The 144179-nt window shown below is 38.8% G+C and overlaps 3 protein-coding genes and 1 long non-coding RNA gene across 9 annotated transcripts; 2 read left to right on the top strand and 2 right to left on the bottom strand.

Annotated features, from left to right (window-relative positions):
• Positions 1–10672: 10672 nt before the first annotated feature.
• LOC106035579 (uncharacterized) lies at positions 10673–21099 on the bottom strand. The gene is made up of 3 exons (XR_001206858.3): positions 20370–21099; positions 17442–17538; positions 10673–10804 (listed from the first exon to the last, which is right to left on the bottom strand). It is a non-coding gene; the product is annotated as an uncharacterized lncRNA (long non-coding RNA).
• Positions 21100–55597: 34498 nt separating this feature from the next.
• On the top strand, positions 55598–63853 carry LOC106035586 (molybdopterin synthase sulfur carrier subunit-like). 3 transcript variants are annotated; one of them, XM_066987994.1, is made up of 6 exons: positions 55598–55746; positions 55895–56016; positions 58453–58599; positions 58700–58810; positions 62385–62508; positions 63744–63853. In XM_066987994.1, exons 1-3 carry the CDS (start codon positions 55735–55737, stop codon positions 58577–58579), a joined length of 261 nt encoding a protein of 86 aa, XP_066844095.1. In that variant the 5' UTR covers positions 55598–55734; the 3' UTR covers positions 58580–58599; positions 58700–58810; positions 62385–62508; positions 63744–63853. The 3 variants fall into 3 exon arrangements, with proteins under 3 accessions (XP_066844095.1, XP_066844096.1, XP_066844097.1); XM_066987995.1 differs by having other exon boundaries at positions 58700–58869; XM_066987996.1 differs by lacking the exon at positions 58700–58810.
• Positions 58695–63973, top strand: LOC106035655 (molybdopterin synthase catalytic subunit). 4 transcript variants are annotated; one of them, XM_048050384.1, is made up of 6 exons: positions 58700–58810; positions 59481–59588; positions 59705–59840; positions 60772–60925; positions 62385–62508; positions 63744–63973. In XM_048050384.1, exons 3-6 carry the CDS (start codon positions 59720–59722, stop codon positions 63810–63812), a joined length of 468 nt encoding a protein of 155 aa, XP_047906341.1. In that variant the 5' UTR covers positions 58700–58810; positions 59481–59588; positions 59705–59719; the 3' UTR covers positions 63813–63973. The 4 variants fall into 4 exon arrangements, with proteins under 4 accessions (XP_066844094.1, XP_047906341.1, XP_013036047.1 ...); XM_048050383.2 differs by having other exon boundaries at positions 58731–58869; XM_066987993.1 differs by lacking the exon at positions 59481–59588 and having other exon boundaries at positions 58695–58810.
• Positions 63974–69712: 5739 nt separating this feature from the next.
• ITGA2 (integrin subunit alpha 2) lies at positions 69713–136147 on the bottom strand. Its single transcript, XM_048050381.2, has 30 exons — positions 135513–136147; positions 117255–117378; positions 110770–110879; positions 109534–109625; positions 106182–106296; positions 105557–105684; positions 104253–104401; positions 103026–103176; positions 102406–102571; positions 101084–101157; positions 99532–99670; positions 97381–97526; positions 96538–96681; positions 94041–94244; positions 93080–93216; positions 91488–91627; positions 90177–90328; positions 88969–89079; positions 88551–88633; positions 86990–87131; positions 85324–85416; positions 84317–84393; positions 84135–84218; positions 81325–81427; positions 80403–80513; positions 79816–79920; positions 79391–79504; positions 77101–77190; positions 73461–73577; positions 69713–72704 (listed from the first exon to the last, which is right to left on the bottom strand). The coding sequence occupies exons 1-30, from the start codon at positions 135550–135552 to the stop codon at positions 72615–72617; spliced, it is 3531 nt and encodes a 1176-aa protein (XP_047906338.1). The 5' UTR covers positions 135553–136147; the 3' UTR covers positions 69713–72614.
• Positions 136148–144179: the final 8032 nt, after the last annotated feature.

Raw genomic sequence — 144179 nt, 5'->3', positions numbered from 1 at the left:
TGTAAAGAAGCATAAGCCAAGAAATTTATCAGAGAAAACTTGAGGACCAAATTATGTTGCCCAGGATTTCTCTTGTGTGTGAAGTAAATGCAAACCTTCAAATCATGCTTGGTACTGAGTCTGGAGCATTAACAAAATAGGCATTGAAGAACATTTGTAACTGGACCAATCTACTGAGAGCAGTTTCAGTGAGAGTACAAAACACCTGCCTTTTCCTCATGACATCGACAATACCCTATGGGCAGTGAGCTGAAATATGTATGTCAACCTGCACCTCTGTAATTGTGACATAAGATACCCAGTGACTTGAAAAATAAGAAAAATCTCTGCATTCCTGAATGCAAAGGTTAAAAGGTCTGGGTCTATGAACAAGGTCCAAGGTACAATCTAACTGCCATTTTTTTCTGTTATGCAGAAGCACAAAGGAAATAATTCTCAAAGTTACCATGAGAAATGCTTGTCAGGGAATGATTTTTTAGAAAAAGCTCTTCTATGTCTTCTTTATTGTGCCAAAGTTAACGCTGCAGTTATTGGCTTGCTCTGACTAGGGTAGGAATTCTGCTACTTTTAGCTAGTTACATACAGTAAAGTATTCCTATATATAGTTCTTATTACATACTTCTTCAAGTATGAGGAGGAAAGAAACTAATCCAAACTAATACAGTATTTTGCTGCACATTTGCAGAAACTGTATAAAAAGAGCTGGGCAAAGGACTGCACTATCACATTAATTAATGAATGTGAAAATGGGTATTTAAGCTACGTAGTCTTGTAACAGGTCATTTTTTCATGGATGTTATGTGCTGGAAAACAAAACTATGTGATAGAAAAATCAGTTATATGTCCCTGTGAGCCAACAACCAGAAGTGGCTATGTTGAATATTGAATTGTATGTTTACTTGCTTTCTTATATTAAACTCAACAAGTTCAGAATCTCCTCTTGGGTCTTTATGAAGTCTTTTCCACTCCTAAGTTGTTATTTTCAATTAAATTTCTCTATTTTCAGCTTGCTCCTGGCTACCCAGAAGATGAGGTTGGATTTGGATGAGGATAGTTCATTCCTGTCAAGGTTTTGCCAGTGGTTTAAGTACAAGTGGTTAGTAATGTTCTCAATTAAGACTAAACTAAATTAAAGTAACTAAATTAAGCCTAGAAACCACTAAACATCAGGCAACTCTTACTGATCTTGTATTGGCACATTAAATTGAGCAGGATGTAAACTTGTTTGGGAAGAGACCTCCTCAAAGGGCAGGCAAATGCTCACAAAAAATTCAGTTCTGGACTATGAAGGCGGAAAGTCTAGCACCACAAGCCCACCGAGAAGTTACTCTAGCCATTCAAGACTTTCAGACTTAAGACGCCTCAGATGCAATCCTATGTCTTTGTAGGTAGCTGGACACAAACTACATACAGTATTAATCAGATTGTTGGAAGGAAGAAAATCATTAGCTGTCCAGCACAAAATGAAGAAAAAAAGGGGCTTATGGTGGAGTAGAAAATTAAAGAGCATTTGTCAAGAACAAATGTCAACTCCGGGAACAAAAAATACAGTTCAAGGCTTAATTGAAAATAGCAATAAACTGTCTTTTTTCTGTATAACAAAGGACTATTGTCAAGAGTGCTGGAAGATAATGGGATCACTGATACACGGAGTTTCATTTCATAGTTCTTTGTACTGGAAGTAAAATTGTCATATAACTTTCTGGAATAGAAATTAATTTAGCAAACTGTGAGGGTCACTAATGTTTTCTTAGGTGGTAACAGTGATTTACTTATTTTTAGATTTAGTGTCTCTGATAGAAAAGAAGTATGGATAGATTTAACTTTTTTTTCAAATTATCCGATTCTTCACTTTCTTTATTTTTTATTTTTAATAAATTTCTAACAATTCAAACACAGGTTTAAATTCAGCATCTGCTTTTGCTGTGAGTGGTCACCCGTGCCATCTCCAAGTGTATTTTGTTTCCTAAAGTTTACATCAGTAGCATCTTTCTAATTTGTCTTGATAGATGTTCCTTTCAGTGTTTATTCCTACCATTAGGATGACTTATGTTTCTTTACAAAAATGTAAGTCAGGTCCCTGTAATTTTCTGACTTAAGTATACCATCAAATCCCATCTTAATTGCTCTTTGGAATTACTGACTATTAGCCAACAATATTTCGGTGAAGAGATAGATCAGGCTATAGATCATACCTACAAAATGAAACTTAAGGTGATTTCTCTTAAACTGCATACAGAAGATCAAAGCAGTGTTTGCTTTCAGCTGATGTTACTATACTTTCTTCATTCTCAGGAAAACAAAACAAACAAACAAACAAACAAAAACACAAAACAAGTATCAGATGCCATATGATGCACAATTTGCAGATGGTATTTTAGGATATTCATCTTCTATAAATATAAGCAGAATATGGTTATTTTTCTTGTCACTTCATAATTATTATTTACTTGGTTTCACGTCTCACACACAATTCTATTAAGGAAAATGCAGTTATTTTGCTCCTTTTTTGTTTTGTTTACATGTAGTAGGAATGAGAGTATGTACTATCTGTAAGATAAGAATAGCGCTGCAATATTTGTGTCCAACAAATTGCTTTTATGCAAGAGGAATTACTATCTGGAAGGCAGTGCATATTCTTCATCTTCTGTGTCGTTGTAGCTCAAATTGAGTGGCCCCATAAAACTCAGTTGTAAAATGTGATATTCATTCATGCAGGTGACTAGGTTTACCCATGTCCTGCCTGCATACAGGACAAAGGGGCTGCTATCTCTAACTGAACAGACAAGTTGTGAACTGCTATTTTTTTTTTCCTAATCACAGAAGATTCAAAACTAAAATGCTTTTTTTTTTTTTATTTAAAATGTAAGTTGATGTTGTGACAGTAACCCCATAATCCTAGGAGTGACACCCAATATACAAGCTAGACAAAGGTAAGAGAAAGGGAAAGCTTTTAAGTGGACAGCTTTGGCTAAAATCCAGTTACATATACATTCAGCATCAAATAATTTAGTGTGATCTGTAGATAAAAGTCTAAAACACTTTGTAATGCCTGCCATTTCTGTGTTATAATCATGGAGTGGTTTAGTTTGGAACTCCCCTGCCATGGGCAGGGACACCTCCCACCAGACCAGGTTGCCCAAAGCCCCATCCAGCCTGGCCTTGAGCACCTCCAGGGATGGGGCATCCACAACTTCTTTGGGCAACCTGTGCCAGTGCCTCGCCACCCTCACAGTAAAGAATTTCCTCCTTATATCTAATCTAAATCTCCCCTCTTTCAATTTAAAACCATTCTCCCTTGTCCTATCTGCTCATGTAAAAAGTTGCTCTCTGTCTCTTTTATAAGCCCTCTTTAAGTACTGAAAGGCTGCCATAAGGCCTCTCCAGAGCCTTCTCTTCTCCAGGCTGAACATCCCCAGCACTCTCAGCCTGTCTTCACAGGAGAGGTGCTCCAGCCCTCTGACCACCTCTGTGGCCCTCCTCTGGACCTGCTCTAACAGCCCCACATCCTTCATGTGCTGGGGGCCCCAGACCAGGACGCAGCACTGCAGGTGGGGCCTCACAAGGGCAGAGCAGAGGGGCACCATCCCCTCCCTCCACCTGCTGCCCACCCCTCTGTTGATACAGCCCAGGACGCAGTTGGCCTTCTGGGCTGCAGGCACACACTGCTGGCTCATGTCGAGCTTTTTGTCCACCAGAACCCCCAGGTCCTTCTCTGCAGGGCTGCTCCCAATGAGTTCTTCTCCCAGTCTGTGCTCATGTTTTGGATTGCCCCAACACAGGTGCAGCACCTTGCACTTGGACTTGTTGAACCTCATGCGGTTCACATGGGTCCACCTCTCAAGCTTGTCCAGGTCCCTGTGGATGGCATCCCTTCCTTCTGGTGTATTGACTGCACCACTCAGCTTGGTGTCATCTGCAGACTTGCTGAGATGACTTGCTGAGATTGACTTACTCAATCCCACTGTCAGTATCGTTGATGAAGATATTAAACAGCACTGGTCCCAGGACAGACCCCTGAGGAACATGTTGCAGTCTGGTACTTTCCTCTAGCATGGACTTGAGGTCTGCCTACTCTAACTGAGAATAATGTTTCCTGGGCTTTGCCCAAGAGAAAAAAAAATACTATTTATGATTGCAATACAAATTAAACATAACAGCATTTGTGCCACATCAATTATACTGGTGCTTACAGACCAAATTCAGTGTTAATGAGATTAAGTGCAGTTCATTTGAAAGAATTGTTTCCTTAGCTGCGGTGGAAGCATTTAATTTTATTTTTATTTTATTTTTTTTTTACTGTTTCACGGTTTTCAGTCCCCACCTGAAATGAAAACAAAATACTTCTTTTCACTCTTCTAGCAACATTAAAAGTATATAAAGTCACATTATTTGATACAAGAGCTTCACATCACGAATTCAGTTACATTTCTTACCTCTGAAGGCGAATAACATATTAATGAATATAACCTACTGCAGTAGCATTTTTTCATGTGACAGGTTTGGTGTTTTACTGTATACAGCTTTTAAGTGTTTTGTGTAGTCTTTATAGTTGATTTTAATCTATAAAAACTTTATTTGTATAGCTGATTTTTTGCACAGTTGTATTTTTCAAGCATTTTATTTCATTGTCAGTAACAACTGTGTATTTATCAACTATATGTTTTTCATTGCTCAACATGCTGATAATTCATGATATATCTGAGAGGTTCTAACATCACTAATTTGATTGCTAGGCTATTATGTCTCAATAGAAACAATTTCAAAGCAAAAAAATGTCCAAGTAGGATGACACAAATTTACTTAAATTATTTAAAATAATTCTTTGGAAAGCTTCATCCAGACATTCTTCATTTAAAGAAGGAACTAGGAAAAAAAAATGAAAGAAAAAAAAGAAAAAGTGTCTACACAGGGCTCTCCTGTTCTTAATTTTGGTTGAAACCATGCATACCCCTTTGAAGTATTGGCTCTAGTAATACACACCTTATCCCTCTCTGTGCCAGCCACATGAACCTATTTACATTGTAAGATTCAGCCAGAGGCCAGGAAAGAGATATGTACAGTAATTCCAAACACAGTCTATAAGGAAGTGCCTCAAAGATTTTCATAAAAGTCAATGACACCTATCAAATGGCATTAGAAACATGTAAGCAGGCATGGCCATGATTACCTCAAACTGACATGATAGTACCTGTCTCAAAGAAATTGCACTTTATTGAATTGTCTTTAAACATTTATATAAAGTAACAAAGTCAGCAAAGTAGTTTAAACTTCCACCAAAACAGATGTCAAAGAGTGACTAGGCTTTGAAATATAAATGAAGTCAAGGGTCTTCTGTTGCTTTTGAGTAAGACAAGCTGACTGAAAAGCAAAACAATTTAAATGAAAAACATTGTTTTTCTGTTGTGGTACTTCTAGCCATAACTATCTATCAGTCTGTCTGTCTGTCTGTCTATCTAATAAAAGTAATGTGTGCTCCTAAAGGTAAAGAAACAAGACTGAAAATGCACTCCAAACCCAGGCTGTATTACTCTGCAGTAACAGAAGACTTTATTTTCCATTACTGGATCCCTCATCAATACCGGGGACTGCATACCCGTATAAGGAAATTTCATAAATTTCTGCAAAACTTACTCCACCATCAATGAGTGTTCTAGGTATGATGCTAAATATTTTGGAGATTACTTCAGCTCTCTAGTTATGAAGAATGACAGTCTGGTGTATGTCATAAATCTACAGTAAATCATAAATCTGACATAAATTATCTTAGTATAAGGGGAACTGAGATAAAGCCGTACACACTGAGTGGTAACAGCTTTGGATCACCACAGAACATATGTGTGTGCTTGACTTTAAGTACTGAAACCATCTACATTCTTCAAGGGAAATATGTGCTTGGGGGACTTTTGCTTTTCACCAAACCTTTGGAAAAACTGTTTTTCAGAATTTTCCAGGACTGAATTTTCTGGTAGTGTTTATTTTTTATTTTTTATTTTTTATTTTTTATTTTTTTTTCACATCATACAATATTGACAGCATTTGTCACTCTGTCACTGTCAACAACTGATTGGGCATAGATCCCTGGATACTCACACTGCAGTGCTTCTTTATCGCGATCTCAGTCTGTGTATGAGCACGTGCTGAACACATTAAAATGAATCATCAAAAGGCACCAGGTGGATGGAGCGAACAGAACCATATAAAAAAGCAAGAAAGTCATAAGTGCTATCATGCCCTGTTTTCCATGAAATAAACAAGGGAATACTGTGCCATTCCATATTTATTATGGTTAAGGGTTCATTTAGCTCCCACAGTAATCCAGACCATCCCTATGCCAAAGAGTTTCATGCACTAAGATGGGGGAGATGACAGAACTAACTTAGTAAGTGCTAAGTATCTATTGAATAATTTTGCTGTGGGCTATATCCATATGCACTTTGTAACCTATTCGCAAGCTCCAGAATAATTTATTCATGTTTCTGCTTATTCTGTGATGCCTCCAATTAGCATAACATTTTTGTTCTGGATCTCAACCCCTGGTGTTCTGGGATACTTGGCTCTCCCCAGACTCTGGCCATTGCCCAAATTCTGGAATTCTGTAAAGTCCATATGGATATAAAAGTTGCCAGACCTCAAATTCCAAACAGGAGCTTCTCCTGCTCTTGCTCTGCACAGGTCGCTGGATCACAGAGAGATGTACGAGGTTCCTGGGTCGTCTTGTGGGTCTCTATACCCATCTGTTCAGCCTCATCTTTGGATTGAATCAGGGCAGTGGTTGCTGCGTGTGGCTGCTCTGTGGATTCTCTGCAGCTCTGGCTGGATCTGTCCTTCACAGATGTCCTCCCTCAGGTGCCTCACCTGGTGTAATGCTGATGCCCCATATGGAGGCCAACCAAATTCAGAAGCCAAGCTCATGGGAACAAACTGTTCCAGCAGACTGTGCTTACTTTGCCCCACCTGATATGGACATAAATTCCATTCTTTATGCCAGAAGTTCTGGATGTGGTTTGCCAATGCTTTGTTCATAATTTTTTGCTTGCTACCTCTAGCATTATCAAGATGCCTAAAATGCCTAATCAAAGTGCCTAACAAATTACAAACACATGATTAATTACTTTCTGAACTTTTTTATCCATGTGTGAATAGTAAAGTGTCTGGCAGTGAACACCAGTTCAACATTTCATTTGCATCACACTGATATGAAAATATGCTAAAAGTAACCAACGAAAATGTGCACTCATTACTATCATAAATGTTCTAGAATTAATGTTGGATTAGGGTATGTCCTCCTCAGTTTTCTGGAGACACAGTGAAATTTTCCATATCTGCATATTGACAGCAATACAGAGAATCCTGCAGAAAAAAATCCCAGAATCACAGAATCATGGAATCACAGAATGGTTGAGCTGGAAAGGGACCTCTGAAAGTCACCTGCTCCAAACCACTGCTCCTGTTTCTTACTATTATTACCATCAATTATTCCTGTTACTACTATTTTTGTTAATGCAATGTGTTTTCACTGATGGCTGATACCATGTATCTACCATCCACGCTCAGAACATCGCTACCGAAATTCAGAAGTGGCCAACATGCTCCTGCAAATTCCCTTAAATTCCTCAGACTCAACCCTTTGTACACATATCACCGAGGAGCTGTGTTGGTGGTCTCCAGCCTGAGATCAATTGGGTGTTTGCTGGAGAGAAACCAGCTGGACCATTCAGGTTTCATCCTTTCCTGATGGGAGCTCACCTGGAGAGTCCTACTTGTATCATCCCTCCCTTTCTTTCCATGTTTATGCTGCCAGGCCTTGCAGAAATCTTGTCAATACAGTTTAGTTGCTAAGAAATGCTTTAAAAGCACCCTTTCCTTTATAAAGAATAGAAGTGAAGCAAATTGTGCTCTCACAAAAGAAAAACACAGAACCAGCAGCTCATGTGACGACACCTGGAAGCACAAGAGTTAGAAATCTCGACTTTCTGTTGGCAGGCAGCTGCCAAGATCCCAGCCCTGGGGCAGGAAGGGCAGGGATCATTGCCCCACTGCTGCAATAGCACAGACAGCTGCCTGCCAGCCTGCCAAGCTCCCTGTGCCTCGTGCAGCAGGGCTTGGCAGCCCTGCCTTGTCTCTCTGCACCTCCAGTGCGTTATGGAGAGAGGGTAACCAACAGCCTTAGGGAGGAGGCACTGAGTTGAAAATGTAAGGTTTGGGCTTTACCACTTCAAAGGGCTGACAGTAATCCTGTGCACATCACAAACCATATCTTTGACACTTTTCATATCCCTGCTGGCAGGCAGTTATCATTCTGACCCTTCCCCTCAGCCACATGTTGCACAAGGTCTCCCCACACAGTGCTGGGAGAAGGTCCCAAGTATGACAGATCCACACCTCAGCCCTGTTGCTGCTCCAAAGATATCAACCAAATCTGGAGCTCTGCTCACTCTGTGCACGTCAACAGGCAGGGACGGACCTGAGACGTCTGGATGGAGACGCTGTCCTCTCACCAGCAGCTCTGCAAAATAGCAGGGTGTGTTGGGCGCAACACCTGGAAGTGGGTGGGTACCAAATAAAGTCATCTTTTGTGGTCATCTGGAGGGTTGAGTTCTGTGTCAAGCATCTTCAGAGCTGGGATTTAAAGGTTTGAGGGAGAAATATTTGTAATCTGACAGCGAAAGATGAATAATAGACTGCAGTAGTAATGGGCCAATTGCTGCATGGCAACCTTTCCACATATCTAAATCCTTTTTATTTTTTTTTTTTTTTAAAGCCTGAGTGAGTCTGCAATCATAAAAATTAGCTCATTAAAAATGGCTTAAAAATCAGACATGGAACTGCATGAAATTCTGGCCGCTAGACTCTTTCTCTACATGACCCCACCAGTCAGCAGGCAGGGCTGAAGCAAGCTTCTTATAGCCCAATATTAAGTGAACAAAGACAGAGTCTGGTTGCACTAGGGTGCACTTTGGAGAGGGAGAATGTGAAAAAGAAGTGTTCTTTGGCAAATTTCATTTAAACGGGCTTCAATGGAAATTTAAAGAATTCATTGCATGTCAGTAGCAGAAATATGAGTGCTGTATTCAGTCGTACACCTCTCATTATATTTCTATTTCGAACACTTCATTGTTTCTCAGACAAAGCATTAGCATTTCTTTCATTCCTGTAATAATAAAACATGATATTTATTACTAAGGGGTAGAGACTAGAGACAGAAGGTGGGGAGCTTTCATCCAGGGGGACAAGACAAGTGCTCTGTAAGAACATTACTTAATGTGGAGCCATGACTCACATGCAATGTCATTTTAACAGCTTTCTGTGTTTAATTTCCTTTCCTTTAAGCAGTAGCCTAACACAGCGGCACTCAGACTGTGGTCTATGGACCACCAGTGGTTTGTGGGACTCTCCCAGGTGGTCTGGGGAATTAAATGTTTTGGGAGCTACGCCATATTTGACAGATCTTGGGGAAAAGAACTGAGTGCTTCAGAGGGTGATTTTTTTATTTTTTTTAATTTTTTTCCTCTTCTCATGCGAATGGTCTCCAGAGCAAAAGAGCTGAGACACTACTGGGTTGGGGAACCCTTTTGTTTTTGTAGAGAAAAATACTAATATATGATTTTTGGACATTGGCTACGTTCTCAGTGTCTACAGGAGTCAGAGAGCCTTAAGCATTTGCAAGACAAAACAGAGAAGTAGATGATTCAGAGCAACGCATCAAAGAGCTGCAGAGGGGGCTGGAAGCCCACACACTTTGGGGAGATTTGGGGTAGTTGGATCCCACTACCTAGGGCAGATTTAAACTTGGCTTTGCACCTCTCAGCCCCCACGTGGTCCTGATATCCCAATGGGAAAGCTTCCTCAGGGTGTGGACAAGCTTTTTTTCTTCTCCCCACCTCCATCCTGCTCATGCCCTCCTATATGCTTTATGTGGGCTGGTGGGAGGTGTGAAAGGGGAGCACCAGCATCCAGCAATGGGATAGCAATGACACCAACACTGAGAATGCAAGAGGACACTCACCCCTGTGCTCATGGACCTGTGACACTATAGGGTTGGCTTGCATGGCAAGTGTGTATCCAGCAGTGTTTTAGGGCAGACCCAACGGAAAGAGTGCCACCTACTGAACTGCACCCACGATTCCCACAGCACTCAGCTTCTCCTTGGAGATGCTCTCCAGTAGACACTGACCTGGCCTAACCCTGCCATGGTTTATGAGATCCAGTGAGCTCATTGCCTAAGAGGGCATGGCTGCAGGCCAGGTAGGAGAAATGTAATACATAAACAATGCATGTACTTCAGTGTTCAAAAATGCAACAGTCTGGAGAGGGTAGAGAGGATGGGAAAAAAATGGAAAGCACATCCAAAATTACTGCTTGTACCAGAAGCAAGAAGGAGGACAGTATAACTAGTTTACAGGGAAATAACACTTCCAAAAAGGTTCATTTAGCCTATTTCTAGAAAAAAAAAAAAAAAAGAAAAAAAAAAGAAAAAAAATTAAAAAAAAGAAAAAAAAACTCTGTCCTGAGAAATTTCCATTGCATTATGGTGGACTGAATTATAATCATTATAATCAAATAACTGCGTTTAGCAGAGCAGTGGGGAAGGAGAATACAACCGTTGAAGGGTTAGCTGCATGCTCCTCCTTTGCTGATTCAGTCCCATGGTGCCTGCTCAGATGCTGGGCTTTACTTTTCCTCAAGTGCAGTTCCACAGTTTTCCCAGGCTCAGCCTCAGTTTTGAGAAGATCAGGCCTGTGCATTAGACCCAGATACCCAGCAAGTCTGAGTAGATCTAGGGCATGCAGTTCCTCTACATCTGAAAACAGTAATAATAAAAAAAAAAAAGTACGGAAATATTCTCGTTAAATTACTAGGTCATGGAAGCCTGTTCTGTACAGTCTAAGCCCTTTTGTTGTTCTTAAAAGCTGGATTGACTTCTATGGCATCAGTCTGGACTCTCATTAGAGTCACATCAAATTTAAGTCTCATATAGCGGTATTAGGTCTTGCAGTAGTCCTGGAGAGCCTCATAACTGCCCAGAATTTCTAGACTAGTGTCTGGTGTGACCCTCACTTGCATCCTCACTCTTGGTTTGTCTCTTGCCTCAGAGATATTTGGGGAATGCTGAGGTTGGAGGGAAGATGAAATGGGAGCTGCAGGAGGCTGCCATAAGGCAGTTCAGTCTTTTTGAGAGGAAATACTCCTGCAACTCTGACTTCAGAGACTCATAGAACAGCTTAGGTCAGAAGGGACCTTAAATTTCACCCAGTTCCAACCCCCTGCCATGGGCAGGGACACCTCCCACCAGACCAGATTGCCCAAAGTCCCATCCAGCCTGGCCTTGAGCACCTCCAGGGATGGGGCATCCACAGCTTCTCTGCGCAACTTGTGCCAGTGCCTCACCAGCCTCCAAGTAAAGAATTTCCTCGTAATACCTAATCTCAATCTCCCCTCCTTTAGTTTAAAGCCATTCCCCCTCATCCTGTCATTATCTGATTGAGCAAAAAGTCGCTCTCCATCTGCTTTGCAAGCCTCATCTAAGTACTGAAAGGCCACAATAAGGTCTCTCCAGAGCCTTCTTTTTTCCAGGGTGAACATCCCTAGCTCTCTCAGCCTGTCTTCATAGGAAAGGTGCTCCAGCCCTCTGATCATCTCTGTGGCCTTCCCCTGGACTTGTGCTAATACTTCCACATCCTTCTTGTGCTGGGGGCCCCAGACCAGGACGCAGCACTGCAGGTGGGGCCTCACAAGGGCAGAGCAGAGGGGCACAATCCCCTCCCTCCACCTGCTGCCCACCCCTCTGTTGGTGCAGCCCAGGACGCAGTTGGCCTTCTGGGCTGCAGGCACACACTGCTGGCTCGTGTCGAGCTTTTCATCCACCAGAAACTCCAAGTCCTTCTCTGCCGGACTCCTCTCAGTGAATTCTTCTCACAGTCTGTGCTTGTGTCTGGGATTGTCACAGCCCAGGTGCAGCACCTTGCACTTGGATGTGTTGAACCTCATTAGATTCATGTAGGCCCACTTCTCAAGCTTGTCCAGGTCCCTCTGGATGGCATCCATTCCTTCTGTTGTACCGACTGCACCACTCAGCTTGGCGTCATCTGCAGACTTGCTGAGGGTGCACTTGATCTCAGTGTCTCTGTCACTGATAAGGATATTAAACTGCACTGGTCCCAGGACAGACCCCTGAGCAACACCACTTGGCACTGGCCTCCACCTGGACATAGAGCTGTTGACCATAACTGTCTGACTGCAGCCATCCACCCAATTCCTAACCCACTGAACAGCCCACTCTACATATCTCTCCAATTTAGAGATAAGGATGTTGTGGGACCATGTCAAAGGTCTTGCAGAAGTCCAGGTAGATGACATCAGTCAGTTTTCCACTGTTGACTGTTGCAGTCACTCCATCATAGAAGGCCACCAGACTGGTCTGACCCTTGGTGAAGCCATGCAGGCTGTCTCTGATCACCTCATCTTCCACATGCCTTGACATTGCTTCCAGGAGTATCTTTTCCATGATCTTCCCTGGCACAGAGGTGAAGCTCACTGGTCTGTAGTTACCTCGGTCTTTGTTTCTACCCTTTTTAAAAATGGGAGCAATGTTTTCCCTTTTCCAGTCAATGAAGAATTCACCTGACTACCAGGACTTTTCAAACATGATGGAGAGAGGCTTGGCAACTCCATCAGCCAGTTCCTTTAGGACTCTGGGATACATGGCATTAGGCCTCATAGACTTGTACCTCTTCAGTTTCATCAGGTGGTCTCAAACCTACTTTTTACTTAAAATAGGAGGGACTTCACTCCTCCAGCTCCTGCCTACAGGTTCAGGGGACCAAGGGTTCAGGGACATTATTTAATGCTATTTTGAACTTTTATGTTACATGGAGATTGAGAGGAATACTAAAGCTTCCTTCTCTACTTTTTAGGGCTTAAAGCTGCAAATGTCTTTAGTAGACACAGGTCCTAGCTCTATTACTGGCATTTCTTTCCCTGGAAACATTCACTGAAATAATAATTATACTTTCATAAAATATTTTTTGTATCAGTTCTTAAGACCTTTTTTTTCTTCCTTCAAAGTGACTAAAAATTGCTTTAAGAAAGAAATTAAAAGACCCCAAAAGCAAGAACTAAGGGTCAACATCAAAACAAAATCTATGTTCAGCTCTGAGGCCCCCAGCATAAGAAGGACATGGAGCTGTTGGAGCAAGTTTAGAGGATGGCCTTGAGGATGGTCAGAGGGCTGGAGCACCTCTCCTGTGAAGACAGGCTGAGGGAGCTGGGTTTGTTCAGCCTGGAGAAAAGAAGGCTCTGTGGAGACCTTACAGCACCCTTCCAGTACCCAAAGGGGGCCTACAGGAAAGCTGGGGAGGGACTCTGTCAGGGGGTGTAGTGATAGGACAAGGGGGAATGGCTTTAAACTAAAAGAGGGGAGATTTAGATTAGACATAAGGAAGAAATTCTTCCCTCAGAGGGTGATGAGGCACTGGCACAGGCTGCCCAGAGAAGCTGTGGATGCCCCATCCCTGGAGGTGCTCAAGGCCAGGCTGGATGGGGCTTTGGGCAACCTGGTCTAGTGGGAGGTGTCCCTGCCCACGGCAGGGGGTTGGAATTAGATGGTCTTTTAACGTCCCTTCCAACCCAAATCATTCTATGAATCATTCTATGATCAAAACAATAAGGTATATATATATATATATATATATATATAAATCTCCTAAAATCAAATGCTTTTTTTGTTTACTTTTTATATTTCTTCTGATTTGTCATCAAGAGTGTCCAAAATTCTTTTTTTTTCTTCTTCTTCTTCTTCTTTTTTTCCCCTCCTAATGGAGAGAAGACTCAATTTCATTGTGTACTCTTTCAATCAGTGTTGAGGATACCAAGCGTCTTACAAGATCATGCTCTGGAACCACTCCACTGCAAGTTGGTGGAAAAGTATTAGAGCAAAATAGGGCTAAAAAGAGAATCAGAGAATCAGGCAAGTAATATACCCCAGGGACTCAGAAAGTTCCAGTTTCCTTTCCATATTCTTATATTACTCGCACTAGTACCAATGCCATGAATGCCTTTAGGATTTCAATTGTTAACAGCAAGCCATTTTATTATAGGTATCATTTTAAAAAGAGTGTAAAACCAGGTGAAAGCAAATGCATGCTGCTCTACAATCAGATTAGAAGATAACTAGCCAAGAAAACCTAAGAATGTTTCACATTTGGCTTCTGGGCTGAGAATTAATATTTTTGTGACATTTCAAATAATTTTATTGTAGCTACTAAAACAATACGCCAATAAGCCACCAAAATGATATTTTTGGAGTGAACTGAACTTTCAGTAAAATTTGATACTTCCAAAGTACTTTTTGTAATCACTTGAGAGAGATTTTTTTTCTTTTTCTTTTTTTTTTTTCTTTTTTTCTATCTTCTTGTGAAGTGAGAGGAATGTGCAAACCAGTATGGGCTAGTAAAGCATATGACACAAAGTTTGGCTCTACTGAAGTCATAATTGGATGAGACTACGATCCACCCACAGAAATAACACAAATCCTTTAACAAGAGTCTTAAGAATAGTTAACCAAAGCCAACATAGCAACAAACTTCCCCTGAAAACACACCTTATCTCAGGAAGTGAAAACTATTCAATGCCTAAATTTCAATTAACTTTGTCACGCTTCTCAGAACCACAGCAGTTGCAAGTTTGTTTCACGTTATGATGACAGATAATTGCTTTTACAGGTCTGGCTTGGTGGAACTGTGGAAAAAGCCTTGCCAGACTGTATTACATGAGTGAAAAACATTAAATAGACAGCTTACATGTCTCATCTCTTCCTCTACGTCCTCTCTCTCCCTCTCTCTCTCTTTTTTTATATCTTTTGTAACCTCCCATAGAGGTTTATGTGTGTGCATCTGTGTGTGTCTTTGTGTCTGTGTCAGTAAAAGCCCAAACATTAGATCACAAGTTCTTGTTTATATAAGCTTCAATTTACCCTTCAGGCAGAAACTTAGAGATTTCCAAACACACAGATGCTTGCCACTATCCAAATTCAATTTGAAATGCTCTGCACAACATCTCCTTTAACTTAACTAACCTTGTATTGTTTGAATACTTCATAACGTGTTTTGATTGCCAAACATCATTACTAACTTTGCCATCGTTAACAAGGCTAGCTGAGACACAAATAAATGGAATTCTATAAAATGTCAAATCTTCTTTAAAAGTTGCATTCATTTTATTAAACGCACAAATCTGATTTTACAAATGCTTATTAGGCAAAGTTGTTATAGAAAAGCTATCACAGAACCAACAGAAAATGTTGCTACCTGGTACTATCTAGACCCTGAAAGAGATCCTGCAGGAGTCTGCAGCAATGGACCTCCATCTGCCAGAAGTCTCAGGACTGCAAGTTACTCACATAGATCAAAACCGAAGGAAGAGATACAGAAATCCCAGGAAACAAAGGAAGGTTTACTTAGGGAATTGCCACAGAATGCTCCCCTCAAGGGAAGATTTGGAAGTTTGTGGAATACAGGGGGAGAAGCGCCAAATTTAGCAGACTCTGGGGAATGTAAAGTTTTCAGACCATGACATGTTGTGGTTTCTTTCCATGGCAGAAAGCTCTGTGCTCTAGAAATCATTTAAATAGGAGAGACTCAGGAAGAGAGAATCAGTGTCGCTGACTTTCAAAAAAGCCCATACTGCAAGTAACACTTGAGGAGGCCTCAAGATCTCACACCTTATGAATGCATTTCAAGAGAATACACCAAGCAAAATGTGACTTAGTGATAGACAAGAAAGCAGAAAGTTTGGCATCATAATTTTTTTTTCTGCTTTTTCATTTTTCTTTCTTTCTTTCAGACAAAACATGGTTTATGAAGTGACAGCATACAGCCCTCCTGAAAATTATGAAAATCTGGGTCTATACCCATGCCATTACTGACTAGACACCTTGCTGAATCAGGAAGGAATATTCTCCATGGATGTTCTTCTGCAGCAGGTCCTCCTCCTCTTGCTCCAGCTCCTCCCTTCCCCTCCCATGCCTCCCAGAAAAGGGATGTATATCCCTAGTCTACAATTTCCATCTTGTGGAATGGACACACATAAACTCTTAAAACCAATTAGCTGACCCATTTTGACTGTTAATTTTTCTCTGATGAGCTGGATGCTGCAGAGTAGGCTGGAGTAAGTTTGCAGCAAAGCATTCACACTGTGTCAGTGGACTGCGTGACAGTATTGCCCTGCAGTGTCCTCTACCAGAGATGATGCGCAATGATACGCTTTCAGTGCTTTCATATCTCAATGAAAGATTGACAGGATGCCCTGGGTGCACTGCGAGATGCAGTAGGTAATAACATGGGCATGGGATGCTGCCACAAACAGCTGAAACACTGCAAGTTCACTTCCTAATTTACCCAATAGTAACTTGCTCCTCTGCCTATATGTGTTTGATATATATTGAAAATATGTTGTTCTATGCCCACAGGATATCCATATATTGTCCCTTTCTGGCACAACATAAATCTATAGCAGGAATTGTTGCATAGCTTGAAAAATGAAAGCACAGTGCGTTCTCCAAGATTCATAGCAACATATGTCTGTGTGTCTTGTTCAGAGCTGTGCCTGAAACATGTTAATGTGCATCTACAAGTAAAGGCACGTAAAGGGGGTTTTAGTTTTAGGCACATTTTACCACTGGATTTATATGGGCATGAGGTAACACCTACTTTTTTTCTTCAAAGAGCTAATCCACATGCATAATCGAAACAAGTCCTTATTCTGCTCACTATAAATATGTACCAGATGTATCTCTTATAAAAGTTAAATTCTGTAGCATGGTGGGATTTCCTAGTACCTGTGAGTTATGTCAACCTTAATCCAAAGAGAAATAAAATTGAAGAACATTGCACTGTAGGATATGGGGTGTCCTAGACATGGTCACAGACAAGTCTGTAAGTATAGTAAACAGCTACATTATCACCCTATTGATTTACTTTGTGCGACATGATGGCTTGATTGCTGTAAACAGGAATCATGCCACTAAAATAACAAACAAAATTGATTGTACTGAAGCACACACATTGTAATTTCCACTGGCTTTTAGGCTTGCTGTGGTATACACTCACAGATCACAGGGTTATGATTAGCTGTTCTTCATGGTCTAACAAGGGAATAAAGATGTGAAAATGTGAATACACTGAATTGTATCCTTAAGAAGAATTAATTTTAAGTGCTATGTTGCTTGCAGTTTGAAGGCATTTTAAAAAAATTAATCATTTGAGAGTTCCTTGGCTTTAAATAGCTAGACACTCAGGGACTCCTTTTAGAACCTTTCTTATACATTAAGAGTTAATCCCTTTAAAAATTTGAATATACCATAGAAAAAGTTTCAAATACCATAGTTTCTCTGCAAATCTCATTTCTCCGAAAAATGCTATCACAGGATGTCAGATACAGACCTTTTTCTCACCAGGTCCAGGTGACCCAATAAAAGGACTTTACTCCCTTGCTCACTAGCAGAAAATCCTGTGTGTAGTCCAAGAGATACAAAACAAACTGGAGAAAAAAAAACAACACAGCTTCAAAGCTTTTTGAGATGTTTATCCTCTCATTTGTACATCTGCTAAAAAGTCTCTGTTTTCACTTAATATATTAAAAAAAAATACAGCAAAAAAATAGAAAAGCAACTTGTGAACCAATTACTAACAAGCAAAAGTATAACAGATGCAAACAAAGAACTGCAGTATTTTTCACCATATGTTTCAAATCAATCTTATTCCTTCATCAGTTGGAAACAAAGCATAATGTTGTGGTTCTAACAGTAACTAACCTTGATCTATCAAGCCATAGAAAAACTAACAGTACTTTGACAAGCCATTTTTTCTATTTATCATAAACAGTCAACAGGATTAACTATGATTTGCCATTCATTTAGAAGTATATTATCTAATTATTCCCATTTCAGCTCCTTTTCTAATTGCCCTCTGGTGTTCAAATATGTCTATTGTTCATTTATTAGTCACTGCTCTACTCAGATCGCATTTTGTTTAATTACCTCCAGTTTCACGTGCACAGGTCTGGAGGTGAATGGGACGGTGATAGGGAGGAGGACCTGGGGAAAGCTCTGTGCAGGAGTGCAGCTGCTTCTTGGGAGCACAACTGGTGTGGCTATAGGCCCTGAAGTCCTCCTGAGAAATCTACCCACACATACAGACACCTGCACAACATGGCATTTTTACTGTCTTTAAAACAAGTCATTCATCTTGAGGTTAAGGGCAAAAAAGCTCCACATACTTCAGTCTTTATGAGATTGCCTGGGAATCTCAACATGCCTTTGGAAACTAGAGGCTCTATCCTGACTTCTCTCTTCTTCTCTCCTTTTTCTTTTTTTTTTTTTTTTTTCCATTTAATCATTTATTTAGCTTTCACACCACAAAATCCAAACAGTACTCAGCATCTTTGAGTCTGTCAGCATGCAAGGGGCCTGTAAGGATATTCAGAGTGAGGCACTGAAAAGAATCCCTCAATTTCAAGCTCCAGATGGGAGGCAAGATTGGGTGATCTCTAGAGAGCCCTTCCAGCCACCTTTCCTATCATTCTCCCATGCAGCTTCTTTGTAAATGCACAGAGACATATAAGTAAGAGCTGAAAGTGCAATTTGTCACCTGTCTGCACTGCGTGCCTTAGTGGCTAATTTCATGCAAGCCTCAGCAAAGGTGCTCTCAAAGTGGATGTTGGGGTCTCTCTCCTTCACCACCTGTAAGCAATCAGCCTAAATGCCAGGATATTGCACACTGTGCTCTCAAACAGCTCGCAGGTTTGTTGGAGTGCAGCTCCCTGTGCACACATCAGTTTGGGCAGCATCTTGAATGTCACAGCATTTATGGGCACACCATGACCCATTCAGACTCTTTGTTCCCTCCTCCCTCCCTTCCAGCTGTCTACACTGAGCCCTGCTCAGCTTGGTGTTTGGGGTGATAAATATAATCGCTCTTGCTTTGAGGATGTACGAAGAGTAGAAATCTACCATTGTAGGTCTGCCAGATTCCCAGCTCTCTGAACCACCTCAGCTTGTGTTTGCCAAACTTCCTTGATTGTTGGCTTATGTTCATGAACTCAGTGAACTTTGCACCCAAAACTCAGGTGAGAAAGCACTGAGTTTAAATGTAAATATTGTGTTCAGATCTAACCGTGACTTTGGGCCAGCTCCAAAAGAAGACTTAAGCACTTTATATGGGATCTAGGTGGAATTCAGGCACTTAAGTTCAAAACCCGACATTGGAAATACCTGCCCAACCCTGGAGGCATGTAGGGTTAATAGGTGTTTGACTTTTTTCACTTTACATTTTCATCCAAAGCTACTCAGTTTGTATATCTCTATCACCCCACTTTGACATGGGCAGCCAAGTTGAGTTCCCTCTTCTTTATGAGATGACTCAGCACTATACATCCTCCTTCAGAGGGAAATGTCCTGACACCAGCTTACACACCACTCTGGACAGAAGCACCGTTAGCCACTACAGCACTTCATGGAAAAGCCTTCAAGGTTTATGGACGTGATTCAGGATTTTAGTGGTTAAGTGGCTATGCTCTACAGGAAAAGATCTGAATTCTGCTTTTTGCTCCCCAGACAGAGTCTGCATTTTAGATAAAACAGATAAAATACAGGAGCGGTCATTGAAACAGGCATCAGAACTGTGCTTCCTCACTGTCAGCCTAACCACTAGACTATACAGTCATGCTCTGCCTCTCTCAGTGAGTCTTTAGCATTTTCTGCACAGAAGCACAGTTTTCCCATGGGGCTGAGAGGAGTCCTTTTCTACCTCCCACATCAGCCTATCAGGACTAGATAACCTCTTGGTGATCTCCATTTTCTGGAAAGTGGGAAAAGAGGGATTAAAGCATTCTGAGATGAGGAAAGAATTGAGTCTGTTTCCCCTGAGCACTCCCACTACTTTTGAAGGGCACAGCACAGGTTCTGGCTATGTTTTAAAAGAAACAAATGAGTCCTGCCTAGCTCTTTAGAGACATATACCTTCCAGTGAGGGTCCTGGCTGTGCATACCAAGTACATAAAAGCAATTTCTTGCAGCCCTGAGTAAAGGGCAAGATCTAAGACACATGATATCCTTGGGGTCTCTTTTTTGGCTGGCTTCTGGCAGCTGTATGATGACTGACATAAGGTAGCTCCTGGCTTAGGTTGCTCTTAGGTTTTTGCTGTTGCTCTAAGATACCTAAATTTGCACGGACAATTTATTAGCAACTACCTTGGAATTCTAAAGTCTGAAAGGTTTTGAAAACCTCGGTTGGTTATTTAAAATGGATCAAGCCTAGAGAATGGGCATACTAAAGTTTCTCTCTTTTCTTGGTCTCTCGAGTTTTTCTTACCCTTGTCCTGCCATGTGCCAGGAAGATGGAAAATATAGGCAAGGCCATGTCTCCAGGATGAGTCCCTTGGTCTCTGTCCTATTTCTTTTTTCCCTTCATTTTCCTATTTAGCCTTTTCCTCCCTTCTTCTCAGGGAGGGTAGCAGAGGTTCTATCCTCAGAGGCCAGTCCTCCTGCCTCCTCTCCTTATTTGCATTTACCTTCCCCATTGTTTAAAACACAATGGCTCCACAGTGATGTCACCAAGGGGAGGCATGCGCAGGCCTCCCTGGGTGCTCCCATTGGCTGGTGCAGAACCAAATTCTTTGTGACATTGCAAGTTCATGCAAAGATGAATTTGGCACCTCCTTTACAGAAGGAATAGCCATGCCTGTGTGACCACTTCTTCTACAGTGGAAGTGGAAAAATCTTCTAAACAATGAATGATTTTGTGATTTTTTCCATATCACAAAAGTACATGGCTCTTGGCTGGAAACAAGTCTCTCCTATTTCAGATCCTCTCTTTATATTGCTTGTGCTGTTGTAGGATCAGAAATCAACTGGTTTATGAGTGACTGAATAAGGGGCAGCTTGGGAACATCGATTATTTATATTTGTACTTACAAAATAAAGGTGTAAACAGACAGATGGACTCAATGTCCTGTATGGAAATAAAACTGGTTAAAGCATGCACAGGGAGAGATCAGATTACAACCCTCTTTTCTGTTTGGTGTCAAGCCAAAGGTCCAGTAAGAGCATCATGACTAATTATTAATTATAAAATGGGGCCATACTGAGCACTTTCTGGCTCTGCTCCATGGTATCATTCCTGAACTGACGCCTAATATCCTACTTTACAGAAAAAAAAGAAACCAATAGCAGAAATGAAGACCCTAGTGTCTGGATTTCTTTTACTTCTAGAAATAAAGGATGTGGCATTGTGATATTCCCAGTGGCGACTGGACATAACTGCTTGCCTGGGTTCAAAATGGGGCACACAACCATCTTTTTCCGTCCTTCTGCATGCAAGGACTGTGGGTCCCTCTCCAAGGAGAGAATATCAGAGCTTAATCCCACACCTCTGCCTGCATGCTGCTCTTGTCCATTGGAGTTATCACAGAAGGTCTGAGGTTGCAAAAGACCTCTGGAGGTCATGTTGGCCAACCTGGAGTGATTACTTTAGGCTCTTTTTTGACTCAGTGAAATGCAACCAGGTCTTCAATACTTAAACTTAGGATAAGTTTTCTTCACAGCTGTGATTTTCCTTGAATAAAACACCAAAATCTAATACCATGACTGGAGATATTGGCTCTACATATTTCCTGCCCCTACAAACGATCTGGCAGGTACTTTTATGGACAGCTTACAGGACGATGCTGCTATCTGTGATAGATCTGTCTGATAGATCTGTCTGAATGCCTTGATTCCATCATTGATCATTAATTGCAGTCATTAATGTTTTTAGAAACTAAGAAGAGACAGAGAGCTCTGTAGTCAAAGAGGAGGACAGTAGCAGATACAAAAGGTTCATTTTTTCACATAGAATGATCTTACGCACAGAGGTTGTCTGTCATCACAGAGCATACTATGTCACAGCCATGCCATATCTTTCAAGGCTGAAAATAAGGCAGAGGGATGAATATAATTAATTTGTTGATTTTTTTGGACACAAAGGAAATTGGAGTCACAAAACCATACAGTGTCCCAGAGTGCTGGATTTTGCAACTGGAGCTCTTTGGATTCTGTCTAATATTACGCTCCTACTGTATAGGAAGATACTGATTTGTGTTGCCAGTTCCTTGGAGCCATGTAGGATACACTGTGCTCATGAAATATGCTGCTGACACCATATTGTGAGGAAGCAGTAGGTGGTGAGTAGGGGTAAAAAACATAGATATTTGATCAGAACACTTCTTTCATCACAACAATGTAGCCACGTATCAAAGCAATGTGATGGGAGTTGTTTAAAGCAGAAATAGCAGTAGCAAAAGCATGCTTTTACTGCTGGGACAATGGTAGGAATCAATCTTTACAGTGTTGATCCCAAAGAATCTTGTAAAAATGAGCAAGGAAAAGCAAAAGCAATGTGAGTCCAGATGCTTCCATCACAGGTGAGAAGACATGGTTTTCCTGGGAAAAAAAAAAAAAAAAATGTTCCTTACCAGCATTTCTACAAGTTAAAAGTTTGTGGTTTCTCTATACTTTCACCAAGTATTATATTACCTAAAGATACTTGTGCCTCATTTCAGCAAATAGTAGATACATGCTGTTATTCCAGTTTTCATGGACAGACTCACTATTTTGAAAATGAGGGCTTGGCCCTGCCTTTTTAAAAAAAAAAACAACAACAACAAAAACAACCACACAAAAAACTATGATCACTTACACTATTTCAGCTGTATGAAAAGGTTAAAAAACTGTATTTAAAGTCTTTGGTTTAGACCACTGCAAAGGTGGAAAACAGATATATGGTGCTTCTTGATTAGGAAAATTGATCTGTCAAACATTATGACTACCACAGTACAAAATCTTAGCAAAGACAAGGTAGCTTATAGTTTTCATGGCATCATAGAATGTTCTGAGCTCTAAGAGACCCACAAGGATCATCAAGTCCAACTCCTGGCTCTGCACAGGACCACCCAAAAATCAGACCTTCTGTCTGAGAGTGTTGTCCAAACGCTTCTTGAACTCTGTCAGGCTTGGTACTGTGACCACTGCCCCGGGGAGCCTGTCCCAGTGCCCGACCCCCCTCTGGGTGCAGAACCTTTCCCTAACCCCCAGCCTGACCCTCCCCTGTCCCAGCTCCATGCCGTTCCCTCGGGCCCTGTCGCTGTCCCCAGAGAGCAGAGCTCAGCGCCTGCCCCTCCGCTCCCCTTGTGAGGGAGCTGCAGGCCGCCATGAGGCCTCCCCTCAGCCTGCTCTGCTCTGGGCTGAACAAACCAAGGGACCTCAGCTGCTCCTCAGACATCTTGCCCTCCAGACCCTTCACCATCTTTGTAGCCCTCCTTTGGATGCTCTATTTTTTGTTGTTGTTGTTACTTTTATATATAATTTTCACAGTACTTGAGGTGAGGTCACACCAGCACAGAATTTTCACACATTTTGGTAGGTTGTATAGATAGCAGGAAAATATATCTTCTGTTTCTAATGTGAGGTGGCTTACCTCAAGGTGGGTTTTCTTCAGTTAGTGTTTACCTTGTATTTGTTCTTCGGTCTCTGGTTCTTGGAACGTGAGTTTGTTACTGCAAACATGCTGTGGTTACCACATGGGTTAGCTACTTGTGATAACTGTCCTTGTGCCTGCTCTTCAGGAAATTCACTCCTAAATGGCAGCAGGACTTACTTGTACTTACTAGAGAGTGTGGTGATGGCCAAAGTGACACACGACTCTGTGTCAACAAGTTCATGTGACAAAGTCCTGGCATAGGGAACTGAGGGAACTCAACTCTTTCCTAATGAGGATGAAACAACAAAGTCAATGTTCAATATCTATTCATCTTCCAGGGTGATCTCCCTGTATACACCACAAATCACTCTTTTATCTGAACTACCCACTCATTAAGAAATCAGACACCATCTATTACAAGAAATAGCTCATTAAATCAGTGCCTGCTACATTTTTTTTATCTTCCTTTTAACTTTCAAAATTGTAATCTTTAAGAAACTTTCATTAGCTAGTGAAATCCTCTCATTTCAGGAAATAATGCAACAACTGGAGGGTGAGAAGAGGGTGGCAACTCCTCTTCTGCTGTTGAGATTTTCACTGAAAATTCCCAGCCTTCTCTTAATTACAATGTCTTGGGTATTCCCAAGGATAGGAATAAGCATTTGCAGGTAGGACTAAATCTCTGCAAGTACTGCTGATAAAGGTAACTATGTCCAAATCTCTAAGAGAATACTGACCAACTTTCAAGAATACACAGTACCTTTTATTTAGCACCGTGTTGTTACTGCAAAAGGTATGCATTAAACAGATTTCTGAAATCTGAACTGAATCAGTGGTGTTCCCAGTACAATACTTAACAGGCTGCAAAAGCAAGAAGGATATTCATGACATGACTCAGAGACTGTAGACTTCCACCTCAAGACCATGTCTATTGCTGTATTTCTGGCCATTGCGTGGCATTGCAATATTTTTAATGGCTTTGTTTTTTCACTTCTAGAAGTCAAAACTGAGGAGCAGGAATTCTTGTCTACTGCCGAGAGGTGTTCTGAGCTTTTATTGGATGTTCTGCACTGAGAAAATGCAAACACTATAAAATATAGGAAGCCATACTGTCAAACCAGAAAAGATAAGGCTAAACAACTTGTTCTCCATTCAAGCATTTAGGTGCACCAGCTGCTACTGGAAACAAGCACACACCTGTAGTGCATGGTGAAAACAGAGGGACCTGTGAGGTTGAGGCTGTTTACTCGGGTGCTCCTATATCTGATTACATTTTTTTAAATTCAGACAAAGTGACTTGAAAATGCAGAGCTTCTATTTTATTTTTTGTATTTATTTATATATATATAAATATATATTTCTGTTCAAACATATTCATATATATGTGTGTGATAAATATGACAATTTCTGTGTATATACAATTAGTATATATATGTGATACATGATTCTGTTTCCCCATATCTGCATGTTAGGCAGTATCTTGCTTCCAGGAATGATTTGTGGGTGGCTGAAGCATGCTCCAGAGCATACAGTAACATTAATACAAGCTGAGTACATGTTGTTTAACTGGAAGCCAGACTGATGTACAAGACCTGAAGCTCCATGTCCTTCTGCCCTTCCATCCTGCCATTACTGTTGTAGGTTCCCTTCCTGGGCCCTTTCTAGGATCCTTCTCTGGTTTTAGTTTGTACTAATGAGCTTTTTTATACACAAGTTTACTTTAGTGCAGATGGTATTTGTCCACAGCCAGAAACACTACCCAAGAAGTACCATAGCTCAATAAATAAGTTCAAAAAGAATCTTAATGAAAATAAACAGTCAAATGAAATATTGCTTGGATTGAAACAGAGATTAGCAACTATCAACCCCTATGAGTACCATAACTGGCCCCTCTTCACTTCCCATGTCTTAGTTTTAACAATTTAATCTAGTACACAAATACAAGAAATAGAAAATTGATTTCATGACTATATATATTTATGATTTAGTGAGACTTGGTAACTCGATCTGCCAACACCTGTGCTGCATTAAAAACAGGATATTGTGCGTCTCTCTAAACTGTACCAGATAAAACTATTCCCTTTGAGTCCAGTGTACTTTGCTTTGCAGGAGTGTGGTAACACATGCCTGTCACCACAGATAGCTGAGCATCCCTTGAGAAATCCTCTCTATGGTTTTTCCATATAGGTGGGATCCCTTCCTTGTATGCACTCCATTAAAGCTAACTTTCTTTAATTTGCCTTCATTTTATTTTTGCATGTAAACAAAGGACTACAGGCATATTGCTGATGCTTTATGATGTGCAGAATTCCTATGAAAATGTCACAGCCCCTTAGAAGAAACAATAGTTGGAAGAAAATGTGAACTGTTTTCTTTATAGTACTATGAAAATACTAGGTAAGGTTCTCTGAAAGGTAAGCAAACATATCATCCTAATTATTTCTGTCATGTGAAGGTCCCACTTACTTGTTTGTATTATACTGTGCTTTAAGAGTAGGCATTCATCCTTTAGCAGTGAAGACTGTACCAAGATTTGGGTCCTGCATTTGATACACTTGAGAGGAATAAAATTGAGATATAAATATGATGAATATATCATCGCAAAACTGCTTTTGCATCGCATTGCTGCTAACATGTACTGCCACCACATGGTCAACTATATGAAAAGCACCACTTTCCCCTATAGACTAGACAATGTAACTAGTATTCCCAGAAATGACTTATGTGGCCTGTTTGAGAAACATGTTTTTGTTCATAAAATAATGAATTTGGTACTTTACTTGGTATTTCACGCGTAGAAAATAGGATATTAGGTGTTTCAGATCCAAAGGGGAGTTATTACTGGATTACATAAAAGTATCTAACCTTTTGGATTACATTAAAAAAATCTAACCCTTTGAATCCCCTTTCCTCACCTTTCCTCCATTCTTTCAGTTCCAATGTTCTCTACACTGTGCCCTCACTGACAGCTAAACATCTCCTGTCTGAACTGGGATTTCCCCCTTCATTGCTGCACCAAGGAGCCTTCCTTTCCCTTCCAATACTTTTCCACAATTTTTGTTCCCCAAGCCTATCAACATTAGCTTGCCAGGGATTTCCAGTCCCTTCATTAGGGCAAAAAAGGAAAACAAAACCAAACCAAACCCCAGACTAGCCAATCTACATGTCCCTCCTTCACTCTGCAAGGCTTTGTTTACTAAATTTGTCTTAGCAACTCCAAGTGCTGATTCAGGCCTTGCTTCACGCTCAAAGCCAGCAAAAGATAGACACTAGCTGATGACAGGACCACAGTGGGCCACTGATTGAGGCATCCCTATATCGAAAGTCCCTGTGCATGATTTAGTGCTGTTTGTTGGTGAGCAGTGCCAACCTACGGCAACCCATGTCACCTTGTTTACTTCCCTATGTTTGCTTGCTATGTTTCCTTGTTATACAGTCTCCTAAATTATATTTTAAGTTCTGCAGAGCAAAGCCACTATCATCTTATATGTTTCTGTGGTGCTAAGCACAACAGGACACTGATTTGGACATCTGGGTACTATTATAAAACAAAAAATGAATAATGCCAACAACAAGTAGGAATTAAAAAAAAAAAAAAAAGAAAAGCAAAAGCAAAACTTATGGTCAGATTTTGGCATTTGCAGCATGGGAATTTAGGAAGTCCATCTCCTTTCTCATGGTCTCATGTACAGACTGTCCTAATTCTGGTACTCGGGCTAAATTAAAAAACACATGCTAATAAAGACTAGCTTACTTGGGGCGAGGGCATCTCTTGTGCAGTACTTGTGTACAGTACTTAGTACACAGGAACTCTAAGGGACTTTCAGGTATTGCCCCAGCACAGACATGCTACCACTGGCTCTGACACCCATGCAATGAGGTCAAGCCTAGTCCAAGACACTCTTCTTTTTGTGGACACACAAGTGGTGAAGGGAGAGATAATGAAGGGCAAGATAAAGCACTGAACATTGCTGAGAGTTATGCAGAGGAGATGTATGAACTACTTCGTATAATGTTTTCTCTATTTCCTGGCACTACTCTTCACAGAATAAAGCTGCCATTATAGTTCATGTATGTATTCCAGCCTGCGGGTGACAATGGTAAGGAAGGGTTGAGGCACAGTAGAGAAAGTTGAAGCAATGTGAAGAGCTGTGCTTGTGAGATGAATGGGGCACCAAAGCTGTATCACTAAAAACTATAGAGTGAGATATCAATGCAGTCACAACATATCTAGGTGCTCAGGACATGATTAGACAATAACAGAAGAAGAAGAAAGTATCTACAAATTCCTTTTGTCCTTATTATGCACAGAATAATTTGTAAATATGAAGTTAATATTATTTTTCTTAATGATAGAAAATGCTGGAATATAAATACCTGCAGCCAGAAGACGGGTTTCAGTATGCCAAAACCAAGCTCTGCTATGCTGTTCTAGACAGTTCAGTCACAAAACTAGACCTCGGTTAACATAAATGTTAATGCATGCACTTAGGCATCTGAGCACACCTCACATTTTATAGACTTATAAAGGAAAGCCAATTCCTTTCAGTCAAAGACAGTTATGAAAAATTATATCCTGGAGGACAAGACATAACTAATGCTGAGATCTTATCCTATACTTGTCTATGGCAACAATACAGAGTTGAAAAAAAAAAATCAAGTAAATGTGAGACTTTATGAAACCATGGAAAAACTAGTCTCAGTTCACATATCCTCTGGAAAATTTATCACTGTGATTTTTAGGATTAATTAGAGTTCTGACTCTGCTCTTAAGGTACAGAGCCAAATATCAGTCAAAATAAAACAATAAGCATTGTATATAATGTGATTACCTCAAGTAGTCATAACTACTGTTATCTCCTGAGAGGTCTGCTATAGACCTTTGGTGCCCATCCTGTTATGCACATAGCCCTTCTGCAACTGTATCTAATAACATAGGCTTGAGCACCAGGACCTCCTCCATATTGATTTATGGGCCAAAGAAACAGTGCCTAAAAAGTTGAGGAAATAAAGCCTCCCAGAGAGGACAATAGGTTTTCTTTACAAAACATATGTGCTGAATTTCCATGTTTTTACTCTTCTCCATCAGTTTCATTCGAGATGCATTGCAAGTTAATCACTTTCTCATTTTTTTCACATATGGATATCACACCTCCTGGAAAATAATCACTTCTAGGTTTTGTGGAATCACAAAGTGATTTTGTTTTAATTGAAGGAGAAAAAAAAAAAAGGAAAAGAAAAAGAAAAAAAGAAGCCTTAGTTGAAAATGAAAGACTTGTGCCAGACAGACTGGATCTGCATTTGCAATACCCTTGCTTCAGGGTATTTGGATGTATCCACAGTTTTGATTCAGACCATTAGAGAGACAGAACCCAACTGTAAAATTCTAAGTGAGATCTGAGCAATGCTTAGAGTGTATTTGGATATAGTTTTGGCTGACCTATTTAAAGAATGATGTTGTGCAAGCGATTACTCCATAATCTAGGCAAGTGCCAAGACATTTAATAGGAAAAAGTAGCCAAGACCTAAAAGTTTTTGCTAATGTGCAAGATCTGTTTTTTTTTGTTGGTGGTGATGGTGGTTGGTTTTTGTTTGTTTGTTTGTTTGTAAAGACTGAAAAAAAGGATTATCTACCACATTGTAGAGTTTTGCAGATATCTATCTGCAGAGGGTTTTTCCATCTCTCCTAGAAAACAACAGCATTCAAATTAGAGGAGGGGTAGTTTGGGATTATTTCTGTAAAACAAGGCAGCCTAATAGTGGTTTTGAAACAGCAGTGACGGATTCCGTGAGGGTGGTCAAGCACTGTAATAGGCTTCCTAGAGAGGTGGTTGATGCCCCATGCCTATCTGTGTTCAGGAGGCATTCGTACAATGCCCTCACCAACATGCTTTACCTTTTGGTTATCCCTGAAGAAGTCAGGCAGGTGGAATCCTTTGTAGGATCTTTGTAGATCCCTTTCAACTGAACTATTCTATGCTATTCTTTCTCCAGTAAGCTGGAAAAGCTTTGTTAGCTACCTACTAGTGATCTGTTTGGGCAACTTCACCTTACAGAGGATCAAAACCATGTCCCCTTTCTCTTGGCATGTGCTTTATCTCTCTTTCAGCTCTTCACAAAACCCACTGTTACTGTTGTTGTTAGATCCCTCTAAAAACAGTGGTTCAAAACTCAAGTGCTGTAAGAAATGTTGTATTTTATTAGCACAATAAGCTAACAGGACAATAAGTTATCAGAGGAAAAGTATCTAAATACCAGACAAGGAAACAGTATTTTAATCTGTCTTCAGCTGATGATTTCTTTGTGCCCTGGAGGAGTGTCACATGTTCTGTCTGTCTTTGCTTCCACATCTTAGCTGCTCAGTAAGAAGATAATGATCTCAAAGCTTGATGTATGAATTAATAAGTTAATGACAATTAATGTGTTGGTAAGGTCAAATAGCAGTTTTGTGTAAGAAGAAAGTGATTATGAGCATGAATGAGTCTTTTCCTGATGAAAAGCTGATTTAAAGAAAACAGTTTTAATCAAGAAAAAAAAAAGCCTTTTGGTCAAATCAGAGTGTTGAAAAGATAGCAAGCCTCTTACTGAAAAAGAAACCTCTGGCTTAGAAATGCAGATGTACAATTCTCTGTTAAAAAGCAAAACTGTGTTTGTAAATATTTGTAAATATTTGCACCAAGCCCCAAATCTACTCAAACACAGATCCTGTCCAGTCTCAGAAAATAGGTCAAGTTTATAAATGTACTAGCTAGCATACATACAAGCATTACCACACGCAAAGCTTCACTGCTAAATGCATAAGGTGGGCTGGCTGATGGTGAGATGCTTCTCATTGAGGGATGACATATTCATTAAATCCATCCACATTTGTAACAGCTTGATGGTAGTGGAGGAGGTAGAAACCCTCATTTGGGTTTCTCTCCTGAAAATAAACCAAAAAAAGAAAAATCCCATCATCCCCACTGGGATCTTTAATTCCCCAATAACTAGATTTCTAAAAATCTTGAAGTAATAAAAAATAAAAATAAAAATAAAAATAAAAATAAAAAAGGAAGGGAAGGGAAAGGAAGGGAAGGGAAGGCAAGGCAAGGAAAAAGAAAAGAAAAGAAAAGAAAAGAAAAGAAAAGAAAAGAAAAGAAAAGAAAAGAAAAGAAAAGAAAAGAAAAGAAAAGAAAAGAAAAGAAAAGAAAAGAAAAGAAAAGAAAAGAAAAGAAAAGAAAAGAAAAGAAAAGAAAAGAAAAGAAAAGAAAAGAAAAGAAAAGAAAAGAAAAGAAAAGAAAAGAAAAGAAAAGAAAAGAAAAGAAAAGAAAAGAAAAGAAAAGAAAAGAAAAGAAAAGAAAAGAAAAGAAAAGAAAGAAAAGAAAGAAAAGAAAGAAAAGAAAAGGAAAAGAAAAGAAAGAAAAGAAAAGAAAAGAAAAGAAAAGAAAAGAAAAGAAAAGAAAAGAAAAGAAAAGAAAAGAAAAGAAAAGAAAAGAAAAGAAAAGAAAAGAAAAGAAAAGAAAAGAAAAGAAAAGAAAAGAAAAGAAAAGAAAAGAAAAGAAAAGAAAGAAAAGAAAGAAAAAAGAAAAGAAAAGAAAAGAAAAGAAAAGAAAAGAAAAGAAAAGAAAAGAAAAAGAAAAGAAAAGAAAAGAAAAGAAAAGAAAAGAAAAGAAAAGAAAAGAAAAGAAAAGAAAAGAAAAGAAAAGAAAAGAAAGGAAAAGAAAGGAAAAGAAAGGAAAAGAAAGGAAAAGAAAGGAAAAGAAAGGAAAAGAAAGGAAAAGAAAGGAAAAGAAAGGAAAAGAAAAGAAAGGAAAAGAAAGATTTCAGGAAATGATATTTGGATTGAAATATTTATATGCAAGCAGCCGAAGTAAATGTATGTGCAAAGACACTAAAGATGCAAGTTAGTCTTGTGTACACTGGGGAGAGGCTGAGAAGCTGGAGCTGGGGGAAGCTGTGCACTGCTCCACTCCCTGGCTGCAGTGCCACAATGCCTGCCTTCCATTAAACTGTCCTCCTGGTGGGGTGGGAATTCTTGTGTTCCTAAACCACTCATGGACAATTCATAAGCATAATGGAAATTAAATTCATTGAATAAAATATGTGCTGTAAGTTAAGCAATTGTCTCTAGCATGTTCTCTAAAAGCTTTGTCCATTCAATTTCAAATGATTCCAACGACAGATACATGGATATAACTTCTGATTTCCTCTGGCCCTCAGGACGCTAATATCTGAGTACTTTACCATCTGTAGCATATTTATTCTCACAAGACCACTGTGATGTAGTGAGGGACTATTAAATCCATTTTAGGGATGAGGAATAAGAGCCAGAACAATGCTGTGATCAAATAGGTGATCTGGGCTTGAGTAGGGTATGAATTGCAGCCTTCCTGATCATAAACTAAATCCTTAATTACTTCATTCCCACCCCCAGTACAGTCTTTGCTGGGAGTTTTTTCAAGCTGGGAAATTCTGTTGAGTTGGCAAAAATTCTATGAAATAAATTTATTTATTTATTTATTTATTTATTTATTTATTTATTTATTATAGTCTATAGGGCTTTTTCCCAGAATGGAAGACTGGAAGGAGCTGGAGAATTAAATCTGAGTTATTGGGAATAGGTTTACAATCATAACATGAAGCTAACTTTCATGATATCAGTAAGGTAGAAACTCAGGGGAGGCCTCATGGAAGGAAGGGACAGTAGACGTTCCTTGTACCAATGGTCAAAAAATCCACAGGAGTTATACGTTTCACTTTTCAGATCAAATCAAAGTCAAGCACGCTAGATGGCTATTACCCAGCACAGTCCACTTTCCTTGTAAGAGCTTCAGATAGAGTTGGTTTTCAAGCTTGACTTGTAATTTTGCCTCTGCTGCCCCTTCCTGCTGTTTGTTCTCCTCAGTGTGTAGACCTGAAACAGTTTTTATCTAGGCACTAGATCAAATTACACATATCTAATCTGCTGTCCATTGCTATTACCTTTCATTTTTGCTAATTTCCAGAAATTCTAGATTCTCTAGCTATATTAGATTGCTTTTTTTTTTTTTTTTTTTTAATCAGGCTGAATCAGAGTTTAATACTCTCAACCCATATTCCTCACCTCTGCTTGTGGACTTTATTATTACTCCTGGCTTCCTGCATGTTTACTTCACCTCCCTGCTTTCTGTCATCTGCAATCTTAATTGCTGTAGTTTAACCATCCTCTTCCAGTGAATCAATATTGACATGCAATGAGACTAATCCCTATGACAATGCATGAATAATTCACCAGCAGCTTGACCTATTGCCATTAACTGTTACTCTTTGTTTATAACCCTTCAGTTAGTGAATGCTCTACTCATGTGCTTACTCACTTCCAAGTCAATGTACATTAATTTTCCAAGTTTTCAAGAAGCAACAAACAAGTTGCTTTCTTATATCTGGCTATATATACCCTAAATACAGTGTCATAGAAATAATTTACATGGACTTCTGTGCTGAATTATGTATCAATAAACTGAGGATGCTATGATCCATCTATCTCTCCCTAACTATTCTCATATGACCCTTTTCATTTTTCAATAATGCTTTGCGGCAAGAGTGTATGATTAGGCTTCAAAGTGTCCATTGCATCAAATGGGCCCTCTGATGGGGAGTGCTGTTAACCCACAGCAAATAGACAATTCACAAAGGAAAAAAAAAAAAGAAAAAAGAAAAAAAAAACTTTAAGCTATTTCCAATGAGTTTGCAACTAGTAAAGGCTGGGAGAACATACACAGTCAATTACTAAGGCTCAGATAACTTATGACAACTTAATTGTACTTTTGAAATCAAGGGTGCTAAGTCTGTGCTGTAAATGCATTTGCTTTGACATTTACAGTATCAACACATGCATACGTATACATACCATTGAAAGCAAATATAGCACCAGTTTTGCCACTGCCGGCTTTTCTATTGCACTGAATGACACCCTGACTCAGATTTGGATGTAGTAAGATTTCACCTGGACATATATATAATGCCTTTTTGATTGAATTGCATCAGATGGAAGAGTTAGGATTGTCCAGTACTTTAGGAGAAAATGTGAGCATTTTGAAGAGGGCTTTTAGTGACTAACAGCCCTTAAACTGATAACTTTCTTTCTTTCTTCTTTTTGTTTGCCCCTGCTGCTTTAAGTACTGTTTCTGAGAAAAGGCAAAATGAAGTCATGAGAAATGAAAATGAAATACTTATATCCCTATTGCTGATTCATATATTTACAAGAAATCTTTTAATCACTTTGACCAAATACAAATGCTAATAATTAGATCTGGCCTCCCTAAATATTCCCATTATTGTTTCCTATTAAACCATTTTTCTTAACTTCCCTTCCTCAAAAAGCTGTTATTCCTGGCATGGTATGGTTTACCCTAGTCTTCTCCAGCACTGACTACATTTCAGTGGTGGTTTAAGAATGATTTTTATATGTAGTCTGTAAAACTCTTTGGGATCTGTCATGATGAAAGGTGCTCTGTGTACAACACTATTATTAACTTATTATATTTCATCAGGTTATTCTATTTCACATCATGTCACTCCACTGAAAAACCCTTGCCAAAAAAAAAAAAAAAAGCAGTGCAATATCATCAATTGAGAAAACAGACTCCTTCAAAAGGCAATGTAGCATGCAGATAGCATGGAATTCCCCGGGAGTTCAGGCTGGCATTGCTATAGCGTGGGACATCTGCAATTTCAGCATGCATTATGTATAAAACTCTTATTTTCTAATGTACCGTGGGATGAAGAATAAGAACTGAATTAGATTGTTAAGTATGCTTAATATATCAATTTTTGAATTAATATATCTTCAGAACTACTGGAAATGATAATTTATATTTTATTAGTTTATGCAGATGGATGTAATTTGGCAAATTCTGAAACAGTTTGTTAAGCTTTTTAGCAGTCTTAATAAAAAACATCTGAGTCTTCTTAAACGGAAAGCTTCTATTCAATTGCTCATTATTTTAAGAGATAAAATAAAACCATTTGTTATTTCCATTTATTTTGCTGGACAGTCAGTGTTTATTAGCTTTATTAATCCCCTTTTTTTTTCTAGCTAGTTCTTTGTAATGCTATATATTGTACCACGTAGTTTTTGTCAAATTTATAGAAGGCTGTTTCAGCTAAAGAATAAATGCAATGAAGATCAAACTTGGGTCTGAATGGTTTTTGGTAAGACTTCTGATGGTGACTCCTGAAATCCCAATCAAATTCTACCAGCTCTGATAGCTTTCTACACGTATTCAAAAATAGCTCATTTTAAAGAAGGAAACTAGATCCAAGTGAACAAGATCAAATGGATTTTGGAGTAAAAAAGTAACACCAACACTTTATTACTTGTCTTGCATATCTTCAGACAAACAAACAAGTACTAGTGTGATTAATTTATTGTATTCCCAAAGCCTCATAAATCTACAGGCCTTCTGTGACAGAATAATGAATAATTTTGTTTTGAAGGTTGTAGTTAGTATTCTAGCTAAGCAAGTTTCCTTTCCTTAAGGCTGTTGTGGACTTGTTCCAAGCCCTAAGCAAGAGGCATCACCAGAAGAAGCCAGGACTCTTCTTATGGTCTCAGGAGCCACCTCCTGCTCTGGCCACTTTGGTGATCTGTGGAGGCAGTGGTTTCACCAGGTCTCTGCTTCCTAAAGTGTGTTTCATGGGACGCTGGAGAGCACAGCATGCTGTCCCCTCTCTTCCTTGCACATCTACACTTTCCAAACTATCACATGGCCCTAAATTATTATCCTTTTAACTGAAGGGAACGCTGCTCAGTATGGATCAGATTCTTTGGTAAATCATGCTGTTTGGGGCACAGGGGAGTTAAAACTGAATGAAGGTGATCCTTCTTTGCACATTTCTAGTTCTGGACTGTATTTTTCTTAGTCCAACTTAAAACAGTCCTCAAACTGCTCAAAATTATGTGAGACTCAAGCACCTCTTTATAAGGCTCTTTATGGGCAAAGAAGCAGCTAGTAAATGAACTGTGGCCATAACCTCTGCAACTGCTGACTCCTTATCTGTGGTTCAGTACCTCTGTTGGGATAAGAGTAGTACACAGTTAAAGCTGTTAACGCTGCTGTATGCTAAGAGGCAGGTTGCATTCTCCTTGCAGCTCTTCTGTAAATGCATAACTATGCACTGTTAAAATAGAAATAAAAGCCTATGCTAAAATAACATATACATTTAATTAAAAAATAAAGGTTTCTGATTTCAGCAACTGAGACAGCTAGACCGTAATATTTTTACCATGCTTCTGTTAAAATCACATAGGGTATTGATCTCAGCCCCCTGTGGCTGTAAGCACAATGGGTGGACTGAGCATTCGCTCTGCATATGCTACTTGGCTTTAAGTCAGACTTCTTAACAGTATCTCAGTGGCATTTCCCCAGGCCAATTTCTTTTGTTGTGCTTTTCTTTTACAGCAAAATTTAAAAAAAAATAAAAAATATATATATGTCACTGAAGAACCACATGAGAAACAGTTTTAAAATTGTGACATATCCTTCATCTCTGTAGAAATGCCCCCAGTGTTTCATCGTAATGAAAATATTGTAGGGCTGCATTGAAATGTAACTTATAAGAAAATGCAAGCAAAATCTCAGGAAAAATATACTCACTATTATAGAGTGAAGTCTGTTGAACTCCATTCTTTCACTCTGTTTGAAATGACTGATGAAAGAGAAGAAAAACAGCAAATGTAAAGCAGTGAGGAAGAAGGTTAGGAATCTCCAGCAGGAGACAAGAGGGGAGCGCTGGGCAGAGGGTGCTGAATAGTCACCTGTCTTGATGCTTTGTATGCTGGCAATAAGAGTGATTTTAAGACATCTGTCCACTCACGCCCAGTAAAAGAAATACCATGAGCCACATTGTTTTCCAAAAATTGGGTTAAGCTAATCCACTGTAAGCCTTTGCAAATTGCCCTGACTGCGATCTTTTTGGTAAAAATTTGTGCTCTACTACTACTTTGCAGAGCTGCCATTAAGAATTAACAATTATTTTACCTGTAAATCAAACAAATCTGCCAGTTACTGAAAACAATAATAAATACAATTGACTAGCAAACACAGTATATATAGGTAATAATAAAATGAACACATCTCATACATTAATATTTATAGAGCCGTTTTTAGACCTTGACGATTCTCTTGGCTTAAGATTTGACTATTCCAATCTATTTCCTATATAGTTTTAATCTTCAGTTAATGGTTAGAAGTTTATTTTTTGTTTATGAAAATTACATGTTTTTTATGGGTCAAGAAAAAGGCCTTAGGAAAAATGTCGGGATGGAAAGGAGGGGGAAGTGCTCTGAACGTTGATGGAGAATTAATTCAGAACTCAATTCTTCCAGGCCTTTAATGTTTTCTTTCTGGAAAGACATTAGAGTTATTTCACTGATGTGACCCTTATGGCACTGAGGACAATGCTTTGATTTTTATTTTTTTCTTTACTATGCTTTCTGTTTTATCTTTTTTATTTGTTATATTTAATGTCTTTGTTACATATCAGATGTGATGTTTAAACTGCTGTAATTAGCAGCATTTTTTCTTTCTCACATTTAGTTTATTAATGTCGTTACTCACATTAGACTGTCTAAATATTTTGAGAACTCTTCAGGGATTGATAGAGGGCAATTAATATCAACTGTTGATATTCTCTTTTATTTTTTTCCCGTGCTCACAAGATCTTATCTTTAATCTAGATTAAAGAGATGAGAGAAGGAAAAGAATTCAAGTCATTTGGATCAGGATTCAGAATCTAAATGCCTTCAAAGATGTGCTTGGCTGTTTTGGTTTAGCCTTCTGCAGTGACAGGGACCATCTGAGGACTTTGGATTTGGATCCAGGTTTGGATTCTTTGGAAATAAGCCTCTCACAGAGGCAAAGATAAACACAAAAACTTACACGCCAGTTTAGACTGGACTGGGCTCACCTCTGGTTGCATATTTATAAAATTAATCTGGTATCAGAGCAAGGTTAACACTAGAATGATCATAGACAAAAAATAGATGGTCAGAGACAAACTAAGAAACCTGTATGAAAAACCTCTAACAAAAAGCTAAACAGTACTGCTAGATCTTGCTCCGTCTTCTAATACCCAGTCTGATATATAAGATCAGGACAGTAATTTAATAACATTTTATGGATGGAGCAAAAGGTCTTCTAGAAAACATTGAAATTTTATATGCTAAAAGATGCTTTCCTATATCTGAGGAGATTAATGGTGCCCCTGAATTTGGGCTCAGCAGTTAAAAGGAATGCACCAAATCCACCAAACATGCATGTGCACAAAAGCTGCAGAAAGATAGGCAGAATCCCATACCGCTGCAGGACTTGCTTTCCCACAGACTGAGGTTTTTTCTCCCCAGAAATGTAAGCAACACCTGATAAAGCTGACAGGAGCTACTGGAAGCTCTCTGATCACAGGAGTGTGGGAGGCCACTGAGATGCATCCGGTACTGACTGACAGACAGTTATTACATATTGACAAAATGACAGCCAGGTACATGATATTGAAATAGTGAACCAAGAGAGGAAAAAGAAATTCCTGCAGAATCCAGAAAAACACAGTTGCTGCAATTCTCCTTTCCATTTTAGTTTCTTCCTTCTTTGTAGCTTCTTCATGCTTCACCTTTTCTGTACTTCCAAGCCAGTTTCTCTTGCAGTCTTGGGAGGTGGTGGGGTCAAATCCAAACAAGGAAAATAAGGTTGTTGGGTGGACTAGTTTGTGACTAGGGTTGGCCTTGTTAGCTTTTATGCTTTGGCTGGTTTCATCTCACCTAACTCTAGGCAGCTGGCCAGGTACCTTAATTAGGAAAGTATTAATTGTTAGCTCCCTCTTGAAAGAGAAAAGGGAAAATCTTTCCAGACTGTTATTCGGCTCACCCCTAAATCCCCTGCTGAAAATGTCTCTCTTTCTTAAGAGACTATTAAGGTAGCCTAGGGCAAATATGCTCCTCACTTAAGTCCCTCAGCTAAACTATGTGAATCAGGCCTTTGCCTTCAGATTATGTCCCACAAACCTTAACTCAACATGCATAAAACTGAGGAAGAATGAGAGGAAAAAGTGGAGACCTGCAGGCAAGAAAGTGATGTAGCTGAATCCTGTGTGACACTTTTGTTCAGCCAGTAGCATTGTGCATGTAGTTGCATGAGCTGGCACCATGCTTTTGCATGTTGGGACATATGGAAACCAGAGACGCCACAGTGCCACTCAGTGCTACAGGCAAAAAAACGTGCTGGTCTTTGTTTCTTACATCCCCAGAGACTCAGCCAGCGAGAAATAAATCCTGAGAGGCCTGAAAGAAACCCACAAAAATGGGTCAAATAGTGGAACCAGGTCTCCTACTCTATTCTCTGAGGAAGATTAAAAAAATGACATTTTCTGCCTCTGAACTGTTTGCAATCTAATGGGCTTGAGAAAAAATCTGTGTGGGAAGAGTCCTGAATGTTGGAATAGTTCCAGCTGTGGATCAGCATTTTGTGGTCCAAGCCCAATACCTGGACAAAAAGCAAAAATCTAGACCGTGCCTCAGCAGAAGAAAAACATGAACTTGCTGTTTTCCCTGTCTCAGGGCTGATGGCAAATATTTAATACTGCTTACCACGTGAAACTGCAGTAAAATCAGCCAGCACACACAAGTATTTTGGCATCCAGGCTATTAAGAAATGATGACCTGGTTCTGATCTCGAGAATACATAGATCAGTATTAACCCCATTCAAGACAATGATGTTTGGCAGCTATAAAGGCAGTTTTTGTGGAAAGAAATCTACCTTCTATTATTGGTGACCAAAATTACTCATTTCTTACCTAGTTCCTAAGAAAGGTGTCCCACTTTTTAAATACACATTTAATTTGTAAAAATCCTCTACCTCTGTTTTTTCTCCTCTACAGCCGGCTATTTTACTTTACTGATTAATAAGGGTCCAGCAATGGGCTGCAAGTTTGAGGAAGTAATAAATGTGTGGTCCCGAGCACAGGGATCCGTGGAGAACTGAATCAAAGAATCACAGAATGGTCTGGGTTGGAAGAGACCTTGAAGATCGCCCAGTTCCAACCCCCATGCCATAGGCAGGGATGCCGCCCACTAGATCAGGTTGGCCAAGGCCCCATCCAGCCTGGCCTTGAACACCTCCAGGGATGGGGCATCCACAGCTTCTCTGGGCAGCCTGTGCCAGGGCCTCACCACTTTCTGAGTGAAGAACTGAAGTGTAAGAATTGAAGAAATGAGCACTTTCTGTGGATCTCCTCAAAATGATAGATGCATAGGAGAATCTACATTGCAGAAGACCTCTGGACATAGAATCATAGAATAACTTAGGTTGGAAGAGACCTTTGAGATCATCAAGTCCAGCCAACAACCTACCACCACCAAATTCACTGCTAAAATGTACCTAAGTGCCACACCCACATGTCTTGAATACCTCCAGCGATGGTGACTTTACCACCTCCCTGGGCAGCCTGTTCCAATGCCTAACCAGGCTTTCCATAAAAAAATTTGTCCTGACACCCAATCTAATTCCTCCTGAAGCAACTTAATGCCATTACATCGCATCTCAACATCCAGTGCGAGCACCTGCATAGAGCAGAACCTTCAGTGTCAGGTCAGTCTGCTCAGTGCCCTGCTCAATCAAATTTTGAATCTCTCCTAGGGTGTAGACTCCATCTCCATCCTGGGCAACCTGTTCTAGTGCTTGACTAATGCTGTTGTGAAAATTAGTCTTTCTTTACTATCTTCAATGGGTAATTCCCAGAGTGTTTATGAAGGAATGTAATGGATGTGGCTCTAACTGTCCACTTATCTTGAAATGACTTGAAGAAGACAGAACTTTTTGCTTCAGAGGTCCAGTGCTTCCCCACTCCTCTTCCCACTCTCCCGCTCCTCTCCCCGCTCCCCCCCCCACCCAAAAAAAAAAAAAATGTCCAGCCTAACTAAGCCTTTCCTGGAAGAGATGGAAAAGTAAGAACTTCTTATCTATCTATCTATCTATCTATCTATCTATCTATCTATCCATCTATTTATCTATCTACCTACCTACCTACCTACCTACCTATTTATTTATTTTTATTGGAAACTTAAAAAAAAAATGTAATGGAATTATTCTTCTCCAATTTACCCCTTGAGAAAGCTGTTCTTGGAAAAGTAGCCTCTACAGAAACTGGTAGATCTAGAAATTCTGGATGTGCCACAGCAAGATTAAAATGCAAGGGGCAGATAACAGGGCTGCTAAGACTTTTGTTTTATTTGCAAAAATCTGTTGCAGAGTAACCTGCAGTTTTGTGTTTTACACTCAGCATTGTGTATTGGAATTAGGACAACAAACATTAAAAGAGACGTCACTGCCATCCATGATGTGTTGAAATTCTGGGAATATTTACTCAAAACAACTACACTGCTGGCAGTTCATTCTGTTTCAAGGTTGAAAAAGTTTCCGTGTCTCAAAAACAACAAGGAAAATAAATGACTATTTTAACAGGTCCTGGCTGCAGAGACTCAGAATCACAGAATCACAGAATCACAGAATATCCCGAGTTGGAAGGCACCCACAAGGATCATCGAGTCCAACTCCTGGCTCTGCGCGGGACCACCCAAAAATCAGACCATGTGTCTGAGAGTGTTGTCCAAATGCTTCTTGAGCTCCGGCAGCTCGGTGCTGTGACCACTGCCCTGGGGAGCCTGTCCCAGTGCCCGACCCCCCTCTGGGTGCAGAACCTTTCCCTAACCCCCAGCCTGACCCTCCCCAGTCCCAGCTCCATGCCGTTCCCTCGGGTCCTGTCGCTGTCCCCAGAGAGCAGAGCTCAGCGCCTGCCCCTCCAACTTGTGATTAGATCACTTCATTGTCAGGGACAGTTTAAATCAATTCTGCCATTGATCCCTGTTTCCTGAGAGTGTTTACAGCAACTATTCTGTTCTTTCCTCATGATTAAATGTAATAGTGATGGAATGGCCAATACAGTTAATACATGCCAATAGTTAAAGGGAAGTGGTATGAGAATTACCCAGCTGCAAATTTTGCCCAGCAAAGGCACTGAACTTGACATAATTGCAAAAGGTATTGCATCATATTTTAAAAGTCTACTATTTTCCTGTCATATGCTCAGCAAATTTCTCTGTCCCATCAGAGGGATTCTGGTCACCCAGGACTGCTCAGTGAAATGATGCTGGATGTTCCATGGTCATTCTCACCTCTGGGGAAGGCAAATGAATTTCTAAGGGTATTCATGGATGATGTGTGCAAGTACTGGGAAAGTTCTGCAGCAGATGTCAGTGATGGGTAGATCTCATAGACTATCTGTCCAAATTAACAGAATGATGTTATGCTTATAGTTTTCTCGGCAGAAATATATATGTTTTATTTAATTCTGTGGACAAATGAGTTTCTCTGATTGCTGTTTGTTTTTCTTTTTCTTTACAACACATCTTGGCATCACACCCTCTGTGGATGCTAGCAGAAGGCTCTGTTGCTTGTGACCCCCTGAAAGAAGGCCATGCCCTGTTTCTACCTTGACACATTTTTATGCTTTAAACATATGTTGATCTGGTGTGGTTTAGTCTGCATGGCAATGTGCAGTGCCATTGTACAGTGTACAATGTACAGAATCCAAACTTTTTGAAAAGGATACTTATGAACATAATTTCATGTATTTTTATCATATTTGAACTAGCAAATATGAAGTACCCTCTTAGGGCAGCAATATTATGAAAACTCTCACATGCTTGGAAATATGAGATTGTTTCTCTGTTTTATGTACTTCAAACATACTACATGTGAACAGAATACATTTCCTACAGAATGAGTAAAATCTCAAGATAGCACTGAAGAAGTTCCAAGATGTAGAAACAGGGGTGATGCAGTCTATGAGAAACATGTTCTGCTTTTCCATCCCAGGTCATACCTTTTGAAATTGTTGCTGTATCTCACTCACGTGCTGGCACTGTGTGGCTGACCTGCATACAGTCCTTTCAAATATTGATCTTTAAATTTGCAAATATGAATTTTCTTTAAGTGTTGCCCTATGCTCTAATTTACTCTAGCCTCCTGATGAGGCCAAAGAGGTGAAGGATCTACAGCTGGAAGAGGCATAAAGACAGATCTCTGTTCAGTAACATACAATGTCAAGGTGAAAAGTCTTGATAGTTTGCTTGTATAGATGAAGTGGTGCTGTAATTTGCATCAAATACAAATTGTATTAAGCTTTACATTTTCTCTGTCTCCACTGCATCATAGAGAGGGGATTCTACAGATGTAAAAAGCTAAAACAGGTACACAGGAGGCAAAAACAATATTGTGACTGGTCAGCAATTACATCAAATTAATTCTGACCCTGTCACCTTTGGTTTCAGAGTCTCTGAGATCCCAGGAGAGTTTACAACACCAGCATTGCCACGTATCCAGAGAGTCAAAAATGGACAAGATAGTAGAAATGAATCCCAAACCACAATTCCTCACTTGCACTCTGTCTCTTCTTCCACATAAGCTGTATTGTAAAACGAACAATGTTGCTGCATTGAAGATTTTTGAATATGTGAAGTTCTATTCTTGCTGGAGAGAAAAAGCATGATATTAAGCAACAATTTATTTTTTTTTTCCAAAAAGAAATCACAAACAGCTTCATCCTCTCTCTGTTCAAGTCCAAGGGAAAGAGCCCAATCAAAATCTCAAATCTACTATAGACTTGTCAGCTACAGGCTGCCACTAACCATGATAATTTACATGTGGATGAATGTGTGCATTGTTTGATTTTAGTTATAAAGAGGATAAAACTGGACATGGCCAATTTTAAATTGGACTGATGCTGGAGTTAAATGAAACTGAGATAGGAGTTCAGGATGAAAGGACTGAAAAATAGGCATTTTCCCTCAGTCCTGCAAAGACTTCTCAAGATGTTTTTACCAAAGGAATAGTAGCAACAGAAGCACTGAAGAAAAGAATGATTACCTTGGGGTCACTGAAGGAGGCCATGTAGCTTTTGAGCCCATATTAGATTTGTTACAGATCACATTCATTTCCCAGGTCAGAGATCTGAGTTGTGAGCCCAAAGGAAATTCCATATCAATTTCTACTTTGGAGAGTTTACTTTTACAGTGGGAGCTTTATGCCAGATTAGCTGAGTAATCCATAGGCCCTCAGTGAATGGTAGGAGGTTACTTGATATTCTAGAGATTTCTCCTCATAACTTCAAATATAATTTCTTTAGCTACACAAGTCACTTGATTTTTAATTGGAAAATTGTGTCATTTGAGTTTTTAATTTGAAAAAAAAAATTATCACAGAATTTACACTTGTTTATTCTCAAAATATAGGACAACTTTACTTCAAAGGTACCACCCCTAGATGTGCTCACAATCACAGCCTGTGTCTGGGGGTACCAGTACCCTGACTCTATCAGTGTAGCTCAGCTGATGTTGTGCATGAACAGAAGATAAAATGCACTCCATTTCAGTAACTCACACCTTCATTTGTTTGACATCAGCATGCTCTTTATGCACAAATTTCAAACTTTTCATTTTCTTGATTTAGTATTGAGAGAACAATTTCATTCTGGTGTTGGAAAAAAAAATCTGAAATCTGGGTTCACATTTCTGTTCTTAAATTTATGAATGACTAAAAAAAGACTTTATCAGTATGAGTTTCTACTTACATATCATTGTTATATTGGCAATCCTTAGTCAGTAGTCCCACGAACAGTTTATTTTGGCATAAACCCCACACTGCTGCTGAAACAAATGATCCCACCTTCCCACTACTTGTTCCCACCCATACCTTCTCTCTTGAGTTGGCATCAATGTCCACGCAGCTGCATGGTGAACAGATATGCTTTCTTTGCAAAGTATTTCTTGGCTCAGACTAGAGGGCTTTCAGCAGTTACTACATTTGATGGTGACACTGGCAGCACTAGCTGAAAGTGCTTATAGGATGAGAAATGCTACGCATGCACAAACTGCAGTAGCGAATGCTTTCATTAGCCTTTTAATAGAAGGTTAGAAATTATTAGCATCAGGTTAATTGGACTGTATCTCCTCATTATCAAAAAAGTGCTAATCACTACCTACCTATCTGCAATGCTTCAAGAGCATTGTGAATTTTGACAAGATCTGTAAGCACAAATTCTTCCAACAAGACTGTAAATGTCCTTATGACAGAAAACACATAAAACTATGTGAAACTCAAGCCTACAGATACCAAACTTCATGTATTAAGCAGACATGGTGTGCTTCAAACTTTCCAGCTATTTTTATTTCTCACTGTTTAGATATATAGGCTTAAGAGGAAGGGACAGGACTACTCATAGGCTTAGCTATAAATTCTGACCAGTCAGGAAAACCTGAACTTCAGCAGTGGTATTACGCAGAGTGTCATGTTTAAGCAAAGATACACTTCTGTATTTTATTCAATACTTACTCACTTTCATCAGCACTTTCCATTTTTATCAGTACTGCATAATATAATGGAGGGACATTTGCTCTCTAAAAAAATTTGCAAGTCCCAGATCCCTATAACGTTGCTGTGTAACAGTATACGGCAGCATATGGTTCTCTCCAGTCAATGAAAGGCTGGTGAAGAAGCAGTCACTGCTGTCTTACTTTCTGAGCAAACTACAGTTGGGAACATGAATGCCTAGGTCCTGCTGCTGACTAGGAAAAGAGGTAACAGTTCCCTGGTTTTGGCTATATAGCGAAAGCTGAAAAATAAAAATTGAAGAGTCCAGTAGAAGTCCAGATTAAGAAAAGGAAGACCAGAAATATGCTGAGGATGGAATATGCCAGGGGAAAAATAATTGGGAGATCTGGCCAAATTAAAAACAAAAACAAACAAACAAACAAAAAAACCACCATAATTCTGCTCAAGTATAATTTATACTGACAAGGTTTACATGAGAGCTGGAAAAAAAAATGCCATAACTGCAGTATGTCCTAATGTCTTTACCAAATAAATCGCTATCTGCATGATAGAGATATCTGTTAAGTCATCTGAGTTAATCCAATGACAACATTTTAGTGCTTCTGCCCATGGAAGGATTATTTTTTTAATATGCAGGGGGTTGTTTGTTTGTTTTGTGTGTGTGTCTTTGTTTTTGTTTTGCTTTTATTATTTTTTAAATTTTAATTATTGAATAGTATTATTCCAAAAACATCACTGAAAAAGCGGAAATCTTTCAGAAAACTTTATGGCTTGTATCACACAAATTTTGTGTTAACACATTTGGATTCATTTTGTGAAACATTTGAAACAGTTTACTCCATTTGTGATTTGAAGTGCAAAGGAAAAGAAACTCTAGGGATGCAGAAAGATCCATGTTCTCACTGTGTATCTAAAGAAAGAGAGTGTTGCAGAGGGAAACACCACACAAGACCTCTCTAGTTTTTGCGGTAACCATTTTAAAGAGTCATCATTTCTCCATATAAGGACTCACATTGTGTGTTCAAAGACTGCATTATGTATTCACATACATAAAACAAAGCATCTGGATCGCTCATCTACTTCATTGCTTTCTCATTATTTTTCTTAGAATGTCATTGATAAAGTGCTGAGCAGGTTCAGGATCTCCCAGAAGCCTGAATAAGCATATTTCCAGTTGGCTATGTGGTCCAGAGTATAACAAGCTGCAATGAGATAGAAAAAGTTAGAAATCTAATCTAGTCACAGAGTGAAGCTTCCTCCTGAAGCTCCACAGCTGTCTCTAGACAGCAGGTATCTTAGTAGGTATCAGAATTAACTGGTGGGAAAGACCTGAACTGCCTCTCTCTCTTCATTAGCTATGGAAGATGCCTAGGCCACAAGTTAGCCTAGGACTTGGACTGGTAAATTTAGGCAAAAGGACTCCCATTTTTTTGTGATAGACTTCAGCTCAGAAGCTAGTCAAAAAAATTGCAGGTCCACTAGCAGTTTTTGCCACCACTCCATGCTGCCACTTCAGTTTATAGCCTTTTTAACCCTTATCTTAGTTCTTCTAGTTCCTGCCATGCCCTCAAAATCTCCTCTGAGAAGTCAATGCCACTTTGGTGCATATGAGTCACAAAGCCTCGTGAGCCAAACGGTGTCTGGCACACATCAGCTTCATAATTCCTCTCAGGTGTCAATACTCCTACATTGCTTAGGACACCAACAGTCTCAGGGTTTTACTGGGTGAGAAAGCTACATTTCCTGCATTATTTCTGTTGTCTCAATGTACATGCTGAAATCTCAGGTTGCCTGTTATGCATGATTAGCTTTCTCATCTTCTCTCAGCACATGAAAAATTTCTTTCCTCCTATATTATCAGCTGTGTTGAAGTAAACTGATGTCTGGTCTACTTTAAAATCAATTGTCAAGCAACTTTAGAAATCTTCCAGTGTCCCCAGGTTTGCTCCGTGAAACTGAAATCACTCTAATAATGTGACACAACAGTGCATGGCCATCCTTTTGCTTCAGCTTGGAGGTGCTGTTAAAAGAAACTTCACTTCGTGTTCTTCATATGCTGAACATGTTACAGTGCAATGGTTTCAAACTCAACTGCATAGGCTCTCATCTTTAATTGATTTCAGGTGTAACATATTCATAAAAAAGCTTACCCTAGTCAATCAAAGCACAAGGCATCAGGATTTTCATTGATGAACATATATTCACCTAATTTGGTGATCTAGATAGCTCAACAAGTACTTTATAGATCAACCAGAATTTCTTTTATTATAACACTTAATGACTGCTGATTAGTTCCCCTTAAAAGTAATTTAGAAGAAAAAAAAAAAAAAAGCAGTGCAATAAGACAATCAAACAGCTCTCATTCCACTCCTTTCTTCCCATGATATACAACTATCACTCAGAGAGATATCAGAAATAGTTGCTGGGGGCTATAACAAACAAACTTCCATTAGTCATCTCTTGTATTTTACTTGTTAATATCTGAAGAAAGGAAATAATTGCTTAGAGTAGCTCTCGTGCCAAAACAACATCTCAAAATACATGTTCGTATACATATATACCTCAAGATGTTCTGGCATGAAACTAATTTATATTTAGTGGATATGAAACACTTGCATGGAGACTTTTCTTCCTCAGTCCATAGGTGATGCAGAGAGGAATCTCATAGATGTTAAGTTCTTCTTCTTTCCCCAAAATAGTCACTTGAGGATTTTGGACCTAGAGAACATATGTAAATTTTTCAAGACTAAATTACTATGCTAAAGGGAAGATATTGTCCTTCCAGATTACCATTTTTTCTTAGAAAAACTAGCCTGAGGATTCCTTAAGTCACCTTTCTCCATCAGCATATCTGGTAGATTAACATTTTCACAATTGTTTTATCTCCAATCCAACACGCAAGTTTGTTCTCATGCTGTGAAACATGTTTCTGTCTAACTACCTGCTTTGAGGCAAGGACTGAGGATATTCCTCAGCACAACACATTTTCTGAATTCTCCAACTCTTTGGCTTCCTGTTGGGGATGCAAATATTTTCCTATATTCTCCCCATTCCAGAGGTCTATACCATGATATTTCTAATCTTCAAGTAATAGTATTTTGTTCCCCTGTCACCAGAAAAGTACTCACAAGACTAAGATTAGCCCAGCAAGCCTAATTTCCCCAGACCACCCCAAGAGTCAATAGTGAAAAAGGCTTCAGCCAGGTTCAAGCAAGAGAAGTTAATTCAGCTCTTCTGAATGATTGTTTAGAACAATGCGTGGGTTTTCACTGCATAGAGTCTAGGGAGATCAGTCCTACTAGGTTAAGACAGCTTTTTTGAATACCTGCCAAAGTGTTTTGGAAATTCCTGTCAAGCTTTTCTGTCCTTTAAAATGCTATGCAGTTGATTTCAAAGAAAAACATCCTCTGCATTACCTCATGTTGTGTGCAGTCATCTCTATCAAACAACCCTGCAATCTGCTTGGTGTAACCTTCCCTATTTAATGAATACACCATTACATCCTCCTCAAAGCGTGCAGCCTGCTGGCCTGCTGAAGAACATATCATGCCTTTACAGTTCTGATTGCCTGGCACTTTGGGAGCCAGAGAAGAAACCTGATGGTTCACATTCTGTGTTTATGTTGGTGAATGTTCTTGGAGTTCAGCAGGGAAAGGAAGTGGGCAGTCTTGGTCCTGAATCCTCAGTCTAACCCACAGTAATTGCTCTTTGCCTTTTTTTTTTTTAAAAAAAAAAAAAAAAAAAAGATTGTATAACTTCTACAAATGGAATGGGTGTTGTCTGCATATTTCTGTGGATTTAATAAAAATGCAGCTAAAAACTTTGGATTTTTGTTCTCTTTTCAAGGTTAAGAAATAATAAATGTTACAAATTTTAGTAAGTTCACTAAAATGTCATTATGCAGCCAGGTTAAAAAAAGATTTTAATTGTATTTAATTAAAGATCTTAACATCCCCCCATCTCTATGTGAATAAAAGTTTTTTCTTTTTTCTTTTTTTCTTTTTTTTTCTTTTTTTTTTTTTATTTTAAGATTTCTGTTGAATGTAGAATATGGGGAAAACCGAAAACATTTTTGCCTTAAGAACTGAAAAAGAATAAAACAAAATTTGGGAACCATAATGTTTAAGATTACAATCTTTTCTCTTGCTCTGTCAAGCACAAAGATGGAGTGACAATGGATTGACATGTTTGTTTCACAACCAGATTACACATTGATCTGAGAATAAAATGTCAACTAGTGCCCTCATGTGGACGTGTGTGCTTTTATATATAAGACAAAACAAAGCAATAGGAACTTTAGTGTCTTGGTTTTGCACACAGAATTTGTACAATCTTTAGGACAGAATTTTTGCATGCAGAATTTGGACAATCTTTAAGATAGGCTTTTATTATTTGCTTGAGGTGTGGGCGATCCTATGTAGTTGTAAGCAGAATTTCTGAGCTGGATGCCAGGATATAGCACGGCTCTTAATCTAAATTTGACATACAAAATTCAACTCATTCTTAACCGCAGAGCCACAATCTCTCTCTCTCCCTCATAAACTATTGATTCATGTTAAAAAGTAAATGTTATCAAGTGACAGGCTTTCAGAACTAATCACACATTTTTCCAGGGTTTGGAAAAATTTCATCAGAATATAAATTTTCTGAAAAAATGCATTTCTTATTTAAAAAAAAAAAAATCCAGATGTCAACCAACACAGAGAAGAATTGAATATGCATAGTGCATGTAGGCTGGTAGAAATTATTCCTATTTGATCAGCCTCAGTAAAGGATGTTACCAGTAAGGATCTAGTCAAGCTTTTCTTGAAACGTGCAAAACAGTTAAGTGAAAAACATCCAACACTTCCATAAGAATACTGATTCAGGTTTATACATTGACTGTATGATGACAAAGATCTGCAGACTTTCAGCAAGGCTCCCATGTAGATGGCAAAGAAGTAGCTATAGGAACATGGCACATTCCATGCTGCAGCCAACCTGCTAGGGTCAGGGCAGATCTACCACTAGTGTCTCAAACCACCTACAGTAGGATTCATCTGTGAAGAACTTCTGCATCTTTACAGAGCTTGTGCATTTTTGATGCTATTACACAAAAACACTAAGCTTTAGGTGTTGAATTAATGAGGACATGAACCCAGCACTCTACAGCATCAGCTATATAACACAGAATCATTCAGGATGGAAAAGACCTCTAAGATCATGTAGTCCAACCTTTAACCTAACACTGCCAAGTCCACCACTAAAGCATGTTACTAAGTTCTAAATCTACTCCTTGTAAGAGTAAAAATAAAAGCTTGAAGGCAAAACAACTGGAATACTTTAAATGTTATTGAAGGAATTAATCTTGGGATACAATCAGAGTCTAAACTAAGCTAGACTGGAATTTGCAGAGTATCCTATCATGACAGTGCTGTGGGTGCTTCCAGGGGTAGGTAAAGACACTGATGTTAAATACTGGAAAACTTCAACAAAAAATCAATTTTCAAGCCGAGCAAAGTAGCTACAATGATCATAAAGGATTGATAGCTGCAATCTGTATTTTGATGTGACAAGCGTCTACCTCAAAATTTTGTTTCCAGCGGGTAAAGAGGTAGACTTTATTTCCATCAGCCACCAATGGGTCAGAACAACTCCAATGGAATTCCATTGCCTACGGCAATTCCACATTGTGAAATATTTTTTACCTTGTGCAATATTTCAGATTCTTACACATTATGAAAACTAGTAGGCCAACAATTTAATCTGGAAATATAAACTAACATGAGAAATAATCTGCGAGTGTTCCACATCTCTCTGTGCAAAGTGCTATACAAAGGAAGTACAGGAGAACATACAAGCCAAGTGAAATACTAGGTATGAGAAAAATATTATGCTTTTAAACACAATATCAGAGACATGATTTTTAGATTTGAAAATATTTCGATTTTTTTTCCCTTATCACTGCTCTGTTACAAAAATTTGGGGCCATCGCAGTAAGTAATGCATTTTTGACATTACAAAATATTTATGGAGTTATTTTCAATAATGACAGGTAACACAGTTGATATTTTAAATATTTAAATCCTCCAGAACAAATATTAGCCAGGTAGATGCAGTTCAGTGCCAGGCAATTTGAAATACAAGGTTCTTTGGGATAAAATTTGTCCTTTTGTCTTGGCATCAAAGATTGTGGAAACAGTTTTTAACTTGGCATCATCACTGAGTATCCTAGTGCTGTTTCCCATCATTCTTTACAGCATGTGTTATACTGCTTAATGGTCATCCAAAACTCCATAGCTAGCTTTATTCAAATAATGCCATGTGTATGCTGGTTTAATACAACCTTCTGCTATCCTTTGGGGCAAAGGACAGTATGAAAATGAAAAAGCTCATCTCTTTAGGAATACTGTAGCCATCAACAGAAAAGGAAAATATTTTATACAAAACCTGAAAATTTATGGATTTTAAAAACCTCATTTAAGAAGTTATATATTTCACTTACTGCTGTTGCTCAATGAAAATTAAATAAAAAAAAAATCTTGTAGAAAAGACTTGCCTGTAAATGAAACAGTGGAGCCGAAATACTTGTGTGCCTATGAATTATAGTTCCAGACTGCTTATACTCTGCCTTAAAGCTGTGTATTCTTTCTCTGTACTTGTGCAATGCATTTATATTGGAAGGCCCTCTTAAAACTGGGTGATCTATTGGTTTAGGGAGCTAAAGATTAATTCCAGATGTGGTCATGCTCTTGTAGCCCTTCAAAAAGTAACTACTGCACCATCTGTTTTGTAATAGACAATGTCAAAGAGTACCAAGGGGAATGTTAAAGACATTGGTCAAATGGCCACATATACCTCACACACAGGAATTCCAGAGGTCATAGTGCCACAGACAGATTCATATTTTCACTTTTTTCCCCTCCATTCTTCCACCATGGAAACTCAAGGAACAGTTCTCTTTCCTCCCCAAGTAGGAAGGAAATGTTTTCCAGATTATTACCTGTGTTGACATATTTGAGGCCAAATTTATCGGAATGACTGGAATTCATGGTGATATCTCTCTTATACTTGCCCCTCTTTGGGATCCTAGTAGGTTATCCCAAACAGCTTTGTTTTGTTTTAAATGAACTCAGTAGCAGGAGGTTAATGATCAACTGACTTTAAATCTGGCTGGAGGCCCAAGACAAATGGAGGGTGTAAAAGGTAATGAAGGGTTATTCCAGATCATGATAATTTTTATTTTCCCTGGCTAATACAGGAAGCACGAAGAAAAGTGATCATGTCCATTCTTCTAAATACAGTGTCATGCATCAATATCCACATCTCTGCACAAATGCACTCAGGTGTAGCACTAACACAGGTAAATTCATCACAACCGTAAAATAGGAATAAGAGAAGTTCTCTCAAGACTTCCAAAGTACAAATCTGAACTTCAGAACAGTAACTCATGATTTATACAAATAGACCTGAGAGAAGGTCTAAAATGAAAACACAATGAAACAGAAAGTCTAGTAGAGGTTAGACAATCACAATCTTGTGCACGTTCTAAAGTGTCATTTTTTTTTGTGCAGTGACACTAAGTAAATCATTGGTAAAAAGAAATTAATACGATTAATAATACATCAACAGTTCATTCCTCTTTGGTTTTCCCAGTGCATCCAGTTATGTTTTATAACAATTCTTGTAGTAAGTTACTACAAAAATAGCTTAGGACTAGCAGACTGGTGTACCTACTTAAGTTTCATTAACTCTGATGTGGTTCTATCCATTCAACAGCACAATGCATGATCAGTGCCTTAACCCAGGCCTACTGCCTGGTTATGGTTAAGCTAGATCTTCACATTCAAAGTATGCTGCTGGCAGGTAAGAAACAAATTAACAGGAATAGTAGCTCCTCAGCATTTGCCTCTCCTTGGTACTATTAGAATGAAATTTCTCTTAAGCCACTCTCTATTGCAGTGGTGTAACAGCATTCTGTACAGGAAGATATGCAATTTTTCAGTGTTAAACTATTAAAATTAAAAAAAAAGGTTGGAAAACAGAATATGAAATGTCTGCTTTGGAGGGCTTTGCAACAGCTTTTAAAATTAAAGACATCCAAAAGAATTATCATCTAAATGCTAATGTACATATGGACATGGGAGGATGCACATACATCTGTTAGCAAAAGCAAAGACCATGCCCTAGAACAAGATTTACTTTGAAATACTAGACTCAATAAACAACACTTAGAACTAACCATTACATGCCAGAGCTACTCACAATTGCAGTCCAAACCAAACACTGCAAGAAGAAAATGGTGCCTGAAAGAGGGATCCAAAACAGGCAAGATGTTAAGGGAACCATAATCTGGATATAGTCCATAGGAATCACAGAGAATCACAGATGTTTTAAAATCAAAGTCTCTACAATGCTAATGCGCCTCCTCCAGACCAGCAGAAATATTTTTAATTTCATTTTTCATAGGTACTTGTACTGACCATAAACAAAACACTAAACAAGCCAAGCTAAAAAATAGCAATTTCAGCAAAATTCACTCTTGCAAACCAAGAAACTGTTTCTGAGTCTAATATTCATGGAAGAAAAGACCTCCACAACTAACATGTATGTAGGGATAGTTTTTGTTGGATATTAATAATATACCTCAGCTTAATTTCTGTTCTTTTTCCTTAAGAACTGCTAGCCTCATTAATTGGTTCTAGAACGTAGTTAATAGATCCTAAGAGTCACACATCTTGCTCTATTCATGGGCCATGTTGGCCCAAATTCTGCCTTTAACCGAGTCACATAACACAGTGCTGAAAACTGACCCATCCTTTCAAACATGCACTAAAAGTGGCTTAGGTGAGTCATTAACTGGAGCTCAAATAAAGAAAATCCAGAAACTTCCTGCCTATAACTGCTCCCTCCTTATTCCATAGTGGACCTCACTCTAAATCCAACTCCAAATCTAGGGATAAATCTTTCAGAGCTTACTGTTTTGTGAGCTGAGAGGCTAATTCACTGCAGCTGAGCCCAGCTACTCACTTGCTTAACTCTGAGGATATGACACCTGTGGCACATCTTTTGCACTGGAAGAACGTGCCAGCAACTTTCTAGCTAGTGGCTAGGTCATATGCACTGTGTCAAAGTGATCTATTTCATGTTAGATGTATAGATCCAAAATTACAAAGCCCAGAGAAAAAAAGAAAGCAACTATTTTATTCACCTGACACATGTCCTCTTGAGGAGAGTTCAATTTGTAACAATAGTTAATCATTCACAAACAAAATAATAGAGTTTTAAAAAATAACTCATTTGTTCCTCACAGCAGAGGATTAAGACATGGTGTACAAACTGTAAACTCCATGAAAATAATTGTGTTTCTGTTGCACTTTTTTTTTTGGGGGGGGGGGGAGGTGGAGGGGAAGAACTTTATCACTTCAACTTTGCACAGTAGAAAATTGCTACTGTCTGTATCATTGTACCTCAGAAGCAAGAATTATATGTGGAAAGGTCTATTTCCATTCTCAGTGACCTTTTGAAATGATGGGATAGCAGTTCTAATTTTGAGGGCAGTTTTTATTTTTTTATTTTTTTTTCTGCCAGCATTGCATCCAGCTAGGATACTACTACCTACCCCCACTACAAACGTCTGCACACTGCAAGCTCAACATCACTACTAACAATTAAGGATTTCCCCCTGCTTGGCGTGATGGAAGAATTTTCTGTTTGACTGCTGTGAGGTTTTATGTATTGCCCAGTAAACAGCACAGAAATAACACTGGCCAGGACTGGAGGTACAACTGTGCTTGCCAAACCAGTGCCAAGGCCTGCCTGGCACACACACACCCTGCACTGTCATGCCGTCCCCTCACTGCACACACCACCAGCTTGGATTCCTCCACCCACTGTCTTCCCCCATGAGGAGTCACTGGAGGCCTACAGGGAACTGGGGTTGTTCAGTCTGGAGAAGAGGAGGCTCAGGGGAGACCTTATTGCTCTCTACAGGTACCTGAAAGGAAGGTGTGGGGAGATGGGGGTTGGCCTCTTCTCACAGATTAACTAGTGATAGGACTAGAGGGAATGGCCTCAAGTTGAACCAGGGGAGGTTCAGGTTGGAAATTAGGAGACATTTCTTATCAGGAAGAGCAGTCAGGCATTGGAATGGGTTGCCCAGGGAGGTTGGTGGAGTCACCGTCCCTGGGGGCGTTCAAGGAAAGGCTGGACGTGGTGCTTAGGGACATGGTTTAGTGGGTGATATTGGTGGTAGGGGGTTGGACCAGATAATCTTGGAGGTCTTTTCCAACCTTAATGATTCTATTGTCCGCAGGGAGATAGGCGATGCTGTGCCAAGGCAGTCTCTGTACTCTAAGTGAGGTTTTCTCAACGTTTTAATGGATTTTTGGGTTTCTTATGTTACATATAGCTATGCCACATTCGCGCAGCTTACATACAACGTGTGCCGTGCAGTGGATATATGACTCCTGTAACTACGTGCTGACACCCCCACGCACTGCAGGGACCTAACTTATCCCCAAATCTGCCTTTTGGGAGTCTGCCTCCAGAGCTACGGCCCGTGCGCGGCGTGCACACCGGCGACCGCTGCCTCTCGCCCCGCGCACCCCCACCGCCCTCCGAAGCCCCTCGGGGCTGTCTCTCCCGGAGGTTTTCACCGCGGGGTAAAGGCCCCGGAGTGGGGCCTCCCTGCCCTGCACGGCCCGGCCTAGCAGCCCGGAGCCGGGCCACGCCACACTCCAGGCGCAGGCCGCAAGGGGCGGGCCGGACGCGGCGCCGCTCTCCCGGGCGCAGGCGCCGGCGTGAGGCCGAGGCTGTGCCGGCCGGGCTCGGCGGCTCCATGCGCTGCCAGGTGAGTGCCGCTGGCCCCGGCTCGGCGCTGGGTGGCGGGCCCCGGCCTCCCGTCTGGCCGGGGCTCCCTCGAGCCGGGCCTGCAGGAGGCAGGGGGCCGTGCTTGGTTACAAAAACACTTCTTTCCCCCCCCACGGTGTTCCCCCCAGGTCACGGTGCTGTATTTTGCCAGGAGCGCTGAGCTGGCGGGGCTGCGCTCCGAGAGCGTTTCTGTGCCGCAGCGGATCACCTCCCTGCAGCTCTGGGAAGAAATTGTTAAGATTCATCCAAGGTATTTGGGGGAGGCGCTGCTGAGGTGCACGCCGTGTAACGTTTGTGGGGTGTTTCTGTTTGTTTTGTTTTTGTTTTGTTTTGTTTTTTAAACAGATTCAGTGTTTAGGGTTGAGCTATAACAAATATCAGTATTTTGGTATCATAACAGAAGTGAACTTTTCTTCTTGTAACCTCCAGTGAGTATCTTGTATGTTGGCCAGTTACAAAGAGTATGGCTTTACATAAACACTAAGAAAGGCTGGATCTGGTGTGTGTACCTGAAAGCTAGGCGTCAGTCCTATTCTCCAGTTGAACCAGTGTGAAGTAACTGTTGCGAATAAAGACAGAATGCCTAGGTTCTGGTAGCGTCTGTGGAGAAAATCAAGTGTCACGGGAAGGGATCCAGCCCAGCCAGGGCAATAAATAAAAAGTTTATGACAGTGAGCAAGTGGTTTTGATCACTTATCTTTAACTGTACTGCAAGTTGTTAATCTGAGTTTACAGCACTCTCTGGAAGGCAGCTGAAGAAGGGAACTGAAGACCAGGCTCAGGCGTCCAGCCACTCAACCCTTACAGAAGAAATACTTTCAGTCTCTCACGCTTTTGGCCTGCTGTGTTTTGGAAAAAGAAAAAGCGCTGTTGTTTGCATTTCGTAGGGAGTCTGATCTTGTGCTTCCTGGGAGTGGCAGCAGAATGGCCATCTCAGGTTAAGGCTGAGGGAATGAGCTCAGTCCTGCCAGGAGTAAATCTGATGCACAAAGGTGCAATGTCATTTAGAAAAAAAAAATAATAAAGAAAAAAAGGCATAACAGAGTTTAAGGTGTTAAGGATTTACTGTTGAATGCAGCAGGGTTTCCATAACTTTGGACTTAGGATCCAAAGTCTTCCTTTAGGCACAGTGCTTCTTTATTAGATCTCAAAGGATATGGGAAAAAAAAAAAAAAAAACTTCTTAGCATTGGCAGCTGTTTCCAAAGGAGAAGCTCTAACAAGACTTTAGAGCAGGGGACTTTTCTTCATGAGAATGTGACCAAGTGCATTTTTGTGGAGGAGGAGGAGGCAGTAAGGAATGAGTATATTTTACTTTGTAGTCTATTACTTGGTGTCAGAAGCAGCAGCACCTTTGGTCAGTTTGCAAAAGTTTGTCAACTTCACCCTGTTGTGAAAGATGATTTGGAGCCATACATTTTGCATGTGCAGTTACTTCACAGCGGCCTTCTTGGAAAATGCTTCTGTTCTTAGCTTTTCTGGAAAAACTCAACATAATTGTAGGGCACTGACCACAGACTTCTATTCACATTGCTAATGGATATTCAAACTGCAGCTTAAGCACACTTGACAATACTCTTCTGTTCTACCCATTTTCCCCAATGAATTCACTTGCAAGTGACATTAATTAGAAACCATCCTTTTAATGGGCACTTTAGTTCCATAGTTGCACTCAGTTCTTTGGTGACTTGCTTTACTCTTGTACAGTTCCTCCCTTCAGTCTGTCTTCTGAGTCAGTGCTACTGTGTTTTGCTCAGCCAGTGCCTTGCCCACTTTTGTGTATCTGGCTGGTAGGAAATAAGTTGATTTTTTACATGTACCCTTTTGGCATGCATGCTAGTTTCTAGGCAATACAGCTCTCAGCTGTCTGTGCCAGATTCTGTAGTCTCAAACAATACCGTTATTATGTGTGCATCTGCTAAAGTAAAATATTGGCATACTTGTCTGGTGTCTTAGTGGTGTTGTCCTCATACTCACTGTGTAATTGCTCTTGGTTGTGAAAGCAGGTCCCTGCTTCATGGTATCCAGAGTTGTGGACTCTCACACCAACATCTCACAGATGTGAAGGCCCAAAAAAACCCTGAAGATATGCCAGAAAGCACACCCTGTCTGCCCTCTTAGCACTGTTGCCACCCCCTTATCAATAGCAAATTTCAGGCCTGGAAGTGCAAAAGACCAAAAGCTTCATAATCAGTGAGGTTACACAAGAGTAATACTTTGACCACTGAAGCTTCATGAAATTTCAAGAACAGAATCTCTCAACACTTCTTTCTGCTGTGCAGTCCAGCCAGACTGAACTGGGGGAACATGTCCTTCTAATCCCAAATCAGATAGTTTGTATGCTTTTGAGTTACCTATTTATTTGTTAGAAGCTTCTAAAGTGGTTTAAATTGGCCAATTTTGATGTAGTTTATACAAGCTAATGACAAACCCCAATATCTGACTTCTGAAAATGTTACTTAATTGGTTTCTTCCTAGCTGCAACAAAAAAATCTAAGAGTAGGAGGTGGGTGTTCATGATGTATGATATTTTTAAAAGTATACTGGAAGCAGAGTTGCTTAAGTCTCAGCAGTATTTACTTCAGCTGCCCTAGACTGTGCACCAATTTGTTGTTTAATGACATCTCATTGTTAAATGCAAGCGCTCTATTTAGAAACCTATTTGTTCTCCTGCCATTCCCCTCCAGGCTTGCTGTCATCCGGGATCAAGTGATTTTTGCTGTTCAGCAGGAGTACGTGTTTCTTGGAGATCAGCTCCTGGTTCTGCAGACAGGAGACGAGGTTGCCATCATCCCACCAATTAGTGGAGGCTGAATTTATGCAACTTCTGTTAGGTAGGTATCACTTCTGACTTAGGAGAATGTCCTGTGGAGGATCATCCTGAGCTGGAATATCTCAAGGACTCTGTGTAATCTTCTTGTATTTTTTATTTAGATCCAGAGATGTGATGTGCAGTTCTCCCCATCTGCCTCTGATATTCTTTGGAAAAAGCATAACTTGTATTTCCTGCTGGAGAGAATCATTGTGCTGACCAGAAACTATAAGGTGCTGCATAAATAAATAATTAACATGTATGCAGTAAATGGAAGAAAATTGCCAGTGAGGTCAGGCATTGTTCTGTTTTTGTCTTTTAGGTCTTGTTATGATTTAGTAGTTGTTTCTGGCTGTCAGTACGTACCCAGCTTGTCTGTGTAAGATAATAATGAAAGATGTCCTACCACTTTTTAACAGTAAAGGTGATATAAAAAAATGCTGATTAAAAACACTTCTTTTTTTGTGGTTGTCAAAGGATCAGGTACCCTTAGAATATCTCATTTCTTTGCGTGCTTTCAAGTGCCAGTCTCTGTATTTACTGCAGCTTGTTCCGTTGCTGCTGCTCAGCCTGTTTCTCCTCCTCATTCTTAGACAAACTGATAACTGGTTTCTACGCAAAGCAGCCAGAAGTGGCACCAATGTCACTGAAACAGGCCAATAGGATGAAGACTTGATGAATGTCCTGGAGCGTAAATTAAACTTTGGATTGGAATCCAACAATCTCTGTGTTTATCAAAATCTCTGGTTTAAACTATTTGATTTCAGGATAGGACAGGGAGAAGGGGCTGACAATCTTACCACAGATTTGCTAGCACAGTGGTCCACGCTGGTAGACTGTACTGTTAAGCCAAGGCCTTGAACTAGTTCTTGTTTCATTTGAATGAACCAGACTTTCCTACAGGGAAGGAGCCTGTATGCATTAGAAAGAGGTCATTCCATGGTATTTGCACTTGATATTCTCTCAGCAAGTCTGCTGAGAAGTGAATTTGCCGTAGAGACTGGTCTCTTGGTGAGTAATTAGATGGTGCATGTTTTCTGAATAAATTGGGGCATCACTACTGGATAAAAGGCAGTTGGCAAATGCTCTTATTGCCAAAAGCAACATCAGGGTCTATTTGGTTTCAGCTCTTCTAGTCAGCCATGGATGAAAGCGAAGATGTGCCAAAAGATTTTATCAAGCTCAAGTCTGAAAAACTGTCTGTAGATGAAGTGTCAGAGCTGGTCATTTCACCAAACTGTGGGGCAGTGTCTCTGTTCATTGGTGAGTTTAATGTTTCATAGCTGGATCTCTGGTGTGTTAATAGTCTAATAAATGGAACCCAGATTGTCCCACACACCAGACTCGTGCTTCTCAAATAAATAAATTCCTGGACTGAACCCAGGACATTTAGAAAACTCATTCTGAATTATTTAGAACAAGACCATGGCAACTCTTAAACAGTTGCACTGGGACTCAGTGGTGAGAAGCTTTCCTGCTGGTGTGGGTCTCCTAGGGCTGAACAGAACAGCAGTGCTGGAGGGCAGGACTGCTTGGGAGTTATTCTGCTATCCACTTGGACACAGTTTATTTGTGGTGGGAAGTGGGAAGTTGTGGCTCTGCAAACCATAGGCCCTCACCTGTGTGAAAGCTGCTGCAACTCAGATCTCGGTTGTTGCCCAGGGTGGTGGTGGAATCACCATCCTTGGGGGAGTTTAAAGAAAGGTTCTAGCTGGCACTTAGGGACATGGTTTAGTGGGTGACATCTGTGATAGAGGGGTGGTTGGACCAGATGATCTTGGAGGTCTTTTCCAACCTTAATGATCGTATGATTCTGTGATTGGTTGAAGGCGAAGTACTGTTCTACCAGTGTTGAAGGTCAAGGCTGATAGCTCTGTCCTGTTGCTTAATGTCCAGATCTTCAAACCCTTTTTTGCTCAAACGTAAGTCCCACTGGGCTTCTAAATACTGAACACTTACATAGTTAAGACAAAAGATGTCCCAGCCTTGGGCATTACAGACTGCAGACTTGTATAATCTCTAGACTAAATTCATCATTGTATGTTAAAGATTTGTATTGTTTGAATAATCTCTACGCAGGCATGATTAGGGGAAGCATTTGCGTTTGCACAGTGCTGACCTTGGCCACAGTGGGAGATCCTCAGTTTTACTCAGTATTTATTGTTGCTTTTGGTTGATAACTATTTGTGTTTAGGTACTACAAGAAATAATTTTGAAGGGAAAAAAGTGATTCACTTAGAGTATGAAGCATATACTTCAATGGCAGAGATGGAAATAAAGAAAATCTGCAGAGATGTTAGACAGAAATGGCCATCAGTCAAACATATTGCAATGCACCATAGACTTGGGTATGTATGTCCAGGCCCCATCGTGCAAATGGTGTACTAATCCTTGTCTGGTTCTTGGGCGTGCTTACATACTTTCAGGATATGCAGGAGTCTGTGAGATACAAGGCAGCAAAACTTGCTGCAGGATCAAGCTCTTACTGCAGAAATAAGTTTCAGAAATTAAGTTTTGTTGTTTGAAATGTGTTTACTGCTACTGTTTGCTGGAACCCGTTGAACCTGCAGAATCTCGATCCTGGTGTGATGGTTTAAGAGTACAGAGAAGGAATTGAGATTTACTTGCAGGAATGCAGATGCTGTTAGGGCTTTTTTTGCATCCCCCTCCCCCCCTTTTTCCTGTTTTTTTTTTTTTTTTTTTTTTTAAGAAGATACAAAGTTGAGTTGGTACTTCCATTGCAGTGCTGCAGATTGTCAGTTTCTTGTCAGATTTAAATTTTGCCATACAGAACCTAAAGCTTAGAATATGAGGAAAGGGAAAGGCATGATAATTGGCAGCCATGCTTGTAGGAAAACCTCCAGTTGTTCCTTGAGTCTTGGATAAGCATGTTTTGTTGGGTATAGAAAATGGGATACTAGTGTCTGACGTACTCCTGAGCCTTCACTGTTCATCACGTTTCTGACTAAAATACCAGGATTTGCATTGTGTGCAAATTTGATTTACAAATGTTTGTTTACTTTCTCTCAGCAGAAGGAACTTTGTGTGATCACAAAGGTTAATATTAGCCCCGAGGGGCAGTTTCTTTGGATTTCCTCTGTAGTCAAGAGAAAAAGAGATTCTCTCAAGGGCAGCTCAAAGTGTTTAAGCTTAGATTTTTCCTCTGAGCTGTTTTCCAATGGAGCCTTGCTATAGAGGGAGGATTAGAAGGCAGCTTTTGGGAATACTACCTTTGTGAGGAGGAAGACAAAACCTTGTGCTACTTCTGTTAGCTTAGTTTAGAAAAAAATGACACACTAAATGGAAAAACATACTTCTGCCAAATTCTGATTTCAAATTAAAGTTCTGTTGCAAAATCTGTGTAGTTTGAGGTGCATAATTTCCTATTTAACATATTCTTATGCAGACTGAGATGATTTCTCAGGTTTCAGATAATACTTTGCTGTTCCTGACCTGTTATTGTTCATTTTTAAGCCAGCTTCCATTGAGTTTCCTATGCATTGTTGCAAGACAGCAGTTTTCCCCTCTTAATTCCATAGACTTTTTTTAAAATAATAATGGAAGAAAAATGCATAAGGCTGGTTTTATTTATTCTAAAGTATGGAATTCTCACATCTGGTACTGATTTTGGTTGCGGTTTTCTTTCTCTTTAAAAGTGCATAATCTTTTGGACATGGCTTGACACTTGCTCAGTATGAATGAGTCAGGAGAGCATGTGGCCAGAATACTGACGTGACACGGCTATGACTTTTGGGTGCTCTTGATGTTAAGCATTAGCTAAGGCTGCTGTTTCTCTTCTCTCCCTAGAGTGGTTCCAATAACTGAAGCAAGTGTAATTATTGCAGTGTCATCTCCACACAGAACAGAATCCCTTGAGGCTGTAACGTACTGCATCAACACCTTAAAAGCGTTCGTCCCAATATGGAAAAAGGTATGTTTGGGACAAATTTGATTCCAGCCTGTGCCAGAGTCTTAGACAGCTGGGCTGGAGGCTGCTGCTGGCTCTGTGGGAATGAGCTGAAGCATTATGTGCAGCATTTGCTCCTGACGGGGTGCTTTTTTTAGCAGTGGTAAGTTTCCTTTAATGCAACCAGGCTATTTGTGGTACATCAGGCACCTGAAAGGTCCTTTCTTGCCTGTATCTCCCAGCTACTCTTCATCTTGACTCCTTCCCGGGGCCAGACTGAAAGAGTCTTGAGCTCACTTCTGGGTGGCAAAGTTCGGTTCTGTGTAGGCTTGTGGAAGAGCCTTGAGTCAGCTCTGCATTGGACAGCATTGCAGTTTGCAAGTAAAAGTGGCATTTTTCTTTTTTTCCCCATGGCCTTGAGTAAGCACGAACCATTAAGCAACAGTGCACGTAAGCATAGCAACAGCACACAATGGAGGGATGTGCAGAGGTCCCAAAGCTCATATGGGGACACAACAATGTGTGAAGAGACCAGCCCAGGTCTAGAAAGAGCCATGTTGTATAACCACAGTGTTCCATGGAAGTAACGAACATTACCTCTGCCTTCTATCCTAGTCAAAACTTGGCATGTGGTAACAGTGCTTTTCTGAGTTACTGCTCATTGTAAAACACTGTCTTCAGTATCTCCACTTTTCTGACACCTCCTTCAGGAGGCTGGAGTTTTGTGGTCTCAGAAAGAATAATCAGGCTCAGAACACTGCTTTATTTGCTGCTTGGGACTGGACTGCTGCTGGGTAGTCCAGTCTGTCCTGAAAATGTAAAGCTGTATTTTGGGTATTAGTGTCTTTTTTTTTTTTTTAGCATCATCATTTTATATACATTTACATACTCTCATTCCTAAAAATGATGCTATAGCAGGTTAACATGGCATCATTTAAAAGGGGCAGCATTTCAGACATGAACACTCTGTACTCTAGAGCTTTTACATCGTTTTCTTCTAGATCTCTTTCTTTAGGTAAGCTCAGCTTAGATGGGTCCTTCTAAATTTAATAGGTTCAGCCTAAGGTTCAGCATCTGCCCACATATAAGTCAGTGTTTTCTAAGGATGTTGCCCCTCTTTCTGTTTGCCAGCTAAGTACTGTGTACTCCTGATGTGATCAGTAAATAATAGCAGGATGGCTGTTGAGTTGTTTGGCCTGGCTTGCGGCTGTATGTAGCAGACTCCCACAATATTTCCCATTCTTTGTTTGTATTTGCAGGAGATTTATGAGGACGAATATTCTTGGAAAGAAAACAAGGAATGCTTTTGGGCAAATTCAGAAAAATAACTGTACTCTTTTATAAATAAAGTGTTACTGCTCCTGATGAACATACTGGTGTAGCTTTGAGTTGTTCTTATTATTGAATCTATATGATTTTAAACAGTTGTAATAGACATTGCAATCTGAATAGTTTAATTAAGACTGAATAAAATGAGTAATAATCAGGATTTTTAAATGTTCTTGTCTCTCCTTTGAAATCATCTCTTTGTGCTTTTTAGCATGGAGTTCATTTTTAAAACTCTCTTCCCTAAAGTTCTTGGTTGCAAGTCATTTAGTCCTCTGTGATATATACTCCTTTAATGCCTTTATGTTTTTAGTCTTTGTTCATTGTCTGCATGAGAGGTCACAACAGGACAATCGGGTTATTTTTTATCTTAAAAAAACACAGTTTAATTTTATGTGATTGCAGAGTCAGTTTGCAAGGTTTATGCTATTTTAAAGTTCTTGTAACATGAAGGCTACTTGAAGTAGATTAAAAATGTTGGTACAGACAGGGAAGAAAATATAAACTATACCCTAGAGTTATTAACTTTTTAGTAGCGGTTACTTTCCAGTAGCTGTGTCTCACAGAAACATGCAGCTGGTAGAAGTCCATTACATTAAAAAAATATGTACAGACCTTGATTCAAAGTTAATTTTAATACTCAGCAACAAACTTGCATTAGCTATAACATGTAAACCTGTAATTACTTAATGATGTCTAGACATGATTAATTTTGAAGGAGGTTTTTTGGCTGTGTAATTTTGTGGTGATGCAGAAAAAAAGGACATAAGAATAGGTTTAATTAATTTTAGCAGTTTAACCTTAGACAGGCTAGGATTCAAAGTCATCAAAATGGATTAGTTGCTCAAAGAAAACTGAAATCTTTTGATTTTTTTGCAGTTTATATATGCATAGCTTAAATTCACATTTATGATTTTAATAGTTTTTCTTTCATTACTGTTTTGAAACTTACTTAAAGAAGAAAAAAAAACCTGACATAGTAAGAATTATAGTATGCCTGTGCTTCCTCTCTAAATAATGGGCTGCTCATAGGAGTAAGATTATTTTCTTTTTCTTACTGTTCTGAACCAAGATAGAGTTTAGATGCTAAGAGTTCAAGGTGTCATCGTGTATGGCATTTTTACCAACACTAAGAGGCAGTTTTATCTTGTCATCATTATCGATGTAGATAAGATAGATATAAGGGAAGGGGAGTGGGGTAAAGAGAAGTAAAATGATTTGCTAAAGCTTATATATCATGACGCACTCTTAAGCGTCAGCTGTATAAATCCTTTTCATTGTGTCTGCAGTAAAAGTCTTCAAAAGGCTGCTAGCAGCACAAAATAAAACAAGAAAAATAGGCAATGATCATATTTTCCCCCGTGATCTCAATCAGTTTTAATACTTTGTGATGGTTACTGTATCTAGGTTAAGTAAAATCCAGTGAAACGTACAACTTAGGTAGAGGCATGGTTAAACTGCCTGTTAGCTTACTGCTGCATTTTCCCACAATGGAAGTGAGTGTGTTCTTCCTCTGCAGGCCAGCAGCTGCTTCTTGCGTGCATGCACATACGCAGCTTCCAAACCATGTGGGCCCTATTATCTAGGCAGAGCTGAGCAAGTTCAAGGTTGCTTTTTCTTTGCTTTGGATGTTGAAGAGAAGGCCTCTGTTATTTGAGTGTCATTTTGCTGAGAATTTTACAGAATCCTGACTACAGATCACTTCCTCAGACTAGCAATTCTTTCAGTTCTTAAAGAAAAAAAGAAAGAAAACAAAAACTAATACATGAATAGTTTCCTATTTTTGGTATTCATTTCTTTCACGTTAATTTGTTTAATGTTTGCAACTAACTAGTTTATTAATTTCATACAAATGGCTAGCTTGCCTTGTGGTTTATGAATGAAGTAAAACCTGAGCAGTGCTTGCTTACTATAGCTATGCTTTGATGCAGGAGAATTGGTATTTAGGAGTTAAATCGTACTTGGGGCCCTATGGTGGGGGCAATTCTTACATAATCACCATCTTGCACTAGTACTTCTCTAGTGCTGTATTCTCTTGGAAGATTTATCCAGAGTGACCTTAAGTGCACCTTCCCCATCAGCAAGGCAGCTGGGAAGGAGGGTGCAGAAAAGAAGAGAAAGAATAATGCTGTACTTCCCTGCAGTGACCAGGAACAATGAATGGAAGAGATGTTGTACTGAGTCACAACTGAGTGTTACAATGTGTCTACACTGCCATGGTCAAAACAATGAAATGTCATTTTGTGTCCCTAGCTGTGCATGAGGCAAGTACTGCTTTGTTCTGGAACAATGATGCATCAGGATTGTGTAACTTTGGGTTCCTCAGCTGGCATCTAAAAGCGAAATGGAAAAGCCCCTAGGAGGGATGATGTGCATAATTAGAGGTAAAATGTATCTCACTGAAATTTAAGTACACACTCTGAGCTCCTTGTTCAGGCTCCATCTGAAGGGCTTACCTCTCTGCTAGGAAGATATTATCTGAAGAAGGCAAATTATTCTCCTCTAAGATAACTGCCTTAGGCTATGTCTGGAGCGACCCAGAAAGTGCTTCCAAATTTCCAGGCTGGGGGATGAACCCCAGCTGCTTCTGACTGCGTGTCAGGGAAGGATGTGGCTGCACATGTCCTGTTTTCACAGAACTAGGCTGATGGATGGAAACTACCTTGTGTTCTGATGAGGTCTGTAAGCTGAATGATAGGCAGCTGCGGATCAATATAAAATGCAGTCCTAGCTTTCTGGGATGAGTCCAGCTGTTTCTCTGCCTTGGCTATAATGGAAGGAAATCCCACCCTACTTCAGCTCTTCCAGCTGTGTCACAGCATGCTGTAGAGATGCTGGCTCCACATGGAGACATGTTCCTGGTAGCAGACCTGTAGACCAGAGAGTAAATCTGTAACTTGTGTAGTGATCTGCAAGACAAGGTGTGTGCTGGGTGCAAAGCAGGCATCTTCATAGTGCGAATTTGTCCTGAAACATCTTGTTCTTGGCTGGCAGCATACAAATACTCTGTTCCCTTTGTCTGGCAGGATGTCTGTATATCAGCATTGCATAATTTTAAAGTTTTCTGCCTCAAAACGAAATTTCATTTTGTCCTGTTCTCAAGAGAAGTTTAAATTGATAAATATTATGAAAATGTAATATGAAAACGTAACTGATGGAAGAAACACCTACCCAGGAGATGGCAGCAGAGGGACAGCTGTGAGGGTGGGCAGCCATTGGGAAGCACAGCCGTGCTGCACTGGGCTCCATCTACCGCAAAATACAGGTACTCACTTCTGCTGTAACCCATGAAACTGCAATTGTTGGACTCAGTAGTGAGGTTTTAAGTTTTTAAACGTTAAACTAAAATTCTGTCTTTTCTTTCAGCTTGCTTTTCCTGTAGCTGTTCAAGGAATTTGTAGTTTTATAGACTATATATCACACTCCTTTGTTCCATCAAAACCACAGGAAAGAGGAAAACTACTAAAACTAATTATTATTCCGCACCAAGCTTTGAAAACTCAATTTTGGGCTCTTCCATTAAATGTTGTCCTGTGCAGGTATTTGGAGAATGAGTTAAGAATAAGTGAATGACAATAAATTATTGTTTCTTGGAATACCTTGTGACTCTTTTTCTTAAAATAAATAATAATAAATAAATAGACAAAACCAACCAACCACACAGTTTGATCTTACAAAGTGTTACAGAAGTTACTATCCTGATATATTTTGTTAGCAGTTCTGTTTTAAAAGTTCCATTTCCACTGCTTTGAGGGAAAGAGGTAAATATATTTCTAAAACTGTTGGCACACCAAAGACTGCCTGTGAAAAATGAATTGTAAATGAGAGCAGAAAGGTTGACTTAAAAGATAGGATTCAGCTTTTCTGAGGCTATGTGAATTAGGTACGCTTTATTACCTTTAAAGGTAATAAAAAGTTGAGGTATTTATAGGTTTCAAGGTGCATTTTTGTACCATTTCTTTAATACACAAGCTTTTGTTGTGCCCCAGTTTTGCATATAAGAAGTAATACAAGTCGGTATATAAGGAATCTGGTTTTCAGTTCTGCAAAACACTAAGACTGTTAAAGATGGAATTTTGTGCCTTAAGATTAGGGACATTTGATCATAGAATCATTCAGGTTCGGAAAGACCTCTAAGATCATCTAGTCCAACTTTTAACCTAGTGCTGACAGGTCCACCATTAAACTTTGCTTCTAGGTTCTACATCTACACGTTTCTTGAAAACTCCAGGGATGGTGACTCAACTGTTTCCCTGGGCAGTCTGTTCCAATGCTGCACATCCCTTTCAGTAAAGAAATTTTTCCTAATACCAAACCTAAACCTCCCCTCGTGCAACTTAAGGCCATTTCCTGTCATATCACTTTGTGCCTGTGAGAAGAACCCTATCCCCACCTTGCTACAACCTCCTTTAAGGTAATTGTGAAGTACAATGAGGTCTCCCCTGAGCCTTCTTTTCTCCAGGCTAAGCAACCCCAGCTCTCTCAACCGCTCCTCATGAGACTTGTTCTCTAGACGCTTCACCAGCTTCATTACGCTTCATTGGACATGCTCCAGCACCTCAATGTCCTTGTAGTTCAGGCCCAAAACTGAACACAGTATTCAAGGTGCAGCCTTGCCAGAGCCAACTATAGGGGGACAATCACTTCCCTAGTCCTGCTGGCCAAGCTAATTCTGTTCCAAGCCCTGATGCTGTTGGCCTTGGCCACCTGGGCACACTGGTGGCTCATATTCAGTTGGCTATTGACCAACACCCCCAGGTCCCTTTCTGCCAGGCAGCTTTCCAGACAGTCATCTCCCAGCCTGTAGTGTTGCATGGGGTTGTTGTGCCCCAAGTGCAGGACCCGGCACTTGGTCTTGTTGAACCTCATACAGCTGGCCTCGGCCCTTGGTCCAGCCTATCCAGATCCCTCTGCAGAGCCTTCCTGCTCTCAAGCATCTCAACACTGGCACCTAATTTGGTGTCATCTGCAAATTTACTGTGGGTACACTCACTCCCCTTGATCATTGATAAAGATGTTGAAGAGAACTGGCCCCAGTACTGAGCCCTGGGGTACACCACTGGTGACCAGCCATCATCTGGATTTAACTCCATTCACCACAACTCTCTGGGCCTGGCCACCCAGCCAGTTTTTAATCTAATGAAGCATACACCCATCCAAGCCTTGAGCAGCCAGTTTCTTGAGGAGAATGCTGTGGGTAATGTTGTCAAAAGCCTTACTGAAGTCTAGGTAGACCACATCCACAGCCTTTCCCACGTCCACTGAGTGCATCACCTTGTCGTAGATCAGGTCAGTCAGGCAGGACCTGTCTTCGGTAAACCCATACTGACTGGGCCTGATCACCTGGTTGTCTTCTATGTGCTGCATGATGGCACTCAAGTTAATCTGCTCCATGAGCTTCCCTGGCCCCAAGGTCAGACTGACAGGCCTGTAGTTTCCCAGATTCTCCTTCTGGCCCTTGTAGATGGATGTCACATTTGCAAGCCATTGATTTGATACTATGGAATTTTTATTGTGTAGCCATAAATTATAGGAATGCAAGAGATGGGACTGGCAGAAAACAATGTAATTTTAGATTGTAGTGAAGATAACCGGATGTGTATAGGAAGGTCTGGCCCTGGTAAGGTTTATCACCGACGTAGCTGCAATCAGAGCTATCCAAATGCAGTCATTTTGCATTAATGTGAGCTGACTTGTAGTACTATTTAGATTACTGGTAGTGTAATACTCATGCCTATAACCTGAAAGATTTTAAATGCAGCTTCTTTGTAGCAGAGTCATCCCCTTAGGGTTTTTGCTGTGTGCTACTGGAACAATGACATATTTGGCCCCATTTTATACAGTGCTTTTTCAGTAGCATTTGTTTTCTTTAGGGTGCTGTTTAAAAATAAATAAGTCTGTGTTCAGCAGTATTCTTGTTTTTATTGTAGTAACGCTGTTAGGCCCTCAGGTAGGCACCACAGAGATACAGTCCCTGCTCCCATAGAGCTTACACGCTAGCTTTCAGAAGTCAGTTTGCTTATAAACTCTCTTGTTCATCACAAATCTAAACGTAACTTTGAGTTTAGACTTGAATCTAGTACTTCAAGAAGTCAGCAGCTAGATTCAGGACCAGAATCAGGTATAACTTGAAATTGTTGAAGGTATTCCTGACTTCTCTTCCTGCAAGCACAAACAGAAGCATTTGCTGAAGCCCAGCATTTCAGAATATTATTTCACCTGTAACATGCTGTTTTAAAAAAGTAAAACTAACAACAACAAAAAAAAACAGTACAAAATATACATAATATTTCCAGCATTACTTGTGGCTGTGCCAACTTAAAAGTGCAGTAAACTCACCCATTACAAAAACTGTGAACTAGCCATGTAAGTATTAATCATAAAAGAAAAATAAAACTAGTAACTTGAAGTTGTTAGGATACAAAACCTTATGCATTGCTATGCCTTCCCTTTATTTTGGGAAAAGTCTTACTTCCAGGAAGAGGGGGGAATCCTGTTGTCTAGGACAAAATAAAACCCAGTGTAGATTAGTGAACTGAATCATTGTTGCCCAGCTGATAAACTGTTAAATACCCAAGAAGTTGGGTGTCTGCTACTCACCTGTACTTGCCACCTAAGGTGGAAGAAGGAAGTCTAGTGACTGCCTCCATCATTTGTGGTGCAAGCAGTAACAGAAATGAAGGATGCTAGTCTGCTCCATTGTGAAATTCCCAATCTGGCCTGGACTGCAATGACCTTAAGTTATGTAGGAGTTTCTCACACATATAGGTGTGGGATTTTGTTTTCTTTCTCAGAAGTTTATACAAGAATTGAGGCAGACAAATTTTTACCCATATTCTTAGGGCATTTGCCTGCAGGGTTCATAACTATAGGTCAGGACCTTATTCTTTAGATCTATACAATAATGGCTACATTTTTTTAAACTTGTTAAACAATTGTTTTGTTCACAAAATCAGCTGATGGCAACAATCTTATTTGACAGTTAAGATCAGAATCCAGATTATTTTTCAGAATGTCAAAACAAACAAACAAAAAAACCAAACCACACCTCAAAATGTGTAACCTTTCATAGATACAAAATAAACCCAAAACATAAAATTATACTGAGCACAATGCAGCTGTCACTGCAAATGAAGCTGTTATTTGCCAGAGATTGGTTGGCCCATGACTGATTAAAAAAGACTGAATGAAACTTTCAAATATGCTCACATCTAATTTTTGAAAAGTTCCTCAGAAAATAATTCGAAATGTGCCTAATCATACTGACAAACTAGGTTTGGGAGAATGAAAACGTGACTTTGGGTTCTGAGTCACTTAGACACATTTAAATGTTTTACTCTTCAAGTAAATCACCTCGAGTCGGAAACAATTTTACTTGCATGACAGCATCCATAAAAAGACAACACACGCATCTTGTCTCACAACTGGACATACGTATAATTAATTGCCAACCACAAGAGTGAAAGGCAGACAAAAGGCCAAATCCCCTGACTGTTAACCAGTCTTACAGCAGAGGACTTTGTGAGACCGAGCTTTCATTAAAACCGGCCAGCATGTGATAAATTTGAGGTGTGTTAACTTACACAAAGTCAACCAAGTGTGCTCAGAGCTCATCCAGAGCACTACAGTACTTTACTGTATAAAGTATAAGTTAGCTTCTTCAAGACACGAAAACGTGGGACCAAATAAAACATGACAGGTAAGAAGGTCATACTGAACTTTGGTCTCTCGGAGGGCACTGAGATGTTAAAAAAAAAGAGTGCAGTACACAGTTTATAGAGCTTAGGTCTTCTCTGTCTTCTGTCCTAACATGTGCATAGTTCCTCAGTCATTATCCCCTTTAGTTCACTTCATGCTCTTGGTCTTGCAAAATCTTCTAGTACAGAAATAAAGGCAAGATCTTGAGTTTCTTCCCTATTTATATCAAAAGCCAAACTGATGTCAGAGTGACTGCGCGTGTAAAGCCCAGTGTAACGGTATTGGTAGTGCTCCTCTAGTTAAAATTTGAAAAAAGTTATAACATGGCAGAGAACACGGTGTAAGTGGTTATGAAATTCATATTTTCTTCTCAGAGACAGTATGCAGAATGCAGTTATACGTATCATTTGGCAATATTTAAGAAAAAAAAAACAGTATACTTCAGTATTTTGTGACCATAGTGCAAGGAATTTGGTGGTATTTTGGAACAGTATGCCTGTCCATTTGTCCTACAGCATACACAGACATCCTCATACACAGTTCCCACTTCACAGAATAGTTAAGACAAAGGTTTGCTGGTGCAAATCATTTCTCTAAAACAATAAGGATGGAGCTAGTCAATGAAAAAATGAGTTTTCTTCTCCCAGTCTGGAAGTGGTATTCACCACACATTCATCATCAACTTAATAGAAAGTGTCCTTTACACATATGGTATTTGTCAACTGAATTACGAACTGATGCTGTTCCACAATAATCTGAAATAAATTGCTCTGTTTCACTCTGCAGTGGATCAGAAGTGTTGCTGGCACAATATGTTACTGTAAACTCCGGACCTGCCAGTTCTAAAGGCTAAGTTTGTTTGAAAAGCAAAAATATACAAGAAAAGGCACTATAAATCATTTTTTGAAAAAACAAACAAACTGTCCTGCAGTTACTCTCATAATAGAGTAGAATCTGTAAAATATTTTCATCTATAAAAAAGACACTTTAATTAAAAATGTGTAAATGTTATTAAGCTTTAAGGCACTCTAGCTGAAGAACTGATTGTATCACAACTTCTGTTGGTGGCTCAGATCTCCTCTCTTTATACAGGTAACTCTTCATCTTCAGTCTTTGTCCTTTGTGAGTTCTGTAATTTCATCGATATCTTCTGTATCCTGTGTCATTTTTTCATACTGTCTCTTGAAGAAGCCAAGCTGTGAGAAGTATTAAAATAACATGGTCACAATCAGTCATCAATAGTTATATTTCTTGGTTAATCTAAACAGTACAATGGTAGAAGTACATGATGCATGCACATGCACACATACAGTGTTTAATTTGTAAATGATTCCTAACTGTAAAGTGAAAGGAGCTGGGCCTTAAACTTCTGCCTGGTACAACAAATGCCAAAACAGCAGTTCTGAGTAGCCAGTTGTCTCCCTGCCAAGGTACAGGGATCTCTAGCCTGCCTTGGTGTGCCAGGGCTTCAAGAGCCAATGCTCTGGCACACACAAAAACCTTTCCCTCCCCCTTATCTAGATAACCTTTGTAAATCACTTTTTGCCCTCGCCCTTCTCTGTTTTTGTCTGTCCAGCACATGTCCTCTCCTTGCTTCTGTTTCCCATCCTTGCCCACTCAAAATATGAGAGTTCAGAGTCCAGTTGGTGAATTGTGGAGGGAGACAGGCAGTGTCAAAAGACAAAAATGCTGCTGCCCTCATTTTGCACCATTGGCAGCCCATTTATCATTTCACGTTGCTAATTTCTACGGAGACTCACTTCAGAATTTTGATTTTAAAAGCATTTCTAAATGCTCCCATCAAGGGTGCAATGCCAATGCAATGTTATTCTTACTACCAAACTGTGTGTGCAGTTTTGTTCAGCACTTATGAATCGAGATTCCAAAGAAAAGAGCCCAAATGTATTTATCCCTTTCTGCCTTTCTTTTTAAGGTTATAAACACCTACTTACTTTCCATAAAACAGCAACCAGTATTAACAGCAAGAGGAGTCCAGCCAATATACTGCCAATCACAACACCAATGGGTATCTCAGCTTTCTCATCTGGCTTCATTATTATAACTGGGATCTGAAAGCAGAGAGATTGTGCATTAAGGGTTAATATTAACTGCACATTAAGTAGGATTTGTAAACCAAGTCCTTACCAAGAATAGCTGTACTGCATGCATTCCAGGATCAACCACTGGAACATGCCAGGCAATTGCAAACCTTTCACGAGTGTTCATACACACCTGCTTTCACCACAGTAGCACAAGGCAGTGCCATTTAACCATTAGGGACCTCCACCACTCTTAGCTATACACAACAGGCAGAGAAGCAATCTCTTCCTTTCAGCTTTCTGCCTTACCAGGAACAAGGGTTCTTTCGGAGTTGTCCCCACAGCGCATGGACACCCTACCACGAGGTAAACCACAGATGCTTAAATGCAGGCTGGGAATAGCCTTGCCCCATCTGCTCAGAACAGACAGTTCTGCTGCATCAGCTAGAGAAGAGCTACTTCCAGCTGACTGTTTTCAGAGTCCATTATTTGTGGTGGGCAGCCGTAGGAGGCAATACTAATCAGAGGCCAGACACCACCATGCAGTCACTGTGGCTGCTCAAATTTCTTCCCTCCTGCCTGGTAGTACCACCTCAGTCTCCTTTGTCTGCTGTTCCTGCCTTCCTGGAAACCACAAAACAGCTTGCTAGTCTTCTCGTGTTAATCTGTGTTCTCCTGAGTTAACTTTATGGATTTGCAGTAAGATGTATGGGTCAAACAGGAGTGCTTCTAGCACATCTGTGCTTCCTGAGCAATACCAGAGAGCTCACAGAACAGCAAAGTGTCTGTAAATTCATTTTCAGGTGATACTGTATCTAGTTGCATTGAGTATAACCAACTGTATAGTTGCATCTAACAGAGTTGCTCAGGGAGATATTGCTCTAATATTTATGACCTGTCAAATCTTTGGATTTAAGCTTGGAATGACATGCATTTAGCATGAAGATGTTTTTTTCTTTCCTGAAACACGATAAAAGAAGAAGTCATGTCGGTTTACTTTCTCTGAGTTGCTTGCTCAGTGCATTTGCCTGGTGTAATTTAATCCTAAGATTTCTGGGAAACTTGCACTGAACTGAGATCTCAGTGATTTAAGTCATTTCTGCTGGAAGGCTCTAATGTTGTGTTAGGTGTGGCTATATGTATTCATTTCACTGAGGCAGGCTGGCTTTAGGTATTTTCTAACAGAATAGCCGTAATGATGATTGTAGCAGGTTAATGTTATGTCCTCCAGCTGGCAGTCTTTCCCAACTTGGAAAAAAACTGAAAGCTCTTACGCACAAATACCAAGCAGCTTCCCCACCTAGCATCACATTAATTTATTTGACTACACGGCAATCCAGCTCATCCAAATTAAAAAAAAAAAGTGTAATTTCTATGTGCAGCTTGCCTAGTAATGCTTTCTCTATTAGATTAACAGGGAAGTGCCACTACTGGAATGGTAAATCTATGCCTAAAAACAAATGTCTTCCTTAAAGTCAAACTGTGGTCAGTAAGACACTGTGGCTGTAATTCACCTCATCTAACACCGTATCTACCTACAAGTTAGCCCTTGGCTTCCAGTGGAGAAGGATGGCCTTTTTTTAGGGCACAATTCATCTTCCTATTTTTAGCATCACCTTTGAGATGAATGGCATCTCAAAAATACCTATTCTTTCTATTGATTAGGGTTTATAGGAGTACTAACTCTTGTGTGGATATCTAATGTAGTTGCTAAAATGGATTAATCCTACCACTTCAGTTGCCTGTCTAAAATAGCAAGGTAAGTAGGAAATAAACTCGGATTGCTACTGCACTGTCCCATTCCAAGTAAGTGTGAAAGGGGAAAAAGTGGGTACCACTCTGTCCTTCCAAGCACTGTGTCCACTGCTGGGTACTTGCTCCATCTCTGAAGTGGCAAAGGAAACTGCCCTAGGGAGAGTGTATGGTACTCTGCCCTTCATCAGCTGGCACATTTGCCAAGAGTTTTCACAGGTCAAGAGGCTCTCGAGTAAGGATAAGACTGTAAACTTCACTAAAACACATTGTGTTTCTTAGGAACCCTGTGGATAACTTTCAGGGTCTGCTCAGCCACTGCCTCAGAGCTGTAGAAGTCCCAGTTGCAGATCATAGAATCATTTAGGTTGGAAAAGACCTCTCAGATCAAGTCCAACTGATGTTTTAATGGCTGGCTGAAGAACTACCTATTATTTGTCAACTAACTTAAGTAAGAGTAAGTTAAATAGTTGAATTCTGATGCTCCTGAAATAACCAAGAGCAATGCTGGAAATGTAAATTTGGTAGTATCATGGTCCAACCATGGAAAAATACACAGTGAGCTACCTAAAAAATCTGTACCATAAGTGGAATATTTGTATTGTATGTTAATGAGTATCATATCCTAGCAGAAGCAGTATCATGTCACAAAACAGAGACACTCAGCACACTTCAAATACAGGTATGTAATTTTTCTACAAAAACATGGCATTAGTTCCAGGCCTACGCATCTATTTCCTTTCCTTCTTCAGGGTTTGTAGGTTTCCCAGGATAGAAAAGGGTCTGTTCAGAGGTTCCTCATAATAAATAAATAAATAAAATAAAATAAAATTCTCTGTGAGAAAACAATGAAAAAATAGTACTGAAATATGGTCTTATTTCCATATTCAGATAGGCTGGTCAGTAACTGTCTTGGTACACACTTAACTGACTCTTCCACTGCCTGTGAATGGACTATACTACATACTCTCACAGATAGTTGACTCTCTGATTTGTATTTTGGTCTTCAAAGGACTTGATTATTTTTTATGGATGAAAGAGGCTGGTAAGTCCTGTAAAAATAAATCTAAACTTAGTCTTGCAAATGGAAGAGCATCACTTTCTAGATAAGTCAGGAGAACAAGGTATTTTATTATTATTATTACAACAGCCCAGCAAAAATGTATTTTTAAGTGCTGCTTATGTTTTTATTTAGTGGAGGGAAACCTTGGGAAAAGGATTCTAAACTAGCAAAGTGGTAGTTTGGTGACTTTTCCTAAGATTAGCTGTGTCCATATTGTCCATATTACAGCCATTCCATACACAAAAATGTTCCTCAGTCTTTCACAAATGAGATTAAGCATATTTGCTGGAGATCTGTGCAAAGTATCTGTCTACAAACATCAAACTAAATACACTTAACAGAAGACTATAAATCAGATTTGCTAGAATGTTTCCCAGAGTTCATATATCTATAGCAATTAATTCTGTTGGAGAAAGAAGTCCAAATTTTGATCTTTTCATGCACAGGAAACTAAATGAGTTTCACAACTTTTCAGCTGGGTTTTGCTGGTAGTTCTATTATCTATTTAAAATCTGAAGATTTTAACTGTCTCGTTTATATAGCAGTCAGCTGAAATTAAAACATTTTAGTAACTTAAGGGAGTTTGTATATAACCAAAAGGATACATTAGTTCAACATACTCAAATGTCATCAGAGCTTGTAATTCGCTATGTACTGCTAAATGACACCGAAAATTACATGTTATCAGTTTAATTCAAGAAAAGAGAAATTGAAAAAGTCTACTTATACTTCACTTACAGTTAGGGTATTCTCTCCAATTATAAATAAATCAGTGTTATGTGTATTGATTTCTGCCTCTGCAGAGAGTTGCAATGTCTGGAAAGTTGACTGAAAGAGAAGATTAAGAAAAAAACAACTGTAAAACTCTGTTACAGGACAATTCATTAGAATATAGACATCCTAAAGTAATTACCTTGTTTTGAAATGAAGTCTTCAGAACCAGAAGAAATTCACAGTATTAAGAAAATTAAAATGATCTTTCTTTTTATTTGTCCCAAGATAAAGTGCATATGGAAGTAAGTATGTATCAGTAATCCAGACTTAATTTTGCTATTTTTATTAACATTTCCTCTTTAACAAATAGTTCAAAGAAGAAAAAGAAAAGAAATAGAAGAATTTGATTATATATCCATTTTTATAGTCATTTCAAATCTGTTGCTTCAGCTAGCTGAGAAGAGATAGGGAAAAATATAATGGTGAGAAAGGGAGAAATCTCTCTGGCCTTTGAAAGAAATGGAAATTGGATGTTCTTTCCCTTCTTTTCCCCCTCACCTCTATCCAATGCTTCTCTGTTTTTCCTTGTTTATTTTTTCCTAAAACGATCTGTTCCTCTCCACTGGTCAAACTCTGACATCATGCCCTCAGCTTAAACAAAGACAACAAAAATCTAGGCCAATTCCCAATTGAAAAGAGACCTTATGCCAGATACCACTTCCTCTGCAAACGTATCCAGAGGCAGAGAAGCATGGCTGTGCTTATTCTGCCATCTTAGTGTTGCTCTTATCCCCCTGCCTTAGACATGGCAATTCCTGATTCCCACAGGACCACTGAGAGCAGATTCAGGTTATGGAAGCACTAGCCAGCCATTCTAGAAGCAGTAAGTGCTTTGTCCTTTTGCCTCTGAAGCCAGTTAGTTCTAATAAGCCTACAGCCACTGGCAGGGCCAGGTATAGTGGACTTGACACAGGGAGCATGAGCTACAAGGCGTTGAATTGACTGCAGGTTACAGCATATCTGCACCATGGCTATCTGTGCAAGTGGTCTGTCCTGCGATCCTAGGTATGGAGAAACCTGCCTATGCACGATTTAAAGCACCTTGCTTATTCCTAAACACATCTTTCTTTGCTTTGATTAGCAGGTATCATCAAGTCTGCTGCCTTCTCCTTCGGCAATGATTGATTGCCACTAAATAACAAGGCTATGATGTGCATCATTGGGTGCTTGCAAGGGTATTTGCATTGACAATCAAATAGAAAATGACAAAATGGAAGATGAGAGGAAAACATTCAGTCTTCCCTTCCCATCTCCCAGTGGAAAACAAATTGTTTCCATGCACTGTCTTGTGAGGGTAGCAACCTTTTACTTAGGCCTCCACCTTCTGCATATCTATCAGTACTAACAAATGTTCTTGACCCAGCTGATTTGAAAAACACCATCTTTAAAGACAGGCAGATGCTCTTCTTCACAAACTTGCCATAAGTATATTACATTATCAACCTGACCTTTTCCTTTTAAGCGCTGAATGATGAAGCTGACAACAATCCTGCTGTTCTATGTCAATACTTGCTACCAGACTCGCCAGACAGACTAATGAGACTGCGTCATGTTCCTGATGCTCTGTGCAAGCCTAGGACTCTAAGACAGTTTGGTTGGTTGCCTAGCTGAGGAGCCAATATAGTCTCATTTCAGAAATCTGGTAATTCGAGATGATTTATATTCTGGAGGACACATAATGATTTAAAATGGGAAAGTCAAGGTTTTATTGATGCATATTTTTAAGCATCCTGTAGCTCTTTAAGCAAGGACTGTTTCCTTGACACCAACTCTGATAAAAACAAAAAGTCAATTTAAAATAAAAATCCACACCTTCTCTAACAAATATAACTGGCAGCACTAATAGGCTTTTCGTATTTTGATGTGACTTAAAATGATCACTATGTAGCCTATGACATTCAAAAGCTAAAAGCAACATTATTTTCCAGGCTATGACTATGCTCTGCTGTCCTACGCTGAATTTTGTGGAAACTCTAGTTCACCTTAAATGAATTTAACAGATGCAGAAAATGTTTTTATAGCTATGAAGATCTGTATTGTCACTGCATTTTCTTAGAGTTTGTCCTGGACTGAAATTTGCAGTTCTGTTATGCTGCCTCACTTTTTGATTCAACTTTTCAATCTGGAAAAACACAATAACATAAAAGAATATCTTTCTAGATTGGGAAGTTCTCTTTAATGAACTTTAAAAAATACCAGGAACTAGGAAATACTTGTGTATTGGTTCCTTCATGAAGATGCAGGTGATACTCACAGCAGCAAAAGTACCATTCCAGATCCGGGTGGAGACATTCACAAAATACTCTCCTTTCAGCACGAGGTCTTCCAGTTTGCATGTGATGGTACTGCACTTTGCATTTTTACAGTTCTTCCAGGGAAAACAGCAAGGAGAGACAACAGCATGCATTAAAAAGTACAATTTAACAATAGGTCCTTTGATATCGAGTTTAAAATTTTACTATTCTGTGCCTGGAAATTGAGTGCTTGCACACAGTGAAGAACATGTAGTGCTGCTTCTCTCTAAGGTAGATGCAGTTATGTGTGAGAGTATCCATAGGAGGCACTCCTGCCCTGTGAGTGAAAAATGCCATGGCCACCACAGTCATCCCCACAGGTACAGCAGCAAGGATCAGCTCTACACCCCTGTCCTACTGTACAGCAGACCTGACGTGTACTCACCATTTCTTTCAAAGCTCTGAAGTTCTCTTTCTTGAAGGATGCAGAGTAAGATCTTTTTCCTATTTGCAGTGGATTTATCTGAGCTTGACAAGTAACACCTCTGGCCTAGGAAAGGGATGGCAGGAATTAAACTGGTTGACATCATACTCCAAAATGTATAGTCATCGTAAGAATATATACTTCTGATGACATGGTGGCTGTGAAATTATAGGTTGTGAATTACGTAATACTGGATGATTTTGGAATCTAACAGACCATGTATTTTAATCAGAATTAAACTGAACTGAAAGTTTTGTCCTGATCTAAAAAATCCATTTTTACTATTGTCTTCCCAGGATCTTGGAGAACCACCTAATTCCAGGGTCATATGAAAAGTCAGCTGTGGACTGTACAGATAATTGGCATCTGCCAAGGAATAGACTGGCGTACAGTTGATGTCTGGTCCTCCCCAGTCCCTTTGTAGGAGGGGGCATACAGAAAGGGCGGGGATTATCCGAATCTCAGATACACTGTGAAGGAAATAACTGATGTAAATGGTGCTGGTTAAAACCCCCAAACATATCAACTTATACAGTGCAGTCCTTCACCTGATCTGTGTCAATTGCAGTTAGGTACATCAGTGGGTTGTCTTTGTTGGTCAGCTCTGGAAGAAGGATTTTCACAGTTGCCATCTTCACTGGAATTCCTCCTGTTGTTACCTGCAAAATAAATAGCTCACAATTAATTCAGGTAGCAATACTTATATACACAAAAAGTATTTGGCATAACAAGAGAATCAGAAATCACATACGATTATGGAAGAACTGGATTCCTTTTGCATCAATGTTTTTTGTATTGTCACATTTACTGGGGTAAATAATGAAATTATGCCCTAGTGGAAAGCATACTCTATAGCTTCAGGCCCCTGCCTGTTTCCTTAGCAAAGCTCTTATTATCTGCATGAAATATTTTTTGAAAAGCAAATATTCCACAACGGCCAATAGGCTTTTACAAAAGCAGTTACAAGAATATAAATGGAATATAAAGTTTCTTCCACATTGCATATTTAGATTTTTTTTTTGAGCTGTGTAATAAATGCTGTGATCTGGCTAGTTCCTGCATCGTGTTTGAGCGCTTAACCCCTGCCAAACTTCAAATTTCAAAGTCCAAGCCTGCAAAGACTTGTTTTCCTTTATCAAGTCAGCAGAAGACAAATTAGCTCTGTGAACAAATACTGTAAGCTATCCTGAAGTTAAGCATTAACCCTCTTCCAAATACGTAAACAGTGCAGGACCAATCCCTCCACCATTCTACTTAAGTGTTACGTTCAAATTTCATTTCTGACCTCATCAACATTGTAAGGATTTATCCCTCCTGCTATTTGCAATTTTCTTCCCCTGTTTGACTGATTCAAAAGCATCAAATTCAGATAGTGAAATCAGAAGCATTTTTTTTCAACTGCATTTTGGGACCCAGGTGCAGGCAGAGGTAAGGCAGCTTCTCAAAACAGAACCAGAAACATTTACTAACCTTAACTGAGAAGTTGAATGCGGGGCCAATATCTTCAAAATTATTCACAGTGGAAGGAATGTTATGACCAGAGTATACTTCATAGAAGTTGATGTTGGCAAGCCTAGTTAACAACCGTAAAACAATACATTTCAGTTTCGCATCTACTTTGAAAACATATGCAACTGGATGTGCTTTGGTTTGTTCTAAGTTTGTGAATCAGGTCAGAATTATAATCGCAGGAAAATCAGTCGCTTGTCCTGCTGTTTGAACGTTAAAAATTTAGTTCAGAAAATAAGTGCTATACTGAAGCCAACCGAGCACATGAAGACAGCAGGGCAGCATGAGATGTAGGTTCTGTTCAAACTTGTCCTTGCCACAGTGCATCTAGAACCCTACTGCAAGCTCCTCTCCCGGGCAGAAATTACAACTTTCGGCCCTAATGCCCTGTGCTACAAGTGGGTTTGTTTCCTCACTGCCTGGGTGTGGAAACACACAGCACCCCGTTTGTATGCATGCCACATACCTTACAGCCCTCAGTCTGCTCTCATCCACTTTATTACTATAGTTTTTATCATTCAAAATTTCTAAAGTAATGTGAAGGTGGTTGCAGCCCACTATATCACGAAATTACAGGTGTGAGATGGAAAAACAGGTTGTGAGGGCCTGTGGATGACTCAACCAGGTGAGTCTGTGCTCAAAGACAACAAAACATCCCTGTGTAGTTAATTGCATCCATGTGCTCCTTGTGACCAACTACTACTGCTGAACCATCCCATAATCTTTCTGGTCTTCATCCTACAGGAGGCTTAGTTAAGTAATTTCGAACATGAAAAGCTAGGGAGTGAGTTAACAAGGAGCTATCATGACTCCCTACATCAGCTCTTCATGTAGCACAAAGTGCAGATCCCTTCTATTTGGCAATGCAGCTCTACCCAGTTAATCTGGGTAACATCTGTGCACACAATCCCAAACTCACGTGTGCAGTCTCAAAGAGATGCTTTTTGATTAGTTGTGCTCCTCCATACTGTGTCAGGGATCCTTCTCATTTCTTCATGCTTCCTCCCAAGGGCCCTTTCCTCAAAGACCCTCCTGACTAGACCTGCTAGGAAAACCCACATGAAACATTTTCTGCTTCCTTATTGCTCAAATATCCGGCCTTTCTGGTTTACATGATATCAGCTTCCTTGTCCTTGCAGAAGTCACTGATAAGACTGATTCCCACCTCTGAAAACCCGAATCAGGATGTTTTTCACTAGAAAAGCCTATCTTCAATGAGTTGACACTTTTTTCTCAACCCTTGTAATTTAAAAAGTTAGTTATTTGCTAAATTACCTGCCTCAGGAAGGAGCTATTTCCAGATAGATACTTCCTAAGTGTTAGAGGGTGTATAAATGAGCTATCTCCAAGGGAAGCATTAAAAATCGTGCGTTGGCTTAATGTGTACTTCCTTCAGTTCCTTTAAGCTGTCTCATCACCAAAAATAACTAAAATCTTTTTCCAACTCTAGAGATTCCTTCATGCCCTGACTTGCATATGAAACTGCATTTTCTCATACTTCAGGAGATGCACCTGAATTTGAAACACTATTTTATCTTGAGTAACTCTTTTACAGGCTCTCTGCCTAGTCTTTTCTGAAGCACTGAGCTTCTGTTCTTAGCGCTCAGCTAAATTAAATTTGCTGATTCAAGTTTGCACTTTTTCAAATTCCTCAGAAACTACTACTTAAGTTGGTGTGATAGGCACCTACTCAGATGCTTCTGTAGTCTCTGCGCTGCTGCTAACTTGAATAACAAAAACTCTTCTGCTGATGTCTCACGTGACTTTCCCAGTGAGTTGAAAGAATTTGCATCACTGACCTAAATACATGCTTTTAAGCAACTAAAAAAATCCAAAAAATTCTGCAAGACTATAATTGGTGCACCCAACTGTGCTGAATCCTGGGCCTTATATTTTTAAACTGCTGCTGCAAATTAAAATCAGGTTCTGTACTGTGGTCCATATTCATGCAACGACCTGAGCTAGAAGTTCTTGTGGTTACAGTGGCCTTTGAATGTTCATTTCCTAAATTCATTGTTGCTGTGCATTTTAGGCAGCTAAATATCTTACCCTACAAATCCAGCAATTAGGAAAGATGAACACATTTTTTGATGGAAAGTGAAGTAGTCTATCTTAAACTAAGAGTCAAATCAGTATATTTTTGTTTCATTTGTAATTTTGGATAAACTGTAACTGGAATTATTCTTGTCTAGAACCGTAACAGATGAATTACTAATTTCAGTACATCCAAACACACTGGACGTTTCAAGGGCTGAAGATGAGAAGTTTCAAGGGCATGAACCTCTCACTCTCTTTAATTTTCTTTGCTGAGAGAGGTATGCATTTGAACTGGAGCATTTTGTTTTGTTTGTTTGTTTTTGTTGTTATTTTGCTCAGTTTTGATCTGTTCAACTTCAGATTTGATCCAATTTCAGTAACATCTGAGAACCAGAGGCTGATCCTGATATAGCATATACTAACTTTATTACCAAAACCATGGGCAGTGTTTGAGTTTTATACATATTCCATCCATGTGAGCATCTGATCACCTGTAACAATTGTACAACGGTAAACATGGATCCCTAATTTCTTACTACATATTCTATAAATTTTTACATATAAGATTATCGGAAGAACATGAAGTTCTGCTATTGTTGACAATATAAAAATTTCTTATGAATTCCAAAATGAAAATAAAATTTCAGTATATTATCAGTGGTCTTTCAGGACTGTTAGTATAGTCTAAAGCCTTTGAAGGAAACGACAGTGACTTTTTCCATTATTTAACATACCTTGTGAAGTGAATTTCTGCATCATACCGCAAAGGAATTGATAAGCTGATCTGGTTGTCCTGTTCTTGCTCTTCATTACTTTCACTGTTTATCAAAATGCATTTAAGTCAGGTGTTACAATATTATTTTGAACAAATATGGTATTAATACAAAATTTGCTTTCATAAAATTATATACTTTACCTCAAGGCATGAAAACTTAGAACAGCCATATTCTGAAGATTTTTCAGGTTAAAATCAAAACTAATATCAAAAGATACCTGTGGAAGAGACGAGGAACACCAAGAGCACTTACCAATAGCAACACAATTATTCCCATGTGCAAACATCTAGAATTGCCCTCTGTAACTGAATTTTCCTATTTCTGTGTACTATTTCAGTAATCTCTAATACTACAGAATCTTTTTTCTCTCATGTACAAATTGACATCATTTTGTAAACATTAGCTACGTGCATTTTCAAATGATACATGACTAGCTACAAGCTGCAACAAAAGGTGTTTGCATTGCTTCAGTCACATTTTTAAAAACCAGCACTTACACAAGCTTTTTATTTACATTTTAATTTGATTCATTACAACAGGTTCGCTTTGATGAATGCCATTAAAAGTTCAGAATAAACAAGCTTTTTATTTTTTTTATTGTTTTGATTTTGCAGAACATCATATTTATATTACCCCTGGCAAGTTTCTTATTGCTCCAATTGAAGTTGGAAGCCTATTTCTCTTTTGCCCCACAGGAATAAGAGATTAAGATCCATAAAAACAGGGATATCCCCAAATTTTATGGGATATATGAGGAAAAAGTTTATATGATCTATGCTAGGGGATGTGTGGGCCTCCCCTTGCATCTCAATCTGATGGAATTGTGCTGAGCTCCTGAGAGACTATGCACAACGCCTGACTGCTCTGAGTCCCCAGCCTTCACCCTCCAAGAGTTACAAAGCTACAGAGGATCCATGGGCGGAAAGAAATGTGCTTTAGATTGCTTTAGATATTTTTTTTTTTTGCGTTTAATCTGGTAGGCTGGTAACAAAAATTTAGCCCTTAGTTTGCTTCTTTTAGTGCCCCTGAAACCCAAGGGAAGTTAACAATTGCCATATCTAAAAATGCTTGCCACCATTACATGCATATAAAGGGGAAAACAACAACAATGCTTTGGAGTATCACACAAGGTTATTTAAATTTGTACCTGTTGTCCTGTTCGGAAAACTGGATAGCTTATTTGGCAAATGACTGTAGTTTGTGTTGTTCCTGTCTGACATGAGACTTCAGTCCCATCGCTCTGCAGAGGAAACAGAAAAGTCATCTTAATGCTAGTTTTTGATAAAAGACAGGAAATTCACAACTTGCATCTTCAACAGGACCTGTGTTAGACTAAGGGGTAGTACAACTAAGTGTTACAGCAATAATTCCTAAAGATGAGATGGTTTGGGAAGAGAGGCAGGGCTAGGGGTGAGGGAGGAGAAGGTGGGATAAGGACTGGTCCTGTGTCCTGGCTCTAATGATCTTGTGAGAATTTTGTGCTGCACTTGGAAGAAGGAATACAGACCAGAGTACAGGCTGCCTACTGCATTCTCTTACCATGCTTTTTACAGTATTACTACAAAATTTTTACAGTCATATTTGCATGACCTGAGAGACAGTTAACTACTCTCACTGTAGCATTTAGTGTGCAGAGAAGAACTATCATACGTTTTGTAGGAAAGTCTACAATACATAAAAGTTTATTTATTACTTTGCAGAAAATTTTGCATGTCATCATCTCACATCAAAGACAAACTCATAGACCATAGCCAGTTATCATAACATAGAGAAGAATTAATTAAAATGCACTGTTTTTTGTTAAACACATCCCTACCAGACACTTACATTCATGACTTACACTCTGACAAGAAAAAATAACAATTCTCTGCTTTGAAACAGTCAAAATCTTCAATTGCAGGCTGAAAGAATTCTAATCAAATGGACTTTTAAAGCAGAAGAAAATCATAGCTCTGGTGTGGCCTTTTGACATGAGTGGCATGAGTAATTTTGTTGGACAAGGATAGGGAGGTAGAGGAGCAACCTCAGCACTTCATGGAGTACTTCTGCCAGCCCACTCTTCAGGAAAATGCAGCTCTTGGGCAGTGATGAATGCTCCCATCCCTCCTCTCCCTTCAGTATGGCTCTAGATTTCACCCCTAGTATTATCAGACACCTCTCCAGTAGCAGCCTGACAGCAGAAATCCACTCAAGTCTGGATTTCATCCTACATGAATTGTTTAGAAGTAACAATTCAGATTAAAGATTTACTGCACTCTCTAAAATAGTCTGTAAAATTCCTTTATTTTCCTTTTCTAAGACACAATTCATTGTAAGAAGAGTTTCTGGTATAGCAATCATTTCAATCTGATTAACTGTCTAGCTGAAATACATGGCTTTGGCAGTAACACCATTTCTAGATCTAAAGCCTGTACTTTAAAGGTGCATCCACGCTGCATGCTTAATTTATCAGATATGAATTCCCTGTGGCAACAGCAACTGCATTCAGGTATGTTGTTGGGAGTCAATCAGCAGATGTGGGTGCCAAGGCCTAAAGTGAGGAAAAGATGACTGAAATACTGAGGTGAGGTCAAAATCAACAGGTTGCCAATTTTTATGCTGAGTTGGCAGTGTCTCTCCTTGACCTATATAAACTGATATGCTGAAGGGAATAATTCTGGTAGCCAAGAAAATAAACTGGGAGAGAGCTTTGCACACACATTCTCCTTTCCTGGGACAGGCACTAATAGAAAGAAAAAAATGTAAAATGTTTTCCCGAGTAGCTGGAAAAATCAGTGGCAATAACAGAAACAGTGAAGATGAGTACCACATACCGGTAAAGACGAAGAAGCAAAAAACAAGTTGTCTGAAAATGTAGCCTGTATTCTGGTATTATACGCATTTTCTCTTTTATTTCTCAAGTTCACGTTGAATGTTAGTCTTTTGTTTTTGCTGCTGACAATGAACTGCTGTTTGCTGTTGGAAAGTAAAGTTCAATGTTGTAAATGGAGGTACCAGAACAGCTGTGGATCATGAAAATGTATTGTACTGTGTTGCCTCTAGTCAACAAAGAATAACAAGCACAGCAAGACATTTCCTATGTTCTATACGCATAAACCTTCTGCTTTCTAAACCCTTTGACATGAGAAACTCTGTGATGGTGTTTTTTAAAACCAAATAGAATTAATGTCATCTTAAATTCTGGGACCTTGATTCTGTACAGTCATAATCACTTTGCTGAATTTTCAAGGTTTCCACCCTGGTGAGAAGGTGGGCAGAGAATGGCTGTCTGAGTCATATGGCAGCTCCAGGAGAAGCCAGTCTTTCTGCATACTGTAAATATATGTGTGTAAATATACGGTTCTGGATTATGTGCTGCCCAAAGAGCTGATCTCTGCTACCCAGTAGTGCAGCCTGATGCAGGATCCCCACTGCTCCTCGCAGGAGGGACTGAAACAGCCACAGCTGCTCCCCCAGCACACTTCCTTTTCTGACAGCAGACAGCCAGACCTGACTCTTCTGAATCCTCACTGTCTACTCATCTCTAATCTAACAAAAGTCAGGTTTGTCTACACTGACAAGAATCCTACTTCTGTATCTGTTATCATATTGCTCCTCTTTTTCCTTGACTAGTTATTTAGACAGAAATGCTAATATTTTTTTTCCTCCCCTCTGCTACTTCTAAGTAGCATAAATAGAGGAAGAGCAACTGACATCGTCTACCTGGACTTGTGCAAAGCATTTGACACTGTCCCCCATGATATCCTTGTCTCTAAATTGGAGAGACATGGATTTGATGGATTGACCACTCAGTGGGTAAGGAATTGGCTGGATGCTCACACTCAAAGTGTTGCGGTCAATGGCTCAGTGTCCAAGTGGATATCAGTGATGAGTAGTGTTCCTCAGGGGTCAGTACTGGGACTGGCGCTGTTTGACATCTTTGTTGGTGACATGGACAGTGGGATCAAGTGCACCTTCAGCAAGTTTGCCGATGACACCAAGCTGTGTGGTGCAGTCGACATGCAGGAGGGAAGGGATGCCATCCAAAGAGACCTGGGCAGGCTTGACAGGTGGGCCTGTGCAAACCTAATGGAGTTTAACAAGGCAAATGCAAGGTCCTGCCTCTGGGTTAGAGCAATCCCAAGCACAAATACAAATGCCCACAAAATGGGCAGAGAATGGACTGAAAGCAGCCCTGAGGAGAAGGAGCTAGCTGATATTTAAGTTCCCTTCCAACCCAAACCATTCTATGATTCTATGATGATTCTATGATTCTAAGTAGATGTTGAACTAGAAAGATATTCTGAAGAAATTCATCCAGAGCCTACAGAAAAAACAACCTATGAAAACTAAGAAAACACCATACGCCACCAATTCCACTTATTCAGCTCTTACCTGTGATCTCCCTTCTGCTGGACTTTCAGAACAAGATCACAGATACAAAGTTCATCTTCACCACAGTCTTTAATAAAAGGAATCTACAAAACAAATAATAAAAATAATCCTGAATGACAGTGCTCTACTTTAAAATTATCTAGTCACAGCAGTCTTAAACGCCTTTGAGGGGAAGGACATTGTTATCTTGCTTATGAGAAAGTCCCTTTTGCTGATGAGAAAGTCCCTTCAAATAGCATGAAGAGCCCATGCAATTCCAAGGTATAAAAGTACTGGTGCCTGCTTTCAGTCCAGTGACTTAACTAGAACACCAGTTTTTATTTGTATGTAGCATTTTGGTATGTGCATGTTTGAGGGGGCACACGTTATGCACAGAAGTATAGTCATGTCTTTTCCAATAGTAAGGCTGTATACTTACACTGTAGGCCACAGATGTTGGAGAATATATATCGAGGACAGGGCTGGAGCCAGGATTTGTAAGGCCAATGTCAACACGCAAACTAAGAGAATTCACTGCATCAGAAGGTTCCTGTAAAACACATGTTCATATGATAGCTGTCAGCACAGCAAATAGTGCAAAACTGGTAACTCTGCTGTAAATTGATAACGTGTAGTAATACTTGCTCTTTCTAGAAGAGCAAGTAACAGAAGAAGAGAAGTAACAACGTAGTCTTTTAAATGTTCCTGGAGACTCTACTCATCACACTCACTTCTAGGGCTAAGCAACACGCAGACTGTCTGCATCTGTGGAAGCTGGCTCTCAAAAGCCACCAGCAGGTGATTTTTCTTCTCACCTGGCTGCAGAAATCAAATTCCTATTCCACTTTGCTTTGCCATCACAGAGAGCAGCTGGGCCTGGGCAGGACTAAAACACAATACCCCTCATGTCTTTTCTGCTTCTTGGTGCTGGGTAAATACTCTTCTAGATCATGGCTCTACAATGACACTAGATGTGACCAACAAATCAGAAATATTTGTCCTCACAGTATTTGGGTATGCAATGAATAAAAGAAGGAAGTATCAGAAAGAGGGATGTGAAAACATTCCTATTTATTATTCAGCTCTGACCTTGGTGGTTTGCAAATATTGCAAAGCAAAGCATGTATCAGTCCTTTCGCTTTTTAACTACCTGACCTAGCACAATGCAGAGAGCTTACTGCAAGTCTCAGTGCTGCTGCGTTTGGTCTTTGGTACTAGGAAATGGTGGATGTTTTTGTATTTTTATTTTTCCCAAATACAGCTTCTGTATACTTAGGGCTAGCATGGATGAGAAACCCACCTGAAATGTTGTTAATCTGAGATAAAACATTTGCATATATTATGGAAGATGCTTTATGGAAGAATCTACTGAAAGGGAAATTAAAATCTATTGAAACTATGGACTATGAGCTCTGTGTTACATCAGAGCTGAAGTACATAATTAACAATGGCCTCTACTGTCCTCAACACCTGTGCTAAATAAGTCAGTTATTAGTTTCTTTGAAAGCAGCTTCGTATTCTGTATTTTTTGTTACTGGGGAACTCGAGAAACTTAAATCATGAATTAAATTCATCTTACAGACATAAAATTCATCAACACCTTCCTCTGATCATTTTTGTCATGAGGCTCCTTGCAGTTGCACTTACCTGTACGTTGAAGATGTCATGAACACAATTCTTTTCACGATGTACCACAAGATCCCTCTGCATGTACCTTTCATTATTTTCTTTGAACAATCCTCTGGAAGTCACTCTAGAGGACTGGAGATCTGCATCCAGTGTTGCATTATACTTTATAGCTACAAAAAGAATAATAGTACTTTTTTTTGCTCAGCCTTACTGCTTATGATCTCACTACTATGTCCAGCATTACAGAATGATCAGGCTTTCCAAACCAATATAAATATTTTACTTTTTTCATGGTTTGCTAAACACAGAGCATTCACAAAATGATAAAGTTTTCCCTTGTGTTTTCCAAGTCAGTCTAATAGGTTTAAATCCTGAAGTAAGTTCTCATCCACAGACAGCACATTAAATGGCAATGAATCTGGTCTCCACTGATTGATGTCTGAGGTGTCTCAGATGTCTGAGCCCACAACTCAGGCAAGGAGCCAGCCAGCAGTGCCAGGATTACAGCAGGTAAAGAAGCCTTGAAACCATATCCCTTAGTTCTGAGGAGGCTATAAAGAAAACCTGCATCTTCTCTTCAACCACATCATAATTCGTCTTCTCTTCATATGATGACTAATACACTGTGGAAGTTCACCTTTATTTTATTACTAAAAATCAGAAGTTCCTAAAGGCACTGTATGTAACACCGAAGCAGTTCAACTGGTGTTATCCACAACACAAATGTTTAACTAAATAGCTTCATGAGGCACCAGTGTTGGTCTCGGAAATATTTGGTGCTCTACTGTTCTCTGAAAAGAGGTTCTCCCTATGGACATCTGTCTGCATTGAACTTATGGAAATTAACTTTGTGCTGAAGAAGTTTTGTGCTGAATTATTTTTGTGCTTGCCAGAGAGAAGAAAAGTCTGCAGTCTGCTGTTGAAACCATCAGCTCACAAAGACTCTGTCCCCAAAAGGAGCATTCTCCAGAGATACCCAGTTACCCTTCCTAAAGTGTCTTGCCATATCCGAGTGATACCAGCTGAAGAAAAATGATAGAATTGGTGAGCAAAGGATATACATATATATATATATTATATAAATAAAAGCTTCTCAGTAATGACATTTCCTGGGTTTTGGTGGACAGCTCTTCCTTATATTGTTAAGTCCTCATTTATCACAGGTTATGGAGGCAGTGATGACAGTAGGTCTTTAAAACACTTTCTTAAGCACTTAAATTTTATAGTGATTTCACCTTCCTTGACATTTAATGCAGTATTTCCACTACTCATTTGAATAATGGACTTCTGAAGAAATTAATAAAAAACAAGTCATTGAAACACTCTTACCCACTTGATTATTTCTGTTAGCAGGTCTAAATGTAGCCTGAAAACATATTTTGACAGTTATTTCTGTGTTCTTGTTCAGCAGACTGATTTTCTCAGGTTTAAATGAGGCAATTATAGACACATTTGCAATGCTTTGTGACCTGAAAAATATTTTTAAAAGGTTATATGTGATTTTCAAGAGCACTAGGTAGCTTAGAAGCTGTTTTCTGCATGTAAATGTAACATTCATCTTTTGGGTTCTGAATGTAAACACATTTTATGGCACTGGTAAAATTATTTTTCTCTGCATGTAACTGAGTTTATTGATACGGTACCTTTCAGTAATTAAAATAAGTAATTTATCACATCAAATTAATGGATAATCAATGTCTTTACCCTAACGCCCTAAGTATTCCCTTAAGATAACAGAATGAAGACCATGCCCTGTTTTCCCAACAAGTAGCCTTCTTCTGCTCCTTTAGAGAAGTCATTCAGCTCTTCTAGGAAGGCAAAGAAGGGTAATTCTTCATTTTAATTGTATCCTAATTTGTATCCTTATTATTATGTCAGAAAAACAACTTTCATGAAATTAATCAAGATTTTGAAGAACAGTTTCAAAGGAACCCTACGTGTAAAAACAAACACTTTAATCAAAAGTGAAACTCGTTAATCAGACCAAATGTTGGAGTGAAAGAAAAGATCTTCATTAATCAAATTGAAATAAATGCTGATAATCCAAGGAGCATAATTTTCTTTAATGTAATCCTTATCAGCACCAGCAGGAGTTCTGTCATGGGTCAAGGGTCCAAACTGATCATTCATTTTGTATAATCTCGTTTTATTATGAAATAAGTAGCACTACAGTGATTTTTTTCTTGTTACAATGGGGAGCCTCAGGCTAGAATATGGGTGACAGACTGGAGAGCAAGCGACTTTTTAACTTAGCTCCTCATGGAAATAGTGGTACTTAGGGAGCCACAAGATTTGGGTTCTGTGAAGCCTTTCTTTTTTATTTTGTAAAAGCACTCTGACCGCACTGGTAAAGTCCACATGCCAGAAAAGATGGTGTTCTTGCCAGAAGTAGATGCCAACTCTGTTTCACTGCTCTCTGTCCTTACCCTGCAGGACTACTGTTTCCTAGAGATTAGCCTGCCAGCTAGTAAAGGTCACGCAGGTTGTGTGGGAAGGGGTTTTGTCTATCTCAGCAGACACAGCTATCAAAATTACACTGCAGCTATTGAAGTATGACCTGCTGTTTCACATACTGCCCAGCAAGCCCCATTCCCATTTACCAGCCTTTTCCTCTGGACCACATGCCCTCACATGTCTCCCAACCCTCCCCATCCCTGCCTGCATCCCTCTCAGCAGCCCCTGCCACCTGGCTTCCCCCATGCAGCCTTGCTCTGCCCCCTAGACTGGCTTGTCATGTCTGTTAGACAAGTCCAATGCCGTTTTTCAGCTCTGTAATAGTAGTGACAAGGCATTAAGCATGTTAGTGCAGAACACATGGAATAAAAGAGCTTTTTGTTTTCTTTGTTTTGCTGTTTAATTAAGTAAATGCTTAACTGGCATCTGAAACATTAAGTGCAGCTTTTAGAAAAGAGTTTACTAACCAAAGCAGAACCACTTTTCCATCAGCACCAACTGATACATCAGTAATGTCATCGTCATCTAAGTCTCTATGGCCATCTACTGATCTTCCAAAGAATTGGAGCCGTTTTCCAAAAGCAGGATCCGATCCTAAAATTTTCTGGTAAAGAGAGTTTGGTTACTAAATTGCCACAAGAGCGTTTAAGTCTGTAGATACCAGCCCAAGCAATGGATTTTTGCAGATATTCTCTGAATACGTAATATATTGTTTAAACAAAAAACCTGTGTGGATGTTTTCTCAAATGCTTTTAAGCACTTTTTCCTCCCCTGTTGGAGCAGACAATGGACTAGATTTTTCTGTCTTGGTAGTAAATCAACTAACTGACTGCTTTATGCCAGTTAGTACTTACTGGAAAATTTTTCCATCTTACATTGAGCAACTCAAAGAATAGGAATCCTAACAGGACTTCTGACAAATACTTTCTGTGACCAGAAAGTCAGCATGGACAGTGACATTAAAATTATTACTATTATGTTAATATATGAGATATGCAAACACCCTTGAGACACTTTTCCGCAAATACCACTCTTTTTTTTTTTTTTTAAATTTACAGAGCTGGAATTTATAAAATCTTCATTGTTGTACTTCAGCTTTGAATAATAGTTTGTCAAAAACGGTATAGGAAATTAGCCAACTTCACACACAGATACCAAAATTATGAGAGGCTCAGATAGAGCACCTTGCAAGCCCTTTTCCTCTGCACACTTCAGCTGAAAGCACCACAACAATATCATCCAGGACGTGTTGACAGCTGAATTGAAGGATGGTGGGTGGGGAGGGCACAGAACTTGGAATAAACCACAAAAATTACAATACTACTTTAAGATGATGAAGTAGTAGCCAAGAAAAGCATAGAAAATCCTTCAGTTTTCCTCTAACAGATCTGAAGGCACTAAGTACAGCATTATACAACAGTTATTTACCTGAGAATATTTGGTACGTATACTCTTTTGAAATCCATTGTAAATATAAATTGCTCCAGAGTTTTGGTTTTCCAGTGGTGCACCTATTACAACATCATTAAAGCCATCCAAATCAATGTCTGCAAGTGCTGTGATTGCTGATCCAAAGCGAGCATTTTCTGACCCTTGTGGACCCTCCAAGAGTTCCTGTTGATCCAAAATTCCCTTTAAAAAGGGAAAAAGAAGAAAAAGCAAAAACATAACTATCATTGCACCAGATTAGACATAGGAGCAGTATCTATGTGCATTGTTTCTTTTGTTGTTTTGTTTGTTTGTTGGTGTTTTTTTTCCTCTCCCAGTACATTCCCCTCGGACTGCTCAACCCTGAATTCCTTCCCCATTGTATTGCCCATTCAGTTTGCATTATGTCTCAGAGTCTTGGCAAGCATTACACAGCAAAATTAAAGCATGCTATGCAGAGCACTAACAGCAAATATAACCATATGTATGAAGCTTAAATGCTCTCACTGTCCTCATCTGACTGTTCTAAAGTTTCACAATACATTGAAAAATACAGTTTCCAGTTTTGGATTACCAGTTTTTATGCAGAGGGAATGGAAATTATGTAACTGGACATAATTCTTTGAAACAGAAATGGAATTTCCTAACTAAACTAATGCAAAAAACATGTGTCTAAATGGTAAACTCCTGACCTCTCCAGTGCCAATGAGGAAAGAAAGGTTGGAGATCTTTAGAGTTAAATAATCACATTTACTTAAATAATCACATTAAGTTAAATTCAGCTCCTTGGCAAGCATGACTCTCATCTTTAACCTCAGTTATCGCACTGTGCTTAAAATTTAAAAAATACCAGCCAAGTTATTTTTTAAAAATGAGTAGAAAAGTATAATTTACGCAACATAGACACAGTTACACAAGTACAGGTTCTTTACTTGTTTATTTGTTTTATTATTTTTAATCATTCTCTCATTATACTGAACTTTTATATAATTTTAAATCCAAAACTTGTCACAGACAAATTGGTGTCAAAAAGTTGTTATTCAATGTATTCATTTTCGAAACATGTAAAAAATTCCTTTTCTTCTGTATTTTGTGTCTACAGTCACAATAGCACAGTTCCACAGTCACAGTGACCAGTGTCAGCTGCCAACAGTGCTACTTCCAGCAGTTTGTCTACCACGTAATTGCTCTAGGATACACTTTCATGTTGCTCCAGGATGATCTGACTCTGAGTTGCTCTGAAGAGGATGGTACTTTATCTCTGCTTATTTGACTGCAATTTACGTAGGAAAAATGCAATTTTCTCTAATACGTGCCATCAATCAGAAAAACTTTCTTTGCATATTCAGACATCCACAATTGTTTGCAAGACTGCCTATATTAACCGTCCTGAAGACTCTGGCACTTTTGAACATTCTGAAAACACCTACCACAGGTCTGAATAAAAAAGAGTCAGGCAGGCATCAAGTGAATAACATGGCTTTGCTGACAAAGGAGACAACATGAGTAATAGTGTCCACTCAGTGTGAACGTCCATGAAACAACGCGTTGGCAGAAAAGCATTTATAAAATGGTTTTGGGAGTACTGTTAGGTGTTAAACTGACCTCCCAAAATCAAATGGCAAAAAATTGGTTAGCAAAAGCCTTGAGCTAAACATTCCAGAGAAACGGTCAACCTTGTGTTATATTCATCCCTGGAAGTGTTCAAAGCCAGGCTGGATGGGGCCCTGGGCAACCTGATCCAGTGGCTGGCATCCCTGTCCACGGCATTGGGCTGGAAGTAGACGGTCTTTAAGGTCCCCTCCAACCCAAACCATTCTATGATTCATGTACTGTGCCTAGCACAATGTCTAAAACCAGGACCAGGGAGGGAACCTATAGCAGCCAGCCACTAATCACTAATACTGCTTAGCTATTGACTTGCCTTGTTGCTCTATTTCAGGCTGGTCCTACTGGCTTATTACCAGATTACATCCACAAGTGGTTCTAGCGAAAGCTTGCAGCTGCTTCTGAAAAGCACGACAGGCAAGACTGCACTGGGAAAGGCTCATTCTGCAGTCCTCTGAACAAGCAGTCTGCATCACCTAACCCTGCCCTTAAATGACACCCCAGAAAAAGCACACACAATTTCTCATTATAAAAGTACTGCTGTCAGTATTTCAAACACTTTGAAAAAGATACACAAAATAGTGACTTAAGGGCCCAAAATATGGTGACAAGGGATTTTTAGTGTAGCTGTGGCCAGCCTGCTTTGCAAGAAGATAGTGCTAAGCAATGCCAGATCGAGTGAGTCTGAACAGGTTGGATTTGGGTACAGGGATCACTCTTCTGAAATAGAACAGACATTGTCAATAAGTACTACTGCAGTTTGAACTGCCTTGGTAAAACTCTAGTTCAGGGAAAAACAGTAAATTCTTCAGCTGAAGATGAAAGTGCTCAGCACTTATTACGGATGGGTACGTAGGAAGCCAATACTTTACTACAGTGCTGTTCTTACCTTTGTGATGGAAAACATGTATACTCTCCCTTCCTCTTTTTTAAGGTCATTCATAAACATTGGTGCACCTACAAGCAGCACATCTGTCACAGAATCCTTGTTAACATCCACTGAACACACCACACTGCCAAAGTAGGAACCAATCTGAAATCAGTAATAAGAAAATTGTGTTTGTACGTGGATTTTACAAGGCATAATGTTTTAGCATCTGAACCAGAAAACTCTTATACTTGAAATAGTCCAGCACTAATGAAACCGCCCACTGGGATGAAATTGCTGTATAACATACTCTAGTGTCTGAAGAATCATATCCTTACTATGTGTCCACTGTTTCTGCCCAGTAGCTGCTGCTATGGCTTTACCACTCAACAATATGAATGAAAACAGAGAACAAGCTAAGGAAGGTATACTTTTTATATTAAACTGCACAGGTAAAACTACCCAATCCTTTTCTTACAAAGCAAAGCAAAGCAAAAGGCTTTCCGTCCTTTCCCAAATAGTGAAAAAGAGAACGAACTTCCAAATCTCTCTTTTGATGTCATCAACTTCACAGCTTCTCAGGAAGCGTGGAGCTCATCGAGTCTCTCCCACTTAGAAGCATCGACAGAATGATACGTTAACAGGTTTTGTATATTATCTTTTACCACTAGTTGAATGACTTCCTGAAATGCTGTTGAAGAATTAATCTCGTTGAAACAGTCTAATGGCAGAGACAAATGCAAGCAGGATTCTAAATGCATTGCAAGAAAGAGGAATTTTCAAAACAAACACACTGCAGTCTACTACTGTGTCGATAAAAACAGATGCCTTCAAAATCTGCATTCATGACCAAAATATACTTGCCTGCTCGCCCCTCTGGGACTGCACAATTGCGATATTACCATGTCTGTCAACATCATAAACCACTACTCTGCCAGTGTAGTTGGATCTGGGTGCACCAGCAACAAAATAGACAGAGCTCTGAGTTGAGAGAACAGCAACAGAATAACCTGGGGGAAAAAGCCAACATTTAGTATGTGTGAGAGACCATTAACTACAATTTTGTCAGCTCATAAAGGCACAGAAGATGAATCAACCTGGTGCATTAGTGACAGAGAATGGTACTTCCAGATGGGAAGCTAAGCTGTCACATACGCATCAAACTTGCAGTAGTCTTCTAGAGAGAGCAATGACACACAGATCAAGTTGAAGCATGTTTGCAGAATAGCGTGGACAACAGCCTGGCCTATCCAGTCAAACACAGACCACAAGATTATCATGCTTATGAAGGACATAGAGTGTAAAGAGTATCCTGGGAATGAATAAATAAAGAGAAACATGAGAAGAACTTTTGAGCCAGCCTTCAAACCACAGCTTCAAACACCTAGCTTCTGCAGAATTCTCAATGCATTTTCTCATACATCACAAAACCACAGCCCTGTGCTTTGGCTGAACACAACAGACCATAATAACAGTTTGTCAGCTGAAGGGCTTAGGTTGATTGAACTTCTTTCAACATTTTAATCCTCGTTCCCATTATTCTAACATTATTTGCTTTCAGGAAACATATTTTAATACCTGCTAAGACATTATACATGTATTAGCACTGTAAAGCTAGTATTACTACATATTTTATGTACCTGTGATTTAATTACACCAGGTTTATTTCAAGACAAGAAAACAAAATCATCCTTTCTAAAGTCTTTACTTAAACTGAGTAACAAAATCCCTGTGATTGGACAAAACATGCACGTCTTTAGCAAGCTGCAGTCCAAAGCAAGGAGTACACTCCAAAAGGATTATGTCTTGATCTTTACACATATTGGTGTAATTTGGATTTGTGTGTGGTCATTATGTTTTTCCAGGGAAAGAACATCAATGGAGACTAAAATTTCAAAACAAGACTTTATTCCGTAGGTTAAGGCCACATTGTTAATTAATACTGCATATAGCCATTGGAAGTGAGAGGGTGCAGTGCAGAATGGGATCCAAAACAGCAAGCTGTGCTGTGCTAGCAACCCTTTAGCTTGAGCTAAAATCTCCAGTGCTATGGAGAGCTCTTACTGGGGAACAGAAGGAGGATAAGATAAATGAGGGGACAGCAATAGCGCAGTAAGAAAAGGCACCGACATTGTTGGCTCCAAAAATATTAAGGACAATACTCTAGAAACTGCCTAGTGAGGAAGTGTTGAACAGAAGTGACCTGACCTTTTAAGAATTACTCTAGAAAAGGGAAAAACAGAAAATCTGAAGAGATCAGATATGCAAAAGAGCTACTGGTCTTTAAGGTAGGTTTCGTGATTCATTGTGCTGGATACACGTACTGCTAATCTATAGGGAAAAGAGTACATATCAATGTTAAAAATAGCATCTCTTTTAGTAACTTCATCGATAAGAAAACCATAGTCGATAAATGCAGTTGTATTGCTCAGGAATAAATTGCCAGAGCAGGCATATTGTAGGTTTGCAGAAAACATTTCAATGAATTGAGAAGAAAAACTTCCTGGCTTTACTGGGTCATAAAACCATGCGTCAGAAAATAGATGGGGATTATAAATAAGACCTCTGTTAAAGTCCAGCGATGTGCCGAAAACTATAAACTGTATTGGAAAAGGCCAAGAAAAGAGTGAGCAGAGATGAAACTACAGTGAGTCAATCAATGTCTCATCCACATGCAACTCAGGAATTACAAACAAATATTAAACTAGAAGGTATCCAATATGATTATACAGTATTATACACTAAGTCATTTTCAAATCCTATGTTTTTTCTTTACTGTTTTTGTGAGAGAACCTGATTTTTTTTCAGCTTACCACATTGATGTGAATAGAATTTTAAAAACACAATAAAGACTTCACTCAATGTTTTCTTGTCGAGTAAATGAAATATTTTTGGATGCCAAGTTCTCTTCATCTCAAATCAGTTGTTAACAGGAACTAGAGGAGAATTTTCCAATTTCTTTAATATCTTAACAAAGGTTTGATACATTTCCAGCTCTGCATTTCAGCCTCTTACCTAGATATGAACTATGATTTCTGTCCTGCAGAATTTTCTCAAACACATTGCTTGGAAAGGTGGTGACTCTGTTTGAAGACTCCTGAATCACTGTTCCACTCCAGTCATAAGCCCCAACAGCACCCAGCAGCAGAACATCCTTTCAAAAATAAAAATCAACATTTCAGAACTCCCTATTTCAGCAGAAGTGTGAGTGAAGTTGAAGTTACCGTATGTAATTACATAAAACATCACTGTATTTAAGGTAGTGATGTACAGTCTAATGACTGCAAGCAGTTGGTGGGAGTTGCTTCCAGTTTTTACTCACATGCTGGACTTTACTACCTTATTAAGAGTGAATACCACTCTTCTATTGCAAGAGGATAACTGTCAGCTTTAGCTTCCATGGCACTAAAAAAGAATGGGCTTATTTAAAGCCTGATAATTTCCTAAGCCTGTCTTCCCTAGTGTTGGGCTTTAAATCTATGCTTTTATGCATTCATGATCCCCCAAAGACTGTCAAACAAAATGGTAAGAAAAAGCTAAAATCCACTTTTTGCCATTACAAGTGCAAATGATGGCATACAAAAGCAATTGGAAAAAGTCAGAAATTTCATCCTGTAGGTGTATTGTAAGGAGACATCCCAGAGAACACAGTTAAATCTAAAATCCAGATTAATATGCTTATATATAAATACTTAAACCTGTACACAGAAAACAAATGTCATTTAATTATTCACATTATTAAAATTCATTACTGTACCCAGATAAGGACATAAAAAATTGCAACAAAAGTAGTATGCGTAATTTCCCTGAAGAAACACTTGACTATTTTTTTGTGTGTGTGTGGTGGTGGTGTTATTTCCTAGCTTCAGATGCTTAGTAAGTTAAAACATCAATTTGTGCAAACATGGGACTTAAAAAAATAATATTTTATTATCTTTAAGGGCTAAAAGAAAAACTTTCTATATTTTCAGTTGAAAAATGAACCAGACTTGGATTTTACAGTGAGATTTGGTCAAGATAATCTTAAAATTGATTATCATGAAATATATGCCTGATTTATCATCCTTTCTAATTTCTAAGGGAAATATAATTTAAGCAAATATCATTAACTTTATAAATATTAGATCAATTATTTTCAGACTTGATTTATATAAATCTTGTCCAGAAATATATCAGCATTACAATATTGTTTCAATTCTTCCAAGTTATTCAACCGAAAAATGTTAATTTGGAAAGAATAAATTTTTCATGCTAGGTGAACTCAGAACTTTCTAAAAACACTGGATTAACTCATTTCAAAATCATTACAATGAAATGGTACATAAGTATGTATCTATTACACAGCTTCCTGTATGAATATGTATTTTCTCTGTTTAGGAAAATACACCAACTGTTAGAAGTCATTTTTGTGTTATTCTGGTGAAAACAAAGAGGATAATTTGACATTCTCCTGCTTATAAAAATCTTAAAATTGGTATATATACATATTTTTAAGTCTTACATTGTTGCATTTCTCTGCTTTCATGTCTATGCAATTATATCTAATTATATAATTAAATTCACATACCTTTTTTTTTGAGTAATATGCACTGAAGCCCACCTGTGACATTTCCATTTGGAATGTATCACCTTGATCTGTACCTGGCAAAATAAATATTCACATATGGTTAACCCTACAGAAACACACAGGAGATCAAATTCCACTGCCCATGAGTGTAGCTATACAAAGGCTATAAATTTGACATTTTTCACTAAATTCTGCTAAAAACATTTCCAACATTTACAAACAGTGTAAATCTGAGAGCTAATAACTAGTCAAATATTTTGAGGATTTAATGGCAAGTTGTTAACATGGCTGCATGGAGCCACATTACAAGTCTACTCCAAAAGAGGCAGATGATAAAGATGGCTTGGATCAGTTTGCACAGTGCTGTCACTGTAGCTAATCTGCTTTTATGTTCTCTAAGAACCACTAATAGTACAGAGAAATTAACAGCTATATTCACGACTTCCAAATGAATGTTTATCATCTCTTGCAATTGTCTTGAAACTACAGTGACATGATGAAATATTCCCTAAGGTAGATGGATGGTACTTGAGGAACAGAAATTCAACAAGAGTACTCAGCAAAACCCAAGAAGGAGAAGCTCAACTGACCCATTTGATTAGCAGCACAAACCTGCTGGTAAAGAGTAGAAGAAGGTGACAGAGAGGGGGAAGATTTTATCCTCAATACAGTAAGGCTGCAGCCATAAAATGCTCCCTAGGCTGAGGTCAAGTCATAAATATCCCAAGCAAGGTCTAAATTTGACTTTAAAAAAATGGCTTTCAGGGGGATGAAGTGCCTCTGAGCCACCTCTACAGCACTTTCAGCTAAACTGTACAAGGACATGGATGATCCTAGGAACAGAGCCTGGCAGACACCATGAAGATTGATTACAAAACTGAGAAGGTACAGCAATGCAGTAACCCAAAATTTTGATTTGCTTTTTATCTTTACACTTGCTTAGTGTTAACAGAGAAATACAGTTGACTGACAAACAAAAAGATACCTTTATTTGTCCATTGGTAATAGCTGCAAACACATTTGGATGTGTATGGATAAACCCTCAGTTTTTTCCTGAAACCCAGGACATGACTAAAACTCAGCAACTGGCAAACTGTTCCCACTAATCCGCAGAAATTTGGATTTCAAGCTCATTAGAGATTTGGTAGCTAGGGGAAAGCTTGTGCAAAACAGAGCCCGCCTGGGGAGCAGCATGCAGCCTGCAGCTCCAGCTGCCCCTCATTTGCACAGTATTGCACTAAGGTGAAGCCAAATAAAATTCTCACTTCTCTGCTGGGAGAATCTGATCTAATTTTTTTTTCCAGAGACATTGATTATTTTACCTTCTATGCTAAAAATGCGCTCTCCAAGTGTTCCTGCTTCTTCCAGTAGTGCAGCTTCAGATGATACATTAAAGAAATACTTGTCTGTTGGATGGCTAGCAATTCCTTTGATTTCTTTAATTAAGTTTTTAGTATCAAGTTCATGTCTGATTAAGTATCCCAAAACCTTGTGGGGAATAAAATGGACAAAATAAGAAAAGCAAAGGAAACCACAGTGTTCCTCCATTTCCTTCTGTATTACTTAAGTATTCCACATATAACAACAAAAATAAAATTAATTTCATTCATATTAATGAATTGCTAATCAGACTACATTCCTATCCAATGGACCATTCAAACAGGAAAAAGATATAAACCAAAGCAAAGGCGAAAACAACTGAAGTTTCTCAGATAATACAGCTGAAGTTTCTCAGATAATGTCAGCTTTTCTTTTTCTGCCAATTAACGAGGACCTATACTTCACTAGTTCATAAAGATGAATTTCACCTAGTTTCAGTCTCAGCACTGTAATAATGCATGCATTATATACAGTTTACACATAGAATATGAACCTTCATATATAAACAATGAAATGATCTTTCTACAATTGCCATAGTATACATAATTATAGGATTACTTACAGCAATGCCAAATCTGGTTATATTGTCTTCATTACATTTACCTATCACAGTTTTCAAATTGGAGCCATCGTGTGATTCACCATCTGTCACAACAACCATTACTTTGGTAGCTGTAGGGCGTCCTCCTGATTCAGGTGAGAAGGCATACTGTCTGTTATAAAATATCGGATTTAGCAGATGTAATTTATAACGTATGGAATTCTGCATACATGCTTTAATGAATACATCTATCGCTAACTTAGAATAAGGTGCATCTGTAATGCAATTAGAAGTTTTAATTATGCTCCTGACAGCTTTTTCTCAAAGAACCATCAAAAATGTAATCTAGGAAGTAGAAAACAAACAAACAAACAAAGTACAACTAGATGTTATTTATGATAGAAATGTATGCTCTACCTTTTGTGCACACACACAAAAAACAAACTTTTCTAAATAAAACAGTGATTTTATTTTTGTCGGAACTATCAGTGTTTTGTAACATTAGAGTACTCAGAAACTGGCTACACTAATTTCAAACCAAAGGTACAGAATATTAAGGATAGGTTCCTCGATACTGCTACAGATTTGGACTCCACCAAATTGATACTTCCCCTAAATAAAGTTTCCAAGGCCATTTCATTCCACAGCTGCTTAGGCCTAGAGTCCTGTTCTCAATCCAACTGCAAAGCAGTACTTTCCTACTGAGGCCCTGATTTGTATATGTATTCAGAGTCATGGCATATAATTTTAAGTTTTCCCAGTTTTTCATGCTGCTAGTACAATAGTGACAAACTGACACCAGACAAGGAATTATTTTTCCTTGCAGCTAACCTGACCTTCAAGCACAAATGTTATCAAATCCACTAAATCTCTGGATAATTTTTACTACTTTCAATGATTTTGTACCTTTCCTTAAACTTTGTCCATGATGTTTGATGCACTCTCATATTTAGATATCTGAGACAGACCAAACAAGTCTGTTGGGTAGCAGAAATACATCAGTGTAGAGCTTAACTCGAAGGTTAAGGACTTGCATTTCAGTAAGTTGATTATACATATCCCTGTCCTTTTCTGCTTGGGGCACTGTTCACGTAGCTGATGTACATTTATTTACACATACTTATTTACAAATGTACCTCCTCAGAGGCTCAAAATACTTGCGCTCCCAAGGGGGAGTGAAATTCATGATGTGCTCTTCACCTTGAGAGATAAGTTATGATAGCACCAGTAATCATCAATATGTTTTACCTCGCATTGTCAATGGCTTTGAAAGTATTAGTCAGATCTCCTCCCTTCTGATATGTTCCCTCCATTGCTTTAACAACCTCATCCTTTGTTTGATATGTATTCAAGTTGAACACCACCCGGGGATCATTAGCGTACTGAATTAAACCCACCTATAAAATGAACAAATTATGTTAGATTATCATGCATTATAATCACTTAAATGGAAACGTGATGCTTAATTATTTGCCAGGCTGGAGTAAAGGATCTGCAGATACGTACCATTTTTCTTTCAACACATAAAACCAATTAATATTTACACATTCGGAAAGCTAAAAAAAAATACCTAAATACTCTTGCATCGTACATCATTTCTTACGGACTACAATATGTTAATGTAAAGAATCTGAAATAATAGGCATTAAATGTTTGCTTGGTTACTTCTGGAAGAGCTTATGGACAGCAGTAATACAGTGAGCTGTGGGATAAATAAAAATAGCAAAAATTCTACAAGCTGATGGCACCTCATTCTGATCTCTTCTAAGAAAGTCCTAAAGGTTAGTTACTTGACAGTACTGCTAACACTATTTATTTTTAAAACAGGTGAATGCTATAGAAATATGCTAAAATGTATATGTAGCATGATGAAAAAAAAAAGAAAAAAAGAGGAAAGATGCTAAAGGTAAGGTTCAGAAAGGACTCATGACACTGAGCAAGAAGGCTAGCTTTTAAGCACCTCGCTTCCAAAGTCGCCCAATGAAGAAGGCAGCCTTTGGGAGAGAGATTTCCAGTGCCTCAGTCTTTGTTCCCAGAACTGTTTATGGAAAATGGACAACTGCAAAGACAGAAAATGTTTAAAAACAGGAAACAAAATTTTCCTTACCATCATCAAATTAAAAGGAAAAAAGAACTCAAAGATCAGACAGTAACCAAGCAGAAAAAACCACTATTTTAAAGATATAGAAGTTGGAAAGTAAAATTGATATGAAAAACTCCATAAAAGAAACTGTTCTACTTTTACCACATTCCCACAGACTGCATTTTAATGAGTCTGACATCTAATATATGAAAGAGATCTGACACTTTAGAGTCAGATATTAGATATAACCTAGACTTCTATTTTAAACCAAATTACTAGTCCCTTTTGGAACAGATTAGCTGTGAGATTGAAAAAACCTCCCAATACTGAAACACAAAGGACAACTGCATTATCTATGGCCTTGGGGGAGTTACTGTAATTATGCTAAACTGAATTTAGTTTCCTTTAAAATTGTCAGACTTTGCTAATAAAATCCATCGTTCCCTCCCCAAAGCTGTCTTTGACTTACCTGGGTTTTGTTAAGGCCTATATCTAAGCCTTGTACAAATTTCTTCAAAAATGCCCGCACAGCATCCCAGGGATAAATACTGTTTGACTCATCACAAACCACCACAATATCTATGACAGATGAACACTCTAAAAAATAAAAATAAATAAAAAGTGGACATTAAATGCACTTATTGAGACTTTCACTCTCAATATACTTACAAGTCTTTGGCTAAATCCAGAGGAGCATATTTAGATCTCACATAAGCCACGCAGAAGGTTTGAAGGATCAAGAAAGTTTTGCCAAAATGAAGATTCAATAAAGCCATATACAGACTTTGAGTCTATATCAATTTTCATTGCTCTGGTTCAATGCATCCGAATTCAGAAGAGTGAGTCCAGATTCTTATCAACATTACATCAGAATCCATCAATCCTTACGGGTGAGTCACAGGGCTTTTCTTTTTCCATGTATACATTTTTTTAAAATCCCAAATTAAATTGTCCCCAACACAATGTATCTTGATTTTATATATATATATATAGATAGATATAGATATATATATAGTGTGTGTGTATATCTATATATATATACATATAAATATAAATATATATAAATTGAATCTGTTTTGTATATGTTGCCTTACTTTGAACAGCAGGAGAAAAGCTTCTTAGGATCTGGAAACTTGGACTGATTTCAGAACACACTCCTGTAGCATAGTATTGCCTTCCACACTGCTGTGCCCACAAGGGACCACAAGTCTTTAAAAATAACAACAAAAAGAAACTATAAGAACAACACGTATTTGTCTAACTGTATCCATATACATAAACAAAATAAGCAGGACAACAGGAATATAGGGTAAGATGAGCCCTGTTGGGTTATCAGGCCAAGTCCCTTGCTATCACCATGGCAGTGTCAGATACTTTTATATACAGCGTCAGATACTTCATATACTTTTTCATAAAAAGGATTCTATTTGTGGTCATCCTAATGCCTGCTTCTGCAAACATCTTCCTACAGGCTATGCACAGCTATAACTTCTAGTAGTATGACTAAGTGTGCAAGGAATCTGCGTTGCTTTAATCTACCTGCTCTACAAACTGTAGGTTTAAAACTAGGTTTGGTATTTGCACATTGCGGAGAAATACTTCCACTAAACCAGGAGGTGGCATCATATCCACAGGCATCTGTGTAGCTCCAAACATGCAGAGATGTGCTTTTATTGCAGTATATTCTAGCACCATGAACAGTGTGACAGGACTGAAAAGCCTTGCGATCAGTACACACATTAATTTCAGAAGACTTGTTCTCAAGGGAAATGCACTTTGCCAAAATATTTGCAAGTTAAACTTCTTTGTCAACCCCAGTGAGGATGCATAATATACACAATCCTATTTAGCTGCTGACCATAGCTAAAAAGATACATTTGACCCTTGTCTTCTAGGAAAATAATCTTTGTTCTTCAAGGAAAATGGTCTCTGTATAAAGAAAAGTCTTCAGCTGGTTGCGTAACAGCAAGAACTCTAATATTGGAAGGATTTTTACAAAAGTACCTAAATAAAAAGTCAAATATCAAGACAGTATTTTGTCAGCAGGATATTTGAGGGAATTTTTAAATTATTATTATTTTAAAGAAAATCGTGTTAGAAACTCAAGGAGAAAACACTTAACTTGTGTTCAATAATTCTAAAAGAAATAATAGCTTCAATACAAATACTTTCTGGCTGACCTATCAAGTCAATCAAAGTCAGAAGAGTCAATGAAACAGAAAATGCACCATGTCTATTTAGGAAGAGAAGAGAGAGTGATAGCCTCATGACCCTTTTGCCAAGAATACTGGAAAAAAAATAAAAAAGAAATTAAAGGCAGAAGTAAATGGAAAATGACCTAAATGACACACAGGTTTACCAGCAGCAGTTGGCATCAAACTGTCCTAATACAATTGACAAGATGGCAATTTTTTCTAGACAAAAGAAAGGGGGAAATGTTCTAATGATCTAACATAATTATGATCAGAAATACATGTTTACAGCCAGAGATGTAAGACACATCATTAATACAGGGGAAAAGTGCCAGTTCTGATATTAAGAACTGATGAACTTGATAAGTGGAATATTTGAAAGAGGCATAGACTTGCCCTTAAGGTCTGATCTTAAGAAATACGGACATAAACCAGGAGCTCACTGGATAGAAGAGACCAAGGAGCAGATGAATCAGGCACTGGCTGATTACAGGGTGACCAGCATGCAAGGCAAATATGGCCTGAAGGTACGCAACAAGAAGTACTTGTAGCTGAGACAGAGAAGTACTAAATACACCTATAACACAGTATTCAGGAAAGATTCACATGGAATACAGCTTCAATCCGGTCAGTCGTATTTAAGACAGGTATGTTTTAAAAAGCTCATTTTAGCCAAAAAAAATGGTTGTCCAGCAAAGTGAAGGATGTAAGAGAATGTTGTGTTAAATACACACCAGGCTGGGTGTACACCAGCCAAGCAGCCCCGGATATCTCCTCGGAAGGAGCACATACTGACACCACAGGCTGGAGTCTGACAGAGAAGCAGCCCCAGCGGGAAGGAGCACAGGGAGCTGGGATGGGGAAGCCCTGAGCTTCCCAGGCCCCATCACAGAGCCCAGCTGCCATAGACAGCATCTCAGTCACTGGCACCAACTTGCAATTACAAGCAAAGACAGTCTCTGCCTGCTGTCCAAGTCACAGGGCTTTTGAAATTCACAGAGGCTGAGTCACAGATAAGCACCTGCCTCCAATACTCATTTCTCCTTCTGTCAAAAAGAACTCCCTTCACCAAAATGGCAAATTGTTCACATCTTAGTCTTCAACTTTTGTTGTTGATATTGTTTGTTTTGTTACTTATTTCATGCAATTTAGGCAGCCATTCAATACCATATGGATCAGGATAGTCTTTTTAAGTGAAAGAAGTTCAAGTATTATTTGAAAATGCAAATTTTTCTGCATGAGATGTTTTAACTGCTCCAATCACTGATACTGATTAAAGTGGTTATGCTTGGTATGGCATTAATAGTATTTAAAGGTATTATTTGAGATACAGAATAACATTTTTAATAAATATCTTCTCAGGACAGAAATCAAGAAGAAAACTGTTGCTATATTTTGAATTTAGGATTAACCTTACTAACACTAAGAAAACTGCTGGAATTAGGTCTATTTTTAAGTACTTCAACGAAGCTAGCTATGTGGTAGTGAAGATAAACCACTGAAAAATTTCACAACTACTATGAACATGAAACAGAAAGATACCAAGATTAAAGTATGTTTCAAAGCTCTTTTTTTCTGTATTTTATTGTTTCACTTGATTACTACACATACTTGCAGTGTGTACATCATAAACATCTACACTCCAGGCCTATGGTTAAAAGTGTAAGATAGCATATTAAATTGGCTTTAACTTCCTTTCAGTTATTAAATCTGTTTTACAGGCTCCAAGGAGTTGCTTGCAGGATATACACACAGAAAATACATCCTCCTCCAGCTCACTAACCAAATAAATCATATTGCTAAAGCAAAAGGCAGATCCGTGGGAATGGAAATCCTGACATCTCAGGAGAACTGTCACTGTGCAAGGGCAAGAGGCTTAGAGGAGAGATCTCATACTGTCTTCTGAAAGCATAACCAGAGATAGAAAAGACTTCCTTACAGATGTCCAGGGTGGAAATATTCCCGCCTATGTTGTCTGACCTAAATTACAGAATCGTTAATTGTATGTTTGGTGACTTTCTTCCACAGGGTATTTGGATAAATGCAGAAGGAGACGATTTATAAGTTTCCTGATTTCAGATCCTAGAGAGTGATAGTGGGTGGGATGGAGTATTTTAAAATATATATATATATTAATCTATGCTGAATAATAAAACACATTTAGTTTGGACTTAATTAAGAAGTGTGGAGAATTCTAGTTTCTTCACTGTCCTCATGAATTTATGTACCTATTGAATATGTTCTCAATACACACCAAAAATCCTCCTGTTTTTGAGTTCTGGATCAGAGTCAAGCCAAGGTTCATGTCTTCCTTTATCTCAGTCACATTTGGAATATTTATTAAAGCTGAAATAAAAAGAGGAAAAATAATAGCAAAAATAATAGATACAGAAGCAATTTAGTAAATTAGTATTCCTTTTCAAAAGCTTGATTTCTCAGAATCTAAGATGCCTCTTCCAAACACCTGTATAATATTTTGAGACAAAAGAAATGAAATCCAATCTCCATTAAAAATTTGCTAACCATTCATTATGGACACTAATTAAGCAGGGCCATTTAGAGTACCTGCCCTTACGAAATTTGAAGGAAAAAGAGAGGAAGAAACTTCCTTCCAGTTAAGTTATGTTTGGCTTGCTCAGTAGCTGTAGATGAGCAGCTGCTGTTACTCCTCAGGACACCAGGCTTCTCTGATCCAGTATCACACTTCAGACAAAAATACAAAAGGAACAGTAGAGGACAGAAATGCTCTGCACCACAAATAAACATGTGTACATGAAGTACACATCTAAACATACTGTTATACTGTATTTTCACTGTATCCAGAAGGGAATCCCATTTTATACTTAGTCTGTAAACACACAGAAGCAGAAAAGGCTTCATATATGTATTGACAAAGTACAATTCAAAATGATAATGTAACAAGGATCCTCAAGTATTAAGTAAATATCTTACAAATGTTACTATACTAACTTCAATAATAGGGCTGCTACAAATGACTAAGACTATAAGAGCTTATAAATGCAGAACAAAAAGAGTTCCAGAGAATATATAGTGGATAATAATAATAACAACAATAACAACAATAATAGTAGAGTTGTACAATAAGCTGATGTCAGAAATCAAATCCACCTTCTGAATATGTGCAATAAATGACAGAAAGAAAAAATTCATGTCAGTATCACAGGGGCAGCTGTAAAAATATGTGTAAGTGCTTACCCACAGTTAATTTTAGAACTCAAATACAGCTAAGTGAAAAAGACAACAGAGAAAGAAGATCTTTTTTATTCTTCACGGGTCCTAAGATCAAGGAATGCTGACCTTGTCAGTGAAAATGAAATTCCTTTGAAGCAACATTCGTGCATACCTTGCTGACACCTATTTTTGCTATTGGTCTTGCTAGTTTCCAATTGTTATTTTATTAGATAGATTGGCCTAGTATAAAAATGAGTAAAATCTGAACAATCACAGCAGATACTTTATTATGACTTACCTTCTAAATTCAATTTGTTACATGTGATTTTGGGGGTACCAACAGGACATGCATAGATATCTCCAGTTCTGTTAGCTGGATAGCCACTCCAGGGTGAACCAACCAATAACCTAAAATAACAGGAGTGTCATTAGGTCTTTAACGGTACAGGAAAAGCCCAACAGCATTAATGCAAAGCAAACTGAAGGCAGCAGATAAAGAGGCTTTTACCAGATATAGAATGTAAGATAGAATGTAAGGCTTTTCAAGAGTTTTCTTCAGAGCTGTTCAGAAGCTGAGCTTTATTTGTGTGTTAACACTGGGTTCACAACAGGCAGCTTTGCTAGAGAAGCCTCTGGGGAGTAGACCTCAAACATGTACACTGTTGTTATTGTGAAATTGTATCATGGTGTCAGAAGAAATACAGCACAAACACTAATATATATTGATCATACAAATTTAGAAATATATGGGTTGTGGATTGGGAGACAAAAAATGTTATTCTCCTGTCACGTAACAGTTAACTGCTTCCTTTTAAGTTATTCTTTTAATTGATAAGAAACTTTTCCTACTGGTTCTGCTCAGCAACAGTGAGGTTCTTATGTTTGAGATCGAAAGCTACCACACCTTGACTACACTGAGTAAGAAAGAAAATACCTCAGGTGATAACAGACTGCTGCATGAAGTACTTAATCCTGAATAAGAAAGTTAAGACTTTGATAATTTCTGCCCATAATATGAAGGGATTCACTTTCTCCAACTCATTCCTTCATCTGCTGTACCATTCGCTCTCCAGTATCTGTTCTTCAAAATGCATTTCACGTTTAATCTGAAAGCCTTCACAAAACGAGCAGGTTCAGCCAATAGAAAGAACTAAACCAAACAGCATAGGGCAGTGGAGCTCTGGGGGAGAAGGACAATTCTTTATACTGTTTAACATGCAGTGAAATGAGAGTAAGGTGAAACATGATCTCGATGGATATAAAAAAAAAAAATTAAACGGATGATTAGAAAGCAGGGACTTCCCAGCAGCCATATGACACGGAGCATAATCTATTAGTAGTAATTATTACTTTTAGAACAAACAAGGGAAGCCCAGTACAGAATACAGTTTTACATGAAACCATCTGTTTTTTTCCATTTGCCAATAGATTGCTAAAGGTTCATCTGTCATCCCCTAAAATTATATAGGTAGGTAATACAAATACTTTGCACTGCAAAACAAAGCATTTTATGAAATAATTATGTTTCAAAGGAGTTGCCTTGAATGCTAATATAACATTAACTTTCCAGGGATTGTCTGATTTTCTCTCTCCAATTTTACAGTTCATTTTAGCAAAATGGCTTTGATAAGAATACATATTTTAAATGTAGAAAAGAAGAGTTTGAGTAGTTTTCAGATTTGTCAATGAAAATACTGGTATCTGCTTTTTAAAAAGTTTATTTAACATCAGTTAAACAACAAACAGTTATTCTGTTTTACCAGCTCAGCTGAGCATAACTTCAGATTCTATTTCCCTTGTGTAGGAATATTTTAAAAATACCTACACACTTCTCAATTACCTTGTGGAACAATAGTGATTCTGCAGTTGTGTGGAAAAAACAAAAAACATGCTAAACAAGTAAGCTCCTCTAATTCTAAACCCAAATCCAAATCTATGCCAACTGTGCCTAAAGTAAATTTAATTTTGGCTCTTATTTAGTTCACACTGCACAACAATGATGCACAACCATAAGCCAAAAAACCACGGTGCTCTATACACTGAATTTAACACAGAACTAACACTGTGATTTTCAAAAATGAATAGTTACTAAGCCTATATCCTTACTTGACTTAACTAATCAATCTTTGCCTGAGAAAAAGTTATTAATCGATTTCTGCCAAGCCTTGGCCTCTACTGTTTTGTTTTTTTTGTTTTTTGACAGTCTTAAAGGTCCTAGGAAATAACTTTATTATTATTTCTCTAGGATCTTGAGACTTACTTAAGTTTAATACAATCTTTAATCTGTATTATAAATCATTAAGTCCTCCTTGCCTTTGAAAAGTAAAATAAACCATTATAGTACATAGTTACAGAATACTGCTCTGGGAAAATACATGTGTATCTTTCTAAAACATCAGAAATTAAGCAAGAGAGTATCTGGCTAGTATCCTGCTAGTGACAAAAATATTTCTTTACTGTGATTAAACAGGATGTAGATGAAGCAGAATGAAACAGAATGTTTCAGGAAAGAATGCAAGAAATGATTACTAAAATACTTGAAAATACTTGTTTTAAAATAAACTGTATCGTATATAGAATGTTAATTAAGGGCCTTTTTCAGGCATGAGTTAAATATTTATTTCTGCAAAACTTCATTATGTATCCTTGTAGACCATCTTTACATAATACTATAGTGATCACTGAGTAATATTGCCATGGATTTTATTAGTCAGCTTCTTAATCAGTCTCCAACACTGTACACAAAGCAAGTGAACTACATGAAGTCAAATAAAGTTCAGCAGCAATGCCATGCCACACAGGCTGCAGCACTGGCAGATCAAAGTGTAACGGGAATTATTTCTGGGAAATTACACCATGACAAAATGAATAAATGGCAAAGTGTGATGTAGCAAAAAACAAAATCAGAATTCATGGAGAAGGGCTAAATTCTCAGCTGTTGTCAAAGCATGTTTTATACTTTGTGATGTTGTTGTGTTGTTTCTTTTTCTTTTTTAATTCATTTGCTCTTTAATATATATATATTTTTTAAACAAAGATGGCTAATAGGAAATAGGAATATAAAAGTAGAAAGGACCTTCATCATGTGGTTTTCTCTACAATTACAGGAAACGATGAATAGATATGAAGAACAGAAAACTCTTCACTCTCATAGCTGCTTTTCTTCACACCCTAAAACCCTTATCATCACCTAAAATTTTCAGTCCTTTGAACAAGAGGCTCAAAACATCAAAAGCTACAGTGAGTTGTGGCAAGAGTTTTGACTAACTAATTTAAAAGTCCTTGAAGACAGAAGATAGTGCTGCTTCTCCAAGCTGGGAAAAGGCTAACTGTATATCATGTAGCTGAGGAAGCAAAAGCTGGGCGAGGAACCTAATACATTTAGTTTAAAAAAAAAAAAAAAAAAAAAAAAAAAAGGGCCAAAATCTGTCCTCTTCATTAAAACCAGAAGGTTCTGTAAATGCATCAATTTCAACCAAAGTTTCTTCAGAAATATGTCTTTTTGACAAAATGTCTTATTGGTCTAATGAGGCAAAAGACCACCTCAGGAGAAAGGTACTGTACTTTGACTGGTAATACGTAGTTTTCAATAATTTTTAAACCTGTTCAGTAGTGCTATGATTATGTGATACCCACTAATGACAGTATATATTAAGGTGTCATTACTGACGTGATATCAAGTGTAACATAAATATTATAAAAAAGACAAAATCCATAACATAAATTGCGAAACAAAATTGAAAAATTCCACATCCTAAGCATGCAGATACAACTGAGAAGAATGGCTGCAACTTCATAACAAATAGCATACTGAGATTTCAGCTCTATTGTGGGATCTATCCCACAATATGTTAATAAAATAACAAGAATTTGGCCTCAATTTAAGGTTCAAATATAGTTAATCACATGACAGGGAGAACCAGATTATAAACTGAATGACGTTTCTGTTGTGGGTAATTACTTGAGCCTATATTTTTATATTTGTTGAGTTTCTTTGGTGTTCACTATTTTCTTTGACCTCATTAAAGAGTTCCTGCCTGGAAATTCCCACCAGACACTGTGAAAAGCTTGAGCCTTGCTTGGCTTGCAAGTTTGTCCTTATTTACGAGCTTCACATGCCACCAATGCACAGCAGAGCAGTGTCCAATTATCCTGGATCATCTGACTCTATACAAAAAGGATTCCCTTTGCTGGTTTGTGTCACAGCTTCCCAACATGAACCAGCACCCTCTGTAGCCCTGTACTCCTGGTTGGATTGTCTTCTTTCTGAATACATCTCCAGGCAAAAGTGGTAACATACTGCTGCACACAGAGTCCCAAATCTGCAAAATTTTATCATTTCCTGTAGTTCTTATTGCTTTGTTGTACCTCCCAGAAATACATCTAAATAACATAACTAGACTCTGATGGTTTTTGTTTGTTTTAATTTTATTTTCCTCTGTATCTCTCCTTTCTGCTCTTTGAGAGAATAAAGGAGTTTTAAAGCTATATTTGATATGGCTCTATCTGATTTTATTATCAGAAGCAAGGTCTAGGAAGTGAAGAAATTTCCCATAGATCTCACATTCTGGATAGTCTTTCCCTTGGAGAGAGCTGCTACCCCAGCTGTGTTGGACTAGTGAGCAGCTCCACTGTTCCTGAACAGAGTTTTCAAGTGCTTTACACTCTTGCTGCACAATGAAGTACTCCTTATAAAAGCACGTGGTGATAAACGCTCCCTTCGGACACACAGCAGCATCCCATCCTTATGCAAAGCCTCTATCTTTTTCCTTCCTAGCTCAGCCATGTCAACGAGTGCTCTGCACATGGACTGCAAGCCTGTGCATCACTTACAGGAGAAATCAACTCTAATGAACAGTTTGAATGTTTAAATAACATACACAAGAAAAAGCGCTATTGTCCCCAAGAAAAAGAAAACAGCCTACAAATGAAGAGAACAAGAAAGTAAACTGTGAGTGATTTTTTTTTAAGCATGTCTAGTGATTTCTTGAGAGGAAGACTGAAAAGAGCTTTTCTTCAACAAGAGTCTCTAACAAGTCATGGTTACCAGAACAAGTGCTAATAAAATTCTCCAGAGTTTACAGTCAGACATTGTGCAACAAATTAACAAATGATGAAGTGCCTATCTGCAGAAAACAGTCCCAGATTCATAATATTCATATAGTTGAGAGAAAAGAAAGAGAAAGTTAATCCAAAGTTACTTTCTTTCTCAAACTCCAGAATGTTAGCCAAGAGATTTGGAGGAATTATTATATCAGAAGTAGTAATAAAAAGGAAAATATAAAGCAAAAATAGGTTGCTTGAGTCCTGAACCTAGTGCTCCTGTTGTAAGCTTACAGAAAAATTTATAAGGACAGAATGCATGAAAATTTCTCCAGAAAATACCAAAGCATTCAATTCACTTCAGGCAAACATTCTTGTTCTCCTTCAATAGCTTTACACAGAAGTTAAAAAGTAAAGAATTTTTTAAAACGCTCTGAACTATGGACGACTAAACACATAATTAAAGGAGGCAGAAACATGGCAAGAAGCTACTGCTGCATCAGGCAAGGAGCTGGAGAAGTACCTACCTAAAGGAGGGAGAGGAAACATTGAGCTTTCATTTCAGAGGATACAGCTTCTTACTTCCCTCCTGGTCACTGGTGGTAAATGAGGGAATTCTAGAGAAGCAGTGGGATCTGTCCAGTCTTACATTTTTCCATACGAAACAAATTGCAACTGCACAGTGCAGCTGTACAGGGCTATGCATAAAATGTCTCAGCTAGCTCTGTAGTTTTGTTCATGCTCTTCCAAACTTTAAAATACATTATTATGTATTTATAAAATACTTTTTTTACTGAAAAAAGTTCAGCTACTTACTATCTGTCCATCATCAATTAAAAAAACATGCTAGTTTGTTGTTGTTTTTTTTTCCAAGACTTTCAATCTAGGGAGAATGATGCATCCAAAATGTCTCAATTTATTATAATATGTATAGCTTGCATGACTTTTCATTAGTCCTTTCCATGAAAGACACCTTAAGCTTTGTGGTTGCTGAGATTGCAGAAGGGAAAAGAACAATGTGTTTTCCATTAAATGGGTTTACTCTGGGTTAATATTTTAAAGTTCTTTTTGAAACCAATGTTACTAGAAAAAATATTTTACTAATTACTCATTAAGCCCAATGTTGTGGCAACACTGGATTTCACATCAAATTTTATGCCTGAGAAAATGCAGCAGACACAAGGCCTTTGCTGGGATTGCGTTATGATATACATCCAAATATATTGTCCCTTGAGAAGTAACCACTTAATGTTATATCAGAAACAAAATTATGCAAGTTTAAGTTCAATTAATTTTAATAAATAGAACTTCTTAGCCCTATTGATTTGTTTTAACCTCACCAACGTTAAAATGGAAAAACGTTGCAAATATATGAACTGTGTAACAGAGATGCTATTGCTAAGCAAATGACTGAGATCAGACTTAAAATGCTAAAAGAAATTGTGAGTTTGAGGAAACTAGTGTAATGGAGGTGAAAGTAAGAGCTTAAGAGAGAAAGACTTCAGAATGCATTGTGTAAAGGAAAAAAAGACTTGAACATTCATATGAATGAGTCTTTAAAATATTTTCACTTTTGTTTTAATTCTGTGATTCTATGAAAGTCAGTATTTACTAGTAAAAAGATAATATAAAAGTGAAATAATTGGAAGTAATTTAAATTTGAAATTAAAAAGTAAAATCAAGGTGCAATATTTTTTAACTGTTTAATTGGACATATAACAAGGTATTCAAACTGCTTACCATTTGCCTTGATCATTTACAAACTGTTGAACTGCATATCCAAACTGCTCTGTTGATGGACCAGAAAATATTTTTGCTTCTAGGAGCCCAACATTGTAGGCTTCACAGCAGTTATGAAGAATGCCTGTTAACAGAAAGATTAATATAACCACAGAAGCAATTAAAGAAGATTTTTGATCCCAGTGAAAACGGCTCTTAATCTGTGCCATCTCCCCCAACAGACGATGTAGCCTTTGACATGTGCAATTAAAAAACAAACAAAAACCGCCTTTTCCCTACAGTACCCATATGTCCATGCATAATGACTATGTAGCATTCTTTACAGGTGTTATAATATTATGGGCAGATATTAATGACTTGATCACTGTTTGGCTTAACAAATGTCTCAGCATTACTAACAGCAGTGCTTTAGCTGAAAGGAAGCAAGAAATGTGACTCAGAGGTCTGTTATCCTCCCTTACCTTAAGATGTGTTAAACTTATGGCACACCCAAATACATCAATGGCCTGCTGAGTTAAGCTAAAATGAAAATCCACAGACAATAACTGTTAATGCTGTTTGTATTCTACTGTTTATCTGCTGTTTAATGTTTGAAATAGTGGAACAAAATCAGATTATCTACCACATCAGAAAACCTACATTTTTGAGTCATTTTATTAACACAATATGTTTGTTTTCTGTCCAAACAGCCAGGACAGTTGTCCAAGCAGGAAAACTTAGAAATACAAACATGGAAGATATCACTGCATTAATAAACTATGACACTTAATATTGAAAACTTCACTTGGCTGTGATTATGGAATTAATAACCTTGTCTTGGTCTATTGCATCCCATCTGGGGGGAACCAGCAGCATGGGCTGGTACATGTCATAAGTTTGCAGGATGCATGGGTTCACTCCTCATTCATAAAGGACCTGAATTCTTTCTAATCAAGGGCTGCAAGTGGTCATCAGGGAGAGCGTCTACTACAGAAGTTGCAGGACCTCAGTTTATGTTATTTGAGACCACTAATAAGCATGAATAGATAATTCTCACCCTACTTGGAGGTAGAAGGACTAAGACAATGGTGAGAAAGTTCAGAAAAATCCCAGAAATACAACCCAGCTCAGAGACACATTCTGGCTCCTGACGATCCTCTAAAAATGACAGCAAAGGAAGAAATGGTGACCTGTGGTTGCACTGCTGAGGTTCCCAGGTGAGAAAAGTTCACAGAGTTACTCACTGTTTAAACAGTTCCCTCATGTTTTTCCCTCCCTTCCTGTCTGCCCAGACAGAATGAGTTTATCTGTTCCACACACAAAATACGTCTCATCACAGTTATTTAGTACGAGTCATTCTGTAATAAAGTGGGGGTTTTTATGACAATTCTTTATAGCAAGATCCTTTACGGAGATAACACGCTGATCTTTGACCTCTTAAAAGTCTGAGCTTAAATTTTCTCTAGTTTTGATGGGCAGAGTGAGAACTGTTGGTATTACTCTTTTCCAGGTCCCCACACTGGCTGGTCAACAGGGATTAAATTAGCATGAAACATCTCATCACAGTAGCTTAGCTGTATAGTAGCTTAGCTGTAATAGTAATAACAACAGCATCATAGCGATAACATTAAAATCACAACTGCAGGTGTGCAAGCAAAGTTCACTACATGTAAAAAAATTCATAGAATTTCTTATCTTAGCCATATATTAGAAAAGACAAATGTTACTAGCAAAATACAAAATGCAGCTCACACAATTACTACTTTTTGACCACGAACTCAAAACAGGAAATCATTCATTCGTCATTTCAAACAACCACTATCTATAGCAGGCCTCTGAAAAGCAAACAATCACCATTTGCTGAAAGTATAGTTCCTTGAGAAACATCATTAGAGAAACAAAATATTTTCTCAGTCATGTTATTTGAGACTGGAGAAGAGAATGTGTACAGACATATAACTCTGTGTTTCACAATACTTTTGACAGTAATTACAACCACTTACAGTCATAGCTCAAGTCTAGGTTTTCGGAAGGGGAGCAAAGAGTAGGTTAGATAGATATTGACTACATAAAAATTAAGATTACTGGGAAGACTTTGCCGCGATTTTTTTGTGTGATCTAATGTATTGACATTTTATCAAAATGTTTTGTGTACATTACAACCTAGGCTTATTTTGGGGGCCTAATTGTTTTTAAATTATATTATCCTCAGTGAGAAATCACAGAACCACAGAATGGTTGAGGCTGGAAAGGACCAGTGGAGGTGTTCTGGTCCAAATCAAGTACCATTTAGCAGTGCCATTATCCTCAAACGCCACAGGAAGCTTCACCACAGCAACATTGTATGCTCTAATTTCCCACATGCAAATTCAAGACAAGAATAACTCTCTAAGTCAGGAAGTGTACATGCATATAAACCCTGACTTTGGAGTGAGGAGCCAAAAAGATCCTAGAATGATAAACATTTAAAGTTTGACCCCAATGGCATAGGCAAAGAATCTACTTGACTGCCTGGACTTTGTTATACAGTTATTAGCAAATCATGTACCAATTTTAAACATGTTCTTAATATGCTGTGCTGCTCTCTAGCCTCATGTCACTTATAAGCAAGCTGCATTGCTCTCCAAGTCTGTACACTCACTTCTATGTATGCCTGCATTAGGTTACTGCAAATATTGTTCGCTACACTCGTTAAAGAGTGAAATATATTTTAACGTACTAGTAAGCCTGTCCTAACAAGTTTCTAAAGGGGAAGAGAATAAGGGTACAGAAATGTTTCCTTTTGATTTGCTCCCAAGATGCCACATTGCAGAGCCTATTTACAATCAGCCAAAGGCAAAAACACAGCACTGCTCTAACTGCAGGCTGTTGTATGTGCAGAGAAAAGATACAAGAAACAGATTTACGCATTCATGAGATTCACTGGCCACATTCTTGCTACCCTCCAGTAGCTTCAACTAGACAGGATCTCCATGTCTGATATTAGGAAGCAGTGTAATGTGGTTTTGCCTTAGCTGGATGGATTTGAGTGCAGGGAGAGCAGTCCGACTTGCCTAACACAATTTAAAATGATTTTATCTAAAAGGATTTTATCTTCCTAATGCCATCTACTGACACTGCAGCCATCCCAAATGGTACCTGCAGCCCTGGAAGAAGGGGCCTCAAGATAAACTTCCATTTGCATGACTTAGGCGAACACTGCTGCTGTGCCCAGTTGTCACTGGGTAGAAAGGGGTACTATCATGCTTTAATGCTCCTGTGTTTCAAAGGTATGCGTTAAATCCAGTCCACTAGCCAAACTGTAACTTAGCTAAATGTATTCTAAGTGCACTGGCCAACTTAGGTGCAAATACATTGAAGATCTCTCCTCATGTGTCCAAGGCTATGATTTTATTAAATGCACGAGCAAGGGCAAAAAATGCCAGACCTGGATAAAATAGAATAGACGTCACAACTAACAGCCTGAAGAGAAACCCTCAAGCTGGTTCAAATTCACCTAGGGCATGGTGTCAAGTCAGATAGGGGGTTGTGAAAGTGAATACTGGGTTACACATTCCCTGTCCACCTCTCCCCTTGCCCTCTTGTGGGCAATGCAGCATCCCTCCTCAGTCCTCCCATGGTCAAAAAACGAAACAACAACAACAAAACAACCAACCAACGAGCACAAAGAGCAAAAAAAGCACAGAAGACATTGTCTCTGGAGATATACTATAATCTGCAATTTTTTTGTGGATCACATTTGCCTTTCACCCATGACTACTTTGCAAAATCAAAGTAAAAAAGCTGGCAAAGATGCTCTGACTCACCAGGGACATTACCAAGTGAACCATAGTGTAAACATACTTCATACTTCATTGACAGTCATTTAAAATTCCACATTAAATTTGATAATCATTAGCAGGGTTTTAATTTATCTATTTATTTTCTATTCCACACAAATCTTACTTGCTATGGCCTTGGTGATGGCCTGAGAAGAATAATATATGAGGCATTTTCCCGCAATTTTCCTCCACCTTATATAGTGCTTACACTATAAGGTCATCTTTATCCTTTTTGTACATCTATCTAAATACAGTATTCAGAACAAGAAAATCAAGTATTCGTAGCCAAAAAAAGAGAAAATGCTACAATTGCTGCAAACTTATTTCAAGCCTGTGCCAGAATAAGAGGGCCTCTTACGCATTGAAAGGGTGCATCTAGATTCAAAGTACTGTACGTTCTAGGCTGGAAAGATTCAGTATCTGCTGCTGCCTTCAGGCAATGAACTTTGATAATCTGGGAATCTCAAAATAAAGAAAACTAATCCACTATCTGGATTTTAATAGCTTTTGGTGACAGAATTCTGTTCTGTGACTTAACGATCACGATGAGAGATTAGTCAGGCAAGTAAAAATCCACCTCCTAACTTCAGTCTGCAAATGGCACTTTATTTACAGTCAAATAAACAGACTGCATGGAACAAAGGAAGCCAGATACAAGCCTAAAGCTTCTGAAGGCCCCTCTGAAAACTTCAAAAGTGTCCGTTTCTCTGCACTGGATGGGCAGGGGACTTGTTCACTTTGGTTTAAAGAGGATTACTTCATCAGGCAGGGTGGCTCCCAACCTAAAGCTTCAGAAAAAAACAGAAGTTATAAAAAATACCTGAAAGGTATAAAAGGAACTGTAAGATTTCCAATAAAACTGTCGTATCACTTTGCTTTGTATTTTTTTTTTCTGGGAATTCCCACATTTCAGCAACTGCATTCCATCGTATGCAGTAAGAGCTGCAGCACAGAAGTGCAGCTGCTTTTACACTTTTGCACCACTGGTTTCTTGCTCCTAGTAGAATGAAAAATAATACATGTCCTGACTCTGCACCTTTAAGCCTGAACATGTGGGAATTCTTCTGTAACTATAAATGACGTCTAATGATGTCTTCTCTTTGCTGCTGTTGAAGTACAAGTTGGAGCAAGTTTTTTGAAGTAATGGCTTATATAAGGTACACCCAGTTTGTAATTGTTTTGATTGTTTTTGAAGCAAAATTCAGATCTTAAAGTGAGCAAGCAGAAAATATCTATTGAGTAATCAATCATTTAATGCTGTGATTATAACAATAGAGTGACTGCAATCTCTTAGTCGGATTAAGCAGTATAAGAAAAATAAATTTGTTTAATTAATTGGATGAGAAAAAAAAAAAAGAAACAATTCTCTGTGTTGGATAATCTGGTTTGCCAAAAAACGTTTATAGACAATTAATAAAACATACTAAGAATATTATTGGTCTTCATTTTGTGTTGTAGTAAGTGTTCCAATAAATGCTTCATTTTCTTTTAAGTCTAAACACTAAAACTGAATTTTCAGTCATCTGATACTACACGGAAAAGGTAATGCTGCAGTTTGAAGTGGTAGCAATATATGACAGAATTTCATAATCATATAGACCCGGTTATGCAAAATCTCATCTCTGATTAAGATATACAGTCAAATAGAGGCATTTACTGTTGTCATAGTTTGAATTAAATAGGTCTAGCAACTGCCATGCAAAGAAAAGGAAGACTCAGTGGAATTTGATCACTGAGTCTATAAAGATCCACTTCATCTTAAGCATTAGTTATAAATTTATCTAGCATTAACCTTGCAAGTAGAAAATATTACAATGAAGCAACCTTCATTTTTTTCCTCAGTGATATGGTATTTTCTTCTTCAAAAAACTATTAGCTATAAAACAGAAAAAGTTCATTACATAATCCAACTAAAGCTACCATTTGCCTTTGTGAATGAACCCTCACTCCACTAATGTATCAAGAGAGGAAACAGAAACAGCCCCTATGCAAAGCTCCACTCTGCCCTGGAACATGGCCACAACCACAATTGCTGCCCACTGCGCAGCACCACGGCTTCAGAAACTCTCCCAAAACAGGGCAGCAGAACCCAGTAAACACACACCCAACATCAACAGCGCACCTCTGCCAGGTTTGTAACTGAACAGAAAGGACTGCCAAGTTCAAAAAGAAAAAAAAAAAAGGCACAAGAATTAACTCTATGTTACATAAGGTTTACAAAATACTGGTAACTCATTTAGGAAAACATCCAAATACAGGGGAATAATAATAATAATAAAAAGACAGTAAAGGATTGGGAAGGACTAAGCCTGTAGTCACTGAAGAAGACAAAGGCCATGACCTAGTACGACAGCATTACAAACATACTTGTATAGCTTTTTAGTCCATGAATTGCTCTGGATCAAAAAACCCCAATGGATTATTGCTTCCTGAAGCAATTTCATAAATTAGCAGCCACTGAGACGTGTATAGCCTACATCTCCTTAACAGTTTGGTCTAGTGTTTTTTTTAAAACTGTCTTCTGGAAATAGTAGATACTTTAAATTGCATTTCATGTTAATCTGCTCCAAAATAGTTGCTACATAGAAAAGGATTCTATGAAGAAAATTTTCCCTTTAGTCCTAAAGATTTCTTCCTCTAAATAATATACATCAGCAGTGCCCTGGAACCTGCTAGCCCCCAGTGGGGACAGAGAAAAAGAAAGTAGTGGGAGGGAAGAGAGAACTTAACTCTTGTTTTCCTCTGGCTTCATCACACTGTGAATTACACATTCTAGTTCCAGCTTTCTCTACCTCCGAAGCAATTCTAGGGGCTCTCTTTGGGGTGGGTTTTTTGCAATTGTGCAAGCTCGCACTGGATCTCCTTATTCGTCAGGGAACTTGTAAAGGCACTTTTGTCTCACCCCAATGCTCATCTGTTTATTTTTTTTTCATTTCTCTTCAAAAATTAGCTGAATTTGGCTAACTAGAGTTAGCAGGGGAATACAGGCATCTACAGGCACTCACACTGTGAATCACCTGCTGTCCTTTAAATACTGGCAGAAAGGTGGAATGAAGGCAGGAAGAGAAAGTAATAAAGTTATGAAAGAGGGCAGTCAAGTAGTATTTGCTTCATATTAAATATATTCAGTGTTATTTTCTTTAAAAAAAAAAAAAAGCTTTTTAGTATAAGAGTATTCTTATCCTAAATGCTATTCAAAACCTACTATACTTACTATTCAAAACCTATGTTATCAGAACAATAATTCTCAATAATTCTTCACTGTGCCTTCTGGAAGCCACCAAGTAATTATCACTGCAATGAGCTTGTTTGAGGTGCAAATCTAGCCAAAAAACACTTTTTTCTTTTTCCGACATGTTAGTCTTCAGCGTGATCTGCTTTACTCCACTGCTATGTGCATTGGGTACGTGCACAGGTAATGACATCAAACCAAGTTCTTTTTAACGTAAAATAAATAATTCTATATTGGTTGCACTGTTTTGGGATTTTCTGTACACGAATGTAAATACAAAACACAATTTTGTGTATTGCAATTATACTCATACATTAGAATCCAACTACATATAGCAGAGAAAATAGAGGACAACTTATAATTTAACCTGGAAAGGCTTACTAACCTTCACCTGCAAAAGTCAGGATAAGTAAAAAAATAATTTCTTATTAGATTTTTGCTGTATACGTCTCTATTACTTGTATTTTTTCTCCAATATACACAACCTTATCAGTATACACCCACAACAACACTTAGAAATTTTCAGCTCACGTACTGAAGCACTGCTTTTATAATCACAGTTAACCTGTTTTATTTTAAATTGAACATATTTCTTATTAGAAAAACCCTCTAAATAAAAATAAATAAATAAATAAATGAAAACAGAATGTAAATCTTCAAGAGGAAATCAGAAGAAAAGTATGTGAATGGCACAACACTGGATCTTTCATACTAGAAGTCAGAATATCTAATAATCCTCCCTTTTATTACTTTGTTATATGTCATCATGTTTACAGAAGTCTTAAAAAGGTAAGTCCTGATTACTTTATTCGTTCAACTATTTATTTTCTTTTACCTTGAGACCGAAGTTTTCTTCCCATCAGCTACAATATATCAAACTATTTAATAATTAACTGAGATTATACAGGTTAGTGTAGAAATAAATTAGAAGCCAAAAAAAAAAAAAAAAGAAAGAAAAAAGAAAGAAAGAAAAAAACAATGCCCAATGCCTCATTTAGTAATAAATCATCCTTTTTCCTTCCTCTCCCTCCCTCTAAAAAGTCTTTTTAGCTTAGTTGGCCAACTGTGTCTTCATGGAAATAGGTCAGCTCTGAGCCTGAAAGCTTCTGAGTGTGTGAAAGTCTGAGTCACTGCTTTTGAATTACAGCTGTTTATGAGAAACTGCACTGAAGAGTTACCAATAACCTGCTATGAAAGCAAACAAGATATAACACAACAAATTGTGAATGAGAAGTAGAAGAGCCTGGGACAATGCTGCTAGTTGCTGTCTGTTTTACTGCTCTGGCACTCCTACATAGTACAAGATCTATATAAAATTAGCCACCACTGCATTAGTTATTGTTGAAGACTCTACCTTGATATCTCCCTTTTTTGCCTACACATTGTTGTCTCCTCCATTCCCAAAGCAGATGAATATGCTGCTCTTCATCTGGAGTTAAGAAATCTCAACAACCTACTGTATATACAAGGACTGATTCCAAAGTCACACTCAAGAGAAGCTCCTGCTGGACTGACAACTTCCTACATGTTTTTAATAAAGACAGCAAGTATTTGGACCTACTCAGACTTATTATCCTGGCATGTTTCCATCTTTAAATCCAGTGGGAATAACTTTCTTTTACAGAAAGCCGACAGGAATTGCATCTTTACAAACTGACTTGCAGTTTTTTTCTTTTCTTCCTTGATCTTGGTACAATGCAGGATTATTTCGTCTTAGCTCTTGGACTCCCCCAATTTGTTCTCAATAATACCACAAAGAGATTGAAAGTACACATGGCTAACAAGCTGTACACACATATATGCTGCATGTGCAGTTAAGTTACTGGCTTCACAACTAATGATCATGAAAAGAAGTTTCATATGTTTCCCCGCGATAAAAACTGACTTTTCATGTGGAATTTTCTCTCCAGCAACTTCTCGTCCCTCATGCTCACATTATCGGTTGTTGACCCTTTTTTCAAACCATCAATATTTCCAAATATAGTCAGAGCAGCATGAGCTACATTAGGACTGTAAAAGAGGAAATGCATGTCATCACACAGAAACCAATATTACTGCTATCTCTGTATCCTATTTTCTGCATTTGCTCTTTTTGGCTTTTATGAAAGCCTGTTTGTACACAGATGAACACGCATGTTTGTACACAGATACCAAGAACACCAAAAACAAAGTGATCTATATTTTCCTGTGCATAGCATACTCTAGACTATACGAGAATTTCAGTGTGTGTATCCTGTAAGAATATTATATCATACTATAGCACCTGAAAAGGCTAAATTAGAAGAAGTCTGAGGGACTTGCCTCATGACAGATCCAGTGTCACAGCCTGCAGCATGAGGACTGAAGTGACTTGAGAGCAACTCTACCATCACGATCACATTAGGACACCACATTTAATGCCCTGATCCCCCATCTCAGATTCTCAAGAACTAGCCAGGAGCTCAGCTCTCTGGGCTGCATACAAGAACTGCATCAGCTGTAAGAACTTCACTACATTAGCTTCCTGCAACAAGAAAACCCCCAAAGCACCACAGGATATATAATACAATAGTTGGAAGAGCTATAATTATCAGAACTTTTGTTTTCCTATAGCAGACAATGACTACTTGTATCCACTGTTTGGAAGGGGAGCTTATGGCCCAGCAGACTGGTCCCAGCCACTCACTTGAAATTCATCCTTAATGCACATCAAAATCATCAGTTCTGGCACCAGGCAGAATGTGGACTCATTAAAATCAGGAAAACAATTCAAGGATGCCCAGACTTCAGCAGCTGCCTAACCCAGACTGAACTTAAAATCACCTGTCTCCCAGGTTTTGTAGTGTAAAGTCATATACATTCTTAGAATATCACAAAGGTGCAGAAGCACCCCAAACAGCAAAATTATCCTACCTGAGACACACACTGCTATCATGGCCAGTGGTGATGGATGACTCCTGGATTAAATAACTTCTGCTCTAAATAAGTAAATGATTAAACTAAACAGCTAAGTAATTTCTTTTAATGCACTGCCTATTTTCCTAATGTAAATTATACCAGCAGTCCAAAAAGGCTAGCTCAGAACTCTTATCCCAGCCCAGTGCCCCAGCCATAAGGCCACAGGCAAGATGTGTCTTTGCTTGTCTGCCTGCAGACATGTGCTGGGATGAGCAGAGACCAGTTTCAGTAGCACAGATTGAGAGTACTTCACTTTGACTGCTTTACTGCCTCGTAGAGAAGATGATTCTGGAAAAGTGAGAGAGGTGAATCCACACTGCAACACACCTCAAGGGAGAGCTAAGTCCCAGGTGACTATTATCATTACTTCTCAGGTAGCAACTTGAAAAAGAGCTTAGCTGGATGCCTCCTTCCCCAGAATTGTCCCCAGCCTGTACCTCAGGGAAAGGAGACACCTAAAGCAGGTGTCTGAGGAAGACAAAGTTTAAATACCCTCTCAGTCTACTGCTTGACTTCCAGAGCCTTCCTACTTCACATGCAAATACTTCTCACGCACTTTAAAAGTGCCTAAAACTCTCCACTAACTCAGCCACTCTGACTCATGCCAGCCGGGGCAGGGATGCCAAACTTTGGGTGCTGTGGGGCAGAATCGTGCACTGTCCCAGCCTCCAGACCACAGGATTGCAGTGTATCTAGATACTTGTGGTCAGGTGGGTGATGCTATCTCCGATCAGAGTTCAGAAAGAAATTCTCTTTTTTGAAAAATGCAGCCATTGTACAATCTGGGCACAAAGAGCAGGGCACATGTACATCTAAGAAGAGTTTTCTAGAGATAATATTTGTTTCCACAAAAGCAGAACAATTGCTTTTTGTCTTCAGAGAATGAGAGTCTATTGTACCTGTAATCAACTTCTGTGAAAGACAACTCCATAGACTCCTATTTTCTTTACCTTATTTGTTCAATACGCTGAACTGGTTCTGGGCAGTTTGGAAAAGAAAACAAAAACAATAACAAAAAAGGGAAACACATAGACATGGTGAAATGAAAGCAAATTTGGCTAGAATAAAACAAATAACATAACTACTAATTAAGAGAACTACTAAAGGACTGACTACTATCCAAGTAGTGCCGCTGATTTTTTTTTCTCTGTTTATTGTTTTGCCCATCTTAATAAGGGAGTTACTTCATTGTCAATAATTTCTGCTGTTCTAAGTTTGACCTGTATATATATATATATATGCATTTAAGGAAAGTTTGGATGCGGTGCTTAGGGACATGGTTTAATGGGTGATACTGGTGGTAGGGCAATGGTTGGACCAGATGATCTTGGAGGTCTTTTGCAAACTTAATGATTCTGGGATTCTATGAATATTTCTTAATTGTCTAAGATGCACTAGGTGACCAGGAACAAGACACTCCAATTCAGACAGGTCAATATGAAGCAGATTCTTTTTATGTTTTACCTTCCTTAGCATACCATAGCATATTACTATCAAGAAATCAGGACACTATTTCTTGGCATAGGCTGTCCTGACTTATACAATTATGTATATACATTTACCTCACTAAGAGAACAGGAGTAGCCAAGCATAGATTTAAAGTTCTGTAACTCACCGACTTGTTGTTTTAGCAGTTATGCACTTTCTTTCTTACTCACTGCACTTTCACAGTCAGAGGGAAACATGCACTCTCTATGGTCTACCACAGTCACAACAGCTGCGAAACTAGAATTGACCGCTACATATGTGGAAAAAGTAGACGTGCCATTTTCTAATCGCTCTGGTTTACCTCCAGGCAGCTGCCTTACTGCAGGCAACGTAGAGCATGGCACCTTCACACCCCAAAAGGTGGCAACATTGGTGCGTTAAGTTCGCATAAACCAAGCACTGGTAGATTATTCCTCAGTGAAATAAGTGCTCTTACAGATGGTTGAGTTAATACTTAACTGGGTAATCCAGAGAGTCAGGTGGCCTATGCATCTGTAGTTTTAGCTCTACTGATTTCATACAGTTTTGTGTTGCAGCCTTAACGTAGCATCAACTGCTGCCTGCTTTCCTGTACAAGGATCCCATATATGAGATAAGACAGATAAAAGGTAAAAACCTAAATCAACCCTTCCCTACCACCAGCCCCATCCTCCATTATTCTCTATTATAACTCCATTATTTCCTTAGGCAGATCTCATTTAAGAATGACCCCTTCACTGTGCAATATTCTCTCTTCCAGAAGTTTGTTGTTAACAGTAATTTTCCTCTGTTCTTAAGAAATAACTAACCATATTAACCAAGGAGATTTATGTGATTTTAAAAAATATCTTGTATGAACTAAAGGAAGAATGATAAACTTGGAAGCAGGAATAAAAGGGCAAAATAATCAGGAAGAAGTCAGGAGAGTTCCACCAGAGCTGTTCATAACTTGCAAGCCCTTCACCCTGTCTACCAGTGATTTGAAAGGGACAAAAGAATCTGTCATCACGTGTGACATTCAACCATGCACATGCCATTCAGTTAAACACAAGATGTCTTTGCTCATACAGCAAAGAGTCTGTGTTTATCTTACTTCTTTGCCTGTATAGTTCCTCTTTTAAGTCCTGATTAGTGTGCAAGTCTTACTAGATTTTTGAAGAATATGAATCTCCAGGAGAAAATAAAACTGACTTAGTCCCTGAATAGTATTTCAAGATCCTCAGAGGACTAATTCAAAGTAACAATTGCTGGCACTCAGAATATTGAATTCATTTGCTAATTCAGAAATACCAGCCTGATTTGGAAGTGATGTAAATGTTCACACAGCTTATATTGACTCCGCTGGATGCTTTTAGTATCCTCCACATCCAAAAAATGAGTGCAGCATGAGCAGAAAGAACATTATCTCATATTGCTTTACAGAAATATATACTCACACTCAGTTAACATAGACAGAAATTATCATTTATCCAGCATATTCCCATTCAATTATTTTTATTGTCCTTTTATCAGTGCCATGAAAAGGGGGGTATGTTCATACCCCTTTAGTACAGATACATATCAGTATTTCACTTAAATGTGTTATAAATAAAAATCCTGCTCTGTTATCCTTTTAACAGAAATGAAAACTAAGGCTAAGACTGTTCTCTGATGTCCTTGACTAATCTGAATGGGAACAGCATGGCCAATTTATTTACACATACACAAAAAAAAGCTTATCAACTCAATTTCTCTTGCTTTGCAGGGTTTTGAAACCCTAACACAGCTCTTTATCACAGGGCCAGGGATCACTTTGTGAAGAAGAAGTCCTAAACATGAACATTGCTAATGGAAATGTCCTAAAGCAAGCAGATAACATGTGTTGGTATGCAAGTGCATGGCTACTCCGATGAGAAGCCAGCCTGTGTCCTGTCCGCATTTCAGCATGGTAACCATGGAAATGGGAACCAGCCTGCACAGAGCCTAACAAAGGAAACCTTGAAATGAAAATAACAACAGTGACGAGAGACTGGCCAAGATTTCTGCTGGGGAAAATGACTGGTCTGAAGATGGATAAACTCCCTTTTACCTGCATTACCCATAAAGGACAGCGTTTTTTTCACATTTACCCATTTGGAGATTAAGACATTGTATTGGCAGTTCCAATTATCGGCCCTCATGAAAATACATTACACAAATTACATGCAGAAACTACTTTTATTCATTCAAAATTAACAACAGTGAAGAAAGACCACAATGAATAACATTTATATAGTGACTAAGAAACACAATGAAATCAAAAAGTATCCGTCCTTTGACTTCCTAAATGAAATTTCTGTGCAACTGAGTAAATAATAATAATAAAAAGCATAGGACAATTCAAAAACTGTTCCAGAATCAGATAGCACACAGTTAAAACTTGTTGGTAAGATCTCATGTTTGCTTTGCCCAAATTATGCACAAATAAACATTAGCTGTTAATGTGTTTAGGAGTGTGACAGTAATACGCTGTGTACTTTCTAAATTAAATGTAATTTGTACAAAATACAAGTCCTGTGACACAGTATGAATGATGTCTTGCCTCAATGTGCAATGCTGTGAAAGGCAAAACTCCAAGAATAATATATAATAACACTCCTGCTACCTGACAAGCTCTCTGAAAGCAGGAAAAACTAGCGATAGGTTTAGTTTCAGAAAAGTTCACGTTTGGGTCCTGCTTTTGAACAGTCTTCAGATTTTAGAATGATTTTAAACAAAAAGATAAGTAGGATACTAAAACAGCAAGGTGACAAAAGTTGATCACAAAAAGGGAGAAATGCAAAACTTGATTGGAGCTGTACAGCTTTAAATTGATGTGGTGGATTGTGTGTGTTATCATTACACACTACATTTTTACCTGGACTTTTGACTTCATTTATTTTTACCAAATGGGCAATTTTCACTTGCTATTCAGTTAAGAGTTTTCTCCTTTCTGGTCAGCACATGGTCTAGTACTTTTTACGTTTGCTAACTTAACCTGCCGAATTAGCAGCTTCCTTGTGTGTTCATCCTTACATATTTTGACCATAAACATCTATGTATTTGCAAATGACTGTGAATTTATTTTTGAACACTCATGTGAAGAGATCCTCATAAAAAAAAAAAAAGGTTGAGGTCTAAAGTACTCACCACTTTTGGATATCTAATGATACAGCTAAAACCTTGTTTTTTCAGAATACATAGCACATTCAAAATACTATTTCCATTGACTTCATTCACAGCTGTGAATACACAGCAGCCTTGCATGTCAAGATGCACTTTCACAAGCAGCTCAAGCCAGTGGAAGTGTTGGCTACCAGTGCAAGAAACTTTTCCAGCTTCCCTCCCACCTCTGGCTACAAGTTCTGACTGTCCCCTATGCCAGTGCTAACACTTAAACAAATTGCTCAAATGAACAGGATCAGGTTAGCTGATCTCCAAAACTGACCTGGCCCAAAAAAGGGAAAAATTATTCAAATGGGTCCCTGACCTGTTCCCCAGACCACGTTTCAGTAGCACCATGGGGAAGCTGGTGGGAACATGCAATCGGGAGAGGGTGAAATGTCCTTGCAGCAGCAGCCTCACATTCAGGTCAGCTTAACCAGATTGTGAAAATGCAGCTACAGTTTTGAGAACCCCTGGCTGAGCAAAAAGAAAGAGAGGAGCACAAAAGCTCCAACCACGTGTCAAAGATTTGATTTAAATGACTCGCCTGCAATTGCACTGGCTTTTTGTGTCCAAAAGAAAAAAAAAAAAAAAAAACAGAAAAAAATCCAATTCTGCAAGGAACAATGTATGTATATATATAGATGTACATATATATATACATACATATATATATGTATATATGTATATATATATCTTTTCTTTTCTCTTCATCCTACTTTTCTTCCCATTCTTAGGGCCCTTTTCTGATGTCAACAGTAAGGGAGGCAGGAGTCCCAACCTCTTTTCTGATCATCACTACATTCACCTGTTCACAGACAGCCACATCAGAGAGAAGAAAGGATGTGGACCTGGGTTCAAAGCACCACGTGATGTGCTGGATGCGCAAAGGGGACAAATCCAGGTTGCTCACTTACTTCTTGCACTTCCTAACTTTTGCATCTTTGTCTCAGTTGTTTTATCATAGCATTCATATTTATAGTCACCAGTTCTCTAGGACTTAAACAAAACTGATCAGAAGAAAAAGACTGTTAGTGGGGTCTTCCCGTCTCACTATACAGATCTCACCATGCAGCCCATTGCCAGGAAGTCTGAAGGACACTGCTGCTTCCTGGAACCATGTGATGCTTTTCATCAGCAAGGATCAGATACGTACTGAACAAAAACCAAGAGATTACAATTGGAAATTCCGGATTCTATATGAAGTTTCAGAGAACCACCCCTTCCCAATTTCACATAGGACTGATTTCTTTCTCCAGGCTGTCTGGGCCTAACAGCTTAAGAGCTTGTGGTCCCCACGTGGTACACATGGTCCAAAAGGCATAACTCTTATTTAGCTGGGATTTTTCAGTTCAGAGTGGAATAGTGTGAGCGATATAGGCTTGACAGTGGGGATTTTAAGAACATGCCAAAGTTATATCTCCTGAAGGATCCAGATTAAAACTGGAAAGCAGAGATTGCAGTAAAAATACCAAATAATACAAGAACACAAAAGAGACAGTTACCATGTTTGCAGATATAGACCTAGACCTCATGCAGCTCATTGCAACTATAATCGCAGATAAAGCCTGGCTGAGCTCCACATCAAGGATGGACAGAATTTATGTTAAAACCACACTGATAAAAATCAATTTATTTCCAGAGGAATGAAATTTTCCAAAGATTTGTTTCTTGGCCAACTTTGGGTACAGTTTCAAGACGATGCGAATAACACCCTCCTGACAAATTTCAAATATCTGCTCTGAAGTATGAGGGCACTAGAGCTTTCCAAAGTAAATGTTACCAATATTGAGCCCAGGAAAGGCACTGTATTTTCCACTGGCATCACTCTCAGGAACAACTGCGCTATTTTGGCTCCAATTTTTAAAGAACAGCCTAAAGGAAGAAACCGGATGTTGAAAATGCAGATTTAAAGAATTACTTGTGGTGAAGCTATAAACAGCTAAAACCAGTGTATTGCAACAGAAAGCATCAGGTATAGGTTGCACTATGAAGTTACTCCTCTTAACTTAATCTACTTCTGCGCTACTCCTCATAACAGAATCTACTTCTATGGACTGTATACTGTTTGGCCATCAAGTAACAAGTTGGTAACAAGTTTATAAACCAAAACAGTAGTTCTATTACATTTTCTATTTCTTCTTGTAGCATCTGTAAAGTCTTAATGACTTTCCAACCATAAAAATGCACACAAAATAAAATCAATAAAGAAACAAATAACCCACACCTTTACCAAGTGTTGCGTTACTTTTAGTTGAGTTTGAAGATACAACAAAGCAATATGCTTATGTGGCCCATTTAATAAAGCTGATAATTCAGAAATTAATATATCATACAAAATCAAGTTTAAAATATACTTGGGGTATTTTCTTGCTGGATGGCCTAAGGTAGCCCAATTAGATTTAAGATTACTGCCTTTGAAGGTTAAAGAGTTCATCAGAATTCAATCATCGCAGGAGGACTAAACCACTCAGAGAAAACACTCCCTTACTGAAACTTACTTTTTCCTTACTTTCCTTCTAGTTCTGTAAGATCAAAAAAGGCTTTAAAGTGAGTATTAACGCAGCAATTACATCTATTAACATCAAATGTCACAACAGATCTGAAATCAAAAGTATGTCAGCTTTCAACAGTATAAATGAAGATGAATCATTGATAGTGCCTGAACAAAGCAGACCTATCCCATTCTGTCAGTCTCATTGCCAGGGGAATCCTGCTCTCAGAACCAGTCCTTATCTTGTGCTTTCAGCACCACTTGACGAACTTTTGCAGTCCTAGGACTTTTAGCCTGGGAACAACAGGGCCTGTTAATGCTCCTGGTGTGCAGTGACCATAACCAGGAACATAACAGACGGATGAAGCAAAGGTGCAGAGTGGACGTTTTTCCCCCTGATGCTTTTAAGAATTTTTAAGAAAACTACCAAGTTGTATTTATACTGTGTATCTCATCACAGGTTAATACCATTGCATTTAATTTCATACCCTGCAGCCGCACATTCCACTGTAGTGTTTGCTATAGTTACTGAAAGAACAAGTTGGAACAGCTCATCAGTGAAAACTCATTTTTATGCCTCTTCTTCAGTGACTTGCTAATTAAGGGTTTGAGAGAGCATACAGTAATATTACAAACTCTGAACGTGTTTGGGAATTTGCTTATGGCAAGTGAATATGATGGCTTATAGTTCCCAGGAAAATATATGTAATGGTAATTTAGTCAGCCAAGAGAAGGAGGAGATTGTTCAAGTTTCCCTGTCCTTTTCCAAGGAGAGACATCTGCCCAGCAGGGTGGGATTAGACCTAGATGACTTTTTGCAAATTAGGAGCAGGGTTCACAACAAAGAGTATAACCTTCCCAAAAGGGAAAGGCACAATCCCCGTACAACCGCAAACCCGCACAGCAAACTGCACCCTCCCCGTAGCACCACCACCACCACCATTTTTCTGAAATCCCAACCCGGTGCCAACCCGGGAGGAGTTCAGGGACCCGACCTGCCCGGGGAGCACGGGCTGTGCGCCTGCCCCAGAGCATCGCACCCAGAAACGAGCGCAGCAACACGCGCAGCGCCCGGCGCCGCGCTGAGAAACGGCAGCGCAGGGGCTCCGCGCTCGCCCTGCCCCTCGCCCCGCTCCGCAGGAGCGCAGCCCGGCGCTGAGACCTACCCAGAGCCAGAAGCAGCGGCGGCAGCGCCGCGGAGCCCATGGTGCGGTGCGGTGCTGCGCGGTGCGGTGCTGCGCGGTGCGGTGCTGCGCGGTGCGCTGCGGTGCGCGTTGGCCGGACCGACGCAGCTCCCGAGCTGGCCGCTTCCCAGCGCGGCACTGAGCGCCACCTGCTCCTCGCCGCCCCGAAATACCCCTCCTCTTCCTCCTCTTCCTCTTCCTCCTCCTCCTCCTCCTGGTCCCGCCCGCCCCCTGCGCCCCGAGGAGACCCTGCGCTGCGGTCCGCCCCCGGTGCCGCTCCCGAGGGGCGGCTGTGCCCGGTGTGTGCCCGCTCTTCCTGGCTGTACCGGGCTGGAGGCAGCCCCCGGTACCCTCAGCCAATCCTCCGCAGGCGGGGGGGGGGGTCCTCTTTCCCACTTTTGGAGCCAGCTGAAAGTGCTGCAAGCCGTGGTGAAATTGTTGGCTGCCGAGGCAGCGCAGCGCGGTTGTCTTCACCGAGTTTAGCACTTTGTGCTCAATTGCCTTAAGCCGGCATCTTCTCCTTTAAATGAAATTCCTGCAGAATATGCCCTCAGCTGTGAGGAGTGCAACAGGATGCGGGAGCCTTGCCACCCGACTGACCCGGCGATGCCTATGCAAAATGCTGCCTTAGCTGCCCTGCCAATGTCCAGGGGCACAGTGGGAGTGAAAGCCTGTAAAAATATGAAGGCGAGGATTCTGCTTGCAAAGAAATCAGAAATCAGCGCAAAGTGCAGGTTTACCTCCATTCCGCGCAGCTTTTAGTCTGTACTGTATATTCAAAGTATTTGAGAAACCTTCCTTTTCTCAATCCATCTGTTCTGGTATGTATCAGAAATTGTGGTACAACCTATATTATACTGCCTGTTTTTATACATTCTGTGTTTGCAGCAATGATTTTTGGTGAATAAATTTGAACTTTCTGTCAATAACTCAGTGGAGTGAAAAAGGCAATTTGTCTGGAAACTTGAAATAGAAATGTTTCCTTCCTTCCCCCTGCTCATCGTCTAGGTCACAGTCCTTTTGGTGTGACATAGACCATAGCTTTATTTCAGGAGTGTTATAAAAATACATGTATTCTCTCACTGTCTTATGTCTTTTTAATGCTGTGAATTTGAATTGTAAGTTAACATGTTAACTTCAGAGCCTGTTAACTTATAGAACCTGTTAACATGGATTGTTCAACAGGTATTTATTTGGACGTCTTTTTTTTTTTTTTAGGAGCTATGTATAGTTTAAGAAAACTTCATCGGAAACTTAATGTCCTTGATGGAAGTACAGCAGGGACCTGTCACTGCATAACTCACATTGGTCTCTTGCACATATTTACTCTTTAAGGACACAAAGTCTTGTTACTCAGCCTAACCCATGAACTCACACATGGACTCACTTCTCAAGACATCGTCAGTTCTGACCTAGGAAACATTCCCGCTGAGGACTCAGTCAATCGTTTACTGACAATGACTCACATGTCTCAGTGCAGTCCCTCGATTTCCTCTTTATGGTGTCTCAACAGCCCTGCAAATACACACTTCAAGGAGCAGCTACCTAAAGCAGAAACATCTGCTCCAGTGCCAGGTGTGGTAACAGTTCTGGGCTCTTCTCTCCTTGTCCATGCTGAGTGTGTAAGTATGTGTGCAGCTCTGGGACGAGGAGGGAAATCTGTACTACCACAAAGAAAACAAAAATAATAATAATAAAAAACAGAGCATAGGAAATTTCTAAAATCAAATTTCTAAAATCAAATACACCTAGAATCATGCTCTGCCCCACCTTAAAATAGGCTATGAAGACCAAGGCACCTCATTTTCCTAAGGAACAATGTCTTTGATTCAGTTACATCATCCTAATTATAAATACACCCTCAGGATACGAAACTTTCTTCCTCATCCAGACACAATGTTGAAAAATAGTTTCACACACACAAAGGCTGTCTCCCAGAGTGTTGCTTCCCAAACTGATATTTGTCTGTATCTGTGAAGAATAGGTCAAAAGAGAATATATGCTGCATAAATTATTTTGTTCTGTAACAATATACCTTTAGATGAATACTTGTTTTAAATAGATTAAAAGGCATTTTTTTAATAATCCTAACATATAATCCTGAACTGCATATTGTGTATTATAGAAAACCGTATTTTCTGTGCTGTGCAGTATTTCACCTTTTAGATTATTTTTTAAATTATTTATTTATTTTTTCAGCTACACTATACATACTCTTTATGTAATTAGGGAAAGAAAGAAGGAAGGAAAAAATAAGAAAATTGTTCCTTAATATATTTCATCAACAAAAACAAACAAAAATTCAGAGAAAAGATAGCTTAGCACTCATTATTTTTGGAATTTAAAAGGGAGCCTGATAAGCATTCTGTGCTCTACATGTCTTCACTATTTACTGATGTTCTTTCTAGTACCCTGTTGTGCTTGCTCGTCAGTGATCACAAGGACACTTGCCAAAAATGCTTTATCTGCCTGAGCTGGTTTGCAAAGTTTCAGGCTTGGTTCTACGCAAATACGGATGAGTTGCACTTCAGAAGTATCTGTTTGGTTGGCAATTGCCAAATGAGCTTTCTTTTTTCATGGTAAGTGTTGTGGGAAGCAAGTAGCTTGATCAGTGCCACTACAAAAAGTTCACTATAGTTTTTGCATTTTCAAGAGAAAGAAGCTGCACAAATATTTGATTAAAAATATTGTGAATGCATATCGATCTGTTTTATTGTGGGATTTTTGCAGTCAATATATATTTTTAACATGATGACATAATCAAAACTTAATGGCAACCATCTCATAAAAACATTTGGGTATTTCCATTTTTTGTCATCTGTGAGGGGTGGCTGCACACTCAGAGTTTCTGTGCTGTGCACAACCTAGGAGTTTTTTGTTCGCTTATTTCTGGGAGGGGCTCTCATGAAGATGATGCAATATACAGGCTGTGAGGCCAAGGTGTATGGCTCCAGGTCACTCCTTTGATGTGTATGAAGATGTTAGAGGGAAGGGCCACCAAGTAACAGTTATTACTTTGGGCAGGCACATGTCTGTAACAAAAAATGTTATATTAAAAGAAGGCACTGAAGGAAGAAAAATGAGCTACGAAAACCAAACAAAAACAACAAACAAGCAAGCAAAAACAAAAACCAAACGCCACCACCACCAACAGCAACAACAACCCAACCCAACCCAATCAAAAACCAAAAAGAGAATGCTAAAAGTAGTGGTGCGGACGTAGTTTAGACATTAGTAATAATTCAATTTTGGTATTAAGCTTTAAAAGGTCAAAAACCAAACCAAACCAAAGCAAAACAAAAAAACAACCTCAAATGACATATCAGGAATTATTTAGCCAATTAGTAGAATATAAGCCAGCACTTTGCTATTCTCCTGATCAAAACACACATTTTAAACACTGTGCAATTTTGCTTCATTCACCTCAAAGTGCTATGTTAGAACTAGAAAAGCTTGAGACAGAGGATGGAAGGTGAGGAAAGTCCTCAATCCAAAGTCTAAATAAGTTAGGACTTTTAACTCTGGATTAGGAGTGTCTTAAAAGGAAATATTAAATGTATAGTATTAGAAGGGGCATGGATGATGGTGACGGGGTTAGTAATACTCTGTCTTCTAGAAAGGTGAGTTTGGGCTGTGTGACGAAGCTACCATGAAGAAAGGTGAGCACAGAAAAAAGGGTATGTTTCTTCTCCCAGGGTGTACTCAGGTGCAGACCTCAGTGCCATGGAGTGGTAGAAGTTTAATCTAATACGGGTTCCCCATTGTGGCCAAAGAAACAGATTACTAAACACACTGAAACCTTCCCAGCCTGTGAAGAACTTGAACTGCAAAAAGGCTTGAGGCTGGAACAGTGCTGGTGAGAAGCTGGTCTTGTCTAGGTCTTAGGCTTTTTCATAGGTATCTGGTTTGGCTGACATCAGAGACAGGACTATATATTACACAGATTTTGGTCTGAGCCAATATTAGTGCTTTTACGTGATTTTGCCATTGGGCTAATTTATAGTTTTCTATTCAGTTAATTTAATTCCAAAGACTAATCAGGAAGACACACTTCTTAGTATTTATAAGGATTGGCAATTTTTAGTATTTAGCTCATTTTATGACTTCATTCTAAGCCATTATTGAGAATGTAATAGTTGATTTGACTTTAATAGATATATTTCTTTATTCTCAATATTGTATTATTGATGAAATAAGTGTTTTCAAGAGGGTATATGGTCCATCGCTCTTGGGAATCTGCACAGAGGGCATAAGTTTAGTGAAAGATGAAAATATCCTACACTCTCAGTCACCTTTGAAACCCTCTGCATGCAAAGGGTGGACAGGAAGAATCACTCTGTGTAGGTTTCAGAAGTGCCTACAATGTTGACTTAAATTAAAAAAGAAGTAATTTAGTTCAGGAGGACTGGTGTGTCAGATGCATAAAGTACTATGTAATATGTAATAAAATATGTAAAGTAGTATGGTGAGGTCCGCTGCCTAGGCACACACATGTGCACACCCCTTACAAAGCAAACAGTCCCACATTTAGAGCCCATTCCCGTCTTTAGTGCCCTCCGTTAGAAAGTCACAATATACCATCTACATGATTGACAGTTTATCCTGACGGATAGGTTAATCCTCACCAAAAAAAAGATCAGTTTAAAGCATATGGAGCCGCTTCCTTCACCTCCCCATCCATCTCAGGCCCTCCAAGAATCATTCAAATCCACGTGGGGAAGTGGATTTTCTTACATGGTGATTTGAGATTAACAGATCTTGTTACACAGCCCAACGAAGAGTAAACACTTTGAACTGAGTAATCTGTTTTCCACTAAACCTGCCAGCAATGAAGAGAAAGGGATAACTGAGATGACAAAGACTCACAATAGACCTTGGCAAAATGTTTGAAAGTTGAGTTGGGTCAGTATGCACTTGATTTTCACCAGCTGATATGAACCTCAGAGGAACTAAAAAGGATTGAAAAGTGAAATTTGGATTTTAAAGGGAAAACACAGGAGCCATAGTTTTATACTCCTTTTCACTACTGGCAAAGAGAAGTATACCAGTGCTTTGATGTGAACAGCAGATGTGCAGGAACAATATTCACATCCTTTAAAGTCAGGCTGTCCTCTGAAAAATAAATATGAAATTGATATTCATGAGAGGGTTCAGTAGAAAGCCCTCAAAAGGCAGAGTTTGGCCATCGTGTCCTCTCCAGTTCTGCTTCTGTCTATACATATCTGCACATGCTAACCTATTACAAATTGTTTTGACAGAACTATGTCCTACCACCATGGTACATACATATTTTTACTGATTCTGTTTATAGGTGAGCAAAACTTATGCCTGTTGTGAGGAAAATATGCTCATGGGAAATAAAGTAGCCAGGGAGGAAATGTTGCCATTCATTTTTGATCCAGAATTGAGGCTCAATATGACAGCCTGCTAAATTTTTATAATTTTGTGCTCTGTAGAACAGTTGGTGTTCTCCCTCAGTGGCTTCAGCCCACTTCCCAGAGCATTAACCTTGATGCAGCTCCAATAACCACTTGAGCTGATAATAACAGTGGGTATCTTCTTCCAAATATTTCTCAGACAGGAGTTATGGATTATAGGTACATGATGAGAACATGAGCTCTATCTGCTCAAAATATGCCTTTATTTACATTTTTGACAATTTTATTTTGAAAATTTGAAAACCTAGTTGTTGTCTGGTGTGTGGAACTAAAACCTATTCATTCTGCCTTTTTATTTGTCTGTCACAAAGAGTTGCTTAATCATTTGTTAGGCATTTTTTTAACCAAGCCTTAAAAAATCCCAAAGAATCTCATATGAGTTGTAAATGGATGAAGTGAAATTGATTAAAATCTTAATACATTTATTTTATTTTATTTTATTTATTTTATTTTATTTATTTTATTTTATTTTATTTTATTTTATTTTATTTTATTTTATTTTATTTTATTTTATTTTATTTTATTTTATTTATTTTATTTTATTTTATTTTATTTTATTTTATTTATTTTATTTTATTTTATTTTATTTATTTTTCATATATTATTTGCAGCTTATCAAAAAATAATACTGAGTCTTCAAGAAAATACTTTTCAGTATGTTCATAACTGCTGAATTGGATCTATTCTTAACAGATCTTTTGCTAAGTTACCTTCCATTTGCTACTGAACTTTGAGTTAAAGATGAAATATAAGACAAGATTGTGGGGGGAAAATTATGGTAAGAAGATCAAGTGTCATCTAGTTGATCAGATGTACAAAACTATTTCTTATCAGATTGCAAAAATCTTATCATCCTACAAGGAAAAGTCTCAGCTGCAAACAGGCCAGCCTTCAAAAATGATTAAATCTGAAGGTGCTTTGTATGAAAGAACAAAATGTGTTGCAGATGTATCTTATAAGACACGAGTTGCTCTCTAGCTATATTTGCCAATGCTTGTGTGCTGATAGCTATGGAGATCTTTTCAAATATTGGGAATTTATGTTGTAAAGGAGGCCAGAGTCTTTGAATTAATCTTCTGATCTGAGATCCTCAAATGGCAGATCCCTCAGATAAATGGCAAAAAACCTAAACTCAGTAGTTTCTGACATTCACGAGATTCCCTAAACTCACAACACTGGTATCAGCAGAGCACTTTTTCTGGATCAGTGTTGAGGGAAGTTTCAACTGAACCCTAGCAGTCTGAGACCTGCTGGCATCTGTAGTGGCATACATAAAATGTCTGAGACCAGAGAAATATACTCTTATCAGTGATGTTTTATGAGCAGGCAAACAACAGCGAGCATCAGTGGCTATTAATGTGGGCCATAAGATGAGGACACTCAGCAAGGTTCATGTATACAGTTCCCCAAAAGGAAGGAAAATGAATTATATTTCTCAGACTACATTGACTGCCACAATTGCAATACTTCAAATGCCTTTTTAGGATAAATTGAGGAGATCTTCTGATAAGATGCAAAGGCTCCGTAACATAAGACCACATGAAGGAAACTTCACTGGAGAGAGTAATCCTATTTCGTTACTGCAGGAGGAGTAACAATGGCACAGTAAACGTGAAGAAGCCTTAAGAACCATACATAATAATGAACCAGATAAATGAAAATTTGCAGTAAATACTCAGTAACTCCCAGTTCCAAATCAAGCTGAATCATAACTGAGAAGCCAGATTTCACAATAGCCACCTCTGAAAGTGAACAGTGCAGAAAGAAGAAAGTTTGCCAAGCTAACTGACCTGCTAGATCTAAATGTGCAATACACTTCAAGCACTTCTGCTCCTTCTCACATTTCTTTGAAAATACGTATGCAGTGTAACATTCAGTGAGCCCTTGAGGAATGTCAATCTTTTCTGAGAAGACATGAGGAGGGAGAAAAGAAGACAGAGGAGTGCTTTGCATAAGGGGCAAAGCAGTGAAGGACCAACATATCTCCCCAAGAAAAAAAAGCTTGGGGGTCATTCTTTTATTCATCCTTTTATTTTTTATTTTTTATTTTTTTTTATTTTTTATTTTTTATTTTGTTTTGACTGAAGAAGTGAAGTCAAACACCTCTGGGATATCGGCTCTGAGGTTTTGTAATTAAAAACAAGACTGCACCAAGGAGAGCTCACTTTATCAATGAATTCTTTAAAAAGAATCTAGCTGTGCTTTCTGAGCAACCAGTTGTTACTAAAATTTCAGTAGTACTTTAATCTTTGTTGCAAAGGAATTTTATTCTTACAAGGCTCAAATCACACATGCTCCATGAACTCCTATTGCTTTCAGAATCCGAAGTATCAGGGCTGCTTCTGCTAAATACTATTAGTTGCAGTCCTCTTCTGTGCAACTGCTCTATAATATTGCACACCTTGCTGTGTGAAATGGACTATAGCCGTATTATTATTATTATTATTATTATTATTATTATTATTATTATTATTATTATTAATTTCATTGGAAATCACTTTAAACAAAAAAAAACCAAGCGGCTGATTTTCACTGAAGTACTCCCATCGAAAATGCCTAGTAAACTCCAATTATCAGATACATACATAGTAGGACTGTTGGTAAGCAATCCCCTATGACTGGACAGGATGTTGCTGTTACAGGATTCTGACTCACCATCAGAGTAGTCTCTGATAACAGTTAAGTCATTATGTGTTTTGTAATTTTTTTATTTTTTTTTAATTTAACTGTGATATGAGTGCAATCTTTATCTTTTAGGAAGTTTTGATACAAATAGTTATTATATTATAAGGAAAGAGGTGTGAACATCATTTCTATGTGGGACAACAGAATATTTGGGTCACAGGAGTAAGTTCTGTAGAGAAATTACTGGATGGCAAGGGTGGTTGGATGAGTGCAAGGTGCTGCACCTGGGCTGGGACAATCCCAGACCTGAGGACAGACTGGGAGAAGAACTCATTGAAAGCAGCCCTGCAGAGAAGGAGCTGGGGGATTCTGGTGGAAAAACAGCTCAACATGAGCCAGCAGTGTGTGCCTGCAGCCCAGAAGGCCAACTGTGTCCTGGGCTGCACCAACAGAGGGGTGGGCAGCAGGTGGAGGGAGGGGATGGTGCCCCTCTGCTCTGCCCTTGTGAGGCCCCACCTGCAGTGCTGCATTCACCTCAGGGGCCCCCAGCACAAGAATGTGGGGCTGTCAGAGCAGGTCCAGAGGA

Source organism: Anser cygnoides, chromosome Z (assembly GCF_040182565.1).
Source record: "Anser cygnoides isolate HZ-2024a breed goose chromosome Z, Taihu_goose_T2T_genome, whole genome shotgun sequence".
Classification (NCBI taxonomy): Eukaryota; Metazoa; Chordata; class Aves; order Anseriformes; family Anatidae; genus Anser; species Anser cygnoides.
The sequence above is the reverse complement of the archived record's forward strand: the minus strand, read 5'-3'. Positions and strand labels throughout refer to the sequence as shown.

Coding starts and splice junctions, on each gene's coding strand:
- LOC106035655 (XM_066987993.1), top strand. CDS start 59,720: ATGGATGAAAGCGAAGATGTGCCAAAAGATTTTATCAAGCTCAAGTCT. Junction 59,841..60,771: donor GGCAGTGTCTCTGTTCATTG/GTGAGTTTAATG, acceptor ATTTGTGTTTAG/GTACTACAAGAAATAATTTT. Junction 62,509..63,743: donor TCGTCCCAATATGGAAAAAG/GTATGTTTGGGA, acceptor TTGTATTTGCAG/GAGATTTATGAGGACGAATA.
- LOC106035586 (XM_066987996.1), top strand. Junction 56,017..58,452: donor ATTGTTAAGATTCATCCAAG/GTATTTGGGGGA, acceptor ATTCCCCTCCAG/GCTTGCTGTCATCCGGGATC.
- ITGA2 (XM_048050381.2), bottom strand. CDS start 135,552: ATGGGCTCCGCGGCGCTGCCGCCGCTGCTTCTGGCTCTGG. Junction 110,880..117,254: donor GTAAATGATCAAGGCAAATG/GTAAGCAGTTTG, acceptor CTGTTATTTTAG/GTTATTGGTTGGTTCACCCT. Junction 105,685..106,181: donor CTTTTCTCCTGCTGTTCAAA/GTAAGGCAACAT, acceptor TTTATTTTTTAG/AGTGTTCATCTGTCATAGAT.